This window comes from Vulpes lagopus, chromosome 8 (assembly GCF_018345385.1).
Source record: "Vulpes lagopus strain Blue_001 chromosome 8, ASM1834538v1, whole genome shotgun sequence".
Lineage (NCBI taxonomy): Eukaryota > Metazoa > Chordata > Mammalia > Carnivora > Canidae > Vulpes > Vulpes lagopus.
Window position 1 is genome coordinate 36,118,934 of NC_054831.1, and position 127,182 is coordinate 36,246,115.

The following is a 127,182-nucleotide window of genomic DNA, read 5'->3' on the forward strand; positions in this document are numbered from 1 at the left end:
ATTATGTCAGCCAATTTCTATAATAAAGCTCTTTTATATATATATCTGTACAAATCCTATTGGTCTGAACTCTGAATAATACAATATTCTGGAGAACTCTGAATAATACAATATTCTATTCCAGTGATTTCTACCTGTTCTTACATTAATCCCATACTGTTATAATTACTCTTTAATAAATCTTGAAAAAACAGGAAGGCAAGTTCTACAACTTTATCTCTTTGTGCTTAAAATTGTTTTGACTATTCTAAGTTATTCACATTTCTACAAAATTTTGGAATCAGCTTTCAATTTCTATTAAAAAAAAGCCTGCTGGAATTTTGATTGAACTTATATTAAATCTATAGATCAATTTCAAGATAATCATCTTTTTAAAAATGCTGAATTTTCTAGGAAGTTCTGACACAGGCTACAACATACATGAGCTTCAAGGATATTATACTAAGTAAAATAAGCTAGTCACAAGAAGACAAATACTTATAGGAGGAATTTAGTCAAATTTATAGAAACAGAAAATAGAATGGTGGTTACTAGAGCTGTGGGGGGAAGAGGATGAGGAATTATTAATGTATATGGAATTTCATTTTTGCAAGATGAAAAATGTTCTGGAGGCTGGTAGCACTTCAATATGAATATACTCAGCACTACTGAACTGTACACTTAAAAATGGTTAAGATGGTGAGTTACACCTGTACTTTAACCACAACTAAAACTTTAAAAACACATATATTGAGTCTTCAATCTATAAACACAATATATCTATTTAGTTAGATATTCTTTCATTTCTCTCAATGAACAGATCTTACAATATTTTGTTAAATTTATCACTGGGTAATTTTATCACTTCATGTCTTTGATGCCATTGTAAAAGGTGTCATTTAAAGACAGTTTTACTACCTCCTTGATCATTTACATCCCTTCCTTCCTCCCTCCCTTTCTTTTTTCCTTGACTCCTTTTTTTCTTTTTTCGCAATGTGGAACTCAAGTGGGAAGAACACACATCCCTTTCTTGTTCCCTCGAGAGAAAATGTTCCATCTTTTTCCTTATAATGTGTTGCTAACTCTGAGTTTTCACACTGAGGAAGTTACTTTTTATTCCTAGTTTGCTTAAATTATTTAATAATTGTGGATGATGAATTTTGTCAAATACTTTTCCTTGCATGTTGAGATCCTGGTGGTTATGTATATTCTGTTAATATGGTGAAGTATTTTTGGTTAATTTTTTTTTTTTTGGTTAATTTTTTAACGTTAAGCCAGTCTTATATTCCAAGGGCAAAACCCACTTGAACATGATGCATTGTCCTCTTTATATTTTGATGAGTCTGACTGACTAAAATTTTTTAAAGGTTTTATTTAAATTCCAGTTAGTTAACGCAGAGTGATTGGCTAAAATTTTGATATATAATTGTTTTGCCTCTATGTTCACAATACATAGATAAATATTTTTTCTTTCTTGTAATTTATTTTTCTGGATTTGGTATCTGGTTAATGCCCACATCAAAAATAAGTTGAAAAGTGTTTTTATTTCTCTGTTTTTTCAAAGAGTGATTAGAAGACTTGTGTAGAATTCACGAGTCTAAAACTACCTGGGTCTGGAATTTTCTTCACTTAGAAAGATTCCATCACACATTTAAATATTTAGTAAATATCAACATGTTCATGTTTTCTATTTCTTCTTGAATCACATTGGTAATATGCTTTAATTAACATAAAGTTGTCATAATATCCTCTTATTATTCTTTAATATCTGTATGATCTATAGTGATGATCCACTCTCATTCCAAATTAGTAATGTGCTTCTTCTTTTCCTTTTTTTTTTAAGATTTTATTTTTTTTATTTGAGAGAGAGAGAGAGAGAGAACAAGCAGGGGAAGAGGCAGAGAAAGGAGAAGCAGACTCCCTAGCAAGCAGGGACCCTGACTTGAGGGCTCCATCCTAGGACTCCAGTATCACGACCTGAACCAAAGGCAGATGTTTAACTGAGACACCCAGGTGCCCCGCCTCTTCTTTTCTTAGCCATTCTACTATACTTTTCACTCTCCATCTCATTCTTTGAGCTACTGCTGTCATTTATTTGCTTCTACATTTATTATAAACTCCACAGTTAATTGTTATTACTACTTCTTTATTTTTTGTTCGCATATTTATTTTAATTTCAGTATAATTAATATACAATGTTATTTTCATTTTTACTTCTTCAAACTGTTACCTTTACCTACACATTTACCATTTCTGTTGCTTATCTCTCCTTTTTAAGACCCATGATCTTACTTCAAGTATGATTTTACTTCAACCTGAGGAATTTCTTTTAACATCACTTGTACAATAGGGCTATTGGGGGGGGAAATCTTTCTAGATTTTGTTTGTATGAAAGTGAATATTTTGCCTTCATTTTTTAAGAGTATTTTCACTGGACATATACTTCTATGCTCTCATTTTTTCTTTCAGAAATTTAAAGATGTCTTTCTGTTGTTTTCTGACTTCCACTGGTTATGAGGAGAAGTGTAGGACATTCCTAATCTTGTCCTTGTGAATATATGCCTTTCCCCCTGCAGTGGTTACATATAAGATTTTTTCTGCATCATTGGTTTTTAGTAATTTGAGTATAATTTGCCTTGGTGTGTTTTGCTTTATGTTTTTTTTCTGCTTGGAATTTATCGAGCTTCTTGGATCTATTGGTTTACAGTTTTTACCAAATTTTTAAAAATATTAATTCCTATATTTCTTCAAAAATATTTTCTGCCTCTCCTCATTCAAATGACATGTTGAATCATTTGATATTTCCCCAAATGCCACTAAAACAATGCTGTTTTGTTTAGTCTTTTTTTTCTTTCTGCGCTTCAATTTGGATAGTTTATAATGCTATATCTCAAGTTTTACTGATTTTTTTTCTTCTGCAGTGTTTAATCTGCTGTTAATCCCACTCAGTGAATTTTTCTTTTCAGGTATTATATTTTTCAACTCTACAGGTTTTATGATTAATATCCTTAATTTGATATCCTAAATATGTATAATACTATATTATTATATATTATATATGATTATATATACATCTTAAATTTCCCTCCTGATTACATATATGTCTTCCCTTAAATCCTGAATACAGTTTTAGGCTCTTCCAGGTCTAAAGCCAGGATGACAGTAGGTCTCACGCTGTCTTTTCCCTTTCCTCAGGAATCACAGTCTTCTACACCTTGTGCTCCAATGTGTTTAAGTACTTGTTTAATTATCTTGTCCACTTTTCTAATTGTTATGGCAGAAGGGCAAGTCCAGTGACAATGATCACAACATGCCTGAAGTGGAAGTTATTTGTAAGCTTTTAACACACAACCTAACTTCATCTTTACTCCCCCTGCCTCCTTTCACTCAGTTTCTCTCACTAGACTGTACGTTCTATCAGGTCAGGGACTCTGGTCTGCTTCCTACCTGTTGTGCCTCCATTACCTAAAATATGCCATAAATCTTTGTTAAATCTTTGAACAATTATTTATTTTATCTGTAATTTAAAGTGCTTTAGCTGAGAAAGAGTGATAGTATATTTGTTCCAGTGAATTCAAGTTTTGACAGGATACAATTTTTATAATCATGAGTCCATATTTACGGGTGTTTAGCCTGAACATGAGGCATTATTAATGAGCACAATGTGTGTGAAAAATGAGCTCTCATTGAGAAATTAAGTATAGCTAGAGAATGGGGATAGGTTAACATATTTCAGAGATATTCCTCACCCTTAAAGGACAAGAATTTAATGAGCCTCTAGTCTGAACCCAGAGGGATGCTTTGTGGCTTAATCTTTAAACAAAAAACACTTGGAATTCAGCCATTTTCAAGGCAAATATCTTCTTGCTGACACCAACCATGGAATGTTGTCATGCATTTCACGCAAAGTGCTACTCAGACCACCCAAATGTACAGAGAGCTGGAATTCCATGTAGATAAGAGAACGGGGGGTATGAACAGTTTTATATCTACTTTCCAACCAGTATTGGTTTAGTAAATGTTAGTATGTGTACAGAATTTTGTCTAAGATATGCTTTCATTTTACCTGGTAGGGAGATTGTGAGGCAGTAGCTAACCTCTCTCACCTTAAACTTTTCACAGGTTACTGCTATTTGCCAAACAGTAACAGTTATGCAGGACCAAATTTACTTAGGTTAGTTTGTAATTGACCAAGTTGGGTTTATTCTCAAGAAAGCTAACTTAAGAAAATTTCTATTACTGTGATTCATCTTAGTAATAGATAAAAGGAGGAAAATCTGACAATCATGTTAGAAGATACATCATAGTTCTGATGTACAATTTCAAGTAAATCCATAAATTTTTTAAAATTTAGCAAACAAGAGGTGCACCAGGGTGGCTCAGTCAGTTAAGCCACTGCCTTCGGCTCAGGTCATGATCTCAGGGTGCTGGGATCAAGCCCTGCATGGGGCTCCCTGCTCAATGGGTAGCCTGCTTCTCCCTCTCTCTCTGTCCTTGCTCAGGTACTCGCTCGCTTACTCTGTCTCTCAAATATATATATAAAATCTTTAAAAAAAATATTAGCAAACAAGAAATGGAAGAAAGCTTCTTGAACTTGAAAAGTGTTGTACTCAAATCTAACATTAAATAGACCTATGGAACAAAATGAAAACCAAGGAACAGTTTATTTTATATATAATATGTATGCAGTACTCTAGAGGCAGCATTATGAGCTAGTGAGGAAAGTATGAACTGCTCAACGAACTGTGTTCCTTTTACTACCTCGGAGGAATTTGATCTTTGTTTTTTTCTGTGATAATCTAGAAGTCCTAGAAACCTTTGATAAAAAGTCTGAATTACTTTAATAGAAAGTGAAAATGGCTAAATATCTAATCTCTTACTAATAATATGTCAAATATAATCTTATTGTGTGCAATTAGTTTTATTGCATATACTGAGACAATTACCTGTTCCCTGGTGGGGGAAGGATGCTTCATCTATTTGACTCCATACACAAAAATAAATTCCAAATGCATTTAAAAATCTAAGTGTGAAAAGGAAAAGTTTGGAAACTAGGAGAAAAAATTATGGAATGTCTTCGTGACCTTAGAATAGAGAAATATTACTTCAACAAGACAAAAAAGCAAATACCTGATAATTCATCAGAACAGATATTATGTTAATTTTATTTAACTTCAGCATAAAAAAGGTATCTTAGACAAAGATTAATGGTGATCATTGCACCTACATCAGCCACAAATTAGTATCAAAATTTACATGTAACATTCAGCAATCTAATAAGTCAAAGACAAACCAAGGTGGAAACCGGACAACTATATGAATGTGTAGTTCAAAGAAGAAATACAATGGTTAACAAGCATATTAAAAGCATATTAAAAGATTTTCAAACAGAGAAATGAAGCTAGAAATAATAAAATATTTCATACTCATTAGCTAGCCAAAGTTTAAAACTAAGCATTGAGTGCGGCTTGTGGAGGAATGAGAACTCAGGGAGCACACAGAATCAGAACAACCACTTGAGGAAGCAATTTGTCAACAGCTAGCAGATCCCTAAATGCTGTCTTCAGGTGTCTTTGTAAAGCCCTCACATATGTACACGTCGAGGGGTATGCAAGTACACTGGATGTTCATTGCAGCATTTTGTTTTAGTGAAGTGCTGGAAACAACCTAACTACTCATCATCAGGGCAGTGAACAAACATTAAATGTTAAGATCTGTGTGGCAGAGATGTTTGTCTCTTGTCCTTCCCTGAGGCTCAGCACCTAGAACAACACCTGGTTCTTAGTAGAAGCTTGACACATCCTTGATACCTACATGAATAAATGAATTTTCACACCATATTATATCACACAGCAGATAAAATAGTCTATATGCATCGACACTGATGAATCTCAAAGAAAAATGACCTGGAAAAGAATTTGTGGAGTATAAATCCATAAATGTGTATTGTCAAAACACACAGAACAATGTTATATGCTGTTGATGCAAATGTAGGCACTTAACACAAAATCAAAATCCAGCTGGAATTTAGTGGGTCCCGCCCACATCGACACTAACTAGCAGGGCCAAACCATCACCAGCCCTGCATTGAAATTATTATGGCTTCCCCCTCTTAACTAGTCTCCCTGCTGTGCCCATGTTCCTGCCTGGAATCTATTCTCCAGACAATAGCCAGAATGGTTCTGTTAAACAGTCATCAGGTCAATGCATTCCTCTGCTCAAAACGCTCAAATGGCTCCTGTCTCAAAAGCTCCTTATGGTGGGCTGCAAGGGAGCACCTCCTCGTCCTAGCCCCTAGCCCTCTAACCTCGTGCATTCCTCCAACCTACCCCGGCCTTGCCCCTTGAACAGAGGCTCCCTGGGCCTGGAATGTCTGCAGTCCTGATGTCTGGTGCTTTGCTCCTCTTCTTTCTTCAGATCTTCCTAAAATGTTACACTGTCACTGAGCAACCTTATCCAAAATTGAACACCCCTTCACCCCTCCCTGTTTTCTATTCCTGCTTTATCTTTTTCTTAGCACATCTTCTCACCTAGTACACCATACATTTTATTTGTTTTTGCTCATTGTCTACCTCTACACTCTTTCAAACGTCAGCTCCAGGATTACAGGGACATTTGTATGTTTGATTTGCGGCTAAATCTCCAGGAACTAGAACACTGCCTGCTGCAGAGTAGGCTCAGAATGAAACATAAAAGCATTGTGGTCAGGATGCAGACTTCTTTCAGAATAGTGATAGACACTGGGGACTGAGGAATATGTAGAATGTGGGGATGGTTCCAAATGTATTGTTTTATATTCTAATAAAAAAAAGAAGCAAATATGGCAAATGTGAGCATCAAAAGAATTTAAGTAATGTATTTTTGTCTATTTTTTATTTTTCATATTCTTACTTTAAATTGATGGATAATATCTATATAATAAAGTACACTAACCTAACTGTACAAGTTTTTAAATTTTTAAAGAATTTTTTAGAGAGAGAGAGCATGTGAGTGGGCAGAGGGGCAAAGAGAGAGGAGAGAGAGAGAGAATTGCAAGCAGGTGCCACGCTCAGCATAGGGACAGACTGGGGACTCAGTCTCACCACCATGAAACCATGACCTGAGCTGAAACCAAGCGATGGAAGCTTGATGGACTGAGCCACCCAGATGCCCCAAGTGTACAACTTTTTATTTTTGTGCACATCCATGTGACCACCAGCTAAATTAATACCCCAAAAATATTTAGCACTTTGTAAACGTTGCTTGTGCTCCTTCCCAGTTTATAACACTCCTGCCCCAGATAATCACTATTCTGACTTCAATTATCAGTTACACTTTCCTGTTCTTGAAATTCATACAAATGGATTTACACAAATACACTCTTCTGTGTCTGGCTTCTTTTACTGAAATTAACATCATTGAGATTTATCCACGTTGTTGCATGTACCAGTAGATCACGTTTTAAATATTATGGTATTCTACTATACAAATATACACAATTTTTTCTCTAGCGTCCCATTGTGGGCATTTGAATTTTTTTTTCTCAGGTTTTGGCCATTGTACATAAAGCATCTATAAATTTCTCACACATATTTGTTTATAAACATATGCTTTTATTTCTTCTATGTGTATTCAAGAACTGGACTATCTGAATCTTAGATTAGGTGCATGCTTAGATCTAGTAAAAATTGCCAAATAGTTTTCTAAAGCCGTTGTTCCATTAATGCGGGCACCAATCATATCTAAGTTTCAGTTGCTCCCATCCTCACCAACACTTGTTATTACCAGCCTTTAAATTGTAACCATTTTGGTGGGTGTGTGGCGATATCTCATTTCAGATTCTAATTTGCATTTTCCTTACGAGCAATAATGTAAAACACCTTTATTCACTTGGCCATTTGGACTCTTTTGCGAGGCTCCCACTTTAAAAATCAGGTTGTTTGTCTTTGCTTATCATTTGCAACCATTCACCTGTTCTGGAGAAGTTTTCTTCAGATACAAGTATTGTGAATCTATGGCTTGCTTTCATCTCCTTAATGCAGTTTTTTGGTGAGGAGAAACGTAAAATCTTCATGAGACCCACCTTCATGCTTTTGGATATTTAAAATGGTGTGTAATTAAACATTTTTAGTTAAAAAAGAGAAAAGAGGGTCTTTCCCCTTCCCTCATGGTTAGATGGAACATATACAGTTGGAAGGAGACTTCTTTCCTTCCTTATCTCCTTCCTTCCTTTTCCTCCTTCTTTCTTCTTTCCTTTTTTTCTTCCCTTATTCCTTTGTCTTTCTGTCTTTTCTCCTTACCTTCTGTTCTCCATAGTTATTAGTATTTTTTGGTTTATCTCTCTCTCTTCTCTCTCTCTCTCTCTTTCTCTGTCTCTCCTTTATTGCTTCTTACTACTTTAAAAACAGGAACTGATTCCATTTGGAAGATGTTCCTTGTTCCAAGGATAGTGTAATGACATTGCAGGGTAAATAGGCTAGGATAGGAAGAAAACAAAATAGATCTCTAACTTCAAAACTTTCTCAAGTGTGAGTCTGTTAAAACTCCTATTGTTCATGCCACCACAGCACTGGTCCCTTTGTAGTTTCCAGCAGGAACGTTTCTTTGAGAAATTTTCTGCATCTCAGACACAAACTTCAACAACTGCCTTAAGTAGCAATGTCTGCTTTGGAAAGCTAGTCACGAAGAATTCTGGATTCTCTGGCCTCTGACAGAAGGTTTCTATTTTACTTCTCAAGGTAACTCAGAGGGACTGGTTTTAATCTACAAAACTCTATTGTCTAGATCTCCTTAAAGATCTCTGTTTTCCTTTGACACCTTTCATTGCTGGGCTGTGTTACTGCTCATGATGCAAAGATACAAATTTCAGGGAACGTGAGATTTGGTCTTGGAGAAGATAGTATTCTCTTAATAATCCTTTTATTAATTCACACTAGATTAAGCAAGCACAGTTCTGAATAACATGGAATCTGTCTTCTTTGGATGATAGAAAATAAAACTAGGTAGGATATTGAAATTTTCACAGGAAATTGAGGAACATCATAAAAAGTAAATAGCTTTGGAGAATAATGCTCAAGAACTTAGAGAGGAAAGAATAGAGATAACATATTACAAAATAAGGCAGAGCGTAGAAAAGATAATATGTGCCAATCCACCCATTGACAAAGTAACAGAATCAAGGAGATAACAGATAATTCCTAGCAGAAATTAGTCATGTATTTATTCAACCACTCTTTTTTTTTTTTTTTTTTTTTTTTTTTTTGCCAACTGAGGTGCTAAGCATGGCTGCCAATTTATACAAGGCATTGATCCAGTCCCTAAAGGAGCCCTAAGGGCAGGCAGGAGTGGTCCTACGCCAAATTATGAGATCTACAACATAGCCTTTATCTTCAGTTTTAAATCTCTTTTTTGCAAACTTCTCCCTGCCCCTTCCCCTTTCTGTGGTTAATTTTCTAATTTCACCAGAATTAAAAACATTCTAGGAAATATATATAGTTAGCATAGTTACAGCTTAGTGGGAACTGAAGTCAACGTATCCTCTCACAGTGGAATTCGTATTTTAATGCTTATCTCTTTCAATTGAAATACTTGGCTGGCTTCAGTAAAGTGAATCAGAGGAAGGTGGATCCAAATTCATCAGCAGAAAATGATAATAAAGAGCCCTTTCTGTAGCCCCACAGGTAAACCTATCACACATTTTATTATGGTAAGAAACTAAAGGTTAGCTTGTTTCACTGTAAGCTTGAAATAACTTTAGTTATAGTCAAAAAGGAAATCTTGAGTTGGGTCAAATGCTTCAGGGATTTACATCATGGAACAGTAAAGGAATATTCTCTCTGCAATCTGCTTCTTCAAAGAAGACTGTAGTTGGACTGCTCAGAGCAATATTTGTTAACAGAAGTAAGTTGATATAGTTGAGAGGGTCCAGAGCAAGGCACCAAAATGATCAAAGGAGTGATGTGTGCATTAAGATCAAAAGACCTGGCGGTGCGTAGATTGGCCAAGTAACGGTGGAGAGGGGGTATCTCGGTACTTGATAAGCGTCTACAAATATTTAAAAGGTGTTAACACTAAAGAAGGCAAGTCCTTATTTTGCCTGCTTGGAGGTGAAACAGTAAAGGTAAAGTTAAGGAAAGAACAATATACCTAGAATATCAGGAAATACCTCCAACAAATAACAATTGAGGTTTCTGCAAAGTTAGACTATGTCTAATTTCGGACTTAGATCCGCTATGTCCCTAGCAGAAACTGAGCCTGAATAACTTTCTTTGTGAATCATTATATTTCACTGTATTTCTTGTCTCTATTATCCATTATTTAATACTTACTAACTTATCTTCTGCCTGTTGCTCAAATTCTCTTAATGAAGCATCTTTGCAGTATCTTTGTTAACTATATGCAGCATGTTTGTTACACAAGAAATGCCTAGTTTAGAATGACAGAGTTTGAAGAGCCACAGCAAGCTTGAGGTAACCATTGTCATCAGAGAGGCGGAGTGACTTCTCCAAAGTATACAAGCCTGATGACTCAAACAAGAGCTAAAACCAGGCCTTCACCCCAGTGGGACCTGATTCCCATCATATGGCATTTCATTTATCTTAAGATAATGTATATACACAATCCTATCTGACTCCATGTGACCATCTCAATTTAGTTTTTTCTTAAACCTATGATTAACAAATTTTCAGATTTTTTTTCCTCTGCCAGATTTCCAAATTCTCACATTTTTATTACTGCTTAGCAGAGATTCATTTAAAACTGCAAACTTGGGACACCTAGGTGGCTCAGCAGTTGAGCATCTGCCTTCGGCTCAGGGCATGACCCCGGGATCCAGGATTGAGTCCTACATAGGGCTCCTTGCGGGGAGCCTGCTTATCCTTCTGCCTGTGTCTCTGTCTCTCTCTCTCTGTGTGTGTGTCTGTCATAAATAAATAAAAATTTAAAAAATAAATAAAACTATAAACTAGGTTCATAAGCAGCTTTTATCCCTAATGGGAAAATGATCTCAGGGCAAACTGTCACTGAAGGCCAACCCACCTGTTGCCTTTGTCACAGCAAGATGCTTGAGCTGAGAGGGGAGGCCTTCTCCCTCACACACAAAATGAACAGTCCTTCTCACTGCAACATCTCTACCTAGGTCAAGCTTCACCCTTCACACTCAAGTTGGAAATTAAAAACCTTGGGCAGTGAAGAGCCATGATAGCCTTCTTACCATAGTGGGGAACAGCTTACCAAGTGAAAGTGGGGACTGTGTCATTTCTTTTTACCTAAAAACTTCAATAGTGTCAAGATGATTGTGGGAAATGAGCCACATCATATGGTAATGACTGATGTTGCTCCCCTGGCATCACTCTTCATTGACTGCCCGTTTGGTTCTTAGCTAGACTCAAGAGACATGAGACGAGTACAATGTGGGTTGTGCCTTCAAAGAGTTCCTGTCTGATGTGCAGAGTGGGAACAGAAACCACTTAGTCTTCCATAGAAGACCATGGTAATTGCTATGGTGGAGACAGTAGGTGCTGGAATGGGTTATTTCAAGAGGGAGAGACAAGGGGCACCCATTCTTACTGACGTTAGGGAAAGCTTCCTGAAAGAGCAATTTTGGTTGTCAAGAAATCTTCTGTCCTACTTCTCTCTACACATACACACGTATATAATATTCATAAAGTGAGTTTTTAATGGGTTTATAACATAGACTGCTACGCAACTTGCTTTGAAAACAACCTCAACAAATATTATAGATGTCCTTCCATATATGCCCATATCATTTTTTCAAATAGCATGTTTACCCTTTATTTAACCATTTATTTAACCATCATTCTGTTTTGGACAGTTGGGCTGTTTCTAATTTTCACTAACTACTAATGTAATCTGAATGACAGTCTCCTCTTCATTTCAGTCTCATAGAATATATTCACTCCCTGGGGTGGGGATGGACCAGGGAGGGTATTCTTTAGCTTCTGGAGTTGAGGTCCCCTGCTAGCTGGCATTCCCTCCCCCCACTCTACCACCCAGTGCACCACAGAAGGATGACTGCTGCTTTTCAGAAGGCTGTGGATGAGGGGCTGTGCTCTTTTGAAAAATCAATACAATCTCACAACTTTTTTAGATCAAATACACATTGGCTTCCAAAAGCTCTGTAAGTAACACTTCCCCTATGATATTTAAGCTTTGTGGGCAGGATGGGAAGAAGTTGAGGGAGGCAGTGGTCAGCAATTGCTCCTCTGTTCACCTCATTGCCTCTGTTGTTCCAACCAAGATGGGCAATGCGCCTATGTTTAGTCCTTGAGAGGACTTTCCAGGTGGTTGTTCCCTGATTCCCAGTCCTCCTGAGTTCTGACACGAAGTCCTCCACCCACTGTCCCCATCCCTGACTCAAGAAAGTTGACTCCCACTGGAAGGTAACAGAGGGGGACTCAACCAAACTGCAGTGGAGCTTCTATCTGTTAGGCTCTCATCTCCAGAAAGCTGGTCAAGCCATTGTCCCCATGGACAGAGAATGGACAGAAATGGGCATCTCTTGATTTCTCTCCACAAGTAAAGCTGAGATTGATTAATCTCCTGCAGTACCTGAAGAAAACATAATTTACCACGAATCTATGTGAAGAATTTGTGATCAAGCCTATTTCTCCTATTACCTTGATTCTGACCCTATTCCTCACATAAAAAATGACCTTGGTCAAAGATGTATCAACCTCTCTCTAGGCCTGATTACTTTTTATTTTTATTTTTCTAACTTTTTTTTTAAAAAGGTTTTATTCATTTATTTATTTAGAGTGAGCAAAGAGGGGGGAGAGGGAGAGAGAATCTCAAGCAGATTCCACGCTGAGTGTGAAGCCCAACATAGGGCTCGATCCCATGACCCCAAGATCATGACCTGAGCTGAAATCAAGAGTCCAATGCTTAACGGACTTAGCCCCCCAGGTCCCTGTGGCCTGATTACTATTTCTAACGCCTCCACATTAACCGAGGATGCCCCTGCATGAGCCATCATGGCGAACGGCACCATGAGCAATACTTTTTTTCTGGTCTCCAAGTTTCTCCACTGACAGCAGAGGTGCAACTATCATGTCATTAATTACACAAATAATGCAGGGATGCATACCTTTCTCAGTGATCCTTGCACACACAGGTGCATTCCTGGAACTAGAATGGATCAGTAAAGCCATATTGCCAAGTACAAATTAAAATTCTTCCATCAGGGTACTATGGTAAATATTCCTTTTCCTCTGCATCGTAATATTTTCCTCCTATGTAATAGACTATAAAAAAGGAAAATACTGATAAAATTCAAGGCGAAGCACAATGAAAGTTGGAAAAACAGTTCATTTTCATATACTGCTGGCAAAACTTTTAATTGGTACAACCTTTTTGAGAGTAATGTGTCATTACCATAAAACTGTAAATGCATATCACTTGACCTAACAATCTTCTAAAAATCTTTCCTAAAGAAATATAAGCACATGCTGACTAAGATATTAACTATGGTATCATTTATAGTAACAAAATAATAGAAAATCATTTAATATCCACTAATAAGGGAATATTATGCTGGCATCCTGATATATTTAGTATACAAAAGTAAGTTTTAAAACAATACAGCAAGATACAGCAAGACCACCTTTTTGTTTAAAAAAATGTGTGTGGACACCTGGGTGGCTCAGTTGATTAAGCAGCTAACTCTTGGTTTCAGCTCATGTCGTGACCTCATGGGTGGTGATACCCAGCCCCACACTGGGCTCCATGCTGGGGAGTCTCTCTCTCCCTTCTGCCCTTTACCTCCACTCGTGCACAAGTGTGTGTATGTGTGCGCATGTGCACTCTCTCTCTCTCAAATAAAAAAATCCTTAAGATATTGTGTGTGTATGTGGTGTGTATGCATAGTGTGGAGTGTGGAGTTTATGTGTGGAGGGTGGTATGTGTGAGTGCATGGTGTGATGTGTATGTGACATACATATAGTGTGTGTGGTATATGACATATACACAATGTGTACAGTGTGTGTGTGTGCATGATGTATGTGTGTGGTGTATGAACAGTATACTGTGTTCATGCCTGCTGTGGTATGTAGAGTTTGGGGTAGGAGTGGTGTATGTGTAGTGTGTAAGTGTGTGTGCATGGTATGACGTGGATGTGGATGTGAGGCATATATGGTATGTGTGCATGGTGTGGTGTGTGTGTGTGTGTGTGTGTGTGTGTGTGTGGTATATGTGCAGCATATGTGGTATGAGTGCATATGTGTGTGTCCACAGGGGGCATGTGTGTGTTGGCCCCTGTATAATGGGATTAGATTGGAAATAAGGAGGGAAACAGCTCATTTCTACTGCACACATTTCAGTTTCCTTTGAGCTCTTCTTACAGACTCCTGTACCAATGGTCTAATCTCTGAGTCATGTTTCTCTTTTCATGCTAGACCTTTACAGAGGAAATGGTGCAATTTCTATTCAAATTCCAGCACAAACAACCTTTTACCTTTTTTTTTTTTTTTTTTTAGGAACCTCATCTGAGGACAGTGTCTTATTTTACAATCTCTTCCCCAGTGTCAAAGACATTCCCAATAAAGGGACTTATTGTCAGCGACATTTGTTTCATAACGCTTTGCGCGTAGATACAATTGTGGGATAAAGCAGGAGCAATGCATTTCCGGTATTAAATATCACACTGAAACAGTACTTAAGATACCAACTAGAAGGTTAAATAAATAGGAGGGAAGAACACCCTTGGCAGAAACCAGCATGTTAGCTACCTTCTCTATTTGATATTTGCCAATAATGAAAAAGGCAGCCACACTAAAGGCAGCAATGGGAGTGTCCTCAAATCAAAAGAATATCTGCTAGAAGTACGTTCAATGAGCTGTTGACAGAGGTTACTTTGAGGGTCAGGACAAGACTTTTGCTTCTTGATTTAATTACCTAAAACTATATAATTTTTTAAAAGGACAAATCAGAATTATAATTGATGAGTGGATTTCTTTACTTTGTTTTTCTTTAATTATCCTATTTTCTATAATTAATATGTGCTGTTTTTGTAATCAGAAAAAAATCCCAATACTTGAAATTTAACATTTTTCAGAGGTGGACATATAAGCCTCCTACTGGGGATTCCTGTGGCCCAAGAAGCTTAGGTTAATTTACAGAGGCTATTAACACTTAAGTTGGCAGGGCTCCCTACTTATGAAAACAAAAACAGCATTTTAGAAAAATATTTAATTAACAGAAAACAATAGTGAAATAGTGTGATCTTGTAAAAGAGTACAGCTTTAGAGTTATTCACTCTTGAGGTTGATTTTAGCCATGGGGTCTTGGAAAGTGACACAGCTCTTCTGATCCTTAGTCCCTTGGCCTTTGAACTGGGGGATTTGGTATGAATTTAGCTGAGTGCCAGGCTGAAGAGAGAGAGTTAACCAGGAGCTATTATTATCAATGCTGAAGAATGCATATGAAAACAGAGTTCCACCATATTCCCAAACTCTCAGAGACCCCAAACAAGCTGTCAGATCATCATAGAGACATTTGAGGGAGGGCTGGACACTTTGTTGCCTCTAATTATAAAGCCTCTTCTGCCAAGTTCCATGTGCATGTAGCTCCAAAGTCCTTCACTTCTGGTCATTCTCCTGACTTTTTACCAGTTGGAATCTCTACCTTCTACTGGCTGCGGTCCTCACTATTTATCCATGTCATGTGCAGTCCTGAAAGACCACACCTTTAGTCTTAGCACAAAAAATTCTTGTTCCTTCCCAGAGGTTTCTGCCCCTCTCTGTAGGAGGCCTACGTCCCACCAGGAGAGCAGAATCACAAAATGCTACTCCCTCTCCAACCTCTGATATACACAGACCACCTCTATTGTATTCTCAGTTATTCCTCCCTGTCACCACGGAGACTCCTGCTCTCCACCATACCCTCAACTTGGTACTTGTGAAGGACCAAATATCCTTCTCTGCTCTGGGGCACTCTGTCCCTCTGATAGTGGAAGACTCACTTACTATCAAGCTGTACCAGTATGTGAAAGTCCTACCAATCATTGAAGTCTGGACACACTTCATTTATTGTTTTGAAAGAATATTATTTTTAATCTTATATTCATCTAAAGGATGATGCATCCGTAACCTTGAACTCTAAAATGAACAGAAATGAGGTATTCCCTTTAAAAACTATCATAATACAGGGATCCCTGGGTGGCGCAACGGTTTGGCGCCTGCCTTTGGCCCAGGGCGCAATCCTGGAGACCCGGGATCGAATCCCACATCAGGCTCCCGGTGCATGGAGCCTGCTTCTTCCTCAGCCTGTGTCTCTGCCTCTCTCTCTCTCTCTCTCTCTGTGACTATCATAAACAAACAAACAAAAAAAAAGAATGTAAAAAAAATAAATAAAAACTATCATAATACATTAAACTTTTTGGTTGTATAGGACTGAGAGGTCATAGTAGCAATTTCTAAAAATGAAAGTTGCCCATTTTCAAATGCTGTGAAACACATTGCAAGCCAAAATGTAAAATACCTTTTGACTTCAAAACGAAAAATGTTTTTTTAAAAGGTTTTATTTATTTATTTATTCATGAGAGACATAGAGAGAAAGGCAGAGACATAAGCAGAAGGAGAAGCAGGCTCCATGCAGGGAGCCTGATGTGGGACTCGATTCCCGGGACTCCAGGATCACGCCCTGGGCCGAAGGCAGGCGCTAAACTGCTGAGCCACCCAGGGATCCCTGAGTAATGCTTTTTAAAAGAGGAATATAGAGTGCCTTTCTCTTCCAAAGAGAAACAATTTTTACTCACCTGTTACAGTCAGAAATGACATGTCTTTTTTTCTAAGCTATGCTTTAAATAGTTAAGAATTAACATGTGTTCCATACTTACTCCCCAACAGTACTATTTTAATGTTAACAAGAACTAAGGAGTAGGGTACTTTTACTTTCCTCATCTTAGAGATAAGGAAAGAAGTTTGAAGTGACTTACTCATCTTCAGAAATTTATGTCAAAGTACTAGACCTCAAGCCAAGGCACCCTCATGTGAGAGACTATTTACCTAAGTTGTATGGTTCTAACCAGGACATTAAAAGGTAGAAATTTGGCTAGAACAGCTTCCTTTTCCAAACTCTTGTTTTTAAAGATTTTATTTTATTTATTTATTTATGAGAGACACACAGAAAGGTAGAGACATAGGCAGAGGGAGAAGCAGGCTCTCTCCAGGGAACCTGACACAGAACTTGACCCTGGGACCCTGGAATCATGCCTTGAGTCAAAGGTAGACACTCAACCACTGAGCCACCCAGGCGTCCCTCCAAACTCTTTATATCTACTTCCAACAACATATGTATTTTTTACTTGCTTTCAATAATCTATGAAACTAGAAGATGAAAAAGAAAAACTAAATTTTGAGATTCATGTAATCCATAGGCTTTGATCTTGAATAACATTAGAAAAGTACCATAATGTAGTTATTTCCTACAAATTATAAATAGCAACTGTGCCATTGTATATGCTTTATGAAAAGGCAATTTTATAACGAGGGAAGAAATAATAGCCATTCTATACAAACTCTCCTATTAAATAGAAGATGAAGTAATTCATTCCCAGCTCATTTTATCAGACCAGCATTACCCTATACCTAAACCAAACAAAGACATTACAAGGAAAGAAAACTAGAGATCACTAACCATCATGAACACACATGCAAAAAAATCAACAAATCAAATCCAGCAATATTTTTAAAAACTCATGCATCACAATCAAATCCTTATAATACAAGATCAACCCAACATTCAAAAATCAATCAGTGTAATTCACTATATAAACAAAATGAAGAAAACCATATAATCACATTAATAGATACAGAAAAAGCATATCCTACAAATTATCATTTATGACTCATTTATAATAAAAACTCTCAGAACATTAGGAATAGAGATGGCTTTCTTCAATTTGATAAAGAGCATCTACAAAAAACACTACAGTTACCATTATTCCTATTGGTGAAAACTGTATGCTTTTTCTTTGAGATAGGGAAAAAGGCAAAGGTGTCCTCTCTTAACACTCAGACTCCACATCCTAATGGAAGTCCTTATTAGTGCAATAAGGCAAGAAAAATAGAAGACATACAAATTAGAGAAATAATAGAACAATCTCAACTTGCAAATAGCATTACTTAGGAAGAACATCCCAAAAAAGTTTAAATTAAAAAAAAAAAACTAAAAAAAAGCTACAGTAGTAAATACAGTGTAGTACTGACAAAATAATAGACATATGGGTCAACATATGTTGAAGAGAATAGAGCTCAGAAATAGACTCACACAAAATATAATCAACCATTCTTTGGTGCTTGTTTTTTTTTTTTTTTTTTCCAAAGGTACAAAGGCAATTCAATGGAGAAAAGATAGTCTTCAACAAATCATGCTGAAATAACTAGATGGTCAAAAGCAAAAAAAATTAACCTCAATCTGTACCTTATCACAAAATATTTAACTCAAAACTGGTCACAGAGTTAAATGAACAGTGTAAAGCTATAAAACTACTAAAAAAAAATAAGAGAAAATCTGTGTAACCTTAGATTGGTCAAAGAGTTTTAAAGTAAGGGCATCAAAAGTATGATACATTTTTTTTAATTGCTGCATTGGTCCTTATTTTTTTTTTAAGATTTTATTTACTTATTCATGAGAGACATAGAGAAGAGAGGCAGAGACAGACAGAAGGAGAAACAGGCTCCCTGTGGGGAGCCTGATGTGGGACTCAGTCCCAGGACCCTGGGATCATGACCTGAGCGGAAGGCAGATGCTCGACCACTGAGCCATCCAGGTGCCCCACATAGGTACTCATTAAATTTAAAATGTTTCCTTTGGAAAAGGCACTGATAAAGGAGTGAACGGATAAGCCGCAGACTGGGGGGAAATATTTTCTAATTATATTTCTGACAAAGAACTCTATAAACTGAACAGTAAGAAAACAAAAGGTGATATGTAATGAATAAGTCATGAGGATGAAAGGTAAAGCATTGGGAGTATAATCAATGGTATTGTAACACCGTCATGTGGTGACAGATGGTAGCTACACTTGTGATGAGCATAGCACAACATAAAGACTTGTGGAATCACTATGTTGTACACCCAAAACTAATGTAACATTGTGTGTCAGTTACACTTCAATAAAAAAATATATAACGAAATAAAATGCATAATCTGCAAAAAATACAAATAACATTTAAAAAAGAAAACAAAACAAAATACTAACTTTAAAATGGGCAAAAGGTCTGAACAGACACTTTACAAAAAAATGAGTAACAGATAAATATAGAAAAGATACTCAGCATCATTAATCATTAAAGAATTTCAAGGTAAAACTAAAAGATACCACTGCATACTTATTAGTTTAGCGTAAATGTGTAAATGGCAAATGCAAGTGAGAATATGGATCAGCTAGAGCTCTAACATGTTATTGGAAGGAATACAAAATAGTACAACCATTTCAGAAAACAACTTGAATATTTCTTGTAAAACTAAACATATCTATCATATGACTCAGCAATCCTGCACCTAGATATTTACTAAAGAGAAATGAAAATTTTTGTTCAAGCAAGAACTTGTACATGTTTATATTTAACAACTTCATTCAAAATTACCAAAATTTGAAACAACCAAAATGCCCTTCAACTTGTGAATGTATAATCAAACTGTAGTATATCCATTCAGTGGAATACTACTCAGCAATAAAAAAGAACAATCATTGATCCACACAACAACATAAATACATTTTGCTAGAGGATGCATTAAATGCAATTTGCTATAGTGGAAACAGACCAGACTACAAAAAAAAAAAAAAAAAGTGAGAGGAAAAGATTAGTGGTTTCCAGAGGTTGGTGAGTACAGGGGAAGAGTTGAATATAAAGGAGCAATATAAGGATATTTTGGGGGTGATAAAATTATTCTCTATGGAGCTGCGGTGGTGGATACATGGCTATTAATTTGCCAGAAACCTGTATACTGTAGTGTAAATTTCCTGAATAAATTCCGTCATTTAGTTGATAGTATTGTATCAAGATTAATATTCTAATTTTGTGATGAAGAAGCTGGCTTCAGGATAAATGGGAACTCTCTGTACTATTTTTGCAATTCTGTAAATCTAAAATTATTCCAAAATAGCACTGTTGGGGCAGCCCTGGTGGCTCAGTGGTTTAGCGCCGCCTTCAGCCCAGGGCCTGATCCTGAAGACTCAGGATCGAGTCCCATGTCGGGCTCCCTGCATGGAGCCTGCTTCTCCCTCTGCCTGTGTCTCTGCCTCTCTCTCTCTCTCTCTGTGTGTCTCATGAATTAATAAATAAAATCTTAAAAGAAAAACAAAACAAAACAAAAAAACAAAATAGCACTGTTATAGAGATGCCAGGGTGGCTCAGTGGTTAAGCATCTCCCTTTGGCTCAGGTAGTGATCCTGGGGTCCTGGGATCGAGTCCCGCATCAGGCTCCCCGCACAGAGCCTACTTCTCCTTCTGCCTATGTCTCTCTCTCTCTCTGTGTGTCGTGTCTCTCATGAATAAATAAATAAAATCTTTAAAAATAACATAAAATAATCCCAAATAAAAAAGTTTTCAAAGATAATTTTATATTAAACTGGGTATGCTATACTGAACAGGATCTCTCACATAATTAAACTCTCCTTTATTTTCTATTGAACATATTAGATAATCTGAAGATTAATCTGGAAATTTTGTTTTACAAATGGAGTACAAACTATATTCCTAAGTATGCTCTTAACATATTTCTATTGTTTGAAAGTGAATCCTTCACCATCTACTCTACCACTTTAATTTGCAATTCTATTTAGCAGAGCTACTGTATTCTATTTTTCCCTCAAATTTTGTCTTTTTCTGATTTTACCAAGAATGATAACTGTTCTGTGTGTTTTATGTCCCCAGTGGTGCGGTAGATGCTCTTTCGATTTCACAAATAGTTGCGTCATTAAATTTTTGACTTTATTTTTTTTTTCAAAAGATTTTATTTGTTTATTCATGAAAGACACACACAGAGAGAAGGAGAGATATAGGCAGAAGAAGAAGGCTCCCTCTGGGGAGCCCAATGCCAGACTTGATCCCAGGACCCTGGGATCACGCCCTGAGCTGAATGAAGGCAGACACTGAACCACTGAGCCACCCAGGCATCCCAAATATTTTGACTTTATATCAACATTTCTTAAAGTACACCTTAGGGCAGGCCTGTTTTCACCTAACATTGTACTTTCTGATGAAGCCAAAATATCACTCTTTTCCTCTCTCTCTCTCTCTCTTGTTCTCTTTTGCGGTGTTATTCTGAAGAAATTTCTTAGTGTGTCTTTCCCCAGTTTCTCATTGTTCCATTTGCGTTTTTGTTAGTGTGGTCAAGCTCCTGGGAACCAAGATTCATAATTAGTCTGGTGTATTAATCAGCATAAATTCTGAACAGGCAGAAAATGAAATGGAAATCATTTAATTAATTGGAAAATACAAGTTTGATAGCTGATCCGAAAACTAGCCAGAGCTCAGAGAAGTATTTGGACAGTAATATGTTATGGTGGATAAGAATGATATTGTAATCTCTTAAACTCTCAATCTCTTAAATTGAAGAACAGAAAGTAGCAAGGCTGCAATTGGGTAGTTGGAGGCAACTTCATTGTGAATGAAGTACCTTTTTGATCACTGATGGTGGGTGTGTCTGTATGTATCTGCTGAATTAATTTGTTTATTGCTGCTGTTGTTTTATTAGAACAGAACCACTCCATTGCAGATAGTTTTATCATATTCACTGTTGATGGGTCACTACTTTGGAGAAACTTGAATTTGACAGATTATTTAAATCACTAGCTATTCTATTGTCTTGTAGTTATAGATAAATATTTCTAATTTCCAATATTTTATGTGAGGGACATTTAAGAATTAAAACTGACAGTGCTATAGAACCCAATATAAAACAATGTAAGTCTTTGAAAATTCAGTACTAGTATCAATGAAATTAACTTCATTGCTCTGATAACAGAGAATGCACCTCTTTAACTGACCTATAGTACAATGATATATTATTAAGGTCGCAAAGAAAATCACAAGAAATCAATAAAAGTGGAAACAACATAATTCATGTATCTAATCATACATTTCCAACATAAAGAGAATCAAAATAAGTATTAGCTACTTAGAGATGATGAATTTCATTTTTAAACCACAGATGGTTCAAAGAATAAACCCAAAACCAAAATTATGGAATTTTTAAAGTAATGTCTAACACCATTATGAGGCTTGAACTCATGACTCTGCAATCAAGAGCCACATGCTCTACCAACTGAATCAGCCAGGCCCCCAAAATATTTAGATGATAATGAGTACTATTAAACACTATAGAATTCAAAGGACTTCTGATTTTAGCTCCTACATGTAAAGAGATGAGAAGTCATGACTCCTATCCTTATAACAAGAAAAAACGGAAAATCAGTGACTTTTCTAGATCCATGAGGGAACTGAAGTCACAGGGCAAACTGTAACCTCGAAATCTGGAGAGATGGGGAAATATAGAGAATTAAAACAGAGATCTGCTTACCTGAAGCAGAAGCCACAGGAGCCAGTTACAATCAGGAACGCTTGAATAATAATTTTGATGAATTCTTAGAGACTGAGTGTAGACTTGTGAGAAATTCTGGACAGCCCAATCTTAGTGGAATCAGCACACTTTCTTAAATATTACCTCCAAAAACTCCATCATGTTCTTTCAGTGATGATCAGAGAAAGAACCTTTGTGTTTTGGTCAGAGGAAGGGGGAAAGGGACACCTTTCCCCAGAGGGATGTCTGGGTGGCTCAGCGGTTAAGCACCTGCCTTTGGCTCAGGGAGTGATTCTGGGTCCGAGGATTGAGTCCCATATCAGGCTCCCTGCAAGGAGTCTGCTTCTCTCCCTGCCTATGTCTCTGCCTCTCTCTCTCTCTCATGAATAAATAAATAAATCTTTAAAATAAATAAATTCCCAGAACATTTCCACGACAAAAGCTTGCCCTCCAGAGGAAACTACTTTACCAGAGACTTATCTGATGTGGAGCAAGAGCAACAAGTCAACTTCAACCCCTCTGGAATTCCTGCCTTATATATATAAAGATTTTTTTTTTAAAGGCTAAGAAATGTTTCTGAAATCCATAACCCAGGAACTCAGGCCCACTAAAAAACTGAGATTTAATCATAGGAGCATAGAAAGCTTTCCCTCCCCAACACTTTGCCACCACATCAAAAGGGCCTTGGTACTGACAGAATTTTAAGACATAGACTATTTAAGAAGAAGTTCTTAGGGAACTTAGGGAAAGCAATGGGAGAAAAACAAAACAAGGAAACTAGAAGAAACCAAAACCTCTGGCATCTGCAGCTACAGCAAACATTAAACGCAGCCTAGATCTGAGCCAGATTTACATAATTCTAACCTCACATAACATAAGAGATTAACCTCATACAAAAAGTCTAATTATCTCATATGGCATGTACAGGTCTCAACAAAGAAATGACAGGCATGCTAAAAGACAAGACAAAATCCAGTCTGAAGAGATAAAGCGAACATCCTAACGAGACTCATATATGATATAAATTTTAGAATTATCATATAGAGAATTTAAAACAGCTATGATTAACATAGTAAGGGCTCTGATTAAAAAAAAAGTAGACTGTATGCAAGAACAAATAGCTAATGTAAGCAGATAGATCCAAATTCTAAGAAATAAAAAAAGAGAAAAGCTAGAAATCAAAAACACTGTACAGAAGTGAAGATTGTCTTTGGTGGTCCCATTGGTAAAATAGACACAGTGAAGTAAAGAATCAGTGAATTTGGAAAAAATATCAATAGAAACTTCCCAAACTAAAATGCAAAGAGAAAAAAAGAATTTTAAAAAGTCTATGGGTCAATTACCAAAGGTGTAACATGCAAGTAATAGGAATGCCAGTAGAAGAAGAAAGAGAGAAAGGAATACAAGAAATATTTAAAATGATAATAGCTTAGAATTTTCCAAAATTAATGACAAACATCAAACTATAGACCCAGGAAACTTTAGAGAACACCAACCAGAATAAACATCCAAACTTCTCCAGGGAAACACATCATATTTAAACTACAGAAAATCAAAGGCAAAGAGAAAATCTCAAAAGAAGTCTGAAGGGAAAGAAGAAGGAAAGAAAGAAAGAAGAAAAGAATTTGATCTATTTAAAAGTATGGATAAAAATTATATCAGACTTCTCATAAGAAACCAGGAAAACAAAAAGAGAGTGGAGTGAAATATTTAAAGAGTGGAAAGAAATAAAAACCCTCACTAACTTAGAATTATGTATCTGACAAAACTATCCTTCAAAAGGATATAAGAAATCCATTTTTGAAGAAGAAATAAACTCTCTCAGACAAATACAAACTCAAGGAATTTGTAACCCTGCAAGAAATGTTAAAAGAAGCTCTTCACTAAAAAGGAAAATTATATAGGTCAAAAACATAGATTTATAAAAAGAAAGACTGAGTAAATGAAAGTATAATAAAAATTATTTTTCCTATTTCTTTTTGTTTAATAAATAACTGTTCTGATCAATAATAGCAACAGTATGTTGGGTGATTGTGGTCTATGGATAAATGAAATAAATGACAACAATGTTAGAAGAGATAGGAAAGAGGAATTGGGAATGCTCAGTTATAAGGTGCCTTATACTACCCATGAAACATTACAGTATTATATAAAAGTGGACTTAGATTTGTTGCAGTGATTGTCATAGAGTTTGTGATATACTTTTACAAATAATAAACAGATTGAGAAGAAAGGAATTAAATTTTCTTTGTTCACAGATTACATGATCCCCAAGGAACTGACCAAAAAAAAATTAAAACTAATAAGTGATAACAGCAAGGTTGCAAGATATAGGGTTAATATACAAAGGTCAAATGCTTTCTTCTGTATGAGCATTGACAACTGAAATTTGAAATTATAAACACAATATCATTTATATTAATACATACACCCCAAAAACCACCCTAAAATACTTAAGTATAAATCTTAAAATATACAAGATCTATATGAAGAAAACTACAAAATTCTGATGAAATAACTGGAGAGCTGTCCCATGTTCTTGGGTAAGGAGGCTCACTATTACTAAGATGTCAATTTTTCCCACTATGATCTATAGATTCAATGAAATCTCAATTAAAATTCCACCAATTTATTTTGTGAATATCAGCAAACCATTTCTAAAGTTATATGGAAAGGCAAAAGACTGAGAATTGCCAACATAATACTGAAAAAGTCAGGGGACTTATTATCTGGATTCAAAATATACTATGAAGCTACAGTAATCAATATAATGTGATATTAGAAAAAGACAAGATGAAATGGATAGACAAAAGAGACAAAATGGAACAAAGAGTCGAGAAATAAACCTACACATACATCAACGTATCTTTGACAAAGGATAGGCTCTTCAACAAAAGGTGTTAGAACAACTTAACAGTCATGTGTAAAATGAATCTAGACACAGACTTTATACCTTTCACAAAAATGAACTCAAAATGGGTCACAGACCTAAATGTAAAAAAAACACAAAACTACAAAATTTCCAGAGGGCAAAACAAGAAGTGACGATGGGTTTGGTGATGAGTTTTGGATATGATACTAAAAGCACAATCATGAAAGAAAAAATTGATCAGGTAAATTTTACTAAAACTAAAAACGTCTGGTCTGCAAAGATATTGTTAAGAGAATAAAAAGGTAAGCCACAGACTGGGAGACTACTCACAAAATACATATCTGATATAGGATTTGTACTTAAAATATACAAAGAACTCTTAAAACTCAACAATAAAAAAATATGTTTCCCAATTTAAGATATGCAAAAGATGTGAATAGGCACCTTACCAGAGAAGATATACGGATAGGAAGTAAACATATGAAAAGATGTTCAACATCAAATGTCCTTAGGTAATTGCAAATTACAATGAAACACCACTACACATAATGGCTAAAATCCAAAAACAAAAAAACAAACAAAAAAACCTGACAATACCTTGACAAGGATGCACAGCAACCCAAAACCCTTATTCATTGACAGTAAGAATGCAAAATGACACAGTAACTTTGGAAGACGGGCAATTTCTTAAAAATTGAACCATAGTTTCACCATGAGATCCTGCAACCACTCTCCTAGGCATTTATTTCCCGAAGTGAGTTGAAAATTGACACCCACATAAATACCTGCACAAAGATGTTTAGCAACGTTATTCACCATTGCCAAAACTTGGAAGATACCAAGGTGTTCCTCCATATGTAAATAGACAAACGATGGCACAGCCAGAAAATGGAATATTATTCAGCAATAAAAAGAAATGAGCTTTGAAAAAGCTCATATTAAGCCATGAAAAGACAGGGAGGAACCTTAAATGCATTTTACCAAGTGCAAAAAGCCAATCTGAAAGGCTACTTACTATATGATTTCGACTGTATGAGAGTCTGAAAAAGAAAAAGCCACGGATATATTCAGCAGTTCAGTGGATTCCAGGGGTTCAGGGCAGGGGGGATAATCAGGTGGAGCACATAGGATTTTTAGGGCAGTGCAACTATTCTGTGTGAGGCTGTCCTGGCATATACATGACATTATGCGTTTGTTCAAATCTATAGAATGGTACAGCACAAAGCAGGAACTATAGTGTAAACTGAGGACTTCAGCTAATGATATAAATATTGATTCATTAATTACAAATCACACTACTGCAAGATGTGAATAATAGGGATGCCTGGGTGGCTCAGCAGTTTAGTGTCTGCCTTCAGCTCAGGTCCTGATCCCAGGATCAGGGATCGAGTCCTGCATCGGGCTCCGAGCAGGGAGCCAGCTTCTCCCTCTGCCTATGTCTCTGCTTCTCTTTCTCTGTGTGTCTCATTAATAAATATGTTTTTTAAAAAGATGTGAATAATAGAGGGAACTTTGTATGAAGCATAGGGCTTACATGGGACATCTCCGTACTATTTTATTTTTCTGTTGGTCTAAAACTATTCCATAAAATGAAGTCTCTATATATATATTAAAAAGTTAAGCACTGGCATCAGCAAATTGCAAACTAACACATTATGAGGCACCACTGAATTCCCTTTTGATGGGTAAAATTATAAAGACCGACAGTATCAAGTGTAGTCAAGGTTATAGAGCAAATGGGAATCTCCTACATCACTGGCAGGAATGTAAAATGATGTAACCATTTGGGAAAACAAGTTGGCAGTTTCTTGTAATGTTAAATATATGCCATGTAACCCAGAATTTCTACTTCTAGGTATTTGCCTAAGAGAAATAAAAAATATATACCCACTCAAAGACTTGCATACAAATGTTCATAACAGCTTTATAAGTAATAGCCCAAATGTGTACTTTAATTCCTCTCTTAAATTACTTTCTGCAATATTCTGCTTCACTCAATAGTCCCCCTGAACTGACATTTTGAAGAAGAGAGAACGTTTTTTTCCCACAGGAGAGGAAGCAGTCCAGCCAGAGCGGGGGTTGTCCACAGGAGCTGAGAGGGATTTTTAGGAAGCAGATTGGAGGCTTTCTGATGAGAATATAAGCCTTTTTTGAAATTTTGGGTGGGCTCTGTATTAGTTTCTTAGAGCTACTGTAATAAAGTACCTATTTAGACTGAGGGGTTTAAACAACAGAAATTGACAGTCACAGCTCTGGAGGCAAGAAGTTTGAAATTAAGATGTTGGTTGGCAGGGCTGGTCCCTTCTGAAGGCTGTGAGGGAAAATCTGTTCAAGGCCTCTCTCCTTGGCTTGTAGATGGCCATCTTCTCTCTGGGTCTATTCGTCATTTTCCGAAGAATCTGTGTGTCCCTGTGACCAAATTTAGGTCTTTTTTAGGAAGAAACAAATCATAATGGATTATAGTCTACTCTAATGACCTCATTTTAAGTTGATTACTTCTGTAAAGACCTACCTCCAAATGAGGTCACAATCTGAAGTACTAGGGGTTAGGATTCCAACATATGAATTCTGGGTTCACAACTCAACCCATTACAGGCTTGAAACATTCCTTTTTAAGGACCTGTAGAGGATAATTGGATAATGTAAGCATGGTCTCCAGCCTCTGAAGGACTTGAGGACATCTGGGTTACCTCGGACCCACATTAACTGGACCCAGGCCCTGTGTGATGTTTTGCCCTACTCCTTTGAAATATTAAGCCCAACTCAAATTTGGGTTTGATCTCCCAAATAAATGTTGGCGTCTCACTATTGTTCTCTAATTCTCACAGAGAAAGAAAATGAAACTTGGCTTTTCTGTTGAGAGTGTTTTCTGCTTGGTTCTCAGTTTTTCTCCATCTTAAAGGTTTTTGTAGAATACACATAACATTAATTTACTATCTTAACCATTTTTAAGTGTACACTTTAGTGGTACTAAATATATTTATATTTTTGTGCAGCCAGCACCACCAACTGCTTCTTGATCTCTTTTCATCTTTGTGATCCTGAATATTTTTTTTTTGAAGGGTTTTTTGTTTGTTTAATACATCTGAAAAGAATGCATATACAAAGAATTGAGACATGAGAAAGCATTGGTTCAACACTAATGAATCTACAAGAATTAGGATTTGGGGAAGGGGGAGAAGATTACCTAAATATTTTTAAAAATTGGAAACTGCAACCAAAATAAGTGGATAATATCCCTATTAACACTTATGAAGAGTCTTCATAAGACTCCATGATTTTTTTATTAAACTAGAGAGCCTTAACTAGCTACTCTAGGGTTCCTCATATGCAAAACAGAAATAAGGGGATTCCCCTGACTGGTCCCCATGTTGTTAAATGTTCTCCCCACCCCCACCCCATTAAAAAACAACTTCTAATGACCCCTTTCCCCAAACTCCTGGTAACCAGTACTCTTTGTTTTAATCTCTCACTTTCCCCCACACTCCAGGTTCTGGTAACTACCATTCTACTCTGTGTTACTAGGAGTTTGGTGAGGCTTTTTGTTTTTGTCTTTGTAGGTTTAAGATTCCACATATAAGTGAGATCGTATAATATCTGTCTCTCTGTGTATGGCTTATTTCACTTATAGTATATCCTCCAGTTTCATCCACACTGTCAAAAATGGCAATATTTTCTTCTTTTTTAAAGGCTCAACAATATGCTATACTATAATATAATGGAATATGTATATTTCAGTAGGCTAATATTCCATTTTCTTTATCCAGTTATCTGTGGATGGACATTTAGCTTATTTCCCAAGCTTGGCTATAGTGAATAACGCTACAGTGAACATGCGAGCATGGAGCTGTTTACTCTTTGATTTCATTTCCTTTAGATACATACTCGAGTGGGATTGCTCGATCTGCTTTGCATAAGCTCATCTCAACAACATTGGGGAGGTAGATGCTGTCATCTTCTTGCAGTACAGGAAAATGAAGCTTTGTGTCTTACCCAGATTGTCCAAGCTGCTATTAAGTTCCAGATAAAAAAGACAGCCCTTCTGACTCCAGTACCCATGCTCTTCCCATAGCATTGAGCTACTTCACACATGTGAGCAAAGTATATAAATGGAACAAATTTTAAGTTTATTCCTCCCAGTTTATGTATATACAACTATGTTAGCCCATATAATCCAGGATGTATCTAAACAAAAAGTTGAGAAAAGAGGCATTAGAAAAAGAGTTCCAGGGAACTAAGAACTTTAAAACTTAATGGAAGAAAATGTATGTTACCTGAACCTGTATCTCACAGTTGCAGGAATGCATGCCATTCCCCCTGCGAGGTAGAGAACCAAAGGAGGCACGTTTCAGCTGTTGGAAAGAAGACAGCAGGCAGTGGCAACGGAGGGACACGTGAGGCGCCCTCTCAAGAATCTCAGGAAGCCCCGCCATTCTTTGATATGACAAATGGAAGCTTCCTCAGTTTTAAGTGCAATGAAATGCAGCATCAGGCTCCTCACTGGGGATCAAATTGCGGTCCCAGCACCATGACACAGCCAGGTGGCGAAATGCAATTTGGCCAAGAGAGTAAAATAAGCCATTTATAGGTGATGTGGCACCAGGAGTCATCGATAAGATGCAAGCCAGTGTTATTGAAACAGATCACTGAGCAGAGTGTAGTGACATACTTCCTATCACCATGGCATCAGACTTAATTTCACTAATCTAAGTTTCTTGGAGGGAGAGAGAAACGCTTTGCAGTAGCTCCCCTTCATGGTGCCGTTCAGAAATAACAATGGTCCAGGCCACATCTCCACAATGAAGGGAGCTCCGTGGGCTGAAGCACAGCACTAATGAGCCCCGGGTCAAGAGGTCACTCCTCATTCGAGAAGGGCCTTTAGCCACACTCTGCTCCTGGCGACAGATGGGGCCCTAACCTCATTCCCCTTTCATCTCACACGTGGTGGGGGCGGGGGAGGGTTTTGGTCACAAGAGGACCAATTCATAGTCATTCTCAGTGAGTTAGTGAATAAACTCTTCCATTGGAGATGATGCTGCATTGAGAGACGTATTTTGAACAACAAATCTTCTTGGTGAGATTCGTGTAAATCAAGGATCATTTGACTGGTTTTCATGGGAGTCCCTGCTGTAAGCTTCCAGGGAAACTGTAAGAATCCCTCACCTATTTTGGTGAGGGACTGTTGGTGTCACACTCTATCAAGACACTAGGATTACTTGCTGATGCAGACACTTACATAGCACTGAATTGTTATGACTTCATATGTCGGCACATGGGGAGACCTTACTCATGAGAGCAGGGTGATAGAATATGGATTTCATGCTAGTTGCAGGGCCGGATGACCTCCAGGAAGAAATGGGCATATGCCTACTTGGTAATATTTTGTACTGTTAAATATTCTCATTGTATTCCAAGAAGCCCTGGAAACGTCATGCAGAGTCCAGGCATCACAGGATTTTTCCTGCTCTACTTTCAAGAAGTCATAAAGAATCACATCTGCACTTCAAATACTATCTGAGCTCTGTGCCTCTTTGAGAAATGACACATGAGATCGAAAATTATAAAAGAAATGTTGAAAAGTAAATGAGACTATTTACACATTGCATATGCTGAGCTCATTAACTGTTCAAACCAGTATTTTGCTATTAAAATTTGTTTGGGATTCATAGAGCACGTTATAAACTACACTTTCAGGAAAATAATATTAGACAAAACAAATTAGGGAGGGAAGTTACATAAAGATGAAATTCTACTGTCTTCTCAGTTTTGCAAACATAATTTTAACTCTCCTTCCAGAAGTTGGCAAATTTCCATGATAAAATAGAAAATTTTCCTTCACTCTGTGAAAGAGTGGTCTCTAATTGAGAAATGCACCCTATCCTAGATTGTAATGAAAGTGAAATTTCTGGTTATCTTCTATTCCAATGAGTACTAAAAATAAAATAATCTTATCGTATCTAATCTGCCAATGTTAAGGACCAGGTTAAAAAAAATTCTAAATAATGTGCAACAGGTTTGATTTTAAATTATGGAGAATTAGACTAATGTGGTAATGCTTTATGAGTTAAGAGTGCAAACTATGGATTTAGGAAAAACAGTCCTGAAGGTACATATGGCTTTGGGGTCAGCACAGGGCAAGTGCTTTCTCTACCTAACACTTTTCTTTTGTGAATTTAAAAATGCTTAACAGGTGTTACTGAATTATACCTATCGAAGGACTGCATATTGTTTTAAAACCTAGTTTTCAGAATCCCTGACGAAGACCAAGAGTAAGAGTTAAGTCTGTCCAAAGACTGCTCCACTTAGTCTCTAGGATAGAGACGTAAGTGAAAGGGTGGCAGATATCAGCCACTGATGAATTGTTGGTTATCTGCTGAATAATTACCTTCATTGAAACACCACTGTTTAGTTGACAGTCAACTTCTAATAATTTAAGTTGCAAGGAAAAGACAGCTTACTTTAAGATCCTTAAAGACATGTCACATTTAAAACAAAGACACATTTTCAAAACATTACCCCCTCCATGTGTCAGAGCCCCTGGGTGTTTTCCAGAATGGTCTTATAGTGCTATTTAACTACTCTGAATATTTGACACCCAGTCTTTGTGAAAAAGTGTGATTCTTATCAACGAAAAGGCAATTATATGTTGTCATTTGGAACCCAGATGGATCAGGGATCTTATCACTCTCCAGCAATCACTGTCCTTTCCAACTGGGAAACAGATAACAGAAACTGCACTGCGTGAGGCACAATAGCCTAACGTGATTAGAAATCAGGCCGACTCTGGCTTCTCTGGAGCTGTACTCCCCCACAGGCTGAATTATAGCTCTCCTACCAGTCCCACGGCGCTGAATGATGTCATGGGATCTGCAGTTCAGCGAGATGAAAGGGATAAAGCAGAACCCGCTGGCACTAGGCAAAGCTTCCAACACACAATCCCCAACACAGCTTGGGAACCGAAAAAAGCTACAGATCCAGCCACTCAGCCCAAGCTTGGGGGAGCCACCGGTATTGCCTGGTTGCAGAGGGGAAGGGGGAAAAAAAAGAGGAAAACAACGTGATCCATGTTAAACAAAAGAATTTGTGGACTAGGAGGCGGGAGGGTGACTACCTGCCGAAAGGGAACTTTCTGATATCCGTGCATATATATAAACTTAGTCGTGCCTTTCATGTTCTGCAACTGATCACCGATCAGATTACGGGCATTTCATCTCTCTGCTCGTCTGCCTTTGATCTGCATGGTTAATTTTATTTTCCTGGATTTGAAGTTTCGTCCGGGCTTGTGCTGACATACATTTTTGGGAAGGTAGAAGCATTTGGCATAGAAGTGCTGCCAAGGAGAAACTAAGTTGCCGAAAGGGTGAGTACTGGAAAGAGTTCAGCACGTTGCAGGTACAGCACTTTCTGTTTTGTGTAGCTTTCACTTGACTTTTCCTGTGTGTTCTAAGAAAAAGATGGCTTTAATCAATTAAAAGCAGGCATTTCTCTACTTGAATACTACATTATGTTATATGAATGTGTCCGAGCAAAGAGGATTCCCATTGCCAGTTTAATAGTTCATGCAAAAGGGTTTGCAATCTGTCATGCAAATTTTACTTGGAAATGAGTTGTTCAAACAGGAAAAAACAGAACGCTAACTTTAGCATACAACCCGCCTTCAGAGCCTGAGATCCGTAAGCTGTAATTGCTCTAAGTATTTACAGGTTGCTTCATTTAGTAAACAGGCAGTGGAACTTTACTGGCTGCCAATGCTTTCCTTGTTTTCTTATATAAAAGAGTATAGTGCATCTCTGGCAATACTGTGCCTTTCATTTATTTATTCTCTCACCTCCAAGATGTAAACCTATCAAATACATTTCCTTGTGCAGTTTGCATCCTCAAGGGAATCACTGAAAAGGCATTCAAGTATGATTAAAGCCTTTTATGTGTAAAACTGAAGAATTTTAAAACAGGGAGGGTAAAGTTGTGCCAAGTTTGGTTAAAAAATTCTCTAGTGATTTTCAGTAACCTTTGGAAATAGCACAAGCCTTATTTACAGAAACATTCACGACGTTAGTATTCCTAAATTAACATTTACTTTAAATTTATAGTGACAGCTGTTGTAAGTTAAAATTTGCCAGCTGTTTATGAAAACTGAGTAATCAATAGTTACTAGGCTGTATATAGTTTTTAGTCACATTTTCACTTTAGTTTATACTCAACTTGGCAAAGCCAAAATATATATCGTGGTGTCTAATTTGAAAGTTCAGTGGTTTTGTTTTTTTTTTTTTTTTGTCAGTTCAATAATCTCACGCACACACGCGCGCACACACACACACAGAGAAATTTTTACACTGAAATGCAAGAATTTAAATACAGTGCAAAAGTAAGAGCTCCACATTCACATTAGTTCACTTTAGTTTCTAGTCCTAAGTTTATTTGGGTAGAATAATTATCATCACAATGGTCTGTTTTATGCTAGCTGAACCACAAAGAAATTATAAGTGATAAGACTAGTTATCCTTTAGTCTGAAATTCTGATGAAACAGGAAAGGTCTAATGAGCCTCATTTCGAATGTAATTAATTTTTCAGAGCCAATTAATTTAATCACTTTCTAAACTTTCCTCCAGATATTAGAAGGATGGTAATTAGCACTGTTTGCTTAATTTTAAAACTTTGGTAGCTGTTAAGTGGAGATTATTTAAAATCGTACAAGACGACTATATTTTAGAAATGTGTCAGTAAGAATTTAATCTGAAAGATGTAACTGTTGTTTTTAGTCATGCCAGGAGAGGCATTTAATTTTTTGTTCTACTGACAATGTGTAGCAAAGCATGTCCAAAATATCCTGGGGTATCTGTTTAGGTTGATTCTTATATTTGTTTGCTTAAAAAATCCTCTTTAAATCACAAAAGCAGTTTTAATGTTCACATTCCAATAAAGAAAATTAAGCTTTTAAAGTAATGAGTGGAGAAGATGCCTGAAGAAATAACATGCTTAGGAACTTGATCATTTAGTTTAGATTTGAGATTTATAAAAATGTTAAACCATTGTTTATTCTGCTACTAGGCTCATTTTAACAGCTACAAGTTCTCCTCGGCACAAAACAAAAGGGAGAATTAGCAATTATCTGATTAATTTAGGCTTTGTAGAAAACTAGCTTGGGCAAGTCAAGTCCTTGAAAATCCACTTCAGTGTCTGAATTAATTCAATTAATTGTTTACTTCTTGTGTCTTGGTTGAGAAATGAAGCAGATTGTGTTTGATTTTCAAAGAAAGGTGGCCCTTACCGAATGTACAGGTAGAGTCTCAAAAAGGCATTTCTTAATTAATTGCCACACAATGATCTGGATGGTGACTTAAGTAGCTATACTCCATCATACTTCTATGAAGGAAACCCTTATGTCATATTTTTCAAAGCACTCTCCTATCTATTGCTTCAATGGCAGCTTTGTTACTGTAGAAGTTCCAAGTCTTCAAAAGACTTTTATTTCTAGTCCTGATTCTGTCACCGAGTCGCTATGCGACCTTAAGAGAGTCACTTCACTACTCAGTTTTCTCATGTGTGAAATGAGGGAGGCGCCTCTATCATTGTGAAAGAAGCAGGGTGGAATTTTTAGAGCCATTTTACAGATGAGAAAACTGAGATTAGGGAAAGGTTGCCTTGACGACCCTAACCAAGGTCGCTTGGCTGGTTTTTCAAGTCCTAATCCAATGTTCTTTCTAGTTCACCATGCATAGTTTTGCATAGTCTGTTTTTTAACAACTGCACAAGAGAACAAATGCACCATGTAGCTGAACAGAGAACAATGTTAGTTCAAAAGATAAGATGGCTGCTTCCTGTTGGAACACACACACACACACACACACACACACACACACACACACACATTTTGTTTGTTTCCATGATAGATATGTCAATCAACTGGATTAGTCTGGTTGTCTTCCAGCTGTTCTCTTCACTTCTATATTTCTAAGCAGTCTAAACTCAATTATTGCTGCACATAATGTATCAGAAGGACTAAAATAGTTTATACCAAATATTAATGTATCAGCGCAATGTGGAGTTATATACGTTTGTGTGTGTCTGCCTGTGTATTTGTGTCTATACAAGTTTGGCATTATATAGGCACATTTTTTGTGTTTTCAAGGAATTCATGTTATCTTAGAAGATGTCAGTGGGTCCCTGATAAGTTTAATAGTTAATGAAAGGTTGTTATTCATCTAGGGAGATTTCCAGTGGGATTTTTATGAGATTTCACTTTATAAGTTTCATATGATTCTCTCTTGAGATGTGTTTCATACTACATTTGATTATGTTAAGAATCCTTGAATGTATTTCCATTAACTCTTTATGTTTCTTTTTTCCCTGAGGGGGAAAAAATGTTTCTTGTGAATAAATTTAATTTGTGGACTATGAATTTTGAACAGACAGTACTCTTAAAGCTAAATAGCTATCCCTCATGTCTTATCATCCTCATAAAGGTTTCATATGAGGCTTTACAGATTATTATTCAGTAACAATCACTAATATTTATTAATTCGCTAATTATTAATTCACTTATACTTATTGAATACTTGTATGTCAGGCACTCTCACAATGGTTTTTAAAAGACTATCTAATTTAAATTTACAATCACTGTCATCTGCATCATACAGATGAGGAAAGTGATTCTCAGAGAGGTTAAAAAACATACGCAAGATCACAAGGCTAATTAAGTGGCAGCTCTAGAATGTACCTGATTTCAAATCTTGGTTTCTTTTGTTCTAGGGCTAGGTAGTTAATTCTTTCCATTACAAGAATTATATAGAGCCCAACTTAACTGTTAGCAAACATTACAACCAAAATCTTGGCCAAAAAAAGCGTTCTGTATTTTTTCTTTCTTTTGATATATTTTATGAGAACTATTAGAAATTTTTGATAGAGTTTTCCATCAGTTAGCTATAAAGGAGCTTAAGACATAAAGCATTCTTCTTCTGCTTTGCAACTAGACAGAGATCAATAATTGGCCATTGGCTTGGTCAGATTTTCTTCTCTATGATGGTAGAGCCAGTCCAAGGAACCCTGGAAAAATTAATAATTTGGTGCCCCTTGCAAGAATGATTCTTTATAATTTTGTCAGCCCAATTTACAAAAATGGGCAATGAAAAAGGGGGCAGAAGGAAGCTACCTGATGGCTGTGCTTAATTTCCCCTCTATGTCACAAGCTTTGGCCTGTGGAGTTGTTTCTCAAACCCCTCCTCTTGCTGGAATGACAACTCAGAAGGTACCAAGTCTCCCATCCTTAGATGGAGAGGTGTTAAACCACTATCCAGGGTGAGTTCATTTACTCTTTGCTGAAAAGGGGGAGGAGGAGGGAGAGATAAGGCTTTCCATTGACCTTATCAAGCCATTCCCTCCAGCTTCAAGAACTCTGCAAGAGGAGTTCTGACAAGAACAGCTTTCTCCATGTTAAGCCACATGCAGAGGAGTCTGCCTTTAGATTTAGAGGAGTCAAGGGCTCATTTCTTCTCTCATAAGACACGTGAAAAGTCTAGCTAATGGGGGTGTCGTGAATTCACAAAGATCAGTGCAGGTGCTACAACTTATAAGAACTTTGCTCTATAAATGTCATGAGTTTGACATTACATAAACTAAATAACTTCCTTGGCCTTTTCATGTATATTGGTCTATGCACTAATGGTATGGTGAAGATTATATTAAGATTCAGGGAGACTAGATTTTGATTCCAGCTTTATTATTAACTTGGTGTGTGACCTTGAGCAAGTCATTCAATGTCTGGCCCCAATCATACACTGAGAGTCTAGAATTGGCTGCAGTGGGTGTTGGGGTTTACTTAAATAGCTGCATCTTGGTTATTTTCTCCCTTATTTTCTTAAATGTATTTGACAAACTTGATTAATATTTGCGGTCCTCATTCCCGTTTATTAATTCACTCAACAAATTTTAATGAATACCTGCTATGCACCAGGCACTGTGATTTATCCATAGTCAACGAATAGGTTAACTGGGCAGATCAATCAAATACACATGAAATGATGCAAGAACTAATGGACTAAATAATGTCTTACTGTCTCTAAGTACAAAAGGAGGCCAGGAAATAAAAGAGCACTTGGCTGAAGTCAAAGAGGTAGTTCCTGAGCTGGCATATTAAATTCCACTGAGAAACATTTATTGAACATTTGCTTGGGTGTTTGATATTATCAGAGATACAAGTTTGAACCGAATATATCCCTTCTCTGAAAGCATTTTTAACTCCTTAGGGAAGAAAGCTAAGTCATAGACACTTAGGACTCGAGGGAGATGTGGCAAGTACTATTATGGTAGTAAGAAGTTCACAAATCTTGGATAGACTCATAAGAGTTGTGGCTTTTGAGCTGGTTCTTAAATAGGAGTAAGGTAAGTAGGTAAGGAGCCAGAGCAGTAAGGGAAGTAGGTGAGTATAAAGAAGAAGCTCAGCAAAGGGAAGAGGAAATTCAGGGCACATTTGAGGCAAGGCATGCAGACCAGTTTGGCCAGAATATAAAGTGTATGGCATCTTTGAATGTTAATTTAAGGAGTATGAAAGCCATTTTTTACAACGAGGAACCTCTTGTAAATCTTTTAATTGGACAGGGCCAGTGATGGAAGTCCAGAGAAAGCAGGACTGCTGGACAGACCAGCAAGGACAAAGATTGACCAGCTGTGGCAATATTCAGATGACAGGTAGGGAGGGCCTGTACCATGGTGGAGGGAGTGAGACCAAGAGAAAAAGATGAAGAAAGGGTGAGTGTAGTTAAATCTCACAAAGGAAGAAGCAATAATTCAGGTGAACAAAGACACTGAGTGCTCCGTGCTCTAGGCTCTGAGATAGTAAGAAAATAAGATGTGTCCTCAGATGATTGAAGTCTAAGGTAGGAAGGGAGCTCAGACGAACAGATAACTTCAATATAATGACAAGCATGTTACTGCAGTGCATGTAGCAGTACTAGTAACAGCACAGATAGGCTAGGGAAACTCTTTTCTTCTTTCCCTATAAATATGGCAGACTGCTCTGCATGTGGCTTAACAAAGGAACAGGCAGGCTGGGCAGCCGCCCATGATGCCAGGCAAGGCTGTCCAAGTACTAGGGACAGTTAGCAGGATGGAGAAAGCTGTTCTTGTCAGAACTCCCCTTTGCAGAGAGTGGTTGCTGCTGGAGGGAATGGTTTGATAAAGTCATTGGAAAGCCCCACCTACTGACCTCACTTCTCCCTTTTCATCAAAGAGCAAATTGTACTCACTACAGATGGTGGTGAACTTGCTTTCAATCTAAGGTTGAGACACTTGCCTTGAGGTTTAAATAAGATAGTGCGTATTATTTGTAAATTCTTTACAGAGAAGTTGTTACTGGGGTTTATGTTCTGGCCGTGTTAGATTTGAAGATTAGGATGTGACGCTTGGGAATCATATTTTTTAATGTATATTCACAAGAACCTGGTCTAGAACTATGGCTTCTCAAGGTCAAAAGATGTGCTATCGGAAATTAACTAGAGCAACTCATTCATTTATTTATTCAACAAATATTTATTGAGGGACTACAATGGGGTTTGGGGTGTAGTAAGGAAACACAGGCTGTGGTTCCACCCAAAGAGTCGTGCAGTTGTGTCAGGAAAACAAAACCCACACACGAGAAATGGATGCCTCTTTGTACTGGGGTCATGCACAGTATCTTGAGTTTGAAGGAACTTTTGCCTTTAATTTACTTATTGGACAGATAAAATAATAATTGCTTACATTTATATAGCATTCTACTGCTGCAAAGGTATATATATATATACACAAACATGATTCTTTTACTCCTTCCAGCAAATTTGCAAACTGGGTACCGCTAGCTCCGTTTCATAGATGCACCAACTAAAGTCCCTGAGCTTCAGCACCTTACACAAAGCAATCGTAAAGGTATGGAGCCTGGGCACTGCGCTCCCCCACAGGCCAGCGGCTTTGAGTTTATCCAGCGACCCTGTGGGTTGGATGGGTTAGCGCTGGCGTGGAGCAGGTGGACACAGGCGGATACCAGGATGCACGGGGTAAAACTGACCACTAGGGGTTTCTGTCCGCGGGCGGGGGGAGCGCGCCTTGAGTGAGTATCTGCTGGAAAAATGCGTCAATGGATGAATGAGACGGTGATGATGAGCTAGGTCATCACGATGTGGATCCACCTGGGCGAGCGCGCCGCATCGTTTCCTGGGTACACAGGGAACGGGCAAAAGCAGGTGCTGGGGAGAAGGTGAGCCGGCAAGGAAAGGCGCAGAGATCTTGGGGAAAATACGTCTAGGGTAGAAACGAACCTGTCTCCCTCCGCCGAAGGCAGTTCCCCTAACGGACGAGCTCTTGCTGGTGTTGGCGTCCCGGTCTCCCCCCCCGCCCCCGCCCGGTCGGCAGGCCCTGCGCGGTCACCGGCTCCCGCGGCCGCAGGGGGCGCGCCTCCCGCGCGTCGGACCTGAGCCGGAGAGCCCGACCCGCGGAGCCGAGGCGGCCGGGCGCGGGGGGCGGGCCCGGGGCGGGGCCGGGCGGGGCGGGCGGGCCCGGGGGCCGGGCTCTGGGGGGCGGGGCCCGGGAGCGGCCACCGTTGCCGGGCTACGGGAGAGCGCTGAGCGCGCGGCGCGGGGAGCGCTCGGCGAGCGCGGGGAGAGGACCCGGTCCCGGCTGCGCACCCGGTGCGCGCCCGCGGCTCGGTCCACGCGGCCTGGCCCTGCAGGGAGCACGGGGAGCGGGGGCGGCGGAGCCTCCCGGTGGCCCGGCAGGTAGGTGCCCCGCTCCTCCGGGGCTACGCGGCGGTGCCTCACCCGCACCCTGGTGGACCCCGAGGAAGGGCAGCCGGGGAGGAGGCGGCTGCCCAACCGGGAGGGTGGCTTGGAGAAGGCTGCTCCGTGCAGGGGGGCGGGGCGGGGGCGAGCGGACCGTGCGGGGCCAAGGCGCCCCCCGGCAGGGGTGGCAGCGGGAGAGGAGGGCTGCCGAGGGAGGGGGCACCCGAGATGGGGCCGGGGCGGGAGGGACGCGGGAGGATGAACGCCTCCGGCCTCAGGCGGCGATGGCAGTGATGGGACTTAGTCTTCCAGGCCAGGATCTTGTAAATAGAAAACCTGCGTGTGCAGTAGACCTTTGTGAGTGTAAATAAACCCGTGTGAGGCTTGCCGCGGGCCTGGAAGGGCGGCGCTGCGAGGCGGTGGGTCCGGACACCTCCCGGCCTCGGCGCCCCTGTGCACTCCCGCTCCCCGGGGCAGGCGTGCGCAGGCCCAGGCTGCCCACCCGCGGGAGCTGCGGGGGTGCGGGGGTGCTGGGCTGCGGGGGTGCTGGCCTGCGGGGCGGCGGGGGGTGCGGGGGTGTGGAGTGCGGGGGTGCTGGGCTGTGGGGCTGCGGGGGTGCAGGGGTGCTGGGCTGCGGGGGTGCTGGCCTGCGGGGCGGCGGGGGGGGGGGGGGGTGCGGGGGTGCTGGGCTGTGGGGGTGCCGGGCTGCAGGGGTGCTGGGCTGCGGGGCTGCGGGGCTGCTGGGCTGCAGGGGTGCGGAGCGGCAGGGGGTGCAGGAGTGTGGGTTACTGGGGGGGGCACGGAACTGCGGGGGTGCGGGGCTGCGGAGGTACCAGTATGCGGAGGTGCGGGGGTGCGGGGCAGAGAACAGTGGCAGGGCTCAGAGATGGTCCGGAAACACAGCATTCTGAGGAAAAGAACACTTGGCAAATAAAAGCACTGTTAGTACAATGATGGGTAGAGCGTGGTAGGTTAGGGAGAAAGGTCCGTGTTCTCAGGACTGGTCCAGGTTCTGATGCCATTTCGTGGAATAGAAATTTACTAACACACTCTTGAAGGTGAAATTTGGAAGGCTTAAAATTCAAGGATGATCTCTTTGGATGGCAGCCAACTATTCATCAAATGTACATTTAAGAAATCCATGTCACCTTTTGCATTTTCATTAAAGGACTCAATCTGCAAGCAGAACCATAAGGCTCGGTCAGTGTTGTTTAATTGAAAGAATTGAATTCAAAATATCTATGAAGGCTTACTTTTTACTCCACTGACAGTTATCCTTTACTAGAAGACAATTTCTTCATATAAACAGGAAACAGTTATTGTTAAGCATGACTTATGCAAACAGAAAATTTTAATATGCTGTTATTTCATGATTAGATACTTCTCTTCAAAAGGGAGGATTATATTGCATTAGTTCAGGATTTACTCAGTATGTTTTCTGTTGTGCAGTTTCTCCTTAGGCATTTGTGCCAATACTACTTTCATGTAGTTTACATATGTATACATATATATTTTTTTATTTCAAGCACTGCTTATTCTCTAATTTGAAGATCAGTAACTTAAAGGGGGTGAGAATTGAGTCCGACTGTAGAAGAAAGTGTTTGACATTAATTATTATGCACAGAGATATGGGTACTTAAAAAGAATTTATCTTTGAGTGATATTTATCAAGTTGCTCTGAAAATAATGCAAAACATAGAAATGCAATTTCATTGTGAAAATATTACTTGACATCAATACGTAAAACATTATTGTGAGCTGTGTAAGTTATTTTTTAACCTATGAAAATGTCTTATACCATCTACTTTATTACTGAGGCCACATGACCTTATTGACTTGAGAATTTTTCCATAGTAAGTGTTAGTATTTTCTAGGATGTTGATGGAAGTTATCTGTCCCTTTGATGAGACTGTCTTTTAAATGAGCCCCAGGCTGCATCTTGAATTTGAAGTTAAGGACATGTGAAGACTTTTTACACACTTGAAATTGCAGTGTTAAAGTACCTTTCCTGTCTAGAAACTTGAAAAAAGGAACACAGCTAATATATAAGTAGCCATAAGAAGCTCTTCAAAAGAACAGAAAATGACTTTTTTTTTATTTCAGGTAATCATGAGCTTTTATTTATACCTACCTACCACACATACGAATGGAAAATGAATGGAGACATGTAACTGTCACATGCTGTCCTTATTATGTTAGTTTAATTTACTAGTTATAGCTCTAGTACATAACTCCAGGGCATGTTGGGGACTTTTGAAACATAAGTAAGGAAGCCTGCTAACACTCATGATGAGAATTTGATTCTCCTTTTTCACCTATTTAGATCTTTGAAGCTTAATCCAATCCCCTGTGACTACTTCCACCATTCAAAAAATTAATACAACACAAAAAAACTGCAGGCGTCTTGAACATATGAAAAAAGCAAGTCCTTTTAAACCTGATGAGTCAGTATTTAAAGTCAAAGATTTAAAATTCGGAAAAAGGCTAACATGCCCTATCTGTGTTGACTACAGGTTGAATGAGAAGGCCCACCTTGGATAATGTACACTCCAAATAAATAGACAGCTGCTTATGTGATAAGAAAGCCAGGAACAGTTCAACAGTGAAGTACATTTGTCTCATGGCAGCTGATTATTAAATGTTCATAGCCTTTTTAAAGTAACTTTCTAGATGAAGAAAAAGAACAGTAAAGCAGTATGAACACAATTTCTTTTCATGATTTACAGGTTAAGCAGTGAGTTCATTCATCCTATTTTATCCGTCTAAAATGTTTACATTTAAAAGTAAGATGTTTAAACAGTATTGAGCTATCTTTTAGTCCACACATCACAGAATATGTACCTTTTAAACTGAAGTTTAAAACCTGGGTTTTAAAAAGGGAAGAAGCACCCATCAGCAATTAGATAAAACAAAGGAACTTGTATATCTAAAGATTAAATATTATGTAGCCACTCTTCAGTAGGCATGGAAAGGGCTAATAAGAGGAAATCTAAAAGAATGGACACTACTTAGACTGGGAAAGAGGACTTCAGATGTTTCAAAGAGAAGTTTTGGAATTGATCCAGACTTCTAAAATAAAAATTTAAACAGCTGTGTTTTAGAAATGGTTATGCACAGTTCTCTTAAGATACACTGTGTCGGCATTGGAGGTCCCCATGGTCCTTGATGCTACAGTTGTTCTACTTGTATTTTGAGATAGAGAAATATTTATGAATTGGGTGGGGGGTGGTGCCTGGGTTCAATATGCTGTATTTTGAGAATACTGACAGTGATTTTCTGAAGGAACACAAGGATGGTAGAGAACCCAAGGTTGACAGAATTTACAATCCAGAGAAACAAAAAGAATTAGTATCCAAAAACGCTATGCTAGGTTAAGTTCTTAAAAAAAAAAAATTATTCTAGAAGCTTGACAGTGGCCCCTAATGTTTTTGAACTTTGAGGGAATTGAAGATATTGTGTTTGGCAACAGAACATTGTAAAGCTTGTAGAGTTTTTTAGCAGAAAATATTTCATGATTTGAAAAAGGGAAATCTTTCTCATTCTGCAGCCAACAACAATATGTATGTGCTTATTACTGCATGCCTTTGTGAGCTTCCTAGGCTACAAAAGAGGCTGCCAACTCTATGATGTAGGAAGAATGATTTTCAGAACATAATGAAATTGAAGGCTAAGATAGAGGAAGGCTAGAGGGCAGGGGTTATTGTCCTGTTTGGAAATGGCAGTACCCTAAATTTCTAACTAGCTTTTTATTCTCTCAGCATAGGGAATGGACATTATTTCTAAGCCATTTATGATTATGTTCCACCATTAAAATGTAAAAGACTATATGTATAGCACTGGCTTTATTTCAATGCTGATTTTATAAATTGTAAGCCTGCCAGTTTACTTTAATGTTGATTTTTTTTAAAAAATATTTCAGTTTATTGCATATTGGAAAAATGTATGAGTTGACTGTAGCTTTATTACATAATGGTAATACAGTTTTAGGAGATGAAAACTGTTACCTATTGCATGCACTGTATGTTGGGTAATAAATCAAATAACTTTAAAAGGTTGAAAAAGTGAAGAAATTAATTTATTCTGAAAAAGTATCCAGGTTATTTGAATTATTCTGAAATTCATGTATTTTGGTCATTTATAAGATAAAAAATAAAATTATTCTCAGAAAGTTTACTGAAATAGGGGGCGCCTGGGTGGCTCAGTTAGTTAAGCATCCAACTCTTGATTGCAGCTCAGGTCTTGATCTCAGAGTTGTGAGTTCCAGCCCCATGTTGGACTCCACGCTGGGTATGGAGCCTATTTAAAAAAAAAAAAAAAAAAGAAGGAAAGAAAGGTTACTGAATTGTTAAAAGTTGGAAAACAAATACTAGATTCTTATTTAGTGATCTTTGTTATATTATAGCACTATATTCAAGAACTGGGATTCTGGGGATCCCTGGGTGGCGCAGCGGTTTAGCGCCTGCCTTTGGCCCAGGGCGCGATCCTGGAGACCCGGGATTGAATCCCATGTCAGGCTCCTGGTGCATGGAGCCTGCTTCTCCCTCTGCCTGTGTCTCTGCCTCATTCTCTCTCTCTGTGTGACTATCATAAATAAAAAATAATAAAAAAAAAAAAAGAACTGGGATTCTGAACTGAATTGTGTTATACCAAAGGATTTTATGTTTCAATCTCAAGTTACAGTTGCACATATTTTCTGCATATAGCTTTAGCCCTTATAACAATCCTAAGAACTAAAATGTCATCCCTAATTAGTCAATTTCTTCATTCACTCAACATGTATTGGGCACATATTGTGAGTGAGTTATAATTCTAGAGCAAAATCACAGTTCTTGTCATGAAGTCCTCAAACCATAATTGGTTTGGTTGGTGCCGGAGTGAAGCGAGGCGGCTCAGTGTGGCAATAGGAGATGGTGGAGTATGGGGCACTAGAAACCATATGTTCTTCTGTGTAAAGGATGACTGATGCTCAGCTCTACCTCACGTTGCCTTGGTGTGGGACTACGTGTTTTAATTTTTTGAAAAAAAAAAACAAGTTTTTTTTTTTTAATATCGAAAACTTACTTTAAAAAATTAAGGGTACAGTGAGTGAAGAAAAGAGTGCGGCTGGCCAGATGCAACACATGGCCTGCAGAGAGGCAAGTGTCCAGGTAATTACACCGCGAGGTAGAGATGAACCCAGGGTGCAATGAAAACAGAAGAGAAGTGCCGTGCAAGATTTAGGAAGATCCCAGAAGAACTCTGACAGATTGTGGTGCAGGTATGGTAGATGTAGTCAGAGTACATATAGGAAGGCCCCAGGGCAAAAGAGGCAGGCGGCAGTTGGGCAAACTGCAGGTTAAAACAACCAGGGTGGGTTTGGGAGCTAGTGGTGTGCCCAGCCAGTAGGAGATGGAGCCCAGAGCCACTCCTCCTTAGTAGGCTCCTGCAGAGGGCTGCTGGGACCCTGCCTCTCTGCCTGTTCACACACCAGCGCAGGGTTTTTCCAGGTGAACAAGGAGGTGGAAGGGGCGTGCATTTCAGCACCTGTTGGATTTATCCCGGTTACCATTCATTCAAAGGAGCGTGCTGAGCAGTTTGATTTGAGAAGCAGCCACTTTCTGTGCAGCTGAACAGAATGTTTGCAGCCCTGGGCTTCAGGCCCCCATCTCTTCTTTTTTGCTTTTGCTTGCCTGGGCCTCCCCAGACTGCCATTCTGTTTGATACTGTAGAACAGCAGTTGTCAAAGCAGAAGTTCCAAAATCCTAGAAGACAGTGAATCAGGCATCCTTAGTCTTTTCCTTTATTGCCTAGCTAGAGGCAGTTTCTCCACACACATTTTGCAAAAATGGTTGCTAGATTGTTAATAGATGATATCTAGTCTGGATTTTTTTTGGCAAACTATGAAAACCCATAATCCCGATAATTCGTATGTCTCATGGTTGATAAGTCATCTCCAAATAAACAGGACACTAATATAAAGGCATCTTTTTCCCTGGCTTGGGCCCTGAATGCTCAGAAGTTAAAAGCAATTTCAATAAATACCTTTTTATTGCCTTATTTTTATTTTAAATATTATTGCTTACATGCTTGTTATTTCATTAAATTTTCCTTCTTTTTATGAATGCCAAAGCATTTCACAAGGTTATTTCATTTTTCTCCAGGAAATGCAAGGTCACACTTACAACACTTCACCAGCCAAATTGTTTGTTTCTAAATACCCCTTTGCCGGGTTATACTCAAATGTGTTTAGGAGATACCACCACCGCTGTTAAGCTGTGAGCTCCCTGGAAGTGTACTTTTGTAGTTCCTGCCCCAACTTGATATTGCCTTCTTTCAAGCACCTAATAACTACTTAACCAAAATGTGTTGAATAAATGGATAAATCATGAAATGTCTTATTTTGTTATGTGGTTTTGGTTTTGTTGATCATTTGTGTTCACGTCATCCTACTGTGCCATGGGCCATTGGATGCTGCAGTATAGGATGATAAAACCCTAGGTCAGCCTGGTGGAACAGCTGAGCACCCCATTTTGGAGTTACTAGGCATGGATTTGGTTTGTTTTTCACCATTTCTATGATGTGTCCTTTGACCTGCAGTTTTCCTCTTACATTGCATAGAAGTAAATATCTACTCTTTGTAAGATTTTATTTATTTATTCACGATAGACATAGAAAGAGAGAGAGAGAGAGGCAGAGACACAGGCAGAGGGAGAAGCAGGCTCCACGCGGGGAGCCCAACGTGGGACTCGATCCTGGGTCTCCAGGATCACGCCCTGGGCCAAAGGCAGACGCCAAACCGCTCCACTACCCAGGGATCTCCAAATATCTACTCTTTTTAAAGTGTGGGAGTATGGAAACAACTATACTTTTTATAAAGTAAAGTCACAGTACTCAACATATAAATGCTTAGTTCAGACTTTGAATTGATTCTTAGTCTTTGAATGTTTTCTGCGCACCTGTAGGTCCAGAGATCTAAACTGTCACCTTCCACTGGATTGTGACCATCTGAATAATGTCTCCTGTTGGTCTAACAAGTCACAGACATTGGACCATTAGGTCTTCAATATGAATGTCATTAACTGCAACAATAACCATCGCCAGTGCTTATGTAGCATTTATTATGTGCCACAAACAGTTTGTATCAGTTCACCATCCTGGCAGTGCTTTATGAGTGCTATTCAACTCACTTATTCCTCACAGCAGTTTCAGGAGGCAGGTATTATCACTAGGCCCAATGCAGAGATGAGGACACTGAGGCTCAGGTTAAGTAACCTGGCCAAGGTCACACACTAGTGGGTGGCATTGCCTAGCAACTGCCCCAGGAACCAGATCCACCCCCGTCCTCTGCTAAGTATGTGAGGCACTGGGCTAGGTAGGCACTTGATATACATTATCTCAGGTAATCCTCACAACAGCCCGTGATACAGGTTCTATTTTTATCTCTACCAATGTGTAGTTTCAAAGTGACATTGCTAAGAAATGGGCCTAAAAACTCAGGTGCTCTAGTTAACACTTTTCCCTGATAGTTTCCCCTAAAAGCCAGGTTCTTAAAAAACCCATATTGGGTTTACATGCAGAAAAATGTTTGAACTTGGACTTTATATCATCCCATCTGCTGTCAGGACAATTGGGCAATCTACCCAGTCCTAATTACTTCCCAGCCTCTTGGTATAAAAAAAGCCAGGCTAAGCGAGAAGTCACAAAAGAGAGAAGTGATATATTCCAATGGTGCATTTTGCCTTCTAGCTCCCAGTGTAAGAAATCTGTTAAAAAAAAAAAAAAAAAAAAAACCTGCTCACATTTTTTAAAAGCAAATTAGGATTTTTTAAAAATCACCATATTATTCAATCATCAGACTTAATGCCTTGTAGATATAATGACATAGTAATAAGATATATCTGAGATAGAGTGTTTATTCTTATTCATCACAGAAAAGTTAAGTCCATTACGTGCAACCAAATCCTACTTGTTTTCCACAATATATTCTTCATTGTTTTGTGCTGCTTTATTCTCTTCATTAATTCAAACATTTACGTGCCCACATGTGCCAGGTACTATGCTAAATACTGGGAATACAAAGAGTAATGAGGTGTGGAACCCCTTTTAAAGAAACACACAGTCTGGTGCCTAAAACTGGCATACAGATAAGCATAATTGCTATGTCATATCGATACTGTGCATGAATGTAGAAAGATCTTTAGGGCCATAGGGAACAAATAAATCTCTTTAGTGTGCTTGGTCTTGGCCAGCATCTCAGCAGGGCGACAGCTGAGCAGGTTCTTGGAGGGATTTAGGGAGAAAGGCTCTCAAGACCTAGGTTACAGCCTGAGCGAGAGGGCAAGACCACGGGGGTTCAGAAGAAACGTGGGCATCAGGCTATGGCAGAGCCAGATGGATGGGAGAGCAGTGACTAGTGATGACACCGGTGGGCTAGTGGGTGAGATTGTAAATGGCCCAGGTGCCAGGCTAAGGAGTTTAAAGTGTAATTTGCAAAGATCAACCCATTCAAACTATTTAATTTAGTGTGGTGTGTGTGTGTGTGTGTGTGTGTGTGTGTGTGTGTGTGTGTTGGGAGAATGATATAAGTTAGCACGTAGGATATAGTTCCATTCAGTTTTTTCTGCCCTATCATCTAAAAAAAAAAAATTCTCCTTCTGATGCAGAAATCATAGTACTTTATTTAATTTTTTTCTTTGTGTTTATGTGATTTTTATTTTTATTTTTTTCTTTTTTTTTTCTTTTTTTGGTGTTGACATTTTATTTATTTATTTTTTATAATTAGTTTTTATTGGTGTTCAATTTACCAACATACAGAAAAACACCCAGTGCTCATCCCGTCAAGTGCCCCCCTCAGTGCCCGTCACCCATTCCCCTCCAACACCCGCCCTCCTCCCCTTCCACCACCCCTAGTTCGTTTCCCCGAGTTAGGAGTCTTTATGTTCTGTCTCCCTTCCTGATATTTCCCAACATTTCTTTTCCCTTCCTTTATATTCCCTTTCACTATTATTTATATCCCCAAATGAATGAGAACATACACTGTTTGTCCTTCTCCGATTGACTTACTTCACTCAGCATAATACCCTCCAGTTCCATCCACGTTGAAGCAAATGGTGGGTATTTGTCGTTTCTAATGGCTGAGTAATATTCCATTGTATACATAAACCACATCTTTATCCATTCATCTTTCGATGGACACCGAGGCTCCTTCCACAGTTTGGCTATTGTGGCCATTGCTGATAGAAACATCGGGGTGCAGGTGTCCCGACGTTTCATTGCATCTGAATCTTTGGGGTAAATCCCCAACAGTGCAATTGCTGGGTCGTAGGGCAGGTCTATTTTTAACTCTTTGAGGAACCTCCACACAGTTTTCCAGAGTGGCTGCACCAGTTCACATTCCCACCAACAGTGTAAGAGGGTTCCCTTTTCTCCGCATCCTCTCCAACATTTGTGGTTTCCTGCCTTGTTAATTTTCCCCATTCTCACTGGTGTGAGGTGGTATCTCATTGTGGTTTTGATTTGTATTTCCCTGATGGCAAGTGATGTGGAGCATTTTCTCATGTGCATGTTGGCCATGTCCATGTTGTTTATGTGATTTTTAATCTCATCATTTATTTTATAGACTTTTCAAGGAGTACTATATAATTTACCTTTTTGCCCCAAGAACATAACACATATTTTTTCATTATTAATGAGATACCCTGGAAAGAACTTTTAGAAAAAAGAGGGAAAAAAATTTCAACCAGATACCACAATATTAACCTAACCGCTGATAGTATTCTGACTTACTTATTTTTGTACATAAAACAGGTGTATCTTCTGAAGTCAAAATCGTGTTGCCATGACTTCCAACCCAAAGTGCGTGGTTTGGAAGATACTACAGTATCTGTGTGCCTGCCGCAGTAGTTAGTACAGAATCCTAGTGTATTGTCTAGTGTATTGTTCCGATCAAACTAGTTGCTTGATTGTGGTATGCACTAACTTGGATCTTTTTTTCTTCTTGTATATTTGGGTAAATGCTTTGATATTTATACCCTCTCTTCCATTAATATGGAATTAATCCAAGAGATTTTGTGTTTTCCTTTAAAAAATCAGCACATTTTAAAAAATTAGGACCATGTCAAGAAAGAGATAACCCAAAGCATACCTTTTGGGGAATGTGATTTTATCTTCTCTTCCCAATTCTGCATCTGCACAGGCAGGAAGCTGCATGGTTGGATAACTGCTGGGTCATTTTGACATATGCAAAGAGGAAAAAGAAGCTATGACCAAAGAAGCTGGAAAAGCAAAAACCAAAACCAAAGAACTTTGAATTCAGTCAAAATGAATCATTCATTCAACAAACATTAAATTTCATTGCACTGATAATTGGAGCCACTCAGGTGGCTGGAGTAACTTTCTGGGCTGTCTGTCTCAGACAGACAGGGTTGTGTTCAGGCTCACCCCAGGCTGGCTGCTTGGCCAGCAGGGAGACAGCAGCCCGCCAGCCCTGCTTCCTTTGTTGTTAATTGCTATTGTTTTTCTTAAGGTCTTTGGTCCAGGGTTCTGGTTCTCTGCTCTGGTTTCTTTCTAAGTGGTCACATTGTTTGCTCTGGGTCTCTGTTAGTTTTGGAAGATTCAACTTTGAAGAGAAACTGAGCCCTTGTTTCTCTACCTAATAGATGGAACCACCAGCTGAGTCTTCCCTATTATTATTATTATTTTTTTTAAGATAGATCTCTTCTCTGGACATTGTATGGGTCTGAAAAAAAGGCAGCCATGTCTGTTTCTACCTTTTAGGTCATTTACCATAAAGATGAGGTGGTTTGGCTTTATCTTTTATCGAAAAGTGAGTGCCTCCAATTTCATCACTTGTAAATGATTTTTAGATGTTCTTAAATAAATGCTCATTTTTCTGCTCATAGATTAGTTTCACTGTACTGGTTGGAGGAAGTACTCACACATGCCAAACATGAGCTGTATCTGCTTCTTTGTGGAGCTGCAGGCCCAAGACCCAAGCCTGATGTCTTTATTAAACAGAGCAGATTATGTTGCAAGGTATATGCCACTCAGGAGCACTGGAGCCAACCTACCTGGGTGTACATCTTGCTATGCCTCTCCTTGGCCTTGAGCAAGGGACTCCGTCCTCTCTGAGCCTGTTTCCCCACATCTCTAAAATTGGGTATCTACCTTCTAGAGTCATTGTGAAGGTAAATGAATTAATGTGCTGGAGATAGTGCCTGGCACATAGTGCTTAGCACATGTTCATTGTTACTTTATCACTATAATTGCCCTCTTGGCACCAACTTAACCCATCTACATGGTGGGTTTATATAGTCACTGTTGTAATATAACTCTATTGGGTGGAGCTGTTGGAACTATAGAGACTTGGGTAGAAAATAAAGGCATGCATAGGGGCACCAGGCTGGATCAGTCAGGAGAGCATGCCACTCTTGATCTCTGGGTTGTGAGTTTGAACCCCACACTGGGAGTAGAGATTACTTTAAAAGGTAAGATCTGTAAAAAAAAAAAAAAGAAGAAAATAAAAGCATGTATAGCCTAGGAATTCAGAGCCAGTAGGAGTTTTGCATATAATGTGTAGGGAGACAAAGCTTCCACTCCCCTAACCTAAATTCTTAAAAGCTTACCAATTGTTTGTGTATTTTTTTTACAAAGTGATTTCCTTTAAAACATAAATAGTATTACCTAGTAGAAATGTTAATGGTAAACATTGTACAGTAAATACAGAACACCAGCAACCAATGTCATCCTGGTTAACTAGATCTTCTTGTCTTTTAGAAAACTCCTCCACAATAAATACACGTAATAAGAGCCATGGCTTTAAAAGTGCTCCTGGAACAAGAGAAAGCATTTCGCACCATTGTACTTTTACTGGCCTATTTGGTAAGTCAAGTCTTTCCTAAGAACGTGGTGAGAGAGTCATCTAAGTAGTACCAAAACGATCTTCAATTTCCAATCCCATCTTTTACATTTTTCTTTCAAATTGTATTTTATCATGTTACATTTCATTAGTAAGCAAAGATTGCTGCCAAGACAAAAGTCTTGACATTTGTAGCAATTGTTGAAATTATTTTGTTTACATTTAGATGAAGTAATAAAATCACAGCATTACTCATAGCTCTAGGACAATGGTACTCTGTTGTGTGTATAGGCTTATGTCTCTATAACACACCCTAGACCCTAACAAGACCAGATTCTCTTTGGAGCCCATGATTTACATAGTTTGTGAAGAAATTAGAATTGACTCTTAAAAGAGGTGTGATTTTTATATAGTTATTTAAACCCTTCTTGGTTCCAAAAAGCATTAAAGACAGAGGGAGAATTTTAATGTTTGAATGCTTGACATGAAAGATCTATGAAGGTGTTCAAAAAAGTTGAAATTTATTTCATCTGGAGATAGGATCATCATCTGCAAATGTAAAACGAATTATTCATGCTGAAGACAGTACCTGAAGTCTTCTTGAAAGACAAAGTAAGATAAGTGTGGGGTCACTTTGGAGCCCGAGATTCAGGTAGAGGAAGGAAAATTTTCCTTCCTTCCAGCTGACGCTGTTGCACATTTGAATGAATGGTCTAGGAGGGAGGTAGTGGGATTTGTTTCTCTCTCTCCCTCCCCCCGCCCTTTTTATAAAGATTTTATTTATTTATTCATGAGAGACACAGAGAGAGGCAGAAACATAAGCAGAGGGAGAAGCAGACTCCCTGCGGGGAGCCCAGTGCGACTCAATCCCAGGACTCCACGATCAGGACATCAGGACGTGGGCCAAAGGCAGATGCTCAACCACTGAGCCACCTGGGTGTCCCTGGAATTTGTTTCTCAGAGTGATTACAGTTTCTTTGTGGCTGAATGGAATCTCCACCTTGAATTCTCCCTCCTGCCTGCTTGAGAGGTTCAGACTTTGATTTTATTTAATTGGTTTGCAGGACATCATTATAGACACTCCTGCTTCAAGGAGGACATAGTTTGTACTGATTAATTACTCATCATTACAATCATCAAGAACAATTTCCTGTGCCTTTTTGTATAATCGCCATTCTGCAGAACAATAGTCTGTTCACCCAGTGCTTCTTAGAAAAGAGGACATGTCCTAAGTCATTTTGTCCTTTTCTACCTTAGGCACTCAGAAAAGTATCAGAGGAAGATAGCTGTTGATCCAAAAAAAAAAAAAAAAAAAGAGAGAGAGAGAGACACACACACACACACACACACAGACACACAGAACTCATTCAGGGAATACAGAGAAAAATCAGGCTTAGTGACTTATTTGTTCCACTGACTTATTCAGAAAGTGATTTTGAGGGGCACCTGGGTGGCTCAGTGGGTTAAGCATCTGCCTTCAGTTCAGGTCATGATCTCAGGGTCCTGGGATCGAGCCCCAAATCAGGCTCGCTGCTCAGTGGGGAGTCTGCTTCTCCCTCTCTCTCAAATAAATGAAATCTTTATTAAAAAAGGGATTTTTCTTCCTAAATTGAAAATTAAATTGGCCTCTGAATTCACATTTACATTCAGTGATTGTGTAAATAATACTGATGATGTTGTTCCTTTCTTACCAAAAATATATGTATATAATTAACTTACTTTAAAGTAACATTTTGCAAAACTTTTTTTTTCAGGCATGTGAAGTGATTTGTGAAACAGGAGACTGTAGACAACAAGAATTCAGGGATCGATCTGGAAATTGTGTTCTCTGCAAGCAATGTGGGCCAGGCATGGAATTGTCTAAGGTAAATATTGGATGCATGGTGAGGTTGTAAATCTGTGCTTTTAAAATACATTCTTTTGGGCTAAACTCTTTTATCTAATTACTGGTGAAGATTTGGACACGATGACAGAATTTGGTTACTTGAGCCAAAATTGGGTAAATTGAGAGCCAATTGAGAATTAGGTGATTACCCAATTCTCTCTCCAATACCTTTGATTCATATATCTTACTGAGATAAAAGGAATAGGTTCTGATAATTAGAATCTAATTGTTGTTTTGTGAAATTTGTGCTTATCGTATGTCAGCAAAAGAATAGAATTACTAAGGTGTATTTGAGTTAGTTAAAAAGAACCAAATACTCTACTGAAGATTTTGAAATAAAATCATAAGAGAAAATACTAATGCTACTTTCTTTTACTGGGTCTTCTTTTTCTTAAGATGAATTATTACCATTGCTAGTCACAAAGTAGCGCCTACAGTAACCATGCTCCATAGAGGCAGCGCCTTTGCAAACTAGCCTTCTGTACATTCTTTTGACAATGCAAGTGCTATTATTAATCTTCCCATGTTAGATGTACGTTATTCCCAGGAGCATTTTAAATATATTCATCTACCCGCTACTTGTTAAGAAGCGGTATGTCCCAGGAGGGCATATTTCAAAGTCTTGGGTATTCTCAGACCTTTTTTGCTTTATTTTCTAACCTTTTGAAGATGTTACTAGTTGTAGATAATTGATATGTCATTTTGTTCTAAATAAAGCATCAAAGTCTTCCTGCTAGAAAACGAACAAAAAGATTTTTCTTTTTACTTAAAGTGACTTTTAAAAGAGGAGTCCTTTGCCCCTACAGACTGCCATTATTTCAAGTGGAGTCTTGTCATTCATAGATTTTTGATCAATGATCCACAAACAGCAGGAAACAAAGCATTCTGCATTCTGCAAGTGATTCCTGGTGGATGGCTTTTCTCTGCTGGTTGTGTTCAATAAGTGGTGCCATTTAATATCCTGGGCTTTACATTTGGATTGAAACTGGCTGATCTTCGAACCCTGTGTTCCATTGACTTCACTGTGGCATCTAAACTGGTATTTTTTAGTCCTTATTGATTGTAGAGAGGTGCATTTTCAGATCTAGGTCTTGTGGTGGTGGGTGTAAGGATTCTTTAGAGCAGACCTGTAGATCTAGGATCAGTGAACAAAGTAGCAAAAAATGTGACAGTGCCCAACAGAAAAATAGATGATGAAGTTGCTACCTCTCAAAAGTTCTTCTTTCCCCAAATCTCTGTGAAAATCTGAGTGAAATGTCATAGATTCTGAAAGATGAGTAAATCATTTTCAGAAGTTGCTCCCTCTCCTTCATCCTTTGAATCTAGAGAGTATAGCCTCAGAATAATTTCTGGAGAATCAGACCAGGGACGAAGGTCCATTTGAGCTCTAGTATTTTTTTTTTTTTAGTATTTTTATCTAAGCTTTTTTTATTAAATTTTTTTTAAAGGTTTTTTCTTTTTTTTTTTTTAATTTTTATTTATTTATGAGAGTCACAGAGAGAGAGAGAGAGAGAGGGGCAGAGACACAGGCAGAGGGAGAAGGCAGGCTCCATGCACCGGGAGCCTGATGTGGGATTCGATCCGGGGTCTCCAGGATCGCGCCCTGGGCCAAAGGCCGGCGCCAAACCGCTGCGCCACCCAGGGATCCCTTATTAAATTTTTTTAATTAAAAAAAATCTAACTTTTTATTGAAAAAGTAGGCTGACGGTCCTATCACCCCTAACATTTTTTTAATTTAAAAAAATCCATCTTCTGAGATTATCTGATAAGAGTTTTTCTATTTTACAATTTTCCAAATTTTCCATGGATTTTCAGAAGAAATATTTTTCTCTAGGTAGTAATTTTCCCCACATGTGGAAACAGGTGTCTATCCCTATGACACTGGATGCAACCAAAGAGAGTAAGGATTCTGAATAATTCTGCCTTTACTACTTGATTAGTGTTTGTTTCAATATTTATTATCATTTTATTCATTAGAAAAAGGACAAATTGGGTGAGAAAGACTCAAAGGAAAGGTAATGATATCACTGAAAAATTAGGGTAAGACCCACTTGGATGCACGAATGTCACAAATACGTGTATCATGCTCCTACATACCCTGAGGTATCTACCTTGAGTTGGACATAGTACAGCCACAGAGTACCTTTACTAAAGAACAGATAGTTCTTAGGTCAAAAAAAGTGCCACTTAAATCTTGTCATATAAAAGTTAATGGATTTCTGTGTGTGTGTGTGTGTGTGTATATGTGTGTGTTATAAATTATATATTTTGCCAGGTCTTTTATCTTGGTTTTAGCTCCTAGCAAATAAAATTAGCAACTTAGCCTTGCTCATGCCCTAACAGAGCAAAGGAATCAAACATATCAATGGAATATATATTCATACTACGTTTCCTAGTATGTATATATTATAGTATGTATACTATAGTATATATAATTATATATAAAATACATTTATACATATAAATATACATATACATATGTACATATACATTATACATATAATATTATACATATTATATACAGTATGTATATATCAAGACAGCTTGAGGTTTTTTCATAAGTGATTACTTTGGGGCTGGAAGTTTCTAAACTGTCCATTCATAATTTTACAGTTTCTTCTTTCTAGGCTGCCTTAATTAACTCTTTAGCAAGAACATATATCTTTCAGAGGAGAAAAATATTAAGTTCTGAGTATATTAAAATCAGGTAAATCACTTAAATTAGCAAACCTTTTCAACTGGTTAACTCTGACATCCAAGTTTTACAAATCAAAGAAAAGTTTACATCTTTGGCTAATATTAAGCTTTTTAAAAAAAACATAATCTGATATTTATAAATAATTGAATTCCTTTTTCACTTATTATGCCAAACTTATAATTTGGAGGGCAGAATGCCTGTTCATTTGTAATAACTGAGTTCGGTAGTACTTACCTCTTTAACTGAGGCTTAAGATTCTGGTTACCTGTGGTGCTTGAAATTTTGAATGCACAATGAACAGTAAGTATTTTAAAGTCAGTTATTAAAAAGTAGAAAAGCTGAATCAAATTATTGATCACAACCAGTTTTCTTTATATTAAGGGGAAAAAAAAGAAGTGCATTTTCACCAGACATGAGAGCTTTCAGATAACCTTTATCCTAACATTATTAAATTACTTGTTTCGCTATAGTAAACATAACTTAAAACATATGTCCATTTTGTAATATTGTGTCTCTCAACCCAAAATAACAAATGCTGGGTCATAGGGTTCTTTGAATTACAAATGTGTTATCTGTGTCTTAAAACTAAAGCCTGGAAATACCTTGGGTAAGCAGGTAGCATTAAAATTTCCATCTGTGGTTTTATTACTCCTAATGATTATTTTCTTTGGAAGGCGTTCAATTCTAGTTTTTTCTGAAGGTGTCGGGGCTTACTTTCCCATTGTTAGGTCTTTGCCATTTAAAACATGTAGTGTAGGGTTTGGGGGAGGTTACCAGAGTAGCATTCCTGGAGACAGTCTACACTTTGGCACACCAGTCCTAGGTGGTCAGTGGTCCATCTGACCTCTTTCACTTCCTTTCAGTTGTCAGATAGTAAGTCTGCACAGAAGCTCCAAGCTCAGTAATAACCATTGTTGCTTGTTTAGATTGAGACTTTTCCTTTTGTTGGTCACTTTTTAAGTGATTACTTATTTTAACCTTTCACCCTGGATACTTTCGGTTATGTGTGTCTAAGGGATGTCTCTTAGCAAATATGTACTATCTCTCAAATATGTCTTCAGCTGTTATTCTGTAATATATATCATGCAACCAGAATAGATACTAGCTAACGTTTGTTATAATGAGCCAGATTCTATGTGATATTTGTATATTAAATTACAGAGTCCCTTTAATGTATGTCTTAAATAGGGGGTATAACTCCTTCTGTTTTATAGATGGGGAAACAGACATGGAGATGGTCAGTTGCTCTGTCCATTGCCACCATTAGAAGTGCTGGGAGAAAGTGGTGGGGCCACATGGTGGTAATGATTTCTTTTCTCATTTTGCATAGTGCCCATGTACAGTGCTGTCTGATAGAACTTTCTGTGATGGTGGAATGGTCTGTATCTGCGCTGGCTAATATGGGACTTCCTAGCCACTTGAAGTGTGTTATTGAACACTTGATGGGTGGCTCGTGTCACTGAAGCACTAGATTTTAAATTTTAGCAAATGAAATTTTAAGTTTCGCCACATGAAATTGTGGCTGTTATATTGGACAGTGTAGCTCTCTAGAATGATGAAATTCCCTCTAGAAATTCTGGCTCAGGACCAACTTCTATAAAAAGAGATCCAAATCACGCTGACCTGATGCTTGTACATTCTAGGAGCTACTTTTCTGGTCAGCCTTCTTCCTTTCCTTCCTTGTCTCAGCCACCCATGGCCTGGGCACTGGTTTCTGAACATCCATCTGCTTCTGCTCTCCCACCGCTCCTTTCAGCTGAGCCAAGCGGGAGCCATTGCTGTGGCTTCTCACACCATGTGGCACCCTCTGTGTCCCCATCTGAGCGGTCTGATGGCAGTAGCTAGTAGCTCTTTTGGGCTCTTTCCCTGAAAGCCCCCAGCATCCCATCTTCTCAGTCAGCTTCTTTTTGATAACTCGGCTTAATGGGTAGTTTTCCTGTGTCTTTGGGAAAATGTAGGATAGGCCACTGAGCCATCAGGGGTCTGTTTTGAGGATTTTCTTCCATCGAGCCATAGCTGGTCATTTTCTCTTCCACATCGGGGTTTAGGTTCAGAAAGTTTAAGAGATGGATCATTGATAATGTCTTTTTCCTATTTCCAAGACAAAAAGTACAAACTGTTGCTTACGTAGCTCCATGAGTGGTTACATGCTGGCATCTGGAGCCTTAAACAGCCAGCTTTTTGGCTCACAGAAATAAACAGCATTGCGATACGTGGGAGAGGATGACTTTTGTTTTCCCGAAGTGACCACATTAGCCTCTTAATTCTTACTGTCTAGAATCTGCCCAGCCACAGCCCCTCCTCCTCACCGAGTATTAATGCCAACAATGTGCTTTTAACATGATCACCTCCCAGCAGTAAACCAGGAAACTAGTTTTTGCATGAACCACTTGAAACAGTCTTCAAGTCTCTGGCACGGTTTTCAAAGTAAACTTTTCTAACCAATTATTGGGATGACTTTAATGTAAAAAATTAAGTCTTGTAAACAACAACACACTTTCCTCCACAAATATGCACATTTTTAAAGATGTCTACTTTTTTGGAAAGCTGTTTTTGTCCCCATGAAGAAAGTCACACATGCACACAAAAAAATTAATATGATTTGCAAGCATTAAAAAGATTCATTTATGCCATCTAATTACAGTGTTGCTCACTTTATTTATGTTTAATTATACCTAATCGAGCCCGGTGATGTTTGGAGGATATTAGCAAGCTCTAGCTTGTAATTTTTCTTTAAAAAACTCAACTACAGATTTTCATAAACTGGAACTTGTGGGGCCGGGGCGGGGGGAGAACCTAGGTCTTTGGTGGTGTTTTATTAAAGGAAATTTAAAAAGCTGATTTCTAAACACCAGCTACATAAATCTAATTTGTCATTTCCATTTGCGTGCCCTAGATTTTCTCCACAAATAACTTCTTCTCTGTCCAAATTTGAGCGTTTCAAGTTCAAAGAACCAAAGTTAATAACTTATTGGCTGTACAAATAAATAGTGCTTTAGACCCAAGGCCCCCAAATGTATTTCCTGGACAATTGATGGTCTGTGAGGATCTCCCCTGTGGTCTGAAACTGCTCCTACAACATGTAGGTAAGATCCGCTTGTGTTTTTGCTAAGTGCTGAATTTGCAGAGGGAGAAAAGAGAGAAGGGGATTTGAGGACTGTTTACTTTGAGTCATTTTGCCACTGGAAAGCCACCAAATGTGGCTTAAAAATATTGGGCAGAGTGTCAGAGCTACTGCTGCCGCCAGCTTGGGTGGAAGCGGCCCAGCTGGATGCAGCCCTCTCTTGCCTTGGAACCAAGATAAGGAGGGTTGCTCAAAGCTTCCACCCCCACCCCACACTGACCCTCACCCTCATCTTCCATCCCCTGGCCCACCTCCACCAGCCCCAGAGAATTATCTGGACTTACCAATTAGGACACTGCTGTGACCTTTATAGGGTTTGTTCCCTGGAATAAAGTAATGATACTGGTAATAAAACAACATCAGGAAACACTGCCTTCAATGATATTTGTTCATCCATTCATTTAGTCAGCAAACATTTATGTGTTACTCACCAGCCTGGTACGTGCTGTTAAAGAAAAAAATATCCAGTGGCACTTGTTAATAAGGACGGCAAGGCAGGCTTTGTTCGATAGGTATGGAGGGGGATCACAGCAATGGGATTTTCTAGTGGGGGAAAACCACTGGGCTCCATCCCAACACAACATGGGCTTATGGGAATTTATAGCCATGGAGCAGGGGTCGGTGAGTTGAAAGTTACTGAGGGCAAGCATCAAGGGTAGGAGGGGTCCTGGCTGAAGCCAACCTAACAGCTCTTTGCTGAAGACAAGCCAAGGTGATTGGACTTCAAGTCCCCATGAGACTTCAAGTATAGGATGAGGAACCCCAGGAGATATTGAGAATGGGTAGTTCCGGGTAAGCTGACTTAGCAGAGGACTTGCTAAAGCTGGATAGCACAAGGATGTGCACAGGTGTGCCTGGAAGAAGGTTAAGGAACCTGGCTAAAGTTTGGTCATTCAAAGAATCTTTATAAGTACCAGGTGCCCTGATAGGCTTTGGGGAAAGAGTGGTGGAGGGTGGTGTTAGGTATAGAGGATTGTCCACTTATTGTAGGATTTTGGGAAATCACTAAGAATCCTATGGCAATGCTTCTTTTTTTTTTTTAATTGGGTTATTTTATTCATGTGTACATTTTCACACCTTGATGCTTATTAAAAGGCCTCTTCAGGGATTCAGGAAAGTTGTAAGTTTTCCTCTTAAGCTTTTAAGATACGAGGTCATAATTTCAAAAACAAAGACTCTAGGATTGTTTGAAAGCCTAGATACATCTCTGCCATTGGTATTCACGGCCAACCATGCTCCATAAAAATAAAACACATATATCTAATTCTGAGGGCCAGGCCAATGGCTGACTAATGCCCCCACTCCCGCCCTGGTGTCCTCCCATGAATCCTCCCTCACCGAACACAAGTACAGTCCTTCCAAGGAAATGGTGAGAGGGCGAGCTGTAATGTAACCTGAAAAGTGTCAGAGAACCAGAGCCGGACAGAGGGGGAAAGCAGCAAAAACAGATTTCACTCAGGAACTATTGCAACAGGGGGAGAGAGGCCTCAGGATAGAACTAGGCTCAATTCCAAATGCAACATGGACAAGTGGGGATTTCAGCCAAGGACCAGGGTGGGAGGCAGTGGATGGAAAAGTCCTAGGAGGAAACATCAGGGCAGGGGGCATTCTGGCAAAAGCAGACCTAACAGGATTCTTGCTGAAGGCAGGCAGGGCGATCTGAGGATTGGAGGACCAGGAGGAAATTTGAGCAGGAATTGAGGGTGAGCGGACAGGAGGGTGGAAGATTCTGGTTTAACCAACCACACAGGATTCTTGGACAACTGACCTCTTGAGGACAAAGCCAAGGCTAGGGCCTCATAGAGAAAGTAGCTCACAGGAGCCTGTGAAGTTTGGTGAAAAGTGCCGTAAACCTCACCCACCAGCATGGCTAGCTTAGCCTCTTCTTTAAGTACTCTTTGTTTTATGTCACCAAAAATCCATTCCTTCAATTTCTTTATTCTCAACAGTAGTATACTAGCCTGCTCTGGGAAATCATATGCCGAGGGAAATTGTGCCCTTTATATTTAAAAGTAATGGGGGAAGCCGCAAAAGATTTTTTAACTGTTTTCATTAAATGTACCATTAGACAGTGTGATCAATGCCACAGTGCTTCAGCAGACCTCTGTGGTTGCCCCTCCGTCCTGCACTTGGGATGCAGTGATGACTAGCCTCCGGTAGAATGAACTCAACTATTAGCCACACAATGGTATGCTCTCCATCTGCTGGGAGGGAACACTCTCTAAGATGTATTGAGTACAGAAAACTGAAATATAGTTACAGAGCAGTGTGTTAAGATACACACACACACACAGAAGATGTTAGGATATTTCTGGGAGCTTTTTCCCAAACCAGATAACAGCTGTTTGCCTGTGTGGACAGAATAGGAAGTAAAGAGACCAGAGATGTCAAAGAAGGCGTACTGTTTGATTTGTTTATAAAGATCTTGTGTGTAGTAGTAGTTTTTCAGTATAAAGAGTGATAAAAAGAAAAGGGACCAGAAATAGTCTCTGGCCCCGGGGGGTGGACACGAGTTTATAGAGGCACAATTTCAATATGTGCTCAGCAGTAATATCCTAGGCAGGAGGCTGTGAGCCACAAGCACTTCAAGCTGTTTGGCCTTTTCTCTTTTTCTCTTGGTAGTTATTTATTGAACTTAATGGGGAAGATTTCAGGGCATTTCAACCACCTAGTTTTACTGAATGAAATAAAAACATCAAAGTAGACATTTATATTGGGGATAATTTAATGTTTATATGCTGTTTACTTTATAGCCTGGATTTCAAATAATTGCAGCATCTCTGTATTTATATGGTGCTTTAGAAATATGGCAGTCAGCTCTAAAAGCAGTTGCTGCCATGGACACGGTGCTATCACTTAATTCCTTGGGAATATCTTCTCTGAATTTCTCATTAAGTCAAGGTTTCTAGTTAATTTAACGTCTAGAATGATCACTTCATAAATTTCTTAGACCATCATGAACTGCAAGCATTCTTTAAAATCTTAAAAATAATGAGGTTGGAATTTTGATACTATCTTTGGGAAAATGACAAATACTTTAGATAAAAGGTATTTTAAACTAAATTCCCCCAAATAGTAATCAGTCTCTATAAAAGTTCTCAGGAGACTACATGATTCACAGTACATTTTTAATAGATTGAGGTATTATTTTGTTATTATAATGGACACACAGCTTTTTTTTTTGTTTGGTTAGATTTTATTTATTTATTCATGAGAACACACAGAGAGAGGCAGAGACATAGGCAGAGGGAGAAGCAGGCTCCCTGCAGGGAGCCCAGTACGGGACTCGATCCCAGGACCCTGGGATCACCCCTTGAGCGAAACGCAGATGCTCACCCACTAAGCCACCCAGGCTTTGTTGTTTTTTTATTTCTTTTTTTTAAGATTTTTAAAAAAGATTTTATTTATTTATTCATGAGAGACAGAAAGAGGGAGGCAGAAACACAGGGAGAGGGAGAAGCAGGCTCTGTCAGGAAGCCCAATGTGGGACTCGATCCCGGGACCCCGGGATCACGCCTTAAGCCAAAGGCAGATGCTCAACTGCTGAGCCACCCAGGCATCCCAAGGTTTTTATTTATTTGAGAGAGAGAGAAAGAGAGAGAGAGAGCACGAGGAGTGTGAGTGAGGTGGAGGAGCAGAGAGAGAGGGAGAAGCAAACTCTCCACTGAACAGGGAGCCCACCTAAGGATTTGATTCCAGGACCCTGAGATCATGACCTGAGATGGAAGCAGACACTTAACCAGCTGAGCCACCCAGGCGCCCCTGTTGTTTTTTCTATACATGATTTGATCCAATATAGAATGGACCCCCCAAAAAAAGTTTCATGGAATCCTCAGTCTATGAAGTATAGTGATATGTAAGTGACACACAATGATAATGTGGCAGAAACACACTAGTCAAAATGGTCTTCATGTATGTGCAATGCAAACTCTAGAATACAGTCAGGAATCAAAAAATAAGGACAAATATCTTCCCAACACTTAAATACTCATTATTTTTCAAAAGAGATGAGCCTACCAAAACACCTATTTGTCTTTCTTTCAAGTCTATGTCTGCTTGGATATTCATTTAGTTTCTCAGGAATGGAGAGAGGAAGAGAATTGTCAGAGACAGTGATACCCAACAGGACGAGGAGTGAGAGTTGACTGCCTGGCAAGGATATTAAACTGCCTACATACGCACAGGGGCTTCCTAGTTTCTTGTATTACAACACAACACAATAGTTGATTCGAGCAGGTATGGCTAAATTATATTTTGTGTACCATTTTTAAAAGACAGATAACTGCAATTCATTATAGACATATTTTTATTCTCTAAAAATAATTCAGATATAAATTTATGTTTTTTTAAAAAAAGATTTTATTCATTTATTCATGAGACACACACACACATACACACACACACAGAGGCAGAGACATAGGCAGAGGGAGAAGCAGGCTCCATACAGGGAGCCCGATGTGGGACTCGATCCTGCAACTCTGGGATCATGTCCTAAGCCAAAGGCAGACACTCAACCACTGAGCCACCCAGGCGTCCCTATATTTATGTTTCAAGTAACCCAGAAAAAATTGGAGTCTGAGGATCCTTTTGTTTCCCAGTGAGGCTTTATTATACTTGAATTGGGAAAGTTGGTTTGTTGAGTTGTAGAGAATCTAGAAAGGTATCATTTACCTGGTGAATGCCCACTCTGTGCTTGATTTATAGTTCACTACTTTTTAAAAAAGATTTTATTTATTTATTCATGAGAGCACAGAGAGAGGCAGAAACACAGGCAGAGGGAGAAGCAGGCTCCCTGTGGGGAGCCGGATGTGGGACTCGATCCTAGGACCCTGGGATCATGACCTGAGCCAAAGGCAGATGCACAACCACTGAGCCACCCAGGCGCCTCTAGTTCTCATTTCTCTTAACCTTTATTTTCCTTTCTGCTCTCTTCCTTTTTCCTTCCTTTCTTTGTTGTGTTGCAACTTGTATATGACACCCTTACCATCCAAGCTGGCTGTATCAAAGTATAATTTTGAAACTTTGCTCTTGTGTGAACCTTTGACATGGAGATACTGAGCCTGTGGGCAACAAGTCCCCATCCCCCTATCCAAATGTCACAGGCACCACACTTTGATCCTGGAAGATTGTAAGAAAGAGGCTCCTGTCACACTGAAAGAGAGTCTTAGGATGCATTCGGCTGTCTCTGCAACTACTTAGCAAAAACACACTTCTGCCCCAGTGCAGAGCCACATCGCCCATGTACAAAGCACCAAAAACAGCAGGGACCTCCCCGCAAAGACCTACTCCATGGACCTAGTCCATGCCCAAGCAGTTCTTCATGAATATGTATCTTTGGTATTTTCCTGATTGCAGGAGTAAGAGATGGTGTTTGGCAAAATTTAAATTATTGCAGAATTATAACAAATTCAAATCACCTCATAATTTCACTCCCCACCCCTTAGATAATACCTGCTAACAGTTTCAAAGAAATTCTGTGGAGCACCTGGGTGGCTCTGTGGTTGAGCATCTGCCTTCAGCTCAGGTCGTGATCCTGGGGTCTTGGGATCGAGTCCCACATCAAGCTCCCCAAAGGGAGCCTACTTTCCCCTCTGTCTTTGTCTCTGCCTCTCTCTCTATGTGTGTCTCTCATGAATAAATAAATAAAACCTTTAAAAAAATTCTAATTGTGAATAGTTCTTCAAATCAATTTTTTTTCCTTCTGCTGTCTGTGCCTTGGATTAGAACATCGTCTAGTTGGAACAGTCAGGATTCAGAAGGTTGTTGACCTCTTTTTGCTCCCCTACTCTTTGATGTGGATGTTTAGAGTACACGTTTGAAAGGCTGGCTGAATAACTGAAGAGAGGAAGGAAGGTATGGCTCCTCCATGATATGAATGAGTTAATTAGTAAAAACTCTAAATTGAAGTGCTATTACGAATCTCTTTTATTCAGAAGTTTGTTGGGTATGGGGAATGTTATCTTTTGTGTTGGTTTTGATTTAATTTTTGACGGTAAGTACTACTTAGTTGACTGTGCCTATAAATACAAATGAAAGGCTTTAAGTATATAAGTTTTATAGGCCAGTGGGAATTTTGAACTAGTAGGGATTTGCATTCTGCATCTGAGTTTTACAGGTGAGGAAATGAAGAGATTTTATCAGAGTCCTTGCCTCTGCTACTGAGCTGTTTATGTGGGCTCGCTCAGCGCGCTCTCCAAGTGCAGAGATAAGTATCCTATGGATCCTACGGTGTCGAGGTATAGAATCCAATTCCAGAATGAAACAGTGTAGGTTCAAATCATGGTTCTGACATTAGCAATGTCACCTTGGTTAAGGTATGGACCTTCTGGGAAGCTCCATACCCCCATTCATGAAATGGGAGTCATGATAACACTTTTCTCATTTGAAAGAAGTCTAAAGTAATGAGATAATGTGTATGAAGTTCCAGGCACAGAGTAAACACCCAGTAAACACTGGTACTAATTATCAATATTTTTGTAAGCGATGGGATCATATTTCCATTTCTGTAATATAACTTGTTTTTTAAGCTACCATGAACACCTATCTACACATTCTTATTTTAAAAAAATATTTTATTTATTTGAGAGAGAGAGAGCAAGAGAGAGCACAAGCAGGGAGGGAGAGGGAGAAGCAGACTCCCCCTTGAGCAGGGGCTTGATTCCAAGACCCTGGGATCATGACCCCAGCCAAAGGCAGACGCTTAACCAACTGAGCCCCCCAGGTGCCCCTACATCATTCTTCTTATGGTTGCATTGTATTTACATTATACGATAGGCTCTGATTTATTTGGTTCTCAACCTTGTAGAAATGATCATAATGTGGGTCAAAGCACCATCCATTTTGCCCATCCATGGAAAGCAGTAGTGTGTTTTGATGTTCAAATCTATCCGGAGACCTTTAGCATCACACAGCTTAATCCGAACAAGAATTGAGTGTTCTTTAAAGAACTACATCAGAATCTTTCTATTATCACGCAATAACACACGGCTAAACCTGTCAAGATGCTCTCTACTGGATAGATTTCTAGGCTTATCAGCTTAGGAAATTTCTTTCGCAGCTAGCCTCACTTCTAAAATATCACCGTTGAGATCCAAATACTTGTTTTCTGCCTTGCTAAGTGAGTAAGTGTCTGGATACTTCCCTGACTGTAGTTTCTGCACATGCCCAAGACTGGCTTAATTAGGAAAGAAGAAAGTGCCATAATTCTGCCATAAGCTAGCAATAATGCAGCAGTGGGGGTCCCCGAGAACCTTTATTATTCAAATGCTCGTGGCTTCTTGAATAAAGTGGATGACTAAGTATACTCTTCGTAGTAAGAGAGATTATTAGCAGTGGGAGACACATTTGAACTTGCTGAAAGGGCTGCCTTTGTATCCAAGAAGGCCTCGCTTGGTGATTATAAGACCAGGTCTTCCTTTTATCCCCGCCGTCTTTTTCACGCTTGCCACGTCTGAATAGCGTTCTGGTGCCTGTTAATCCCTGCAGGAATGCGGCTTTGGCTATGGGGAGGATGCCCAGTGCATGACGTGCCGGCCTCAGAGGTTCAAGGAGGACTGGGGCTTTCAGAAATGCAAGCCGTGCCTGGAGTGCGCGGCCGTGAACCGCTTCCAGAAGGCCAACTGCTCCGTCACCAGCGATACCGTCTGCGGGGACTGCTTGCCAGGGTACGTTGGGTGATTCCTTTCCTCCATAATCATAGGATGATGATTAAACAAACATTTCCCTTGTTCCCCCTGAAGGTGGTCACACCCCAACAGGAACCTGCACACATCTGGCGAGCGGTCGGGACATCCTCTGTGCCCACCATGTGCTGCGCCCCGTGACACGGGCTGGTTACGAATAAAACGCATAAGTAACGCTAACACAGGATTAGTGTCACGAGAATCTAAAGAGCTTCCTATAAATTGATGAAAAAGAAAATGTGGACAGATGGACAGAAGAGTGATTGGGCAATTCACAAAAGAGGCAACACGTGTGCCCTGTGATCCTATGTCCACGTTCATCCTCGTTAGTGATCAGAGAAATGCAAATCACAGCCATTCACTCATTTCCACGGATATTTGTGAAGCAGCGTGGAGACATTGCTTTAGGAGAAGTGAGGCGTTGCTGAGGTAGAGAGGCCAAGAACCCTACCCGTGTGGAGTTTAGTTCCTAGTAAGGGTTTTCGAAAGAGCTAAACAGTAAATGATACATAAATTCTGCAGAAACGTAGCAGAGGATGATTTCTGTAGAACAAAGAGAACCTAGAGCAGGTAAGGTGGATTAGGCATGTCCCATGGGCAAACAAATGGCAGTGTTCAGGTGGGTGACCAGGGTAGGTGAGCTCTGAGCAAGACTTGGAGGAGTTGAGGCAGTTTGCTGAGTAGGTGTGGGGAGGAGAAAAGCACTGTGGACACAAGAATGCAGAGACAGGTCCTAACATGGACATGACCCTGGAGTTCAGGTGCTCTAGCAGTCTAACATGGGAATCTGGGCTCTCAGGCACTGCAGAGGCAGGGCTCTAACTGGACTTAGCCAGAATATGCCCACAGGGTCAGGGTAGCTCTGACCAAATGGCACAGTGCTAGTTCTGGGGCTCGTGTGTGTGTGTGTGTGTGTGTGTGTGTGTGTGTTAAGACTTTATTTATTTATCTGAGGGTGAGAGAGAGAGCTGGAGGGAGGGAGGGCATGAGTGGGGGCAGGGCATGGTACAGAGGGAGAGGGAGAAGCAGGCTCCTCGCTGAGCAGGGAGCCTGATACAGGGCTGGATACCAGGGCCCTAAGATCATGACCCAAGCTGAAGGCTGATGCTTAACCGAGTCACCTAGATGCGCCTCTGGGGCTCTTGTTGAGGGCAGAGGGGAAGACAGACCTGTGGGCCTGAAGGACGGAAACAGGACAAGAAATAATCTGATGGGCCAAGTGTGACCCTATGCAATGACTCAGCACCTGAACAGGTGCAAAATGTAGTGGTCTGACACCAAAAGCACAAGCAATAAAAGAAAATAGCTCTTAGACTTCACCAAAATTAAAATCTTTTGTGTTTCAAAGGATATCATCAAGAAAATGAAAAGACAACCCACAGAATTAGAGCTATTTATAAATCATATATGTGATAAGGGATTGTCTTATCTAGAATATATAAAGAACTCTTACATCTCAATAATGAAAAGACCAACAACCAATTAAAATATGGACAAAGGATTTGAATAGACACTTCTCCAAAGAAGATACACAGATAGCCAACAAACCCATGAAAAGATGTTCAGTGTCAATTTGCATCAGGGAAATGCAAATTAAAACCACATACTTCTAGCCAACTAGGATGGGTGTGATCAGAAAGACAATGACAAGGGTTGATAAGGACATGGAGTAACTGGAACCATCATCCACCATTGGTGGGATTGGAAAATGATGGAGCTACTTTGGAAAACAGTCTGGCAGTTCCTCAAAAAGTTAAAATAGAGTTACCATGTGACCCAGCAATCCCACTTTTAGGTATTATAACCAAGAGAAATGGAAACCTGTCCACGCAAAAACGAGTACACAAATGTTCAGAGCAGCATGATGTGTAATGGTCAAAAAGTGGGAACAACCCCGATATCCATCAACTGATAAATGGCTTAACAAAATGGAGTATATTCAAACGATGGAATATTATTTGATGATAAAAGGGGGTGAATTACTCAGAACATGCAACAAAATGGATGAACCTAGAAAACATGCTCGAAAGAAACCAATGACAAAAGATGTATTCTATGATTTCGTTTGTATGCAGTGTCCAGAATGGGCAGATCTATAGAGTAGAAAGAATATGAGTGGTTACCTGGGGTCGGGGGGTTTTGGGAAGACTGAGGGGTGACTGCTTAAGGGTACAGAGTTTCTTTTTTTGGTGTGATGAAGATGTCTAAAATTGTTGGTTCTGATGGTTGCTCAGCTCTGTGAGTACACTAAAGGCCATTTAGTCGTACACTTTAAGTGGATGGATTGCAATATATGTGAATTAGATTTCAACCTGCTACTTAAAAAAAAAAAAAGGAATGGTCTATAATCTCAGGTGATGCTGATACCAGTGAATATTATTATCCAGGATTTTGACCTCAAGCAGACTAATCGAGGAACACGAACCGAGCATCTGACTCATCTCTGCTGTTCCTATTTTCCGCTTCTGACAAAAGCATGTCAGTGGCCACCTGCTCTCTTCATGTATGGGGCAGGGAGAAGAGGAGGTCCATGGGAGATTCAGGGGTGAGAGAGTGGGGAAGAGCATAGGACCAAGGGATTTAGTTTTTACACAGAGGGAATCCACAGGGTTTGTGACTGGAGTGTGAGAGAGGGTGCGTTCTCCCCAGGACCTGGCACCAAAGTGCTTCCTCGTGCTTCATTGTCACCTGAGCCCACGGCTTCAGCTGTAACAGTGTTTGTTCATTCCTTAAGTAAATGCTTAGATGTGGGAAAGTCATATATAAGTGAATAGACATTTGAATGATGTTTCATAGTTTATTTATATGATTAGTTTAAAATTACATCCTTTCTAAGCCAGCATGAATGTATGTGGCAGGCAATAATTACATAGTGACTTTGACCCAGGCCTTCCAGAGTGTTTTAAGGTGCTCACTCACCCTCACTATATGTGTGTGAAGAAGGTAAAGAGTTGAAACCCATTTTATAGAGAGGAAAATTAAGGCAGAAAGAAAATAAGCCATTTGCCTATTGCTCCCAGAAAAAGGATGCCAAAGTCAGGCAGAGGGTGGGCATTTTCATTCATAGTGCTACTTCTGCCTTCTGAAGCCTCAACCTCACCCAGATAAGAATCTTCTGCTGCCCATAGGCTTAGCCCCAACAGGACAGTAGCGGCTTTTTCCCCAGTAACAGTACAGTGTGGGAATAGTCTGTCCTCGGTGCCCTCAATTTGAGTGATTGAAGACAGACAGTCCCCTTGTTCCCAAATATGACTTAAGGCTAGTTCCTTAATTTTTCTGACACCCATTCTTCTCATCTACAAATGATCATCTAATAATACCAACCTGCAAAATTGCTGGAATGATTGAGAATGTAATGCGTGCAAAGTACCAAGCAGAGCGCCTAATCCATAGTAAGCACTAAATACATATTTGATCTCGTCACCAATTAATGTTACTGGAAACCAGTGGAAGCTTCACATGACTTGTTCTATTTTGTTTTGTTTACAATGGGCCTCCAGCCTCCCCTTCTGGCTCCCATGTTCCCATCCTTTCTCTGCTAAGAGGACCTGGGGCCTGGCCTGAAAGAATTAACCTGGCCCCTGATGGTTCTTTGCTGTTCCTAGTAACCACGATAGCTAACATGTATTGAGCATTTACTATGTCCTGAGCAGTTTATTTAATCATCAAGACCATTCCATAAACCAGGGAGTAATACCAAATACCCTTTACAAAGGAAGCAGTTGATCCTTGGAGGGGATAAATGACTTGCTCAAGGTCGCCCAGCTTGTCATTTCACTGCTGAGCCCCCATACCTCATCCCGTGTCTGGTTTCACAGGGAGATTCCCCTGGAGCCTCTGTGACAGGTGACTAACCAGGGGGCTGCCACTGCCCTTCCGTGCCCTACCCTCATTGCACCCGCACACCCCATCAGCCTCCTGGCTCCTGAAAGTTGCTGGCATTGCCTTGGTGAGCTTTCTCATCTTGGTGCTTGGTCCTCCTTTGCCCATTCTCAGAGTTCACTCCATGAACCACTACACTGAGCTTGGCTTTGACCCTAGTGGTTCATCTCTTCATTAGTATTTGTTCAGTTTCAACAAGGGGCCATTGCTGTGGATTGCTGAGGACATAAATAGTAGGCTGTCCGTCAATATGAAACTGGTACAAATAAGAATATGGGAGGGGAGAGCATGCCAGTATCTAACATGCACTGCAGAAAATTTAACCATGGCTTGACCGTAAGACACAGGACACAGTCACTGCCTTCCAGACTGCATTAAGCGAGATCATTATAAAACCAGAGTTGGGCTATGGTGTGTCGTCTCCCTGCAGCAGTGCTCTCAGTGAATGAAGAGTTGATGGTCTACAACCAGGCTTTCTTAAAATAGCACTTTTCAAACATGGTGTCCATTAGGCAAACTGGTGTTATTTGAATCCAGTCCAATTAAAAATTCCTCTCCAATTTCAGTGTTGGAGAAAAATTGGAATCTAAAAGATGTATTTATGTGCTGTCTTTCACCAAACCGTGATTAGATAAAAGCCAGTATGATTTCCTTTTGTCTTTATTGCATTAGCTATCTGAACACCCAGAGTAAAATCTGAAGTTTGACTATAGAAGCCAGTTTAGCCAGACACCTGTGTATGTCCTGGGTCCCTTTTATTTTATTTTCTTAAAATTTGTATCCTTTCTCATTTGGGCTAAAAGCAGAGTTGCAAATGTTTCTGTGGCCCCAAACCATGATAGTCTAAGCAAAAGAATGTAAAATAATTTTTCAAAATTCTTACATGTATTTATTCACTGAATATTTTCAATTACATGTTAAAACTCTAGTTTCTGTATCTTCATCTTCAAATTGGAGGATAAAATGGAAAATTTTCTTTAAAATTATCTCCTGAAAAAATTAGATTAAATTAATTAAAATTTAAAAATTAAAAATTCAGTCAAAAAAAAAAACAAACCTTAGATTCTGCAATCCAGCCATTGGCATAAAGAAGCTGGCAGAGCAGATTCTGAATGCTTTTGTCAAATCTGTGCAGAGCTGTGAATAGCTGCTCTCAGAGTAACATCCAAGCATCATTTCTTCTAGTGAGCAGTGTTTACACACACGGGAGCCTCATGAATAGCTGTGCACACTCAACCTCAGTTCTAGTTAGTATTTCAAGCTGTTTATACTTCATATCTAGTGTTATTCTAAACGTGATGTAATTTGCTCACCTTCTAGCCACATTTCCAATGATGGCTCAAACCCATATTTTAATCAATATATTTTTGGGAAATATATTTCATTCAATTGTCAGGGAAAGCTCAGACCTCAAAACTTGCCACTAGATTTCCTTATTTTAAGAATGTTAAATGTCTGTGTTTGTTTCCCAAGGAGTATGTATTTCTCTGTGAATTATTGATCTAGAAAATGTTGGATAACATTTTTATTTCACTTGTTGTTCTGAATATTTATTTATGTAGAATGAGTATGTATAAAATGAATTGAGACTGTGTCATCGTTCAGTTACTTATATTTGTCAAATTTTCTGGCTGAAGGGATAAATAGTATTAGTTTGCATATATTAAAATGTTTAATAAGAAATTAATCTTTAATTTCTTTAATATCTTTAATAAGAAAGCTCTCATATAGCCTTATGGTTCTTTCTTACCTCATGTTAAAATTTTTTATGTGTTTTTGTTGTAAAAAACACATAACATAAAATTTACCATCTTAACTATTTTTAAGTATACAGTTCAGGAGTGTTAAGTACATTCACAATGCTGCAAGTGGCTCTCCAGAACATTTTCATCTTCCCAAACTGAAATTCCATATCCATTGAACAAAAACTCACCTTTTCCTCCTCCCCTCAGCCCCTGGTAACCACCATTCTACTTTCTGTTTATATGAATTTGATTACATGCCTAATACAAATGGAACCATGTAATATTTGCCTTTTGTTACTGGTTTGTTTCATTTAACACATCCTCAAGGTTCATCCATGCTGTGGGGTGTGACAGGATATTTATCCAAGGACCTTTGTGCTGCATTCACTTTCTGGCTGTTGTGAATAGTGCTGCTAGGAACAAGGATGTGCAAATATCCCTTCCACGCCCTGCCTTCACTTCTTTTGGATACAGCCCAGGAGTGGAATTGCTGGATCATATAGTAGTTGTATTTTTAATTTTTTGAGGAACTGCTTTTCTCCCCAGCAGCTGCATCATTTTACAGTGGTTCCAATTTCTCTTCATATCCTCCCCAACACTTATTATTTTCCAATTGAGTTGTTTTGGTTTGGTTTTTAGTAGCCATCCTAATGGGCATAAGGTGATACTTCATTGTGGTTTTGATTTGCATTTTCCTGATGATGAGTGAGGTTGACTGTCAGGCATCTTTTCATGTGCTTATTGGCCGTTTATATATCATCTTTGGAAAAATATCTATTCAAGTCCTTTGTCCATTTTCTAATCAGGTTATTTGATTTTTGTTGTTGAGTTATAGGTATTCTTTATATATTCTAGATATTAACTCCTTGTCAGATATATGGTTTGCAAATATTTTCTCCCCTACCATAGGTTTTTCACTCTGTTGATTATATCCTGCTTTTAAAATCCTGAAAAAAATTATTATTTTATTATCAGTCAATACTTTTTTTGATGTGACTTAACTTGTTTTAGCTACTTTATTGAGGTATAATTGACATGTCAAAAGCTGTACATATTTACTTGATGAGTTTAGGGATAAGTATATATTGGTTTTATCGTTACTGCATAAAATTTTTAAGTTTCATGTAGTCCAACGTGTCTATTTTTCTTTTTGTTGTGTGTTTCACATATGCCTTTAGATTGCCTTTTATTGTCATATCCAAGAAATCATTGCCAAATTCAACATCATGAAGTTTTTCGCATTTTCTTTTAGAAATTTTATAGTTTTTGGGTCTTATGTTTAGGTCTTTAATTCATTTTGTGTTAGCTTTTTTGTATGGTGTTAGATAAGGTTCCAACTTCATTCTTTTGCATGTGGATATCCAGTGTTCCCAGGACCATTTTTTAAGGAGACTGTCCCATCCCTAGTAAGTGGTCTTGGTACTCTTGTTGAAGACCATTTGACCATATATGTGAGAGTTTATTTTTGGGCTATTTCATTCCATTGTTCTTCATGTCTCTCTTTATGCCAGTATTGATTACTATAGCTATCACTGATTATTATACTGTTTTGTATGCTGTACACTTTATTGATACTGCACACTATATTGATTTTATAGCTTTGTGATATGTTTCAGTATCAGGAAGTGTGAAAAATGAAGACTAAGCAAATACTGAATGTATCTGGGCATTTCAAATAATTTACCTAATTTTATTTTATTTTATTTTATTTTAATTTTTATTTATTTATGATAGTCACAGAGAGAGAGAGAGAGGCAGAGACACAGGCAGAGGGAGAAGCAGGCTCCATGCACCGGGAGCCTGACGTGGGATTCGATCCCGGGTCTCCAGGATCGCGCCCTGGGCCAAAGGCAGGCGCCAAACCGCTGCGCCACCCAGGGATCCCTAATTTACCTAATTTTAAACACAAATTTTGCTTCAACCATAAATCATACAGATTTGCTACCACAATATCCAATTTCACAAAATAATTGCATCTATCTTGCCCTCTATAGACTTGGTTTATTCTCCATATCATTATTTTGTCATAGAAAGATGTATTTTCAAATATATTTAGAAATAATCACTGTTAAGTTAGGTATATATATCTTACAAATTTTTTTCAATACAAATATATGTATGTAAGTTATATTAGCTGCTTTGGTAAAAAATCTAAAAGGATATATAACAAAGTATGTGCTTGTACAAAACAGAATTATATTATTCACCTTTCCTTTTTTTAACTTATTGATATTCTGAGTTAGAAAAAAATGTATAGGAGATCTACATCATTGTTTCTTTAAAGGCCACTTTGTATTCCATTGCCTTGGGACTACCATGGTTAGTCATATCTACTGTTGTATACTGAAATTGTGCCTAACTGGGTTTTTTTCTTCTATACACAATACTATGATGGCATTGTTATGCATACAGCTTCACTCACTTGATTGTTTCTTTAGGATAAATTTCAAAAAAAATGAAATTACTGATTAAAGGATATATAAACTATTTTATTGAGTTCTGATGGCATATTGCTACACTGCCCTTCTACAAGTAGCAATTTATAATGCCACTGGTACATAGGCATGTGCTTATTTTGTCGGTACTCACACCAACACTTTCCAAGTTTTCTAAGTAAAAATGGAATATTGTCATTGCAACTTGCATTTACTTGATTAATTTAAGGAAGTTAAACATTTCAATGTTAAATTTTTAAAACTTTAATCACATCGTGTTTCTAGTTTTAAGTTTTAAAATTCTGAAATATTCTTCTTTTGGAAATTAATGTTATTTGCCTATCTTTCAACTGCAATATTCACTTTTACCAGTATGGTTTTTTAGGTTTCTATTACAGACTGGAATCAGATAATACTATGATTAGAACCATTTTTCAGTTTTCTTTTGCCTGTTGACTATGTTGATGATGCTTTATTTATTTTTTGCTCTTTGGATGTCTTTAATATTTTGTATATGTGTATGTATGGGTCTGTGTGTATACATGTGTGTATGTATGGGTGTGCATGGGTGTGTATGGGGGAGGTATGGGTGTCTAGGGGTGTGGTAAAAGCTGTCAATCTCTTTCATTCTGGCTCCTGGGTTTCTTGTCATGCCTAGAAAGGTAATCCTCATATGAAGGCTATATAAGTATCTCCCGATTTTTTTTTCCATTGCTTTTATAGTTTGCTTGGCTTTTTTTGGTCTCTGAATTTCAAGTGTTTAAAAACTGGCACTTGATTTACAAGGAATTTTGTCATTTAAACTACATAGAAATGCCAAAGACCACTGATTTCCTAATCCCTCACTAGCACCAGCACCTCAGTATAGTGGGGCTGAGAAGAATTTACAAAGTTATGTTTAGTGGAATTGATATTTCTTAAATGGTCACTGCATCTAAGGGTGTGTTTGTGGGGATTCCTGGGTGGCTCAGCAGTTTAGAGCCTGCCTTCCGCCCAGGGCGTGATCCTGGAGTCCCAGGATCAAGTCCCACATCGGGCTCCCTGCATGGAGCCTGCTTCTCCCTCTGCCTGTGTCTCTGCCTCTCTCTCTCTCTGTGTCTCTCATGAATGAATGAATAAAATCTTTAAAAAAAAAAAAATAAGGGTGTGTCTGTCTGAGAGAGTGTTGTATGTAAGCCTTTTTGTTGCTTTTTTTGAAAAAAGTAAAACTGATAATGGAGATGACTGATAATTTCTAAACATCGTGAATCTCTTTGCTGCAACTTTGAGCTCAGAAGAAAGAGCTAATGAGGATTCTTTTCTTTTCTCCTCTAGGTTTTATAGGAAGACAAAACTTGTCGGTTTTCAAGACATGGAGTGTGTACCTTGTGGAGATCCTCCTCCTCCTTACGAGCCACACTGTGAGTCAACTCCATACAAACACAGCAGAAGGGCTCTCGGCCTTTTTTTTTTTTTTTTAAAGATTTTGTTTATTCATGACAGACACAGAGAGAGAGACAGACAGAGAGAGAGAGAGAGAGAGAGAGAGAGAGAGAGGCAGAGACACAGGCAGAGGGAGAAGCAGGTGCAGGGAGCCCAATGTGGGACTCCATCCCAGGGCTCCAGGATCACACCCCCGGAGGAAGGCGGCGCCAAACCACTGGGCCACCGGGGCTGCCCTGTCGGCCTTTTAAAGAAACTTTCCTGCAGTTAGCAAATGGGGCAAAATCTCTCTCCACTGTAGGGCTTAGAGTGTGCATTCTTTTGTCAAGCTTCCAGCAGGATATAAAGCCCTTTTGTTGTGTGCCTCAGTCAACAAACTGTGTCCCTTGATTTGAATCTCAGAGCAAGATACAGACACTTTGCTGCTGCTTGTTTCATTCAAACTTCTATCTTGGGTTCTAGGTTTCTAACTGCAATTAAGTAGGTGATCCAATCCTAAGGCGTACTGTCTTTGCCTCGGGCTCATGAATTTCGATGTTTTCCCATCTTTTAGGCCCCAGTACTGTCCTATGGTGGCTTCCCTACTTTTCCAGAGACTTTCGTCACCATGAATCACCTGCCCTAATTAATGTATTTAAATTAAATATTGGCTCATTTCATTCACTCCTTCGTTTTTCTCCTTTAACACATAAATAGGAAGAGAAAAGCCATTGCATGGTGGGAATACAGCTAAATGAGAAATTTTGCCTTTTCTTCTCTGTATTAACAGTAATCTTCTTGATTGTATTGTTTCCTTCAATATAAAAGGTATTTGTGACAGGGCTAGAGATTTGTGTTGATTTTGAATAGGAAGGAGAGTGGATCCTCACTTTTCTTATTCCTAAATACACATGTGGCCAGTGGAAGTTTACAGGTAATGGGCCAGGAAAGAAGGCAGCAGGTGGGCTCCCCTAGGGTGCTCAGGGCTTGTCTTTGCTAAGCAGGATGATCGTACAGAAGCACCAGTGAAGCCTGAGTAGGGGGGTGGGGGAAGGTGCTCCATCCCATGCATGGGTTGCTTATGCCTTTCTGGGTAGCATGGGTAATGCTCTGAGGTCCTCTTGATTCTTTCTGTGACAGGAGCCCTCTTTGAACTAACTGAAAGTCATTGCATTATTGATAAGACCACACAGTACTTGTGTTTCCAAGAATGTCCCGGAATTTGCTGTCCGTATTATTCTTTCCTTTACCAAAATACATTATTTCCTATTCTTCATTTGATATAGTATAGTAGAAAGGCCAAAAAAAGAAAGAAAGAAAGAAAGAAAAAAGGATTCTTCCTGAGTTTTACAAAGATATGTGGTGACTCTTTTTTATAATATACAAATATTTGCCAAATAATTAATTGTATGTATGTATGTATGTATGTATTTATTTATTTATTTATGAGAGACAGAGAGAGAGAGAGAGAGGCAAAGACACAGGCAAAGGGAGAAGCAGGGAAGCAGACTCCTGCTGGGAGCCCAATGTGGGACTTGATCCCAGGACCCTGGGATTACGTCCTGAGCAGAAGGTAGTTGCTCAACCACTGAGCCACCCAGGCACCCCTAATTCATTGTATTTAACAAATGCAATATCAAATGTTACTTATCAGTCCTAGGAGGTAAAGATACTGTTTTACTTAGTTTTCTCACTGTCCCATCATCAGCCTACATTTGTCAATGAGGACACCAGGTCCAGAAAGGTTCATACCTTTCCATTGTTGCCTGGGGAATGGCGAAGACACCATTCAGACCCAGGTCTGTCTAACGCCGAACATTCTGCTTTTGTCACCACACTCTATTGTCTCCCTGAGAAAAACCAAAGTATCTAATCTATCCTCTGTTGTTTGATGTAATCTACTACATTTGACTTTTTGTTTGCTTTAATATTTGTCATTTAAACAAAAACTCTAAAAATCTAACCTAGAGGAGATCTTTATGCTACACAGCCTGTAAAAGGACATGTCCTCTTGCCAATTAAAAGGGGGCAGTGGGGATCCCTGGGTGGCGCAGCGGTTTGGCGCCTGCCTTTGGCCCAGGGCGTGATCCTGGAGACCCGGGATCGAGTCCCACGTCGGGTTCCCGGTGCATGGAGCCTGCTTCTCCCTCTGCCTGTGTCTCTGCCTCTCTCTCTCTCTCTCTCTCTCTCTCTCTCTATCATGAATAAATAATTTAAAAAAAATTTTTTTTTAATAAAAAATAAAAAAAATAAAAGGGGGCAGTGACCTGGGCTTGCCATCATTTTGTCCAGAAGGCAAATTAAGATCATGCCCTTCATCCCAAACTACCATTAAGTGATTTAGTAAAGTAACTGCTATTGCCCAGTTTAGAGTTGGAAAGTACTAGGATTTTTTTTCTCTTTAATTTATTCGGTTTAAATTTAATATGATCTGGTCATAAGTCTGAGGCATTGGAATTTTTTGCCTTTAGGGATCTGGCTAAGCTCGGACATCATAAATTAGACTTTAAACATAGTTTTCACATTTAACTTCCAATGTCTTGTAGAGCCCTGAGTAAGTTACAATTTGAAAAGAAAATTAATTAATTTAATTTATTATGTATAGATATATCCCACCATATATGAAATTCTTTAGAAAGCAAAGAAAAACAAATGATTTCTGTAAGTCAGAAATGCAGCATGCAAGGTAATAGCCTTTCAAATCATGAAACAACAGTCTGGGATCTTTAGTGAGTGTTAATCCTTATCTCTGTAGAGGAGAGTTTGCTGCCTTTGGCACAATTCTTGGGAATATGTCCAGGGCACAACTAATCTCCTCAAAAGAGATCTTGAAATCTTTTGGGGGAATTATGTAAAGCGCCTTATGTTTTCATTTCTTCTACTCAGAGTATTTCAACTCACCCACAAAAAACTACTTCTCCAGTGATTTTTCCCTGCTGAGGGGTTCCTATTTTATTTAGACTCAGCTGTAAGAAAGTGATGCCACTCAAGCTGGCTCAAGTAATGGGGTTTGTTTTAAGGATATACATAGTAGTGAGAGACTGGAACTTCACTCAACCTGGGCGCAGTCCTTCCTTGGGACCAAGGGCAGCCCTGGAGTCTGGGGGCTGTAGCCCCCCACAACAGGAGGCTCCGAGTCCTGCCCTGGCTCTGGTCAGCACCACTGATGCTTCCTCAGTCTGCAGAGTTCTGTTTACATCTCCTCCTTTCCTTTCATGCTTCCAAGGAGTTGGTCCATGCTTCCTCAGTCATGCTTTTCAGGGAGAGAATCTCGTTGGCCAAGGAAAATACCACCGTCCTATAAGACAGTCTTTTTGATTTAACTGTTGAACAAATCTTTGGGTGCCTTCTGGGGGCCAAGCGCAGAGTGATGGACAAGTAGATCCCGATTCTTTTCTTCGTGAGCTTATGGTATAGTAGGGGAGTTGTCAAATAACCACTCCAAATTAAACAGTATTTAGATACTACCCACATAGATGCAAAAGTGTGATTGGCCAGTCCTGTCCCTGAAGGGATCTGCAGTGCTCTAAGAATGTATAATGGATCATGATGTAGGAACATTACGGAAGATTTTCCAGAACTGTGACTTTTGAGCTATGATCTAAAGGATCAGTTGGACGAAGATGAACCAGAAAAGGTGACTAAACAGAGGACCAGGGAAGTCGGAGGAAGCCAGGAGTGTATGTAGAACATCCTCTCTTGTGCAAGTCAAGTCAGTTGACACTGGAAATGTCCTTTGTACTTAACATCTTGGAATTCATAACACTGACAAGCACTACTTCACTGAGTAATGGAAATGAAGCCAGATGATAATGAAATGACAAGCTAACGTAAGGGAAGGAATAGAGATGATTATGGACAACTGTCTAGAAGTTTACCTGTGAAGGCAACATGGGAATATGCAGGCAACGGAAGGATTTCATTTTGTTTTATTTCGTTTCTGAGGTGAGAGACACATATGCTTGTTTGCAGGTTGAAGGAGACGGTCCAGTTGAGAGAGGTTGACTATTTTATATGAGAGAACAGTAGAATGATCAGTCATGTAAGGTTTGCTGGAAAAGGATCTTAAAGTTCATTTGTTGGGTTGGCCTTCTCTGGAAGGAGCAAGTGCTCCCTGCGGTAACCAGCGAAGGTGGGGAGTGGGGCAATGAACATGGACCTCTGCATTCCGTGGCAGGGGGTGAGGGGCTCGTGGATTTGGCTTTTACGTGTGTGAAGTCAGAAACATTGTGTTCTGCCCAGTGAGGCATGAGCCAAGGAACTCAGAGGCTGCAAAAGCACAGGTGTTTGAGAGTCTCATTACACAGTGGGGGAGGGAAGTTGATTTGAGAAGATAGTGGGTTTCCTGGTAGCACCAGGAAGGTGTCCAGATGAAGTTTGTGGTTATAGCAAAGCACCACTTGCTCCTCGAATGACGTCTGTAGGTACTTCTGCTCTAGGGATGACTCAGGCCACCTCTGAGGCTGCCCCAAAACATACATAGATTGAGCCCTAAATGTGCAGCTTATAGCAAGCTACAAACAAGCCTTGATAATATTGCCTGTCTTAATAACACAAGAATAATTTTAAATGGATGTAAATAAATTTTCTTGTATTTATACAATACCTGAAATAAGCCAAAGTAATGACTTACATGAGAACTGAAAACTTCCCACATTTCTGTCAACTCTCCAAGGGACCACATATCACATTTCCTATATCTAGTCATCCATCGATGGACGGAGTTATTCCCTGTCATGGCTATCCTAAATAATGCTGCAATGAACATGGGATGCAGATATCTTTTTGAGTTAATGCTTTCATTTTCTTGAGGTAAATACCCAGAGGTGCAATTGCTGAGCTGTATGGTAGTCTTTTTTTTTTTTTTTTTTTTAGGAATCTCCATACTGTTTTCCATAACGGCTGTACCAATTTACATTCCCACCAGCAGTGCACAAGGGTTCCCTTTTCTCCACATCCTCACTAGCATTTGTTATTATCTTATCTTGTTGATAGGAGCCATCCCAATAGGGGTGAAGTGATAGCTCATGGTGGTTTTGATTTTCATTTCCCTGATGATCAGTGATGTTGAGCATCTTTTCATGTGCCTGTTGGCCATCTGTATGTCTTTGGAAAAATGTCTATTCAAACTCTCTGCCCATTTTTTAATCAGATTTCTTTTTGCTATTGAGTTGTATGAATTTTTATATATTTTGGATATTAACCCCTTATCAGATGTCTGATTTATAAATATCTTCTCTCATTCATTAGGTTGCTTCAACATCACTTTGTTGATGATTTCCTTTGCTCTGCAGAAGCTTTTTAGTTTGATGTAGTCCTACCTTTTTATTTTTGCTTTTGTTGCCATTGCTTCTGGTGTCAGATCCAAAAAAATCATCGCCAAGAACCAATGTCAAGACGTTTACCACCTATTTTTTTCTGAGTTTTATGGTTTCAGGTCTTACAATAAAGCCTTTAATCCATTTTGAGTTAGCTTTTGTGTGTGGTGTAATAAAGTAACCCAGTTTCATTCTTCTGCATGTGACTGTCTAGTTTTCCCAACACCATTTATTGAAGAGACTGTCTTTTTCTCATTGTATATTTTTGGCTCCTTTGTCATAAATTAGTTGACCCTCTATATGTGGGTTTATTTCTGGGCTCTCTGTTCTGTTCCATTGATCTGTGTGTCTGTTTTTATGCCAACACCATACTGTTTTAATTTCTAGGGTTTTGCAATATAGTTTGAAATTAGGAAGCATGATACCTCCAGCTTTCTTTTTCTTTTCTCAAGGTTTCTTTGACCATTCAGGGGCTGTTGTGGTTCCATACAAATTGTAGGAAAGTTTGATCCATTTCTGTGGGGAAAAAAAAACCATTAGAACTTTGATAGGGATTGCATTGAATCTATACATTGCTTTGGGTAGTATAGACACTTTAACAATGTTAATTCTTCCCATCCGTGAGCGTGGAATATTATCTCATGCAGATTTTGAGTAGAACTAAATGAAATCGTAACCAGAAACCTATCATCCCCAGAGTTAGCCTAGTAATGACTACCTGCCTGCTGGCCTGCTTTCTTCTAAATGGTGACTGCATCTACCCTGCATCTCCTGCAGTCCTACCCCCACCCAGGTATGCTCTTTAGAGGTTATGGAGCTTGGGACTTGTCCCACGTGGGCAAGATCTCATGATGCAGCCGGCTTTGATCTTTGTCTTGCTGTCCTTCACCCCCACCAATGAAAGGGCTCCCCAGAAAGTGGCTGCAGTGGAATTTTTGTGTTTGATTACTTGAATGGCTAGAGTACCAGGCTGAAGAAACCCTATTAGGCTGGTATCTTTCCTCCCCATCCCACGACCTAAGGCCTCAGGCCACATGCCCAACCAGCATGAGCTTGAAGCTTCCCTCCCCTCAAAATAAGGATGGATGTGTGACTGTAATTGATTAGTCCACTCATAACCTCTTTGTCAGGTCACCAATAGCATTAATTTGTGAGAATGGCTGGTTGGGCCTGGAGCACAGAGTTGATGAATGATATCACTGTAAATTGCAGATCAATAAAAGGCACCTTTACATAAAAATCCCTGCTCTGGGCTCTGTTCCTCATCACCTGATCTTCACTTCCTCAAAATGTGCACCCATTTAGAACATTAAGGGGAAATCAAGAAAAATCCACAAGAAATTTTAGAAGAACTATATCCTGCCCCAGGCCAGATAAGAAATGTAGATTTTGTATGATTTCTTTTAGCAATGTTTACTTAATTTGGAACAAATACTGTGGTTGGAACAAATGGTTTTGAAAAAAATCCAAAGGGGTTTTTCATCCGAGTATAGCTTTATTTAAGTGTGTTTAACCTAGATGTTTGCTTTGTTCTTGGGGGCTTTGTAAAACAAGCCATGTGATTCTGAAGAGATAAGTGACCAGATAAGTCTCTGTGTGGGGGAAAGACAAAAGCAGGAGCTGTGTGGGACTGGAACTATTTAGGAATTTGACATGGCTTAATGGTCTCAAAGAACAGCAGGTCTCTGTACCAATAAGTGATAAATGACATTAAAAAAAAAATGATTATTTTCCAAAGGAAACTTAAAATGCCTTCTAAGTAACAGATAAAGTAACATCAAAATAAACTGTTAACTGAAATATTTCCTCATTAAAGATAATTTTTAAAGTTTAGTAGAAACAAAGAAAGGGACACTACCAATAAGCAAAGCATTGCCCACATTAGAACTTAGAAGACAAAAGCCAGCATCTTGGTGGTTTTCTTTCATCCCTTTGCCATCTCTACCACTGATTTATGAACAATGGATGTAACTATGCTGTACATGCCACTTTGTGTCCTTTTCTACCTGAGGTATAGTTTTTTTTCATACACTATTGAAGCATTCATTTTAATGATATTACGGATTAAAGTAGCACGTCGGTGTTAGGGCTACAGTTGGGTTTGAAGACTGCTCTGTTACACACAGAGTGTTGTTGTTGTTTGAATCACTGTCTATACCCCAGTGGATGGGGGCTCACAGTTTATGTGTCCAAAGGTATCAATACTCAATGTGCAGTTATTGCGAGGTTATTTCAAAGTAAGGGTGCTGGGTAAACACCTCTTTTAAAGAAAATACAGCAAATTTAGAAGGAAATACATTGGGAGTCTTTTGAAATCGGTACCAATATGAGTCTTCAGGTTTTCTCTAAAAGAGGAGGAAGAGGAGGCAGAGGGAGAGACCTTGCCTTTGGCAAATTACAAGTGGATTTCAGCTTTTGCCTCAATGTTTTAGTGACTGGTGAGATTCAAAACCCAGTTCCTGGCATTCACGCAGCACCTAGTAGCCTGCATCGTGGGGTACTTTACACACTTACTGAGTCTTATCAGAGGAAATGGCCATGTGAGGGGATGCAGAAGGGAAGCATATAATCCAGGAGAATTTGGCATTTGCTTTGGAAACATGATGTGATTTTTATTCCATCTCTGGGTGTTTATTGTTTCTGCTCTTGTGATGATGAGTGAGCTAATACTTAGTGGCCAGACTTCTCAGGGTACCCCTGAGATCCTCTGCAGGTTGGACCACAAAGCCACGATGTGCTAATGAAGGGTGCCCTTGACTGAGGGTTTTCAAGTAGTCTGTGGTCCTCAGGCCGAGACTCCTCAGTGTCAGACTAGGGGACACTTGCCGTGTGTTAGGTGGATGGAACCTGGCTTTGGGGATTGTTGCAGAAACAGACAGTAGTGCCACCACGTGCCCTGATTAAGTCCCTAATGCAGCAGAGAAGGGGAGCTTCTTGCAGAGGAGCCTTACAGGTTTAGCTCTTTCCCGTGGAACAGAACTTACAGGGTAGGGGACAGGAAGCAATGAGACCAACCTACGCTCTCCCTTTCTTCTTGTCAATATGATGAGATCTCATTATCTTATTGGAAGATGATCTAAAATAGTGGTTAAAGGTTGCTTCTGCGGAAACGGAGGAGGCACGTATCAACGGGTGTCCCTGTAGAACCGCAGCCCGATTGCTCTCTGCCGAGGGGAACAGCCTTGCAGCTGTCTCGCCGAATCCGTTTATATTTGGTCACAGGCACTGCTATGCCAAGCGAAGGAGCCGCAGTGGAGGGAAGGATGGAGGGAAGGAGGCAGCGGCAGAGATGGAGAAGGCAGGAAGCAGAAGGGCAGCCTGCGGCCAGCGGGGGAGGAGCCCCAACACACATAGAGCAGCCCCAGGAGCTCCAAAGCCACTGGGATTTTGTGCCAGTTAGTGTAGGGGAGAGACCCATGCTCCGGTGACTGAGCCCTGAGGGTGTGTCTGGAATAGCACGGGGCCCGGGACTCATCATTCTCATTATTCTTTCTGGACCCCAAGAAAGGGGTGGGGAGACAGTCCAATGATGTTTGTTGAAACCTAATTTTTTAGAAAATGGAAAACCATTGTAATTGTTTTAGACTGGTTTCTATGGAAAACGATTAATCTTTTTTCAGCTTATTTACCTACCGAGAGGTGAACAATGGTTATGTGCAAAGAGGTTAAAAATGTGTTATGGCAAACACCTCCTTTTCCAAGGATGTGGGAAAAAGAGCTGGGCAGTTTAAATGTGTTGACCTCTTCAGAGGAAAAGTGTGCTATAAATGCTACCACTTTGTATGATTATGTAGCTATTTCAAATATTTGTCTTAGCCCTGGTTTCGCTCAAGTTCTAGAAACCAGAACTTCCTAAAAAAAAATGTTCCTTAAACTCATGTGCTCTACCTTCATCCTTTTGTCCCAATATGTTATTGATAAATATATGTAAGCTGTTAACTTTGTTTCAAGTGAAAGAAAAGGAAAGTTTGGATGCCGTGACCGAGTCAGGTGACCGTGTCCCTTGAAGGTGGAGATGCTTTGGAGAAGTTGTTTGCCTGTGACGTCAGGGAGGCAGGAGTGTCCTGAGCCCGAGGCACGGAGTGGCCCACGGTAGCTGTTGATGATTACCCCGTCAGCTATAAATCTGACTTCTCTGCCCTTTATCTTAAGTCTCTTTGAAATGTTGAAAGTCAGTGCGCCGGTGTAAATATTTACTCATGGAGAAACAGGCTGTGGTTTGTTAAAGGCCATCACTAAATTAAATGAATGCTAGATTAAGTACAGTTTATTTAAAAAATCTAAAATCCAACAGGCCTGTTTCACTAAAGTATAGACTTTTGCAAATGGAACAGCGATTAGCGTGCGTGTCCATTGAACGCGTAGCACATACATAAATGTGGAGAAAGCATTCTCACAGTTTCTGCCAAACCTCCCCTTCCCACGGCAGGACATTTATTGTCACGAGGTACTATATGAGGGCTCACATTGTGCCAGGAGACCAACATTTGGTCCCCTGTGGGCTCACATTCCAAAGGGACTGGAATATGTCACCTTTACCAGTGGATTGAGATCTTTTTGCTTTTAAACAAGGGTGAACGCCTGGCCACTTCCCACATCAACTACTTAAGGGAGGGGATTTAATTTAAGGCACATAATTTTGAGGAGGAAGAAGAGAGCACCAAGAGAGTTTAAAATAGCAAATCTTGAATTCTGCACAGGACCAGACATTTAATCTGCATTTCTCAGTCTGAGCTTGCAGTAATTCTCTACTGTGCCTTCATGTCACAGTCAGGCAGCACAGAAAAGAGGAGACAGGATTCGAACTCAGGTCGGCCTGGTAGCTCAGACATGCCAAGTTCAATACTCACCTCTCCAAGTGAACTCGGGAGGAGCTCTCTTATTCCTATAAAAGAATTTTAAAATAATTTTAAGATTAAGGAAAAAATTTGAAACTATAAATGAAATGTAATTGAGTCCTCCTACTTGAAGAAATAGTGTAAAAAGAACATAAAAGTTAGCAAAGGTGGTAAAAAATAAAAATTGAAAGCTTGAAGTCCTATGTTAAACAGGAATTAGGTATTTTTATTTTTTTATTTTTTTATTTTATTTTTTATTTTATTATTATTATTATTTTGGAATTAAGTATTCTTAAAAGATTTTATTTATTTATTCATGAGAGACACACAGAGAGAAGCAGAGACACAGGCAGAGGGAGAAGCAGACTCCCTGCGAGGAGATCCATGCGGGACTCCATCCCAGGACCTCAGGATCACGACCTGAGCCAAAGGTAGAGGTGCTCAACCACTGAGCAACCCAGGGCCCCAGGAATTAGGTTTTTAAGGATAACATCTGACTTTGGGGATTTAAAACATAACTGCTTTTTAAAATTATTTTGATCATCTCAGAGATATTATTTTAAGTATTCATGAAAATTTTGTCTATATTATGAATCATTTAGCGATTTTCTTAAATATCCAAAAAATATCTTTTCCTGACACTATTATAATTACAATTATAATTAAAGGGAGGTTAGGCTTTTTTTAACTGCTGCAAAATATTTTTTTTTAATTTATAGATATACAAATATCATGCAAGAAGGTGTGCATAATTCAGTGAGTTTTGATGGATCTGTACACCTGTGTAATCATCTCCCCAATAAAGATGTAAAACACTGCTGTCATTTCTCTAAGAAGAAAAGTCCTGTAAGGGATGACTTTGGAATAACCTCAGAAGAGTTCACTTTATCTTACTTACTAGCTGTCATGAAGATGTGGTTTGAGCATTTTTTCATTCTCTCACATTTTAAAAAATGTATGCGTATATATATATATATATATATATTAGTCTTTTCTGAACACATTCGTTTTCTGTCATGAGACCCAAGAGCTACAGTATGAAATGTTGAATTTTGTCTTGAAAGGAGCAAAATCTTCAGTATCAAACTTCAAACTGTCATTGAAAATTAATCATGTCTAGAAAGCTTTATAGTGGTCACAGGAGGCATGCTTTTCTTTAAAATGAGAAAAATTCCTTTTTTGGTATTAAGCTGATGTGTAATTGGTGTAATTCAGGAGATGTGCCAGGGAGGACTTTCTGAGTGCCTGATGCTCATCTTGACACAGTGGAATGATCGTAAAGACACCTCTGTGATGTTGTCATTTACCTGTGGGTCAGTCTGTCCACACGGTTGACTGACAAATATATTGAAGGCCTTCTCTGAGCACTGATGTGGGTACTGGCCCACAGCCAAATACACGGATGAAATTCTCAGTCCTCAAGGAGTTGGCATTCGAATGCTCCAGAGCTGGGGTATTATTTAAAATAAAGTGGTCAGGGAAGACCTCAATAAAGTGATCCTAGGGCAGGGCCCTGGAGGAGGGAAGGGAGTGAGTTGGACACAGCATGTTGGGACAGAGCCAGCAACACGCTTAGCAGAGCTGGAATCCAGTGGGGGTGGGGATGGACTTGGGGTGAGGGTGTAGACCACTGTAAGAGCTGGGAAGCCACTGTAAGGACCCTGGTCTAGCTATAGGAATGACATCGCCTGACTTAACTTTTAAAAAGTGTGTTTGGCTGCTGTTCAGAATAGACTTCAGAGGAGCAAGGGAAAAAGCAAGGGGACTAGTTAAACCCAGTATTTTTAACTGGTACAATAAATGTAGGCACTTTGAGGAATAGGTTTCCTACCCTTTTCTCCAGATTTAATTATTAGTTTAATTAATTTAATTTAATCAGTTTAATGTAAATACATTTAATGAATTTAATTGTTAGTTATATTAATAATAGAATATTTGTTATATTTCGCTTGCTCTGTGTGATGCCAAAGAAAATTACAGAGGAATAGCATTTGATTGAGTTTTTTTTTTTTCCTAAACTCCTGGAAGCCACAAAGTTGGAAGAGGCTAATTGAAGATTTTACATCAGTGCCATAAGATTTTAGTTCATCACAACTGTTTTCTATTACTTTAGGGCCTAGGGACACAGATGAAGATCTGAACAATAAAATTGGGAGAGCTTCTCTCTAACTTCCAATACTAATTGGCACTGAAAGGACACTGTCACATAACACCCACTTTTATCATCCCTGGACGAATGGAGACCCGTATCCACTTGATGTTTCTCACCCTTTAGCTCATGTAACCTTCACCGTGAAGAAGACATGATTTTGAGTCCTGGTCGTAGCACTAACTCTCAACTAGTTATTTAACTTTTTCTGGGACCCTGGTTTTTCATGTACCAAATGAGGATTCTAATAATTTTAAAAGAGGAAACAAAGCATTGGTTGAATTCCTGAATCTGCTTCATGTTCTAAGTCTCCAAAAAAACTAGACTCCTTCCAGCTTCACCCAGAGTTTTATTCTTTAACATAAATTATATCAACTGTAAAATTATAAAGAAATTAGTAGCAGTATCAATTCTGCCAGAGTAGGAGATAGAAAGAGACACAATCTACATTCAGATTTCCTTTTCAGTGTAGACCTAGCTATATGAAGCTGTGCATCAACATACATGCCTTTTCTTAGTTGGAAGTTAATGGGCAGAAATAATTTTAAGTTTCATTACCTTAGAATAATTTCACAGGAGATTACCTCTTCAAATACAGCAGTGAGGTAAATAAAAATTATCCACTTTACTAATAACAGGGAACCTAACAATTATAGGATGCAGTGTACTTAGGTGAAAGCATGCCTAGCTTGACCCTGCCCTTCTCCACTTGAGGCAAAATGAACAAGGTCATGCTTTTACAAGGACATGGCATCCAGGAGCCTAAATGGAGCCTGGCACTCAAAGGGTTAAGCAGTCTGCGTGGGGAAGAGCCAGGGCAGGGACCCAATTTCATATCTTTGTTCTAGTTCCCAGATGGCAACCCTGTCTCTTAGTCCCAATTGAAGCAAAACTATTTTTGAGCTTGTGTATCCTTCAGCACAGATGTTCAAGGCCATAATAACGTGTTTCTTTTATGGTGTCCTTTCTGTTTCTTGTGTAGAAGTTTCAAAGCTTCATTGTTTCATCGGTCAAATAAACACAGCAAGACCTTATAGGACTGTGGGATAATAAAAAGAAGAAAAACATCCTTGAAAGCAGGAAAAAATTGCTTCACTTTATCATACTTGCAGAGAAATACTAGAGACAATCTGCTGCCATTTTTGCGGCCTATAATTTTTTCAGTGTTAATTATGGCATTTATCATAATTAAAGTACCAAACAGTTAGGCTTATAATCTACCCAGCACTGAAGAGAAATTTAAAATAATGAGCTCGCTTTTAGCATAACAGACTTTCTCTGAATAGCACGTGGCAGTGAAAGTCTCTAGTCAACCCCATGGATCAAAATGTGGCCAGCAAGGGCCTGTTGTTCACCTCCCTGACCGGTCAGCTGCTCTCCTGTAATAACTGTCTTCTCTGTTCCTCTTCTTTCTTTTTTTTTCCCCTCAAAGACATGCATGATAATATTTGTCCTATACAGTCCTAATGGGAAACAGACCTCTAGGCTAAGTGATCTTAGAGGCAAGATTAAGACTAGAAACAGAGTCTAGTGAAGTCATTTGCTAAGTCTCAGCTACTGTGATGTCAGCCTCCTGGAACAGACTTGCTACCTGGGATTTTCTCCCTTCCAGGGATGTTCTTTGTGTCATGATGGGGCCTTGGGATCCCCTCTGGCCTCCAGCCCTTCAGATCACTCTCTTTCTGCCTCCCAAGCCTTCACAGATGCCTGTGTATCTGCTGCCAGCCTGGATCCCTCACCCACCACTCCAGCACCTCTCTTAGTAATACTCTTAACCCTTTGTCTGCTTAACCCCTATCACACTTGCTTTGGTCCTCTCACTGGGCTGCTGAGGGCCTGTATATCCCAGGTCCCTTTATTTATTTATTTATTTTAAAAGATTTTATTTATTTATTCATTAGAGACACAGAGAGAGAGGCAGAGACATAGGCAGAGGGAGAAGCAGGCTCCCTGTGGACAGCCGGATGCAGGACTCGATCCCAGGACCCTGGGATCATGCCCTGAGCTGAAGGCAAACATTCAACCACTGAACCACCCAGGTGCTCCAGGTCCCTTTAATTTCATTGCTGCATTTCAAATAGTGTGTTCCATGACATATGTATCTTAAAGAGTAGAAGTTCTGTCTTCATCTGTAATTCTCTTTTGTCTTGTTGAGAAAAAATACAGCTGTTCAGTTCAATACCTTATAAATACAGTTAATTTTAATTTTTCAGATAGAAGTATTCACATTTTGCACTAATAAGTAAAATCCAAAGCCAAGGAGTGCCTGGGTGGAGCAGTCAGTTGAGTGACTGCCTTCAGCTCAGGTCAAGATCTCAGGGTCCTGGGATGGAGTCCTGCTCATCGGGCTCCCTGCTCAGCAGGGAGTCTGCTTCCCCCTGCACATTCTTTCTTTCTCCCTCTCCCTCTCTCTCTCCCAAACAGATAAATAAAATCTTAAAAAAAAAAAAAAGTCAAATTAAAAACAACAAAATCTTTGCCTCACTGTCACTAACAGAGTCAACAGTGATGGAATAAGCCCTCAGCCACACCCGTACCCTGGATTAATCTGTCTTCCCCTTCCCCTGTTGTCTCCCCAATGGTTCTGGGGAGCAAACCATGAAATATTATGGCTCTGAGTCCACACTTTGTCTTCATTGCTTAGGCAGCTCCCCAGCCAGTACTGTGTGGTCCAAACAAAACAGGCTCCCATGGCCTACCAGTGGCCTGCACGCCCTGGCCTGGCAGGACGTAGGCCAATTAGGAAGCCGTGGTGTGCTGCTGAGAAGATAAGTGAGAACCAGGATAGTGGCTGAAGGGAGGAAGAGGAGAAAGATCCAAGCATTTGGAAAGATAGTTTGCAAAGCAGTATACAGTGCCGATGTGAAAGAATAATCTAAAGTCACTATTTTTCTAGCAACGTAAATGCAAAGTACTTATTAGAGCAGTCAGAGTGAATGATGACACTGGCGTTTTGGCTTAGGAACAAAACAAAACGATATTGGCACGATAACGCTTTGTACTTGGGTTGTTAAGTACCATCAACTTCCTTTGCAGTGTGAGTCGCCGTCGACGCCAGTCTAATACAGCAGCGTGGTGATGCCTGGAGCAGTGGAGGGGGACTGGGTGCTGCTGCCAGAGAGAAAGGAGCTGGGCTGCCCAAAAGGCAGATAAAACATGCGCTTGGGTATTTAGTTGGAGGAGGTTTGCAATGGAAAATGGTGGTCTCAGCTGAAAGGGGAACCAAGCCTCTGTCCAGGTACAGACTCGGTGACATCTGTCTTAGTTTTTAAAACCAGTTTTTGTAAACACACAGGTTAGCAGTTCAGGTCAGAAAACGCACCAGGCTGTGTTGATGAGAATTAGAAACTGCCAAATCTCTACCTAATTTCATACCATCAGCTTATTGCCAGATAAATGCTGTTGCAGACTTCCTTAACGACTACAACGTACCCAACTTTGAGTGAGACTTTGACTCTCCAGGTAAAAATAAAAAGGTAAATCAAGAGTTAAGAGGCATAGGATAAAATATCGCCAACATAGGATATCCCATGGGCCAGTGGAAGGAGGCGTCTGTCTTAACCCTTTTTAAAGATTTAATCTATGATTAAATGTGCATCTGTTTGCTTGTGAATGCTCTGCTGGGCCAGGCGGCCTTCCAGGCGTCTTCCTCCTTCCCATCTCGTTTCTTTACTCAAGTGCGAGTACTTCTCTGGCATGCTGGCAATCCACAATGTCCAAGTGTCCATCTGAGTGTCACCAGACCATCCTCAGGAATGAAGAGTCAAATTACCTTGTCCAACTAACTGGTCTTTTTTTCTGCTATAATTTTGCAGTAAGGGAAGACCATTTATATATTTGAAGTAGAGGGGTGCCTGGGTGGCTCAATGGGTTAAGCTTCTGCCTTTGGCTCAGGTCATGATCCCGGGTCCTGGGATAGATACCTGCATTGGGCTCCCTGCTCTATGGGGAGTCTGCTTCTCCCTCTCTCTCTGCCCCTACCACTCCCCTTGCTTATGCTCAATCTCTGTCTAATAAATAAATAAAATCTTTAAAAAACAATTGGCAGTAGAACCAGACAAATGTACATAAAAATGAGAAAACAGAGATTTCTTCTTCTCTGTCCCTTCCTTTTAGACATCATTTCTATTTGTCCTTTTTTCCTTCGCTACCCTCTTTTTGCACGTAATTTAAATACATACTGTTGTTTTTGCTTAGTGCTTTTTTGTTTCTGTTTATCTGTCACTATGTAGTTAATAAGTCCAGGGCATGGTCTTAGTGCCCAAGGATCTAGGAAGAAATACAATTCATATAGTTTTAGTTCATTCTCTCTAAATAGCTATGCCAGTAATACTTAATATAAGCCTTTGAAAAAATGCGGAAATCTTGTACAAAAATTGGACTTGGTTGTAGAACTATCGGCTTGCATCTCATCCATGTAGAGTTCTCTACAGGGGTATTTAAGGAAGAGTAAGTGCAGGTCCTGTACCTTGTCTTCTGTATGCCTTGAGTGAGAACATTAACCACGGGAGTTGCTTTAAACTCCTGTGCCTGAGCTCTGTGTTTTCAGGGCTACCACTGCTACTGATAGATATTTGAAATTTTTCTTGGGGCACCTGGCTGGCTCAGCTGGTTAAGTGTCTGCCTTCAGCTCAGGTCACAATCTCAGGGCCTGGGATCAAGCCCTGCATTGGGCTCCCTGCTCGATGGGGAGCCTGATTCTCACTTTGCCTCTGCTGCTAGCCCTGCTTGTGCTATTTCTTTCTCTCTGTGTGTCAAATAAATAAATAAAATCTTTTTAAAATTAAAAAAAATTTGCTTATCAAAGTCACAGTATTCCTTGAAGTTAGATATTTTGTTAATTTTTTATTGTTATATAACATTGCTTAATATTACCAGGTTAGATCATATTGGTAGGACTCTTCGAGATACTTACATAAAAGCAGTGGTAACTTTACTCTTACAAGAAATGCATCTAAACTTCTGGAAGGAACTATTTTGGCTTGTTTTTATTGTTAATTTTCCTTCTGAACTTGACAGTGCTTTAGGGATGTGTTATGAGGACACATGCATGAACAAGTAACTCATTCCATCAATTTATTCAACAGCCTGTCTACTATGCAGATGGTTTCAACTGGGTTAAAATTCCAGATTCTGACATAATAATAATTACAATACAGTGTCTGATTCTGAATAATAATGGGAAAAAAGCATGGCTAACACTTATAGAAATTATACTATGTATGAGGTACGATGCCAACCCTTTAAGTAGGTTACTTCATTCAGTTCTCACAAAAATCCCTTCAGGTTGGTATTGTTATATCCTGATTTTACCAAGAAAGAAACTGAAGCAAACAGTTGTCTTTGCTGGTCATATGACTGCTAGTAAATTGCAAACTGGGGATTTGAACCCAGACCGTTTACTACACAGGTCTTAACCATTAGAATGTGCAGTGTTTTACAGTAAATTTTAAAGCCAGAAAAAGACAAAAAAGGAAGAAAGGATGAAGATATGCTGACACCTATGGACCAGAAAGAGACTTCTGACTTAGTCCTTTTTAAAGATTTAATCTATGATCCTTCAGAAGCAAAGTGCTTAAATTGGTCAACAAGCAGTGCTTCCAGTTCTAGCAGTACCTGCCAGCAGAGCCCCAGTAAAAACAGCAGGTCAGAACTTTGGAGTACTGGAGTGTTTGCTATTTTAGTTCTCAGTAAATTCAGGTTCATGTAAACACAACTCAAATATGCTCTACATGTATGAGCTGTTTACTGCTAGAATCTGCTCAGTTATTATGTATATTAATTTATCCGGACAATCATTGGTACCATTTTCTGCTAAAGCAATGGGTCTAATTAAAAGCAACTATTCTATATAACTAAAATATTGATGCTGCATTCTTATCTTTAACCCCTTGATTCATAACTGTTCTTTCAGTACCAAAGTATTAACAATCACTTGCCTTATTTTACTCTCTGAAAGATGATTTTAAACCACTGACTTTAGTGAAGATTTTCCAAGAACAGAGATAAAGTTGTAAATAAGAACTGATAACTGATGGACCTGTTATTTAAGGAACTTTATACTCTTCTAATTACACACCTGTTCTATTCTAAAAAACTTGGCACAGTGTTTTGATGAAAACTTTCCAGAAGGCAATAAAAGGCTTCGATATTCATATAACCAATGTTTTAATTGCAATATTTGAACCTTCCTTTCTATAATTCAATGGAATTACTGGAATCATTTTTAATAATCTAAGGGAGATTACTATTTAAATGACTTCTTAGAAGAATAATAGAATAAACGTAAATGTGAAGGACATTCTTTAGTGCTTTAAATTTAAGAATGAATATATTTTCCTCTTCTCTCCCCACTCCCCCAAGAAGGGCATTTCACATTTTCTTCATGGTTTCCTTCCAACGAACATGGTAACAGGCTGACAATGGCAATAAAACAGTGATGGGCAGGCAGCCCAGAGGAAAACAGAGATCAATCAAGTCAGAGCTGGCAGATGGAGAGAAGGCTCAAAGATCCTTCATGGGAGCTCTCAGGGTCACCCGCTCTGCACTGCCCTAAATAACAGAGTAGTATCCATCCCATAATGCCACAATCAGAGAGCCTGTCAGTGCCATTGCAATATACTAGATTTCATATAGATGGATTTATTTTGGGTTCCAAAGATATCCTTTCGGCTTTCCCATTCCACTTTGCTTACATTCAGTGGCCCTTCATAGAGCCTGGCCAGGTGGGAAATAAAGGTGTAAAAGTTTACTTCTCACGGGTGGGTTCTCTTTATGGTACAGCCATATTTGTTGGTCATTTGGGTTAGTATTCAGAGCAAGCTTGAGGCCACTTTGGGATTCTGCCTTGATTCACTTGCATTTAAATCACAAAAGAACTGGTGATTCGTACAGTGCCTAGGCGCAAGCTTCGGAGAAGGAATCCAGCTCACCAGTGCAGATGTATCAGCAGATGTTCTTACAACATGGCTCCGCAGTGGAAGAGGGCTTGCAGGGCTGTGCTTTTGTGGATGCTCTCTCAGTTCAAAAAAGAAAATCAATTAAAAAAAAAAAACATATAGGGCATGACCTTGGAAACTCAGCACTCAGAGCATGGTGAAAAATTGGCCTGACATGATGAACTTTTGGTTCTACATGCACACAACTGGCTGTCCTAGTTACAGGTGTTAGAATATACTCCAGCCAGTGTTCACTTGTCACAGATGCTGGTGAACAGAGATCTCAAGCTAAAAAACATATATATATATTTTGGTGATGCTTCAAAAGTAGAGTCAGAATGTTCCTTAGGAAAAAGATGCAAATCCTAGTCTGATTCTCCTATTATTCATTTGAGAAATGTTACTTTTTAAAATTAATCTTGTGTAAGTAATGGGATCTTGCTTACATCATGATTTCTATTTATTATAAACTTCCACTGAGCTTTGCTCCTATAATTTTACTTGGTGACATCATATTTGAAAATCACATTTTGGTTTCATCTTTATTCAAAGTTTCTCATTCAACAGTAAATTTGTAAGTAGTTACAATGGGCAAGGTCACAGAAATAGAAACTGACAATCAAGCAGTACTTCCCTGTTCTCCTTCCATCTCCACCCCCTTGTAATATCTGATCTGCTTTCTGACTCTGTCACTTTGCCTATTCTAGATGTTTCATATAAGGAATGATATTAATATTTGTCCTCTTGCATCTGGCTTATTTCACTTAGCATAATGTTTTTAAGATTTGCTTATGTCACACCATGTATTGAATTTTCCCGTTTTTTTTAAGGCTTAAAAACATCATTTTATGTATATGCCACATGTGTGTTATCCAGTCATCTGTTGATAGATGATTGGGTTGTTTCCACCCTTCAGCCATTGTGAATAATATTGCTATGAACACTGGCATAGAAGTATCTATTTGAGTCCTTGTTTTCTGTTCTTTTGAGTGTGGACTTAGGAGTAAAAGTGCTGGGTGGTACCGTAATTCCATGTTTAACTTTTGGAGGACTTTTGCCAGACTGTATCCTCCAGTAGCTGTATCACTTACATTCCCACCAGTAATGTACGCCTCTGTACCAATACTTATTTTCTGTTTTGTCATCATCATCATCCTAGTAGGTGTGAGGTGGTATCTCATTGTGGTTTTTATTTGCATTTCCCTAATGACTAATGATGTTGACTATCTTTTCTTGTGTGTATTGGGCATTTGTATACCTTCTTTGGAGAAAAGTCTATTTAAGTGCTTTACCCATTTTGGATTGCTTGCTTTTTGTTGTTGGATTGTAGGAGTTCTTTATATATTCTGAATATTAAACACTACTCAGATACATAGTTTGTAAATATTTTCTCACATTTCACGAGTTGTCAGCATCCTTGATGATGTCCTTAGAAGCACAAAGTTTTTGATTATGATAAAACCCAATTTATCTGTTTTGCTTTTGTCGCCTGTGCTTTTGGTATATATTTAAGGAACTATTGCCAAATCCAAGGTCATGAAGATTTTTTCCTCTATGTTTTCCCCTGGGAATTTTATAGCTTTTACTTTTAAATTTAGGGCTTTGGTTCATGTATTAATCTTTTAATACATGAGATAGGATCCAACTTCATTCTTTTGCATGTGGATATCCAGTTTTCCCACCACCATTTGTTGAAGAGACTGTTCTTTCTCCCATTGAACAGTTTTGGTACTCTTGTCAAAAATCAGTTGATCATTGTTGTATGGGTTTATTTCTGGGCTGTCAGTCATATCCCATTCGTCTGTATGTCTATCCTTATGTCAGTACCATACTTTCTGATTAGTCTAGCATTTATAGTAAGTTTGGAATTTAGTAAGTGTGAATCCTCCAACATTGTTATTTTTCAAGACTGTTTTGGCTATTTAGAATTCCTTGAAGTTCAGTACGAATTTTAGGATTTTTTTTCATTTCTGCAAAAAAAAAAAAAAACCATTGGGATTTTGATAGAGGTTGCATTCAATTGCATGTATCACATTGTTATTTTTTAATGGAGTTTTTACTTAAATCTGTACTTTTTAAAAAGCAAGCTCTACACCCAGTGTGGGGCTTGAACTCACAACCCCGAGATCAAGAGTTGCATGCTCTACTGACTCAGCCAGCCAGGCACCTTATGTATGTCACTTTGGATTGTATTGTCATCTTAACAATATTAAATATTCCAATCTATCAACATAGGATGTCTCTCCATTTATTTGTAAATCCATTTATTCTGCCATTTCTTTCAGCAATGTGTTGTAATTCCCAGTGTCCAAGTTTTTACCTCCTTAAGTTTATTTTGTGGAGGGTTTGGTGTCTATCTTTATAAGGACTCTTGATCTGTGGTTTTCTTTCTTTGTAGTGCCTTCATCTACACAGGGTAATTCTGGCCCCCTAGAAAGTTTGAAGGTGTCCTCTCTTCTTCATTTTTTGGGAAGAGTTTGAGAAGGAGTGATGTGAATCCTTCTTTAAATATTTGGTAGAATTCATCAGTGGAGTCATCAGGTCCTGGGCTTTTCTTTCCTGGGAAGTTTTTGATGACTGATTCTGTCTCCTTACTTCTAATAGGTTTCTAATAGGTTCTGATTTTCTATTTCTTCTGTGTCATTTTTGTTGGTTTGTATATTTCTAAGAATTGTTCATTTCATCTGGTTTATCCAATATGTTGGTATACAGTTGTTTGTAGTATTCTCTTATAATCCTTTTTATTTCTATAAAGTCAGTTGCAATGTTCTCTTTCATTTCTGATGTTAATAATTTATATCTTCTCCCTTTTTAAAGTCAGTCTGAAGTTTTGTCAATTTTGTTGATCTTTTCAAAGATCAGCTCTTGGGCTTGTTGATTCTCTGTATTGTTTTTCTACTCTCTATTTCATTTATCTCTGCTCTAATTCTTATTATCTCCTCCCATCTGCTAGCTTTTGGGTTCATTTACTCTTCTTTTTCTAAATGTCTTTGAAAGCTGAAGTTTAAATTATTAACTTTAGATCTTCTTTTTCAATATAGACTTATACTGCTATAAATTTTCCTCTAAGATTCTCTTTTGCTGCATCCCATAGGTTTTGTTATGCTGTGGCTTTGTTTTCATTCATCTGAAAAGGTTTTCTAACTTCCCTTGCAATTTCTTCCTTCACTTATTATTTAAGAGCATATTGTTTAATATCTTCATCTTTGTGAGTTTTCCTGTTTTCCTTCTGTTAGTGATTTCTAGTTTCATTCCTTCATGATTAGAAAAGGGACTTTGCCTGAGTTCAATTTTTAAAAACTTATTGAAACTTGTTTTGTGACCTCACTTATGGTCTATCCTGAATAATATTCTATGTGCACTTGAGAAGAATGTGTATTCCACTGTTGTTGACTATATCCTGTTATTCTTAGAATAGAATCCAGACTCCACACTACAGTCTTTAAATCCCTCCATGAACTGACCCTGACCAGCTTCCCTGACATCACATCTCCCTCCACTTTCCTCTTAGTTCTTGCTCAGGAAATACTTTTATTTCCTGAGTTATTAATTAACTTAATAATTTAGTGTAATAATAATAATAATGTGTCTTGATAGCATGTGAAACAATATATCTTTGTGAAAAGTTTTAAAATATATGGGAAACGCTTATATGTGAAACTTAAAGCAGCATTATTACAATACCCAAAAGGCAGAGAGAACCCAAATGTCCATCATCTGATGAATGGATAAACAAAAGCAGTATATCCAAACCATGGACTGGTATTCAGCCATAAAAGGAATGAAGTTCTTATACATGCTACAGAATGGTTGAACCGTGAAAATATTATGCTAAGTGATAGAAGCTAGACACAAAAGGCCACATAATATTGTATGATTCCATTTAGATGACATATCCAGAATAGACAAATCCATAGAGACAGAAAGGAGATTAGTGCTTGCCAGGAAGTGGAGAGAAAGGAAAATGTAGATTGACTGCTTAATGGGTTTGGAGTTTCCTTCTGAGGTGATGAAAATGTTCTAGAATTAGTGGTGATGGTTGCATAGCATTATGAATATACCCAATGTCAAAAGTGGTAAATGTTATGTATATTTTACCACAATAAAAAAATCCGTCCAGTTTATATATATATGTGTGTGTATGTATATATATATATATATATCACATATATATACACATATATATATATATACATACATATATATGTATATACACACACACACAGAAAAAGCTAATTTTGGAATAATATTTCTATCAGTTACTAAAAAGCCAACCACATAGTTCTAAGACCAAAGTCCAAGATGAAAAGAAATAAATGAGGAAGGCTCACTCTTGACATTTATACAATGTCAGAATGCTTGATATAAAGTGGATAAAAAAATCCAACTATTTTGTTTAGTGGCAGACTCTTTTGTGGTACATCTGGAATTCATATGTTGAGTGCTAACATAGATATTTTTGTTTAGCCAGTTTCGATTAACAAGATAAAGCTTACACTCCATAACTGTACCCTCGCCTCAATTAACATTGCAAAGAGTTCTTTGTTAGTATTTTTTGTTGTTGTTAAAGAGCATTACTAGAAATGGATTCATCAGGTTTTAATTTTGTTAAACCTTTATTTGATACAAGATTTTTATCAGTGGTGATAGAAGAGTATAGACAACAATGGATTGAATTGTAGTTTACTTGAAACAAACATAAAAGTCAAAGATAAAATATTTCAGTGAAAATTATTAGGAAATGCCTAAATTATATGTTTATATTTCAGAACTAATTGTCAGTTGAATTACATGTGCCAGAATATGGTTATCAATGCTCACACTTCCAATTATGTTGGAGAGACATGTTATAGGGAAGGAAACCTGATGTATTATTTATTTGCATGTGCTAAACTCTCTGATGAAAACACAAGGTATTACTGAAATCTTGAAAACAGAAACTTAGAAAACACAGTTCATTTACAGCTTGTTTTTCCCTACTGTATTTATTTGCTTCTCATCTAATTATATCATAGAGATCTTAAAAATAAAACTTAAAAAGATCATACATTATCTTTCCCTGCAAAAAAAAAAAATACAATAGCCTCTAATCTTGGGGATAAGACAGTTTGAATTTGTGAAGCTAGGTTTGTGTTTTAAATTAAGTCAAGTTATTTTGTATATGTTAGCTGATTAAGTAGAATTTACTGGTCTGTACAAAATTGGAGCCAAGAATCCTTCACACTATAGTAAATTTTTTGCTCTAAATGGTTGCAAAAAAGCATAGCATAATTTACCAAAAAAAAAAAAAAAGCATAAGTTTTGGAGCCAGAGACAAATTAGGCTCACATCTAGATCCAACCACCCAATATTTGTTTGATATGAAAAAATATATAGGTATGTAGAGCCTTCTTCAAGTACAAAACCCTCACTATAAAGGATTATTATGACTTTTCAAAAGCAAGTAAGTAAGGGGCTGGCCCTCTGTAGGTGTTTGGCATACGGAAGCCAGGATAGTGTTTTGATAATCTGGTAGCTGTCTCTAAAAAATAATTATGGGTTCCTGTCATTAACAGTTCTGTAGATGCCTATGTCATTTTCTGCATACTTCTGCATAGTTTTAGGGGGAGAGGCTCAGTAAAAAGATAAGATTAGTTTGCCTGATTTGACAAAATGAAAAGAATGCTTTATCATTCCCTTTATCCAATTCAGCTAGTAATCAGTTTCCAAAATTAACACCAAAGCGGCTTTCACTGGAAGATGTGCATGGCCTCCCAAAGGTCCTCCCTTTTCTAGCTTCTTTGGTAATTCATTATAAATTAGTCATCATGATGGATGTATTGTTAACTAAAGTTATATTTGACATATAATAACTAAAATAAGACCCCTTTGTGATGAGTCCTTGGAGTACTAATTAAAACTGACTAGAGAAGGTGAAGTTTTTGTCTCATATTCATTCTGCGGGGATAATCAATAATCTTCAAGTTTTGTGTGTTGATAAATCCAAGCAACCCTTGCTCTTTCACCTGTGTTCACATTAACATCACATAAAGAGCATATAAGTGGAACTGTTATTTGCTGCCAGCTGTTTCCATCTGCACCATCACCAGCTGGGGAGCCAAGGGTGGAAGCATGTGAGGCAAAGACATTGGTGGCATAATCTCACCTTATTAATTAGAGAGGTCCCTGTTAAATTAACTTTTGGCTCTTTAGAATCTTCCAGTTTCTTTCACAAGTGTTCATTCATCCCATCATTTATCAAATACACATGGGCACCAGCTATGGTGGTGGATGGTATAGATATGGTAGTGGACAACACTGATGAAAATCCCTGCCCTTGTGGAAGCTGAATTTGAGTGGGAGGTGAAATTGATTCAGGTAGAAGCTAAGTTGCTATTATAAGGACACCCAAAAACATTGCCGCCTAGTTACATAAGATAGATGTTCCCCTCTCCGTCCGGCAGTAGTGCGACCAGTCCAGCATGGAGGAGCAGGTCTGCTGCAGGTTGTCATTCAGAGGCCAGCTGCTGACTCCCCAGCACGTTCCCAGCCTTTGGATATCTTCCTCATCAGTAGGATCAAGACTGGGCATAATCTAGCCATATCCAGCTTGCAGTCCACAGTGAAGGGGATGTCTGGGGCAAGCAATCTGTCCCTAAATCGGAGATGACACATACTTTGTGCATCACTTCTGTTCATCCCTCCCATCCCCTGTTGCCTCTAACTTCGACATATCATCATGCCTAGCTGCAAAGGAGTCTGGAAAATATGGCCTCTGGCCAGGCCCCGCTTAAACACAAGCCCAATGGGTATGTTTGGGGATGCAGGATGGGTTCTTTTACCCTGACCAGCGTAGAGAATGACAATGAACCAAACAAGTTAAACATATAAAGTGCCAGAGGGCAGTGAGGACTAGGAAGGTAAAGCAAGTAGGAAAGGGGGTAGGAAGCAGTGGTGAGACGCTATAGTTTTAAAGAGTTTGGTGAGGGGGGACGTCTTGCTAAGTGGGTGATGTTTGCAGAAGGACAGCTGAAGGAGTCATCTGTGCAGCCTGGGATGAGCCTAGCCCATAGGCTGTGAGCAGGAGAGGTCTGTGGGGACAGAGCGTTTGTGGAAGGAAGCGAGGAGGTCGGGACTATCAGAGGTTGTAAGAGGTCATCTTTTGGACTCATTTTGGAGTTTAAGATGCATCTCCATTCCAAGTAGAGATCTTCAAATAAGCTGTTAGATGAATCTAGAGTTCAGGGAAGCAGCCCAGACTGGAAATAAAAATTTTAGAGTAGTAAAATACAGCATCCTACTCAATCTTATTCTTTAATGTGAAGGCCTTGGGTGTTTCTGTAGGAAGAAATCAGCCAGGCCACAGATCACAGGACTTTCTTAATAGCCAACATGTCCAAGTGTGCATGGCCACTCACTCCACAGGAGCTCATCTGGCCTGTGAGATGCTCAGCCTCCTTGATGGTGGATCTGTTGTCTACTTGAGCCACTATTTAGTCTTCTCTATGAGGCAACCAAGCCTCAGAAGTCTTGTCCATGGCCAGGGTGGAAAGCAGTGAGAGCTAAAACAGGGAGGCCAGTTTCCTTCCTCCCACGTCAGCCCTCCTTGAGCAGGGCCCTTGGTCAGGAGGATGCTCTGGGAAGAAGGATCTTCTGTTTAGCAGGTTTGTAAACAGCCTGCTAGGAAGTCAACATGGTTACACATGTAGGGAGATCGGGAGTAGCAGACCTATGGAATTACAAATGAAACCCCCAGAGCACTTATCCATAATAAGCATCGGAGCCTGATGCTTCTGACCCTTCCCAGACTCATCATAAACATTCCTCTCCTCCTTGCCTCAGTGACACTCAGGCATTGCTCTGTGTGCCTGCTGTGGACATGTGAGATGAGATCCACACTGAGGCCGAGTGGCCCTGAAATGCTTTCTCGGGGCAGATGCACTCATGCTGAACTGGCTTCATGCACAGCCGAACAGTCTGCCATTCAGAAAATCCCCTGATCTCTCCATGACCTGGCTGGTTTCTCCCAGCAGAAGTGGGCATGGCCTGCACATACACAGGAGCCACATTTTGCTAATCTTTTCCTGGCAAAATGTGTTACTCACTCAGAAGCTACATGCATCCATGGGCCAGCATGGCTCACTGGAGAGGATCCCAAAGCCTGGTTTCAGTTCTCGAGCCATCTTACTTTGTGGTCTAACCTTGAGCAAACTACCCTAAGTCTTGGTTTTCTCATCTTATACAATGGGGGCCATCAGTGCATTGTCACAGCTTTGCCTGGTTGTAAGGGGAATGAAATCCCTGGAGGTCTGTTAGCAGTGTCCAGGACTAGAATAGCACCCAAAGCCTACAGAAGCTCATTCTGGTCAGGTCTGTGGCCTGCACATTGAGTTCCTAATCTTTTAAGACTTTTCCTTAACTGGTTAGGGTCCAGTAACACAGACCTCTCCATGATATGTGTCTCTCCAGCTACATTCTGAAGCTGTTTAGGGGGTAAGATGTAAGGACACTATCTCTGCAACTTGGATGTTTTGCACCTTGGTCACACTCCGAAGAAGGTAAAGGACTTGTATAAAAACGATTGCCAGACTTTGTTGGTGACCTCTGTTTCCTCTTCTTCTGTTTAGATTCTCATTCAACTTATTTAATGTCTTATAGGATGTCTTAGTCACAGTTAGGTACTCAGTATGTAATTGTTCCGCTGGGCCGAACTCCTAAGGAAATGTATAATATAAAATTTGCACTTATCTAATGTAATATAAAATTTAAGTTAAGAAAACAGTTCTCACTCTGAAGTAACTTTGCCGGAGGGTATTGCTAAGATTATAGTGGAATTTAATAACTTAATTAGGATAAGAGATGCCTTTGTATTCCAGAAAAGTTAAAACTTTCCAAAGACTGAACATTCCTGTTCTCTGTTCTTTAGAAGTACTATCAGAATCCTAATAAGGTACTTACCCGTACCTTCCTTGAATTCCTTGCAGGCATTCAATACGCTTGGTCAACTATGGACAGGGAATTTAGTCGAGGCATGTGGGTGGGAAGAATCTTTAACCTCAGTATCATTGTAGCGGTCACAGGTCAGCAAAACAATATTTTTTAGTTTGTAGTAGAGAAATCTTTTTCTGAGAAATCATCAGCAACACCTCAATTAACCAGAACTTAATAGAGTAGAAGCCACTTCATATAATTGATACTCACCTCCTCCTCCCTCTCTCCCCCTCCCCTCCTTTTATTTTCTACTCAAATCAAAAAGAGTTATAAGGAAACAGGCTTTTAGCAGAAATTTATGTGAATTAGTGGTTCTTAAATGATAGACAGCCCAGTCTTCCATAGTGTCCACATAAATGTCTGCATTTCTGTATGTGATGATGGAGCCTAAAAATGATGAGCCCATTTTCTATAAAATAGATTGCTTGCGGGGATCCCTGGGTGGCGCAGCGGTTTGGCGCCTGCCTTTGGCCCAGGGCGCGATCCTGGAGACCCGGGATCGAATCCCACATCGGGCTCCCGGTGCATGGAGCCTGCTTCTCCCTCTGCCTGTGTCTCTGCCTCTCTCTCTCTCTCTGACTATCATAAATAAATAAATAAATAATTAAAAAAAAATAGATTGCTTGCTGTAACTGTTGTCATAAACTTGTACATATAAACAAAAATCCAGAATGTGGTTTCCAGAGCCCTGCTTCCCATGGAGACCTTTCTGAGACCTTTTCTTATTAGGTGTCAAACGTTGAGAGGTAAAACTATTATGTTTTTCTTGTTCATCTTCAGATGCTACTTCCAGGGACATGTAGAGAGAAGGGGCTTTACTGAGTGCACTCTTTAAAAAAAATTAATGTTATTATGGCAACTGGATATCATTGAGATTACGATATTAGTACCCTACCATGGAAAGATATTTATTCCTAAGACTTTTATGATTCACTTGGGGAAAATAGATCTTGAATCACAAACCACCAGACTCAAAATCCCCATCGGAGGTATTTTAGCATGTTTATAAAGTTCCTTTCATATGAAGGTACATAAGTTGACTATTATACTTACAAAGAAGTTAAACAAGAACTTAAAGGATGCTAATAATGATTCTACTTTAACTGGAAGTCCCAATTCTTAGTAGGGTTTTCCTAAATATCCAGTAGCATGTGAATGAATGAGCTGAATTCAATAGTTACAACAGAGTTAGGAACTTTGAGATCTTCACCTCAAATCATGTACTGTGTTGCTATTCTGCAATAGCTCTTGCTAAAGCCCTGCATTGTGTGGAGCTGGTTTATTTGAGGAAGAATTTAAGCTGATCTCGCTCTGAAGTCAACCACCTTTTTCACAAACATAAGCAAGGTGGCAGTTTTCCACAACTGCACCATTTGGTCCAAACAGATAAGAATTCCATTTCCCAAATCCCTTAACCTGTGGGGTAGCCTACTATTTCCCTTGCGCAGGATATGAATTCCTATTCGGTTATTGATTTGTCAGTTTTGGTACAGCTGTGCCTGTGTTCATATATCCTCCTGTGAATTTGTCCACTGATAGAGGCTGTTTCAGATTTAAATTTAATCTCTATCAGGTCAGGGACGTAATTTGTTTAACTTGCTGTATGATGCATTTCAGTTTGTGCTGTTTGATGATTATAGGATGTCTATATAGCTACAAGTGGTAAATATATTTTATGAATATGAAACATGTTTACGAACAAATATCTTTTAAAATGTCTGATTGGATTGTAATTCCTAATCATCCAAGCCCAAGGCCTTAGGTGCCTTCTGGGTAGCAATAGAAGACTTTTATCAATGTGGCCCCAGAATTCTTGAGCCTAGAAATACCAAAATTTGATGTTCCTGGATGATCACTCCTGTTTTCCTATTTTTATCAGTCAATATTACTAGCTCAGAAATTTCTGATTCTAGCCTCAGATGTCATATAGTGGAAATCAGTCTGATGGGATTGGAGAGATGTGTAGCCAGGGACAAGAAGAAAGGTACCAAATAATGAGTTGGCTTGCATCTAGGTGCCACGCTGCACAAATGGAGATATAAACCTTTAATGTCTAGGGTTGTGATATCCATACAACTGCCACTAGCTGTATATGGCCAGTGAGCACCTGAAATGTGCTTAGTCCAAAAGGAGATGGTGATGTCAATGTGAAATCACATTGGACTTTGAAAGTTTTGTACAAATAGAGAATGTAAACTATGTCATTAATAATTTGTACATTGACTACATGAAAACAATATATTTTAAGATATATTGGGTTAGGTAAAATAGATAAATTTTACCTGTTTGTTTTACTTTTTTTAACATGGCTTCTAGACAACTTCAAATTACACGAGGGACACATGTTATGTTTCTCTCAGGCCACAGTGATCTGGAGTAACCCTCAGCCTTGCAGGAGCCCCCACTGAATGGCACTAAGGAAGTGAGAGCATCTGCAGGGAGCAGAAGGGCCCACCTCATCTTGCAGGGCAGGTACCCAGAGGAGGAAAAGGCATAACTGCCTGTCTGTTTAGGCTTCAAGCTCTCTCAGATTCTTCTCAGGTTAGTTAGTAGGTTATGAATTGACTGCACTTAATATAGATTTCTAATTTAAGTGAGTTCATGCCTCCCAGTACCCTAAGAAAGTTAAGTGCTAATTATATCATCATGATTAATAACAGCAATCAGTGGTTCTAGAGCACCGAGTACAGGGCCTGTTCTACATGCTTCACCTGATATAACACATTTCATTCTTTCAACAGCCAGGTGAGACAGATCCTATTATTACCTCCATAGAACAGAGGTGCGAGTGATACTCTGTGAGATTGAATAATTGGCTCAGGGTTAGAAATCCAGAGGTTAAGCCAGGCAATGAGATTCCAGAACCTTAGTCCTTGACCGTGATGCAATACCTCCCTCTAAAATAGAATCTCTTTCTTGACACTTTCTTAATACATTACTGTGCTGCCCGGCCATAGTATAGAAATAGTATTTGTTTGTTTGTTTTTTCTCTAAAATTTAGCTGTTGTTCAGTAATTCAATAGCCAGGCATTAAAAAATGTTCACTGTCTCAGAGATTGGGGGTCACAATTAGGTTGTGAATGATCCCACTCCTTATTTTCCCTAAAGTTGCCCCAAAAAGCATCCCTTAAGTCAGTGTGTTTGAAAATGTAGGCAGTCTAATTCTAATCAAATAGCAAATATTACACACCTACTATGTGCCAAATGCTGTGTCAAGCACTGGGAGATGGAGAAAGATGAGGAATTCCAGCTGGCAAACAGCTCTGGTCTAGTGGGCCTAAAAGAACATTCAGGCAATGCAATGTGTTGAGGATTGTGTGTCCGCGGGGCTGTGGGAAAGAAGGAGTGGCACATCCACACATTTGGGGTGCAGGGTGAAGGTGCAGTGCTAAAGAGATCTTCTAAGAAGAGGGAACACTGAGCCTTCTTAGAATACCTCGTCTTGTTTTCTGGGGTCTGACTTACCTTCCATGAAGGCCATTATTAAAGAAGACCCTCAAGTCAAGTGTAAGCATCAGAGTCTCCGAGGTTGTTGAGAGCCTGCTGACCCCCTTCTTGTGGTTTCCAGGTACCAGTAAGGTCAACCTCGTGAAGATCCCATCCACGGCCTCCAGCCCGCGGGACACAGCCCTGGCGGCCGTTATCTGCAGCGCCCTGGCCACTGTCCTGCTGGCCCTGCTCATCCTCTGTGTCATCTATTGTAAGAGGCAGTTTATGGAGAAAAAACCCAGCTGTGAGTTTGGAGCTCTTTCTGTTTGTTAGCATTCGGGTGAAATGTGTTTATCATCGTTGTCACCAGAGGGTCCACGAGGCCTTGACTGGGACAACAGTCAGGAGCTATAAAAGGACAGAGCGGACATGGAAAGGGAGTCCATAGCCCCTTGGTCCCCCAGAGGCACTGCTTTATAAGGACATTGAAAAAGCAGCAGCATCCCCTGCCACCCGGCAAAAATGAAAGCCATTCCAAGTTCTGGCAACAGAAATGCTCTATAATTTGAGCTTTACCATATTAATTCCTATTTGTGCCTCCCATGTAAGAAGAAATATTTTTAAATGTGAACGATGGTTGTCTTTCTCTTCAGAAATATAAGAGCTAGAGGGGTACCTGTCTGCCTTAAGGTGTTCGTTGGTCTTTATAGAGGAGATGGTCTTCACTGATGGAATTCTCGCCCCCTGTAGGGTCTCTGAGAGCACAAGACATTCAGTACAACGGTTCTGAACTGTCATGTTTTGACAGACGTCGGCTCAACGAATCTGCTCCCAGAGCATGTTGTCGGTGCCACCGGGACTCGGCCCAGACCTGTGGTAAGTGCAGCCAGTCAAGAGGCCATTCGGGGAGCACAAGGGACACAGACCTTGCAAACAGTTGTCCCTGTTCATCCCACAGCTAGGTTGCTCTGCTTGGTTTTCTAGTTAAAGCTAATATTGTTAAATTATTCTCTGTCCCCCAATGGTTTGGGTGTTTTGAGCCTCTTAAGTATCAAACAGAAGCATCTCATTAAAATTCTAGAATTGTTCAGCAACATTTTAAGGCAAGTTTACCTTTATTGTTTTGGGCCAACTGATTGAAAATAGTATCCTCCTTTTGTAGAGTAGGAGTGTATGTCTTGTCTGGTGGATTCAAGCTGTACTCGGATGTGTCTTATTAATGTCTTTTTGGACATTAATAAAATAGAGCAGGGAGAAAGATCTATGGCAGGGGTTTACACATACCTCAGTTGCCCCTGGGACTACTGGCCGAAAGGAAGTTTAGGGAAGTCATGCAAATGGAAATTGGTTTCTCACCAGGGCAAAAAAATGGGCAAAGATAATACTTTCTCTGCCACTTACTTATATTCATCAGTATGAGGTTCAAACACTTACACTTCCCTCTCGGCCCCCACTGTGAAGACCCCTCACCTCCTCTACAGAGTAGAATTGGATGGCAGCAGCCTTCCTAGACGTCTGGCACTTCCTGCCTGGCCTTACGTTCTCATAGCACCTTTAAAGCAATGCCGAGAGTGCCATTTTGTCTCTCAGAGCCGCTCTTGAAGCTGAGTGTTTCAATCCACTTAGATTGACTGACGCTCTTGGAACTGTCCAGTCGTTCTTACCAAGAAATTACAGGATTCCATTTTCTGATCTAACGTTCCATATGTGGAGCACGAAGTTTTCAGCAGACTTATTTTGCTACTGGTCATTACTGCCTTCTGTTTTAGGAATGGGCTGGGAACAAAATATAAGACTTTCTGTGGTGTGTGTGGCTCTATTTTTGCCTTTGTCTGTGTAGGTAATAGACTTGACAATACCTGAGTGATCCTCAAAACACCCCCAGTGCCGGGGTTCCCAGACACTGTGCTGGCACAGCGTGGCTGGGGTCTGAGAGGGCAGGAATAATTTCCTGAGAGATGAACTCCAATGTAGTAAAATGCAGTTTTGGGCAAACTCTGTCTCCTCTTAACTTCTATCCGAAAAGAAAGATTAAATAGGCAGATGGCGTTGGCGCACATCCTCCTAACAGAACACCAAGCCTACAAAGAATCCGCCCTGCTAAGGTTCAGGATAGCTGACCACTTATATGTGGTTTCCTGCTTTATGGCAGTGCCTTTTTTCTTCTATCTTTTTACTTTGACATAATTTAAGGCTTAAAAAAATGTTGAAAGAATGATACAAAGACTTCTGACGCTGTCTTCACCCAGATTCCCCAAATAATAACATTTTATCTCATTTCCACATCTGCTTTAACATTTTTCTAAGTAGCATAGAGATACATGTACTTATGCACATTTTTTCCATCTCCACTTAAAAATCAGTTGCAAATGATGATCTACATTTCCCCTCAATACTAATCATGTTTGTTTCCAAAGAACAAGAACATTTTCTTACAGAACAGCACAGTTTATGAAAATCAGGAAATTGACGTTAAATCAAAGCTATCGTATAATCTACAGAGCGTATTCAGATTTTCTTAATTGTTGCAAAAATGTCCTTTATAGTAAAAGAAAATCCCAAATGACATTGTTGCATTTAGTTGTCAAATCTCTTTACCTTATTTTAATCTGACATAGGTCCTTAATCTTTCATGACATTATTATTTTTGACAAGCACAGGCCAGTAATTTTGTAGAATGACCCTCAGTTTGGGTTTGCCTGATGTTTCTGTAGGACTATATTGAGAAATACTGCAGAGGTGATGCTGTGTCCTTCCCAGTGTCCCTCATCAAGAGGCACAGCATGTGTGGCTGTCTTGTTCTGGTCGGGGTAATTTGGGTCCCTTCGTTAAGGTGGCACCTGCCAGGTTTCTCTGCTGTAACGTTAGTGTTCTTCTCTTTGTACTTCATCAGTACCTTGCAGGAGACTCTCTGAGACTATGTAAATATGTAAATACCCTGTTAACTCTCCAAACTTTCGCCCAGGAGTTTAGCATCTACTGATGATTCTTACCTGAATCAGTCATTACGATGATGGTTACAAATGCTTGTGTTGTAATTCCATCATTCTCTCCACCTTTATGAGTTGGCTTCCTACAGCAAGAAAGAACTTCTTCCTTATTTATTTATTTGAATTAATGTGGACTTATGGGCTCTATTCCACGGCGTATGCTCCTTTGCTATCATCATTTACGTTGTTGCTCACATTTTCCTAGGTTTGGCCAGTGCATGTCCCTTCATGCCACCTCATGTGTCATTTTGACGTGTCCTAGTTATTCTTTTAGCACTTTCTTAATTTCTGGGACACAAAATAAGTTCCAGGCTCATCTTGCACTTTTGCTGCTTGAGCCCTAGAAACAGTCATTTTGAAAAGGAAAGGCAGTGCCTTTTGCTTTTAAATAATTTTGAAATGTCTCACGGTGAGCGTGACATGGGCTTGCTGAGTTGACTGGCCGTGGATCCAGGGAAGTTCCCCATGCTCACAGCAGCACAGTGACATATACTCACTTAGCACAAGGTGGGGCCCGCACTGAGAGAGATTTAGGCGAATGTGTGCAGTTATCCATCCTGCCTCACACTGGTTCACAAATGCATGTCAATGTTTAACATTCATTTTCAAAAAGAAAACTATTAATTCCACAATATTTTTTCCTTTTGATAAAAGAGAGAATTACTCATGAAAACTTGGGTTACACACATAAACATATAGATGTATATGTAAATATATAATTTCTCCACATCTTTTTCTCTCTTTCTGTGTGTGTCTTTATATTTGTATGCTTTAGTATGTATATGGTTCTATGAAACCAGAGTTATATATGTATGTGTATACAGAGAGAAAAGTTCACTAAATGTTGATAGTGTATATTTCCAGTTTATGAGGTTAGGTAATAGTTATTTTTAAATTTCTTATCTTAATCCCTCTCTTTAAAGTCTTTTTTTTTTTTTTTATTTCTTTTCTGGGACACCTGGGTGGCTCAGTGATTGAGTGTCTGCCTTTGGCTCAGGTCGTGTTCCCAGGATCCTGGGATGGAGTCCCACATCAGGCTCCCCACAGGGAGCTGCTGCTCCCTCTGCCTATGTCTCTGTCTCTTTCTGTGTCTGTCATTAATAAATAAATAAAATATTTAAGTTTAAAAAATTTAAAAAAAATTTTTCTTCAGTAGGCTTATATTATCTTTGTAATCAAACATCTATGCTGCCTCAGTGAACAAAATGGTTTGTAAAGATGTGTGTACACATCTAGTTGCTCCTTACATCACATTCCTAGAAGTAAAAGAAAAAAATAATAACTGTGTGTGAATCTGTGTTTGTGTGTGTTAAGGGTTTGAATGTGTTTATGTTCTTGCTCTAACTGCTAGTCCACTCAGCAGAAATATGCTCTTGTTTCTACCATTGTCAGTGATGTAGGACAGTCTCATTTCACATTCGCTTTCACAGGCTGTGTCCTTACCTTTCAGTGTTATTTTTATTGTGGTAAAATGTAACATGTAATGTATCATTTTAACATCATTTAAGTGTGCAGTTCAGTGGCATTGAGCCCATTCCCACTGTTGTACAGCCATCACCACCAGTCATCGGCAGAGACCCTTCATCTTTCCAAACTGAAGCTCCATCTCCAGTAAAGTGACCTGCCGCCCCCATGTCCCATTTTCCACCAGCCCCAGCACCACCATTCAGCCTGTCTGGGTTTGACTACCCGAGGTACTTCATACAAGTGCTTTAGCATTTTTGTAAGATAACATTTTGTAAGATAACAAAAAAGAGAGATTTTTTTTTTAAAGATTTTATTTATTCCTGAAAGACACAGAGAGAGGCAGAGACACAGACAGAGAAGCAGGCTCCCTGCTGCAGGGAGCCTGATACAGGACTTGATCCCAGGACCCCAGGATCATGACCTGAGCTGAAGGCAGATGCTCAACCACTGAGCCACCCAGGCTTCCCAAAAGAGAGAGAATTAAACCTCATATTTCCTTTCCCCAAAGAGTCACCCAAAGGGGAATAGCTGAATTTTCTCCAGCACTGTTGAGCCGGTATTAAAGAGAAAGTTCCCAGAAGACAGCCTTGTGCTTCACACCTCTGCTGGCTTCCCTAGGGCCTGTCCACTTGATTCCATCTCTGTGCTGTGATGAGGCCTGCAGCGGGGACCGGGTGACTCTTGGCTGTAGGGTGCATTCCAAGGCCACTCTTCAGGAGAGGTAACTCGGTATTTTTAATCCATATAATGCATGTCCCCTTGTGCAAATATGCATTCTACTAATCTAGCACTTTTCATGTCAAACTATGAGACATCATTTACAAAATATTATTAATGACATTCTGGACATCGGAGGGGGACAAAGCCTTGGCAAGAGGTAAATGAGTCTCTCAGGGTTACTGATATCCAGTGCGACATTCTTTATACTCTACACTCCATTAATTTTGTTTTTGTCTCATATTCATGATTTGTGACACTTCTGTCATCTCTAAGTAATTTGTAACCTATTGTTTACTCATAGAATTTTAGAATAGCCATCAAGAAACTCAGTTAAGACCCAGGAAACTGCCTATTTTAGACATTGGGTTAAGTATAACTATGTTGATTAGAAGTAGGTATAAAAATTCAGCTTTAAATTAAGTGGAGAAATTAAACTTTTTGTGTGGAAGCAAGTTTATAGCAAAGGAAGCACTAGAATTCTGACGTAATCAGTTGTTGTTGCATCTAGAAAACTTGAAAGCAGAGCTGGCGTGTTGCTTTGTATTGGTGTTTTTCCTCCCCATAGGTGACTTAAAGATCTTTTGAATGTGTGTTTAGACACACAGGTCCAGCAGGGGAGACCATGCCCACGTTCTTCGGGTCCCTTTCAAGGTCCATCTGTGGTGAGTTTTCAGACGCCTGGCCTCTGATGCAAAATCCCATTTGTGGTGATGACATCTCTTTTTGTGACTCGTATCCTGAACTCCCCGGAGAAGAAACTCATTCTCTCAGTCCAGAGAACGAAAGCTCATCATCTTTGGATTCAAACAGTAGCCAGGATTTGGTTGGTGGAGCTCTTCCAGAGCATTCTGAAAACTTTACGGAAACTACTGATTTCTCTAGACGTAACAGCCCCTCGACAGAACCAGTGCTGACTCAGAATACACTGACTACCAGAAGCCAGCTACGGCAGGAGAGTGGTGACATCACTGACCTGACCACTCAGACATCCCTGCAGGTAAGGCAGTGACTGGCCTCAATGAAGACACAGCATTAACTCAGGACAGACCCAACGGGTTGGAACTCCTCTCACCATAGAAGGTGGGGGGACCTGATGAGAAAGTTTTTCCATCCTTCATAACTTCTTGGTCTTGTATGGATGGAGAATATGTTTTAAATTAAATTACAAGTGGGTTTTGTTTTATTTTTTCAATGCATAGGTACTCTGGTCATGATGAGCTCCATCCTTTTACTCCTTGTAAATCCGAGTACTTAGCACAGCACCCCCAGCAACGTTCCTGGTTGAGAGAGATGAGTTAGTCACAGGACCATCTTGTAAACAGTTCCTCACCATCGCTTGATTCACCATCGTTAATGGGAATTTTGATCTCCCCAAGCTTCTCCTTTCCCTCTCTTTTTCTGATGTTTTTGAGATTGCTCTGCTTTCACTGATCTTTTCGGTTAGAAATTGATTGTCAGTCATGATCTGGGTCCAAAGACTGCATAATAACCTTCTAGAAGAAAGGGCTTGAAATCAGATTTGCAAGGAGATAGAGATGGTGACTGAGGGAACATGGGGCTTTCGGGCAGGCTGCAGGGCAAGAGGCAGAGAAGCATCAGGGAAACCTGGGCACCCTGGACTTACCTGATATGTCACCAATGCCTCTTCCAGTGAGGATATAGCCATTCCTGAATTTGACTTACTGTCTACAAGCATTTCCTTCATATGAGCCCATGTAATGTCGGAATATATTCTTTCTGAAAAGATGTCAACCTTTAGTGTATGAAGAGCAGAGTGTCAGCAAGAGTGAGGCTCCCAGGCCCCACAAGGCCTACACACATAGCCTTGCTCTCACTGCTTGTGAGCAACCAATTCAGTCTGAAGCCAAAGTGTGAGGTGGTGTGCTCCTTTGAAGAAGAGCCTGTAGGTTATGTGTTGATCTAAATCTGTAGTACTTTTTTTCTCAACTACAAAAAAAAAAAAAATTCTATAGAGACTTCATAGAGAATTCTATGCAGAAACCATTTGTTGACTTTGGAGAAAAATAATTTTGTTTTTCTCAAAATAAAGGAAATGAAGAGTTAAGGGAAGAAAAGCAAACAAATTGGGCATTTAAATTGTAAAATACATCTCTCTGTAGCAGAGAAAGAGCCTTTACTGACCTTGTTCTGTTGAACCATCCTGTAATTTTTGTAATTTCCATAATAATAGTAAGAAAAGACAACAGCAGAGTTGTGAGCTGTGTGTGGGTCTCAAGAATGGACAGTGGCCCACAAGCCTTGGGAGCTGAGCATACCCAGCTGCCTAGAGGAGGAAGTAACAGGCCCTAAGAGCAGGTGAGAGAGGCAAAAGACAGCTAATGCCAATTTCCCAGCCGGCTGCTTTGCCAAGTACTCTACAAGTCTTGAGAGACTCTTAAAATTAAATCAGTGACACAATTTCATTACATGCTATCAAGTCAATTGGTTTTGATCATAAACTTGCTTTTACTTTCACAAATGTCTGTAGTTACCTCTTCCCACACATCTGTTCTTAGGCACAAGTTCTTAGGGACCTAGAATTGTGTTCCCAGGGACCATCTATGGTTTTTCAGACCATTGTCAGCAAATAGAATTACCACTCATCTTCATTGTGTAGCTTGTCCCCACTTTCATGACGTAAGTTCTGAAACTAAGAGTGAAACATCTTGATGCCAAGTCATATCAGAACCGACTCAATGTCTACCTTTTTCTATTTGTATCATTGGTGAGATGGGGGCAGGAGTAAGCAGTATTATTACAGTTATATGAATGTAAATCATTTAGTGTAGAAGATTGATGTATATAATGGCATTAACTTCTTTTCAAAGACGGTTGTCAAGGTAATCATGATCTCCATAAAGATACTTTCAACTCAGATTATCATGAAAAGAAATGATAATTACATGTAAAATGAATGAGAAAATGTAACATTCAAGTTACACAATGTCATTCTTAGTGAAAGGTTTATTAGCTTTCTAAGATATGTTATCTTAGAATTCTTACATAATGTGGTAAATATAAATGAGGCATTCTGAATTCTGGAAAGGAATTTTTAAAACATGAATCATTTCAGTTTTCCCCCTATAATTAAAAACAACACATAATCTTTTGAGCCCATTTTAAGAGATAATCTTTTCCAGGTTCTGAAAAGCACTTTGCCTTTGGTTGCGTTTATTGAATACTTAGTGAGTGAACTTTAATCTTTAAGAGCAAACAGGAGAGAGATATAACTTTACATCCTTGGGAGACTGACCCTCTTCTTTGCTTCAAGGGTCAGCTGATTATTTAGCTCAACAGTTGTTTTTGTCAATACATTAGATTCCAAAAGGAAATTCAGACTTCCTTTTAATAGGCTGATTCTCCAAGATAGAGAACATACTTACTTCTCATGAAGAATTTGTTTTCATTAACTTGGTGTTATGGACCAAAGAACTTCCAGTTCCTTGAGTTCGTGTTTAGTTAGCTTGGTCCATGGGCTCATTCCTAATTCAGGACAGCATGGTATTTCTGTTTGAGAAATACAGAAAGGCTGCAAGAGTCATTATAGCATTCCCCCCCCCCCCGACTTTAGTGATTTATTTATACTTATTTTCAAAGGACCTTGAAATTCCTACCTAAGCATTCACTCATATTTTCAGGTTTTTTTTTTAACTACAATTCCTTTCTTCTCTCCAGCTTTATTGAGATAGAATTGACACATCACATGGCAGTGTGATGATTTGATAAACATCTATATTGCAAAATTCACAATGGCTCTTTTGTCTTACAGGGTCAGATTGCTAATGCATGATGCATTTGTTTCCAAAAACTGTATTTTTACACAGTAGTTTTCTTGTGGGTGGTTTAAGACCACCCAGAATCAGATGTTGATAGTTATGGTGCAGGATAAAGCACATAGGCGTGAGAACCTTCTTTAGTCTGAATGACACAGTTCCAATCAAATTTTCCCTATACGCACCTCCCCAGAAAAGGGATAGAACTAAAATATTTGGGACATCATTTGCTAAAATCCTTGGGAGAATGAGGCCAACCTGTTTACTTACAGGAAAATCTTTTTTGGTGATGTTTTTCACCATCATTGAAAATGTCAACATGAAATAATAGAAGGAATGGTAGAAAAGATATGAGATGACCAAGGTTCTAGTAGCTTGGTCTCTTAAAAGCCCTATTTTTTTTCCATATCAGCAAAATGAGTACTATTTGTCTCCCATAGTAGCATTCATATGGGTATTACTATCATATCAATTGATCAATATATTTGATGAAACTATTTCAGATTTTTGAGAGTTCTTTCAGAAGCTTCTATTTCTAGATTCTCTCCTTCGACCTAGGGAACAAAGTATTTGTAAACTTACCTGATATGTCACCAATGCCAAATTAGTGGTAAAGAAGTGAATGAAAGGTTAACATAAAATGAAGATTCTTTTTGTTTGCAGTAACGTGCAGTTGGCTGATGCCTCCAGAAGTTAGATCGCTGCCCTTCTATGACAAAGGACAGCTCTAAGCGTGCCCCTTTGCTGAGGATATTTGCCCTAAGAAGAGTGAGGAGAAGATGATTAGATGAGAAATCATTTCCAAACTATCTCTAAACTTTCTCCAGTGGTTTAGCAGAAGTTTTAAATGCAAAGAATGAGAATGTGACTATTCATTAATCATCTTTGTTCTGAAGGGACTAAAGGATCCTAACATCTTGCCTACAACTGCTTTAAGAGTGCAGCATTGAAACAAGTTTTAAATGTTTGAAAGGGGTCGAAAATGAGCAAAAGAATCATTGTTTAATACACTTGTTTCTGTGGGTCACATTATCAATTCTACAGTGTTATTTGCAAATACTGAGTGACTGTGAGTTGTTATAAAAATCTTTATTTTATCCTCAGAGTATGTGCATACCTGGATATCCAAACACTGTTAATGAACTACCTGTCCATATGTTATTAAAATCACATGTACGACAAGTAAACGTTATGTATAATAATTGTCACAGACTGTAGCTCAGCAGTTTTCACTTGTAAGGTATTATTTTTCAAGCTTTCCTTTCTGTTGCTGTTTTAGGAAGCTTAAAGGAGTTGCTTCTTTCTGCCATAGAAGCATATGGATGGAACCCACTGGGCACTCGCCCCTCCGCTTAGGCTTATGAACTGAGCACAGTCTGGACCCTGCGCGGCTTCTGGGGGAAAAGAAAATAAATCTGAACCAAACTGATGGCGTTTTAAGCCTTTCAACCAGTTGCTTCTGAGCCAGACCAGCTGTAAGCTGAAACCTCAAGCAATAACAAGGAAAGACTCCAGGCAGTCACAATACTTTGCATCTTTCCTAAACAAGAAGCTTCTATGCCACAAGCGTGACTTCAAAGACTGATGGGTCGAGTTTGCAGCCTACGAGATTATGAGCATATAACAAGAAACAGAAATGCATTCATGCTTATTTTCACGGCGAATGTGGTTTTACCGGACTGAAGACCCAGACTCTATGTTTTTTCATTTATACTTTCTCTCCAGGAATAATTTCATGTAGCCAATTATCCTACTAAAAGTCAGCGTCTGATTAGTTACCTGAGTTATTATGTTGAAGCGTTCAAAAATGAGTGTTTGTATGTGATGAAACTCACTTTTTCATCATCTGATTAGCTTAGGAGGTTATAATTGACTTCATATTGCCTGCCTAAATCATGGGTTTGTTAGAAGAAGGCAACTGGCCTGACTAGGAATCAGAGGAGGGCAAGCCTTCTCCAGAACGGAGAACCTGTAACCTTAGCTACTGACTTGTGAACCCCTGCCGGAGCTGGTAATGAGAGGAGCCTGAGCTGGGGAAGTGGTGGGGAAAGAGCTGCCCACCACCCTGTGTTAAAAACCACTTAGCACATGTATCCTAGAGACTTGGATACAATGATTAGCATATTTCTGTGAAAAGCAATTGATATGGAAGCATTTGTTACTTCTGACTCTGTGATTGAGCTTAGAAGATCCAGAATTTCTCTCTTATAGAAAAGTGATAATTTATAAAGATAATTTTCCTCCCCTCCCCTCCTTCTGCCTCCAAAGCCTACCAGCCTGTCCTCTATACCTATGAGTTTATTTTTGTTTTTGTTTTTGCGTCATATCTTATAACTAAGGGCTTTAGAAATTACTGCTTATCTGGTTCCCTCCTGCTGGAATGTAACACCCAGCGAATCGTCTTAAGAGACTGCACTACATACTAGAATGGGAAGAAAAAGCAGGCAGCCTAGAGGAGAGCAGTTCGTAACTGCCCTCATGGAGTCCGCCCAAGTGTTACAGTGGTCCCTCCGACTGTGCACATTTTGTTAGCACAGTGATCTGCCATAGGCAGTGATGCTGGATTTAAGTGTGGCGTCAGGCGCCCCATCCCTTACATCCTTGGTATTTACACACTAGAATTTTCTCTACAGCTAAGAGAGACAATGAACCCAGTTCAGCCACAAACCGGAAGATGGCTCATTTGCTCTTAATCTTTACACCCTGGAGAGGAATTACTTGAGCAGGATTTATCTGTTTCCTACTTGAACCTACATGATCAGCTCTGGCCTTTGTCTTTTCACATTTGCACTTAAAGAGGAAATCGAACATCACTGTGTTTGAGTGCACTAAAATATGTAGTTTCCCAATTGCCCCACCCAGATCACTCTTTTACCTAACATTAAATTGAACTAAAAAAGATCTTTCTTAGGACTTTTTATCTTCTCACTTATTAGACCATGCTTCTCTCTCTCTGTAGGAAGTTAGGAACATCTAATGAGCCTTCTTTGTAGCTGGACCAGTTTCTCTCCCCATGGTTTTAGGCTCTAATATGTGTGGATTAGCTTGCCTGTGCTTGGTTCTCGTGACCTCAGTTCCTTGAACCAAAATAAGAAATTAGAATCATCTCAGGGTGACCCACAATCTTTTGTGTCTCCCTAGTACCTTCTTTTATTTTCCTTTTGGAGCATTCAGCAATGGTTTATAAGCTTTGATAAGTCTCCAGCTCTTAGGAGAGTTGCCTTTAGGAAAGTCATGTAAAATATTTAGGATTTGACCACAAGATGTCTATGAAAATGCACACTAGAGTTTCCTCGAGTGGCTTCACTGTAATTCACATATGTATGCCATTGTTTGCAATCTGAGCGTTTTGTTTTGACAGAGGGATGATCAAAGTAGGCCCGGGTTGTGCTGCTTCTGGTGACCTGAATATATTTTCCACATGTAGAAACCCTCCTCAACTTCAAAGACAAACACTTGCTGGAGAGACTAGATGGATGGGAATGAGACTGTGGCCCTAAACCCTGAAACATCACTTTGGATCAGTGAGGAAATACTTAGGGTTGAAAGCTGATTTCATTTGATACTAAATTTGAAAATTCCAGGGTTATTTTATCAAGATGAAGACATTTTACCACTACCTACTGCAGAAACATATAATAATGTTAGATTCTATACTCTGTGTAAACACTTGAGAGGAAAAGCCCAATCTGCATTTCCCGTAGTTGGAATATCCTACAGCGATCACAGGAACTCAGCCTCTAGGATGTGGGTGCCAGGAAATCATCATCAGGTAATAATAGAGCTGGGAGTGAGAACTGGTGTGACTTCAAACATTACAGAGACCCACCAACAAGAATGAGACAAGGATTTGGGGACCGACCATGTAAAGGCAAGGGTTTCCTCATTTTGTGTATATGGAATATATTTTTCAAATATAGATTTTCTACTTTAGATAAAATGTTACTGTTGCTAATACCTAGTTAAGCTCCATTGTTCATGGTAGTAAAAAAAAAAAAATTGAAGAGAAAAGGAAAAAAAGTCCATCGTTGCTTGAAGGTCACCAGCTTGAATCAATTTAGATTTCATCATTACTATTTTGCATACTGGAATTTATAAATTTGTAAATTTTCATTTTCTTATACAAATTGTTTTGTAATATCCTTTTTTATATGTGAATAAAATCGTGACCTGGTATTCGTATTGACACGTCCAGTAAGAAGATGATTGGCGATCAGAATGCGGATTTGTTTTCCTCTCCTCTCCTCTCCTCTCCTGCTCTCCACCTGGGGGGTCTCACTAGGTTGTGATCCTTCCACTATAACACTCTCTGGCCCTCAACTGTTGTGAGGGGGATTTGAAATCCTTCGTAGTGACCTGGTTGTATTTCTCAGGTATGTCAAGCTATTGAAGAATGCTCTGAGTTATTTGAGAAGCTTTGGCATCAAGATTCTATTATGATCTCTTTTTCCTCCTTCATTTTATGACATAAAGATGAAAAGAACTAAAGGAGGAGAGGTTTCATATTCATTCTTTGTGGAGGTCAGTAGGATGTTTTCTGCGGAGGAGTGGACCCACTCCCACAGAGTGACACTGGTTACTGTAAGAGTTTCTTTTTTCCTTCCCAGCTTCTGACCTTCCTTCCCTTTGGTAAAACTTTTAAAGCTATTATTAGATATTGAGAGAGGACTTTAAACTTCCTGGAAAAAATTGGATTATTTTAAAGGGATGCCATATTCTCTCAGCGGGTTAGACTGTAGTGTTAAAATGACACTACGGGTTCCCTAAGGGAAAGACATTAGCTTCTTCTTCTTCTTTTTTTTAATTGTACTTATTTATTAGAGAGAGACAAAGCATGAGAAAGAGAGAGTATGAGCAGGGAGAAGGGTAGAGGGAGAAGCAGACTCCCCATTGAGCAGGAGCCCAAGGTGGGACTGGATCCTAGGACCCCGAGATCATAACCAGAGCCAAAGGCAGACACTTAACCAACTAAACCACCCGGGCGCCCAGGACATTAGCTTCTCTCCCCCTTCTACACCTCCACCCACACACCAGCTCCTTGGCTCAAGTAGACTTTTCCCATGTGCATGCAATCCAGTTGGGCTTGTGAGTACCATCAACTCTCTGAGAAAAGTAAGTCAAAGCCTGTGAGGTTCTAACAAGAGGTCTGAAGTACTCTCTATTCACATAAACAACTTATTTTCATTATTACCACTATTAGGTCTCTTTGCAATTGGCTACTTGTCATTCTGAATTCGTCTATTAGTGCTATTTTAACTTGAGGAGGTATTGTCTAATTTCCTTAAAAGGTATTTGGCACCCGATAAGCTACATAGATGCTAGCTTAAATTTATCAATCAGTCATCTTGAAACTAAACAACAGTCTGAGAATCTCCAAAGTCTTCTATAATATCTAAGAAATTTCAGTATGACCTGGTATGTGGTTGTAGTCATGTAATTAAATGGAATCAAGTCAACAGTGCACAGTAGCAGTGGCTGTGTCACCTTTCAGCCAGAGGAAGGTCACAAGGTTTCTCCTGTAGAGATCAAGCCAACCAGACCCGGTCCGTTCGCAAACCAGCAGTGGCACCTGAATTAGTGTGATTTATGGCTGCTTTCAAATCAGCCTCTCCAGAAGACCTGAATTTTAAAAACTACTTTCTCTTCAACCCTGGGTGGTCTGATGAAGCAGGTTTCAATTATTAGTCCATAAAGACAGGATTTTGTCTTTTTATCTTAATTTCTAATGGCATTAACTAGTCCTACTTAAGATGGAAATAGCTATGTTCTGTCTGTTTTGTTTGGTGTTGAACTGAGCCAGCAGAACTCTGCAGAGGGATTTTCCTTACCTGGATTGATTGTTTACAGTCAACAGGAGATCTGCACAACAGTCCAGTGGCAATCCTTTAATAGCGGGTTAGGGAGGCAGGCTCTTCTCAGCCAGGCACACGTCACCAGCTCAGTGTACCAGATATGAATTACTTACCTTGAAGTTCTAAATACAAATTTAGTTCCTCTTGGAAGCCTCGTTCTGAGAAGAGCATGTTTCCTATGTCAATCCTTCCTTCCTTCTTTCCTTCCTCCATTCATTCATTCATGCATTCATTCACTCATTCATTCTACACATGTATACAGTAGTAGCATAGAGTATGTACTTGGTTGCCAATGTGATGCTAGGGTTAGAGCAAGCAAGGAGATATAAGGTGGATAAATCTTTTAAATATTTATAAGCTAGGTCTTTATTGTGACATCCTGGGGAAAGTCAGGAACGGCACAGCAGCTGGGTGAGGCCCCGGTATGCCAGGAAGGACCCTGTGAGTTCCCCCTGCAGGGAACTTTACCCTTCTTGAACTTTACCCTGTAGGGAATTTACTTCCCTTCCAACAAATGAGTGACATGACATAACAGCTGTATAATCTCTGGTCTTTCAGAAGCTTGGAAGTTATCAAACTAGGCAAGGTGGGCCTCTTTCTAGACACAGAATAGCCCCAGTCATTGAGAGGACATGGCCACCTGGATGGGGCAGGGTGGATAATCAGTCCCTGGTTAGGAAATACTGAGCCTGAGATCTTTCTCCTGTCATCGAGGTCGCCTTGGTCCTTCTGACTTCGAAGGGGACCGTGCTGCATGTGAGATCTATGTTTAGGACTTGGCTGAACCACCTGCTCACATCAAATCAATACTAGGCCTGAGTCCTTGAGATGACATAAGTTAGCGATGACAATCCACCCTGTGGGTGCGGCCTCGCCCTCCCAGAGCCCAAGGACAGCATCACCCATCAACCATGGCCTTTCTGTCCTGAGCCTGGGGCTCAGACTCCTGGTCTTCCTTGACCCAGCGTTCTAGGCACCCCTGTCATCACATCTGAGTTCACTTCTAGAGGGAAATGTGTTTTGTCCCCATTTCTCAATCTTAGCCAGGCCTCTTCACCTGGGAACTGACATCTCACCCGATCATTTGTTTCTTAGCCCGTCGCCCTTGTCTTAGAAATACTGTGGCTTCACTGTCCATTTCTTGCGTGGCTGAGCAGCCTCCCCCTCAGGAAATCCCAAAAGAGGTTGGCCTCTGGTTTTGGGTGGCAGCAATGGTTGGTGGTCTGAGCCCATTGCCTTTCCTTCCCCCTTCTCCTTCTGTCACTTCTGCTCACGAGGTGCCATGGTGTCTGTGGCTGCAGCCTGTCTGCTCCCCAGCACTCGGCATGCCTGCTGTGACACAAAGCTGCAGACCATATCTCTTTGGATACTTCAACCACAAGTAGGTGCACTGAGAGGTGAATAAATAGGCCAGCTGGAAATGGAACCCAAGCATAGATATGAGAGAGGAGCCACACAGAGAACCCCAGGTCCTCCCTGAATCCTGTTCTCACCCTTGAGGGGGTTCGTCCATGTGTTCTTTAGGGGCCCAGGACTAACAGGCAGCGGCCGTTGCAATAATGTGATGAAGAGTTGGCATCTTTCTGTAGAAGTAAGTGTTCATGCTAATGTCACCAAAGCCTAGCCTTGGATCTCGAGAGAGAAAATGGAATGTACGGTGTTAAGATTTTGGCAGTACATTGTTAATGTGGGCAGGGGACATGAGGATCAGCACTCATAAAAAGAAACTTTCTCCTCCTTCAGCCACTATTTTCCTCTTTCCCTCGCTTCCCTCACCACAGACCTAAAATCTTGGTCTCCAGCTTCCCAGCAAATGTGGAGGCTGCTGTCTGACAGCCTCTGGCTGGATGCATAGAGCAGCACACAAAGTGAAATGAGGAGAGATGGTCCTGTCTGACTGTAGAATTTGTGTTCCCTTGGGGAATCACATTTACTAAATCTACCCAGGGGACACCTGAGCATGGCCATCAAACCTGATGACAAGGCACCTTTGCAGATGCCCTTTCTCGAAATCAAGGGTGATGAGGAAGTTACAGAAGGCCAGGTTTCAGCTGACGCTTCTCTGAATGTCTTCTTTCAGTTTGTAAACCACTCAACTATAACTCTGCAGATTCTAGGTTATTCTCTGAGTAGATCCCAGTTAGATATTGGGTAAGGGAGAGTGGTGGTTAATTTTATGTGCTAACTTGACTGGGTCATGATACCTAGATGTTTGTTCAAACGCCAGTCTAGATGTTGCCATGAAGGCATTTTTTAGATGAGCTTCAAATCAGTAGACTTTGAGTGGATCAGATTATTCCCCATGATGTGATGGGCCTCATCCCATCAGTTGAAAGTATTAAGAGACTAGACTGAGGCTCTCTAATGAAGAGGAAATTCTGCCTCCTTTGAGATTCAAGCTGAACAGCAGCTCTCTTCGGGGTTTCCAGCCTTTGAGACCCTATGGATTTCAGATTTGTCAGACCCACAATCTCCCGAGCTAATTCCTTAAAATAAATCTCTCTCTCTCCAGTCTTTCTCTCTCTCTCTCTCCCTTCTCCCTCCCTACACACACACACACACACACACACACACACACACACACACACATACCCTATTAGTTCTGTTTCTCTGGAAAACCCAAAACACACTCAAACCACGCCCCCTGCCCTCCCATGCTAAATAGATACCAGTGACCAAACTGGTGGAGTGTCAATGTGAGTGAAGTGTTCTCTATTGGACAGACCAGTAGAGTCCCATAGGGCTCAAGCCTTTCTTTTCTTTTCTTTTTTCTTTTTTTCTTATCTTTTCTTTTTTTCTTTTCTTTTCTTTTATTCTTTTCTTTTCTCTTTTCTTTTCTTTCTTTTCTTTTCTTTTTTTTTTTCTTTTTCTTTTTTCTTTTCTCTTCTTTCTTTCTTTCTTTCTCTTTCTTTCTTTCTTTCTTTCTTTCTTTCTTTTTTTTCTAAGAGAGCGAAAGAGGAGGGGAAGTGGCAGAGAGAAAGGGAGAGAGTCTCAAGCAGACTCCTCGCTGAGCACCTAGCCAGTGTGGTGCTCAGTCCCATGACCCAGAGATCATGACCTGAACTGAAATTAAAAGTCAGATTCTTAAGTGTCTGAGCCACCCAGGTGCCCCCATCATGGGGCTCAAGACTTTCTTAAGAGCCCAAGGCAGGGGATCCCTGGGTGGCTCAGCGGTTTAGCGCCTGCCTTTGGCCTAGGCCGCGATCCTGGAGTCCCGGGATCGAGTCCCACATCAGGCTCCTGGCATGGAGCCTGCTGCTCCCTCCTCCTGTGTCTCTTCCTCTCTCTCTGTCTATGTCTATCATAAATAAATAAATAAATCTTTTAAAAAAAATAAAATATTAAAAAAAAAAGCCCAAGGCACATAACCCAGAAGCCCTTGGTCTGCCAGATGAGAACTACTGCGACTTCTCATCTTTCTCTTCAGGCACAGGTCCTTTTGTGCTCCTTCTCCCCTTTCCTCCCATCAGTAGCTCAGATTGGGGTCTCCACCCTCAATTCTCCATTCTTTCCTCTGTGGACTCGCCCCTCACCACAATGGACAGCCCACATTAAGGGAAAAGCTTGGCTCTAGGTGGCTTTGATGTGATGACTAGATATTAGTTCAGGGAGAATAAGAGAAAAAAAAGCTGTAGTTCAATGCTAGAAGAATAGCCAAGATGATTCTATCTGATGGGAGCCTTTGCACAAAAACTCATGACTGTCATTTGTTATGAGACATGCAAAATCGCCTGTAGTATGATTTCACCCTGCTGAGAGCTACAGAATCTTCTTAATTAGTCTGTCTCTTTAGTCCCACTTCTCTTTCCCAGGAAGTGGGAATTACTCTGCTGAAAAAAGAGTGATGCACAGAAAGAGCCTGAGGTCTTCGGTGACTCAGAGACAGTCAGAGCAACAGCCTCCGTCTTCTACACTTCTCAAGTGTCA

General features: G+C 39.5%; 1 protein-coding gene across 2 annotated transcripts; it reads left to right on the forward strand.

Moving 5' to 3' along the window:
- The first annotated feature begins 32,277 nt into the window (after nucleotides 1-32,277).
- TNFRSF19 (TNF receptor superfamily member 19) lies at nucleotides 32,278-121,577 on the forward strand. 2 transcript variants are annotated; one of them, XM_041768257.1, is made up of 10 exons: nucleotides 32,278-32,735; nucleotides 51,878-51,982; nucleotides 53,714-53,824; nucleotides 67,152-67,330; nucleotides 76,725-76,810; nucleotides 108,593-108,757; nucleotides 109,204-109,329; nucleotides 113,529-113,631; nucleotides 114,228-114,627; nucleotides 118,683-121,577. In XM_041768257.1, the coding sequence occupies exons 2-10, from the start codon at nucleotides 51,914-51,916 to the stop codon at nucleotides 118,689-118,691; spliced, it is 1,248 nt and encodes a 415-aa protein (XP_041624191.1). In that variant the 5' UTR covers nucleotides 32,278-32,735; nucleotides 51,878-51,913; the 3' UTR covers nucleotides 118,692-121,577. The 2 variants fall into 2 exon arrangements, with proteins under 2 accessions (XP_041624191.1, XP_041624190.1); XM_041768256.1 differs by lacking the exon at nucleotides 32,278-32,735 and adding an exon at nucleotides 39,945-40,120.
- Nucleotides 121,578-127,182: the final 5,605 nt, after the last annotated feature.

Excerpts from the sequence above, each read along its gene's own strand:
- TNFRSF19 (XM_041768257.1), top strand. The coding sequence starts at position 51,914 with ATGGCTTTAAAAGTGCTCCTGGAACAAGAGAAAGCATTTCGCACCATT. Across the intron at positions 67,331-76,724 it reads TGCGGGGACTGCTTGCCAGG|GTTTTATAGGAAGACAAAAC; the intron begins GTACGTTGGGTG and ends TTTCTCCTCTAG. Across the intron at positions 108,758-109,203 it reads TATGGAGAAAAAACCCAGCT|GGTCTCTGAGAGCACAAGAC; the intron begins GTGAGTTTGGAG and ends CGCCCCCTGTAG.